At 40.5% G+C, this 108946-nt stretch overlaps 5 protein-coding genes and 1 pseudogene across 15 annotated transcripts; 4 read left to right on the forward strand and 2 right to left on the reverse strand.

Moving 5' to 3' along the window:
- Positions 1–273: 273 nt before the first annotated feature.
- On the reverse strand, positions 274–31185 carry ubr5 (ubiquitin protein ligase E3 component n-recognin 5). Of its 9 annotated transcripts, none has more exons than XM_084942975.1 (58): positions 30766–31185; positions 26779–26823; positions 26579–26660; positions 25973–26049; positions 24317–24436; positions 23420–23681; positions 23121–23280; positions 22711–22860; positions 21839–22032; positions 21519–21635; positions 21288–21398; positions 20962–21116; positions 20188–20305; positions 19675–19859; positions 18996–19105; positions 18414–18526; positions 18144–18290; positions 17898–18009; positions 17660–17814; positions 17352–17549; positions 16443–16653; positions 15424–15550; positions 15137–15288; positions 14528–14623; positions 13776–13899; positions 13559–13656; positions 13030–13187; positions 12781–12872; positions 12519–12665; positions 12222–12340; positions 11966–12092; positions 11629–11758; positions 11297–11457; positions 10491–10730; positions 10219–10342; positions 9888–9999; positions 9678–9809; positions 8427–8684; positions 8073–8341; positions 7622–7833; positions 7271–7516; positions 6279–6352; positions 5992–6164; positions 5571–5720; positions 5027–5244; positions 4621–4741; positions 3981–4353; positions 3707–3794; positions 3483–3627; positions 3059–3189; positions 2831–2891; positions 2442–2623; positions 2230–2314; positions 1973–2128; positions 1653–1766; positions 1406–1550; positions 1214–1299; positions 274–1034 (listed from the first exon to the last, which is right to left on the reverse strand). In XM_084942975.1, the coding sequence occupies exons 1-58, from the start codon at positions 30825–30827 to the stop codon at positions 822–824; spliced, it is 8523 nt and encodes a 2840-aa protein (XP_084799101.1). In that variant the 5' UTR covers positions 30828–31185; the 3' UTR covers positions 274–821. The 9 variants fall into 9 exon arrangements, with proteins under 9 accessions (XP_084799101.1, XP_084799099.1, XP_084799098.1 ...); XM_084942973.1 differs by having other exon boundaries at positions 2442–2620; positions 21839–22050; XM_084942972.1 differs by having other exon boundaries at positions 21839–22050.
- Positions 31186–37418: 6233 nt separating this feature from the next.
- On the forward strand, positions 37419–40097 carry LOC146377169 (Krueppel-like factor 10). Its single transcript, XM_084943918.1, has 4 exons — positions 37419–37607; positions 38099–38338; positions 38463–39330; positions 39497–40097. The coding sequence occupies exons 2-4, from the start codon at positions 38108–38110 to the stop codon at positions 39691–39693; spliced, it is 1296 nt and encodes a 431-aa protein (XP_084800044.1). The 5' UTR covers positions 37419–37607; positions 38099–38107; the 3' UTR covers positions 39694–40097.
- A 233-nt stretch (positions 40098–40330) lies between these two features.
- On the reverse strand, positions 40331–49329 carry LOC146377170 (antizyme inhibitor 1-like). 3 transcript variants are annotated; one of them, XM_084943916.1, is made up of 12 exons: positions 49112–49329; positions 47441–47562; positions 46177–46387; positions 45792–45965; positions 43892–44064; positions 43515–43649; positions 43262–43343; positions 43035–43109; positions 42641–42806; positions 42303–42415; positions 41611–41831; positions 40331–41523 (listed from the first exon to the last, which is right to left on the reverse strand). In XM_084943916.1, the coding sequence occupies exons 3-12, from the start codon at positions 46276–46278 to the stop codon at positions 41409–41411; spliced, it is 1356 nt and encodes a 451-aa protein (XP_084800042.1). In that variant the 5' UTR covers positions 46279–46387; positions 47441–47562; positions 49112–49329; the 3' UTR covers positions 40331–41408. The 3 variants fall into 3 exon arrangements, with proteins under 3 accessions (XP_084800042.1, XP_084800043.1, XP_084800041.1); XM_084943917.1 differs by lacking the exon at positions 49112–49329 and adding an exon at positions 48405–48624 and having other exon boundaries at positions 41611–41828; XM_084943915.1 differs by lacking the exon at positions 49112–49329 and adding an exon at positions 48405–48624.
- A 3402-nt stretch (positions 49330–52731) lies between these two features.
- LOC146377171 (V-type proton ATPase subunit C 1-A-like) lies at positions 52732–61928 on the forward strand. The gene is made up of 13 exons (XM_084944373.1): positions 52732–52889; positions 53321–53481; positions 54068–54135; positions 55046–55131; positions 55322–55416; positions 57476–57567; positions 57790–57888; positions 57991–58059; positions 58251–58343; positions 58598–58691; positions 60414–60511; positions 60682–60808; positions 61266–61928. Exons 2-13 carry the CDS (start codon positions 53350–53352, stop codon positions 61362–61364), a joined length of 1152 nt encoding a protein of 383 aa, XP_084800499.1. The 5' UTR covers positions 52732–52889; positions 53321–53349; the 3' UTR covers positions 61365–61928.
- Positions 61929–70206: 8278 nt separating this feature from the next.
- On the forward strand, positions 70207–71918 carry LOC146377172 (chemerin-like receptor 1). The gene has a single exon (XM_084944383.1). It carries the CDS (start codon positions 70207–70209, stop codon positions 71242–71244), a length of 1038 nt encoding a protein of 345 aa, XP_084800509.1. The 3' UTR covers positions 71245–71918.
- Positions 71919–80275: 8357 nt separating this feature from the next.
- On the forward strand, positions 80276–81365 carry LOC146377173 (chemerin-like receptor 1; annotated as a pseudogene).
- Positions 81366–108946: the final 27581 nt, after the last annotated feature.

A 108946-nucleotide genomic window follows, 5' to 3' on the forward strand; every position in this document is an offset into this window, starting at 1 on the left:
TGCGGTAAATTTTCTTGTGTTTTTACAACACTGCATTTTACATTCTTTTTTTGGGAGAGGTTTTCTGGCATGTGGATTAGTATGGAAGTATCATTACTGGAACATTAGATTTTTTGCTGGTGTTATTTACTCTTTATATTCCTATACTTATTGTGTACACCCCTTGGTTTGTAAGCTCATCAATCTATTAACTACTACTAATAAAATGTATTACCTGGTAGTCTATTGAAATAAGTAGTAGCATAACTAGAGACCACACACAAACAATGACAATGTATTTGCATCCAAGTTTATTTTGAAATTCCCTACTCCCCCTGTACAAGAAAAAATGACTTTCCACAAAGGCAGCAGTGAACTGTCAGTGATAGTACGTTTCTAGGGAAGGAAAAGAACAAAACAAAACAAAAAAACTTATAGTCACAGTGTGTCTTAAATATTTCTACTGCTGTCATCTTTGGCTGGGTTTTCGGCAGACAGCTTTTCTGTCAAGCCAAATTCCTGGGAAGCAAAGGTTTAAGCCAATAGAGCAGAGCTGTGGGCTTTACATTTTACAGTGCCAATGCAGGAATGTTCTGGACCGTATACCTCTTCTTCATTAACACAAAAGAAAAATAAACAATTAAAACTGAAATAAAAATAACAAGCTGTTTGTGTTCACAACACAAACATATTACCGCCCGGGGAGATGACGACAGTATGTCGAATTTCATAAAATCGTTTAGACAAAAAATAAATCTACAAAAATGGAGCTAGGTAAATATTACACAACAGTAAACATGTTTTTCTTCTTTTCCTTTTTTAAACTCTTCTTTGTTGAACTTCTACACAAAACCAAAATTCTTGGTCTTAATGGCTAGCAGGAGTTTCTGTTTGAGTATCTGTTTTGAAGAGTAGAGTGGCACGTAGAGACGGGAGATGCAGGTGTTGGCTGTGGGGAGGTGCTGGTCGTCTGGAGGCCGGATCGTGATGGAAGGCATCGGCTGGAAGCCCTCCTCGCTGGCTGGCAAAGATGGGCTGGAGGTCCAGAAGTACACCTGAGGAGTACACAAACGACTTTTTTAATCCCGTGTCTGATATACAGGAAACCAAGTACTTGTACACCGAGGCTTTTTAATTTAAGACTGGTGTCTGATCAGTACCCTGTATCAGCAGATACCCACAGCCAAGGTATGGAAAAAGAAAGAATTCCTAATTATGATGGGAGCAGACTTACCAGATCTTGTCTCTCAGTCATGCTCATCTTCTCCACTATGGACCAAAACCAGCGTTTAAACTGGAGAAGTTTGTCTGCATTTTCCCCTGTTGAATGAAGAAGTCTTGAGTCAGTATATGACAGTCAAATGTACAATAGTAAATCCTTTACTGATTAAGATGGACATAAAGCGATGTAGACAGATCAACATACCAGACTCATCGTTGAAGGAGGTGAAGCTAATAAGCATCTGGACATTGACTTCTCCACAGCCGTTGACCAGCAGCCTGAAGTCTTCAGCTGTCAAGTCCTCTAAGGCGTTCTTGGGCAGTACATCGAGCAAGCCCTTCCTCATTGCCTATGAAAGACAGCCGGTGTGAATACACATTTTGATAAATGACAAAGCATTGATCTGCATTCACACAATTTAAGGTTCAGTAAAATTGCCGTTTATACTTACATGAAGCGGCTGCTCAGCAACCACCAGCATTCTGTGCTCTGCGTACCTCCTCACATATTCGTAAACATTGAGGGGAGTTACTGGCATGTTGACCCCTCCAGACAGGAGCTCAACCTGAACAAGGCAGAATGAGATATAAGCTTCACTTAAGTCACCACCTGCACATTAGTTAATTTAACTTGAAGAGAATTTTCAGATGTGTTGCCGCGTTTTTCACCTTGCATCACATACACATTTGCCAGCGCTATTTTTCCATCTTAACAGGACAAGTGACATCTGATACTGCTCAAGTTTGACACTTAGACAGCCAAGTCCATTACCTGTCCAGCTCCTTCCTCTTTGCAGAGATCAATGGCGAAAGCCAAATCCATGGCAGCAAACACTGCTTCGGCTTCACCAGCCTGTGAATGGCGGATCAGCTGCCGCAGGCTCTCATACATAACCGGGTCAAAGAACGCAAAGTCGTGCCAGTTCACCTGCAGTAAAAGAATAATTAGCAATTGAATTATTTAAGAACCAAGCATTATGCAGCAGGTGCATTTTTTTTTTTTTTTTTAAAGGCATATTTTCTACTTACCTTCCTACCAAGCAGCACCTTGATGACATGTCTGTTCAGTGTGATTGGACAGAGTTCATTCTGCAGCAGACATAAGCCCAGTATTCTGCACAGAGAAATACATTGTTTCATACTCTGCTAAGGACACAGCTGATTTCACAAAACATTTTCCTTCTTGAATTTCATTTTTATCCAACCAAACATCATGTAAATCTTTGATTTTTTATTATTACCTTCCAATATTACGGAAGCAGTTGAGTCTGGCCTCTGTATTTTTGCCGGGTCTAGGGGAGTAGAAGCCTCGTTTGCCAGGCTGGTAGAAGAGAGGAGCGTTGTCGTCACCGTCATCTGGGTCGTCCAGCTCCATGTCAACCACACTGCGTGTTGAACCGTGACGTTTGCGGTTCTCCTGCTGCTAAAAATGATTGAACAGAGGAGGGGGGCAGTGTTTATAACAACTTAGTATTAGGATGATCTGTGTTGTGCAAATGTTTCTGTTAAGTGTCAAAGTCATTTTAGTGTGTCGTGGTTTAGCACACTTTGCTAAAATATGGCTAAAATATTTTTAGAAAACAAGAAACTAGTTAACAAATAATGGAAACAGGTTATATATTTTGTTCACTTGTGATTTCTCTGGAGCCTCTGGGAGACCGAGGTCCAGAATACTGTCAGCTCCATTTTCCCTGGGAAAGATAAACAGAATATAGTTAGTTTGCTAAATGGCACCGAGTATGAATATGAAAAAAATACTGTTCTTAATGGATGTATATTCATTAACAGGTACTTTTTTTGCCAGCTAAATGAGCACTTTATTGCCAGAGGCACCCGTGGTGTTGGTGATTTGTCTTACCTTCCATGTGCAATAAGTAGCTCCATGGCCTCTTCTACTCTGGCTCTCAAAGAATCCTCACTAGCTAGCAGCAGCAACAGCTGGGCAGGAGACAGCTCCAGCAACATGCCGGTGATTTTACTGGCGAAAGCCTAAAGACACAAACAACTCCCCTCAGTATGATCAAGGAAAAATTATAAATGCAGACAAGGAAGCAAAACATTATGGATCACTCAAGTTCAACACATTGCAACTATTGTACCTAAAAAGAATTTAAACACTAAACACTGAAGTGATGGAGGAAGTGTGGTTGTCTAAAATGTGTGGGATTCCATCTCTTGGTGTGTAAACTTGTAAACAGAACCTCAAAACTGATCATTAGTTATCAGAAATGTTACTCTGTCTTAATGAAAGAAAACAAACAGATATGCTGATGGTTTATTACCGGCTGCATTGCATGGACTCGTGGATAGAGCCTTTCACCCAGGGCTTGTCTGTGTGCAGGCAGAGGGTCAGGCTCATCACTGGGGTTTCCCTCTGATGACGGCCTGAAAGGCCTGGTGTCTATGGACAGCTGCCTCCTAGAGTCTCTGTTAACATACAAACAGGTTAGCAGACATTTTCTCTAAATATAAAGAAAGGTCATATAGGCTACCAAATAGAGTTTACCTGTCTCGGTCTCTCCGAGATCCTGCTCGAAGCCCACCACTTCTCCTCTCCCTCTCCCGGTCTCTGTTCCTGAGACGCTGCATTAGATCTGCACAAACAAATCGACCAGGGCAAGTTCATTTGTGTTGAAAATATTTTTTGTCAAGTATCTTATGTTGTTGCTACTTTGATGATTTCTTCCATCATCACAAAAACAAAAAGCAAACATTTATTGTAATAATGAACACAAATGTCATAATATGCAGTATGCAGTAGTTTCTATGTATTGTCATACTTGAATTGTAATCGTGATGACACGTACTGCTGGCCTGCATGCCCTTGCTGACGCTCTGAACACAGTCCAGGTTGGGCAGCTTTTCATTGGAAAGGAGGGCCAGAGCGATGGCCGTGTAGAAGCTGCGGGCCACGCCACTGCCCTCTCCAGGCTCATCTTTGAAAGTCACTTTCACCCGGTGTACCGCCATGGGTGTGGTTGTACAACGCCTGCCAAAGTGTGTGTTTAGCTGACGCATAGTCTGTTGTATTAGCTGGTCTCGATCACGGTCCACTTCCAGCGCCAGGTCACGGGACTGCAGGTTCCTCAACTTCTCCATCTCTCGACGGAACTTGGATTCCTTCACCTCAAAGCCGCCAAGCTCTGTGAGGATCTGGTTCAAAACAATGAGGGAACAACAACACGGTCAGTTAAAGCTACATTAAGTTTCATATGCTATAGTAGCAGAGGAGTGTTTTAATTTCAAAGTCTGTATGATTCATTCTGGCTACTCATGGCTCATCGCCTCACACAGGTGATTTTACTCTGAGCAGCATTTCATCTAAGAAGCCATCAAGTACAAAAACGTACAGGGACAAACTCCATTTAAGTATTGAAGTATATGTTGAAGGCATGTTAAAAAAAATAAAATATTTTTTACCGATCCAGGCTCAGCTCCAACATCCTCCATGAAGACACGACCAAAAAGCTCCAGTGAGAGGCGCCAGCGGCCCAGCAGCATGTCGTGTGAGATCATCATCCCCATAAAACTGCAGTGAGGTCTGGACAGAGGACACAATAAACACTATTTTATTCATAAACTCTTTATCTATAATTACATTTTCTGTGTTTGAGAGCAACAGACAGTTTTCACAGCAACCATTCTGACTGGGAAACAGGAAGGGGTTACATGTGCTAATAATGAAGGTTCTAATTAATGCAAGTACAGAGGCTTAATTAATGTGATGACAAACATCTATAGGTGACACCATTTCATATCAAGCTGCTGAGATCAAGGTCAGTCCTCTCTGCAAAAATCAGCCCCACTAAATGCAATGACTGGTTACCTGAACGATGGGAGAGGAGGGCCATCACTCTCAGTGAGGCCAATCTCAGCAAGCAGGCTGCTCTTTAGCTGGGCAGCAAGGTCGTGGGGTGATGGGCCAGGTTTGGAAGCCTCCAGCTCCTGCTCTGCCAGCGACTGGTTCTCGGTGCTCCGCTGGCCTGTCTCCATGCTCATCACATTCTTCAGGTTAGCTGAGTAAGACATCTTAGTGGGCAGGATCTGTTTGAGCAGGAGTCAGAAGTGTCGTTTAGTAATGTGAACAAGTGAACTTCTAAAGATGATGGCAGTGTGGCCACAACAGAATGGAAATGGGACACCGAATACAAACTGTGCTCCAACATCCACACTCGTATGAACACAAGAACACGACCCAACCTACCTGTCCTTTCATAAATCAAATAGCACGGAGATAATGAATCCTTAATAGTCAAGTTATTTTAACTGGGAAAATGCTGCAGTACTTTATTATTTCAGGGAGATTTGTTATGCATGGATATTAGAACACAACTACCAGCGTGATAGCACGGTGTAGAGGAGTGGTATACCTGAGAGGGGGAGGGTAGAGAGGAGCCCATGTTTACCTCCAGGCAGTTCCTGTCCATGGTTGCCTCAGCCAGGCCTTTGGTTGCCATGTACGAGGAAGAGTACAGGCCCTGAGAGGGACGACCAAACAGATCTTCCTTTCTGGCATTGGGCTGTCGAAGAAGAAGCAAAATGTAGTTAAAATCACAAAGGCTGAGTTGCCATTCTATAATGTAAAGACAGCTAAATGTAACAGTTCAAGTGTTTTACATTCTCTAAATAGTGCTGTCATTTTCTTTGCTGCCAAATATCTCTGGCATGTAGTGATACTTGAAGGAGTTCGCACAGAAAACAAGATGAATGCAATGCCACAAAGCTGAGATGACTCATAAACAATACTTAGTATGACACGTAAGGAGGTTAAACATCAGCAGCAAATCTGACCTGCAGGAGGTGGGGCTGGTCTGCCAGAGGGATGGCCTCAGCCAGAGGAACATCGAAGGGATTTGGTGGAATGCACCCCAGGAAAGTCATCGAGTCAGAGCGACGGAAGAAGGGGTGGTTCTGACCCGTCTCAGCTGGAACTGGGTCCTCATCCTTGTCCTGCAGTGTTGAACCTGAAGTGAAAAAGAAACACAGCAGATCTTAAAACAACTATGTAGGTCTTTGATATTTATTATGGACTGACTATAGTTTAGTTGTCATTTAGTCGTTTTATTTTTTTGCCTTACTCTGATTGGTGTCCTCATCATTCTCATGCTCAGAATCTTCATTGTCCAACCCAAGCTCCAAAATCTCTCGATTCCTACAAGTGAAAGTTACGGAGGATAAACATCGTGTTAGACTCACATTTATTCTGAAGGCCCATAAAACAAATCTAATTACCACCCTGTTGTTTGAATGAACTGTATTTTTTGCTCCTAACAGCAGTTGCTTTAGATAAGCTTTCACATAGGATGTGGCATGTACGCGTGGTGCTCTAAAAACTTTGATTTCTATTGCTTGCGTGCAATGGTTTCTTGCTGCGCTGAGCAATCGTGCGACCAATAGAAACAAAGCCTACAGCTGCACTAAGTTCAACCACACGATGAGCGAAAACATTCCATGCGTGTCCAAGTTCGGTGAACTTTTTGACACAAGCTTACATGCATATACAGGGACTTCCAGAGCCCTTAAGTCATTCAACGGTTCTGTGGACCTCAGGAGGAACGCAATGTTGTGGAAACAACACAATCTTCACTAATCGGGATAATTAAAAGCTTTCTTCTTTATGAATGTGCGATACATTTTTTTTTATTAAACATTTTAACATTATACAACACAAACTCTCAGAGGGGATACAAAGTCAGAGACGTGCATGTTTTTAAATGACAGGGAGCAGGTGCATCTAATACACGTAGAGTGGCTGCAAAAAAATTACGTATAAGCAGAGTGGAGCAGCCAGTGCAACACAAAATTTGGGTCCTTCACTCTAGTTAGTGGTCTGTGCAGCACATGCTGTGTCCATAACCTAGCTAATTAGCATCACTTAGGTTTATTTCAGCTGATTTTGCTACAAGTTACTGAAAGTCACACTGAAGCTAGTCTCTTTTAGTGTGGATCCTGTGAACTGTTTAATTAAATATTAATACATTTACTGTCTTATGATTTAATAAACAAAACTGACAAGTATGCAGCCTCTGTGTAAATCCTGAATTGGCATTTTCTATTTTTCATCATTTACCTCTTTCTATCCATCTGTGGCGTGTCCAGGGTGGTCTGCTGATTCATGGCTTTAATCCAGTAGATGAGAGCCTGGAAAACGTAAGCCACATGCTTCAGCGAGCACACGTCCAGCACCGGAAGCACATCAGAGTGCTCATCATTGTGGGAGCGCATCAGTGACAGGGCGTAGTTCAGGAAGTCACCACGTGCAGACATCATGCCTTGACGAGCTGTTAGCAGTGTGGCTGCCCTCCTAAAACAAATACTAAATTAAGTGTGGGAAGCAATCATTTGTTTGCATCATGTAAGAGTAAGTTAACAAAAATCAAGTTCAATTAATTCATTGACCACATTAAGTGAAAAAGTTTACCTGCGTCCTTCCAGAGTGCGGAGGCTGGCCTCCTCTCGAGCAGTCATGCGCTCCCTACGAGCTGAGTGCTGGGAGGCATGGAGCGGGTGACTGGGGTGACCGGGATCTCCAGCAGATGACAAGGCTGAGCCGTATCGCAGCTGAGCCTCAGTGGAATCCATGATGGACACCATCCAGTTCCAGGTGGGAATTAACTTTTCTTCTACATAGTTCTGGTTCACACAAACATTTCACTCTTTGCTCACATAATCGGCTTGATTCCAAATTTTGTTTTGCATTCCTTTTAAAAAGCACTAAATAGTATTTGTGGTAGGGTTGAATATTCTATAGTTATGCATTATGTAAACTATTGCTCTTAGCATTGCACTGTTAATAGTGGAGACTAATCAACATGAACTCCTTCTGCTGAAAACACATAATGCAGATCTTAAAAGACTCCAAGCCATTATACCTGCAGGTTGACAGCATCCTGGTAGGTGAGCTTGACAGCAGCAGGATACTGGGAGTAGACAAGATGATTATATTTGGGAATCAGACTCATGAGGTCTGAGATCTGCCTGATGACAATGCTGTAGGCGCGGGCGAGACTGCTGGCAGACGTCAGGTAGCTGCTGGAGTTGCTGGCCTCCAAAGCTGCCGCCGCTGCAGCGGCACTAGAGCTGATTGCACTTGAGCGCCGCAGGTTAGTGGGGTCAATATATATCAGGCCTGTGGAGCTTGCTGTGGAGGGGGGAGGGGAAATGTTAGTTCTGAGACATTTTAAATTTTCAATTAAAACTGCAGAAGCAGGTGGACATTTGCTGACCGGCTGGTGTTGAGGTGCTGGAGGGAGCGCTTCCCGGTGCCCTTTGGCTGGGGGTGTTTCTCACAGCCCACTGCATGGAGCGAGGAGCCTGAGCTGCACTGTTAGCATGTGATGCATTAGTTGTCCTTTCCAGAGGCTCATCCAGTAGAAACGTCTCCTGGTCAACATCGTCACTTTGGCTGCTGCTGCTGTCTGAGTCACTGGAGTCATTGGACTGAGAGTCATCCTCTGAAAAGAAGGCAGGGACACTGCTGGCACCTTTAAAGTAGGGATGAAGAAAAAAAATAAAGAAGACCAGTTCAATGTTCTCGTATTCAATTTGACCTACCAGTCTTTCGCTTTCACATCAGACTTATCCAAGCAGGAGTGCGGGTTAGTGAATCACACCACTACAAGGCAAAACACCACCAATACGAAACTGGACACACTGAAACACCGATTGAGAACAAAACTGGACACTCTGGTGTTCAGCTTGTGCTAAATCATATATGGTTTCATTTTCTAAATATTTTCAAGTTAAAAAAAAAAATATTCAAAGAGAAAGAACATCAATCTCTAACTTGACAGAATAATCTACAAGAAAGTTTAACATCATCGTTAGTAGCAAATACACTCTTTAGATGACCAAGCAGGAAAAAACCCACACCATTTGGAAAAGCTACAAGTTGATTAGTGTGTTATTTGGATAAAAGACCAACAAAGCTACACTTGTGATGAGGCATTAGTTAAAAATGGCAGACAACAACAGAGAAATGTGAGAAGGGGACGGACTGAAGGAACTCTCAGCAGGAAACTGTGTATGCACTTTGCAAATTCACTCTTGCCCTGATATCTGTATATGCATTAAAGTAAAGAGGAGCTCATACCAAAAATAGGAAATGCCAAGGACACCCTACTGCCTGCAAATGAAATACATTTGGTATTCAGCCAGGGACCACTTTTCCTTCTCTGCTGTATCATTATCTCTCCAAATATAAAATCCCCACAATCCACAACGCTGACTGTCGAGCATTGTGACTGTCTGATTTACAAACAAAATTTATTTTTGCAAGCGATTAGACCAAATTAGACCGATTCAACACAAAAATGGTTACGATTTCAGTCAAAGGGAGTGACAGTTTAAAAAAAAAAAAAAAGAGGGGGGGGGGGGGGGGGGGGGTGTGTCATAAAACATTGAGATTTTCAGGGTTTTTTAACGCAATTAAGGTATTAGGTAAAAGGTGATGGTTTACATAAAAGCAGTTGACTAACCTGCTTCAGAACCAGCAGTAGCTGCTGTAACAACGCTCCTGCGACCGCTGGCGTTGTCCTGATTGCTGTGGTTGCTTTCGCTGTCGCTCTCTGTTTCAGCTGCTGCCAACAGGTCCAACTCCATGTCACTTCCTAAAAAACAGACATGACCCCATCCTAAACTCATCTGACTTTGATTCATAAAGATGAACAACTCCAACTATATCTTACCATCCTCGTCGTGCTCATCGTGCTGGCCTTCTGCTTCAGCATTTTCCTCTCCCTGCTCTTCCTGGTCGTCGTGATGGTCTTCCTCCCCAGCTACACCCTCTACAACTTCAACCTGTTAGACACACAACAGATTGTCCAATAAAAAAAAACAAAAAACTTTGTGGCAAGACATACCTGAAATTCTACAGTAACAGGAGGACAGAAAAAAATACAAATATGAATAGGGTAAGATTGTGGGCTTTAGCCTCAGAAACAGTAACCAACATGCAGTGCACACATGCACATCCAGAATTCATTATGGCTCTAATGATTTAATAATGAGGCTCCCCACCTCTTCCACATCTGCTGATACAATGTCATCCTGCTCCTCATCTCTTCCTCTGACAGGCTGAGACTGGCTGCTGCGCCGGGGTTGAGGGTTCCTGATGATATAAGAGGCAGCTGTCTGGCTGGAGCTGGAAATGTTAAACACAAGCTCATTAAATTAAATAAATAAGAAAAAAAAAAGGAGAGTGGATTCTAATTATCCATAATTTAAGTACATTTTACAAACTACTTTATCACTCCACTTGCAATGATACAAAGTCAAGAAAACCAACTAACCTGCTGGACTGGTCAGGTGAGGGTCGTGGTGGCAGCGGTTCAACAGAGAAAAGCTCCTCGCTGCCCTGAACAGCATCAATGCTGGTGCTGGCCAAAGTGAAAGGAGCGGTCGGTCTTGCAATACCCATTCGCACTGGGACAATTAGTGACTCTGCTACATTACACAGCTCCTCCACAGCATAGGGCAGCAGAGCCTGGAAAACACGCCGACATTTCCCAATGGGCTGAGGGATGAAATTGCTGTGTGAGGAGAAATAGAGAAGAATTGAGAAATGGTTGTATTACATAAGAAAATCTTGTCTAACTGGTATCAAGTATGTCAGCAAATTATAAACAAGCTTTAGCCTTGGGCCGTTCTTTTCATTTGTTCTGGTATAACCTTAAGTGGGATTTATGCTACTTGTATAGGCCATTGGTGGCTCTACATAAATTTAACACACATTAGTCTAAAACTGAGCTGTTCTCAAAAACCTTAAAGTCGATTATCCAGTTCTTGACTACTAGGTCAATGATGACACTAAAACTGTCATAAAAGAAAGCAGGGACTTTTAAATGCAACTTCATCCCCAGCTTTTTACAGTAGATTACTTCAATGTTAAATCCACGACAGAAAACCCTTCTGAAACCCTAAAGCGTAACCCAACGTGCTGCTACCTGCAAAATCAAACCGTACAGGTATAAATGCTGGTAACAGCTGCTTGATGGTCATGGATTCAAAGCAGAATTGTAAATTAAACAGATTAATGTAGACAAGAGATTATTTAAAAAGAAAAAAAAGAAAAGTGTTCTTCAAATTGTGTTCTTACTTTTTCTTTTTTGATGATGCCATCTCCACACTGAGGATGACAAAAACTCGGGCCACAGAGCGCAAGAACCTTCTGGTGACGTTAATAGCCTCCTCTCTCCGACCGGGTGTGTACTTGTTCTGCAGCTCCTTTACCAGAGTACCCAGTAACGTATCTATGAACTAATACAGCAGGGAGATAAAACACCCGATGAGGATTGTCATGCATGAATACAAGTCAGTAAGTTACAGAGTGACCAATCCCAAATAAAATATGTTACCAGGGTTACTTATTTACACTGAATGTGAATTTTACACTGTGTGCACTGGAAACGGAAGACTAACTGCACTTACAGTGATGTCAGGAGCACACTTGACAATGAGGCAGTGAGTAAAACAGTCAAGGCGAATGGTGCCACTCTGCTGATTCAAGTAGACCTGCTCTTCAGGTAGGAGGTGAGCAATTCTGCTGCTGGCACTAAGTCTGGGAAACAAGAAATACAGGATTGAGATACAAGCTACACAAATTACTACATCACAGCTATAGTTGATTGAATATTTGATTTGGATTATAACACACCATTTAAAATCGGGTCTGAATAGTGCAATTAGTGGATCAGGAGAAACTGGTGGATCAGACTTGTTCAGGAAAAAAAATGCATTCTCAAACTCCAATGCTTCTGATACTTACGGGTCTTTATTCTCCTGAGAACCAAACATGATCATTGACTTTAGGGCATTCCAATCCTGCAGGACTCTCTCCAGAGCCAGCTGAGCAAAGCGGGGGGGTTCTAGATCGTGGTCTGGCATGTCAGAGTCTGAAACAAGAACAACAGCTTTCTCTCAGGATCTGTGTTCTGCTTTCAAATGAACTCTTGTGAAATCTTTAATTAGCATGGACCTAAAGTTAAAAAGGTGGGTAAATGAGACAAAGTTCTTGAACCAACCTTCTGCATTAGCAGCCTTGCGGTTTCTATCTTCTCTGATGCGCGGTGGTCTGTACTGACAGTGCTCAACACTCTGCCTGGCAACAGTCTGCACCAGGAACAGTAATATATGCTCTCCCCTGCAGATAGAAACAAGTCAGACAGACCTACCACCTCTGCTCACTTACATAACACAATGGATCTTTAGCAGAGCAGCAAGTTAAATTCTCAATTCATTTGCTAACTATAAAGAACAAGAAGCACTTCTATATGAACCAGACAAATTAAAGCCTGGGGCAGAGTTCACAGAAGCCTCACCTGCTGTTTGGTGTTGTAACCAGGTTTGTGGTGGTGAGTAGCCTGTACAACAGATCCAGGCGAGCTGCCTTCTGACCAGCTATGAGCGTTTTACACTTGCATTTCTCCCAACAGTCACAGTACGCTGTAGGTGAAGTCCTTTTCAACCTGGGAAAGAGGATATACAAAGTCTAGTGACTTAGTTTCAAGAGCTGGTAACAATGGTAAGAGAGACGAGCATTAGCAAGGAGTGAAAAAGGCCACACTGAAAACTAGGACTTACTTGCAGTCATGTCCTTTGTGACACACCCTTGCACATTCAGTGCAACAGCAGAGGGACTCCAGCAAGCCACATGTTCGACACTCAAAGATATCCTAAATACAACGCAAGTGTCATGAAAAATGTCAACATCTATAGAAATATATTCGCAAAAGAGTTTGGCCATTCTAAAAGTAGACCGCTTACTTTCCAGACACACAATACTTCTTCTAGCGAGTACATTTTAGTGTAATGGGATTGTCACAGGCTGACCTGGTTAATGTGCTCAGCTCCAGTCCATGTAAAACTGCAGGTGTCATTGCAGCAGAGAACATACAGGGGAGAATCATCTGGGTTTGTACCCGAGGGGCAAATCATTTCCATGAACACCGAATCAGCATCCTCCTTCTCTGTGATACCCAGGTCACCAACTGTGTTCAAGACATTTGGGGAACAACGAAAAACCATGGAAACACGGGAATGCCACTTATAACACTTCAGTTAGCTGCTGGAAGCAGGGCACCAAAATAGGTCAGGATTCACATAACTCATGGATAACCTCCAATGTTCCAGCTATTACCTAACCACTTAAAATGATATCAGATGTACTAAAAAGTCTGCTGCTTTCCCAGAAACTGTTCAGAGATGGCAGCTGGTTGGTAACATAATATTAGTGCAAATGTCTCCATGCCTGCTCCGTTCGCTTTGTGTGAAGATGTTAATGCAATACATGTTCTTGAATTTAGACACTTTAACACAAAAGTTTCCAGCGAACCAGTTCTCAGCCAGCTTGTTAACTCACCCTTGGCCATTTTCTGTGCAGCCTCAAGCACGGTGATAGCTGCTGGGTAAGCTCTCCCACTGACAGCTAGCATGAATGGGGTCATTCCTCGGGCATCCCTGTCAAACAAAGGCAACAATATGCATGAGCACTCCCAGGAAAGCACCTGAGCAAACGATAGCAGGGGAGAAATAAGCAGATTTTCAGTCAATTTTAATGCAGTAATAAAGACTCTTACTTTGCAGAGAGCAGCTCCCGTAAGTGTGGCCTCAGAACAACGCTGTCACACATCAGCTTAAGGATAAGGTGGGCATTGGCCTTCCTGTCTTTAGACTCAACCACAGAAGGCTCAGTGGACGGCCCTGCTCATATGGAAAACACAAACAGTTAGTCAGTAGGCGTTACAAGATTTAAGCATAGAGCTGGCAATGTATTTATATGATTTATTTATTTATAGTTATGGCCTGCATTTGTATAGCGCTTTACTCAGTCCCTAAGGACCCCAAAGCGCTTTACACTACATTCAGTCATTCACCCATTCACACACTGGTGATGGCAGCTACATTGTAGCCACAGCTGCCCTGGGGCGCACTGACAGAGGCGAGGCTGCCGGACACTGGCGCCACCGGGCCCTCTGACCACCACCAGTAGGCAAACACGGGGTTAGTATCTTGCCCAAGGATATTTGGCATGCAGCTAGGAGGCAGCCTGGGATCGAACCACCGACCTTCTGATTAGTGGCTGACCTGCTCTGCCACCTGAGCTACAGCCACCCCTAGTGGTCACAATATCACAATGTCACTTTATCACCGTTCCTCCAAACACCCTGACACAGCATGTTATAGGTTTCTAAGTTTCTAAGTTACCAAAGTGTTGGCTCCACTGCTACACCAGAATTTCTGGCAAAGACTTGGTTGTCAAAAGGTTTTCTTTTTAAATTTACCAAATTGCTTTAGTGGAAAAGAGGCACATGATAAAGAAGGTATGCACCTGGTATTGTGGAGGTGCTCGGTCCCTGGCTGCTACCAGTGGAAGCAGTGGTGAGTGAACCCACAGCTGGTGCTAAAATGAAGTCGATGTCTCCATCTTTTCATGAAAAACAAACACAGTTTGTATTTTTAATAAAATCAGGATTATGAAAATCAAAAGACAGTTGTTATTGTAATTCTATAAAAGGAAGGGAGGGCACTTAAATTTTAAGGCTCCACTTTCCAGTAAGGTGGTAAAACTACCTCACTGATTAACAACTATGGTAAAACAAAAAAAGACATTGCACTGGTCTGGGTGGATTTCTACAAGTACAAGTGAAAAGACAATCAAGAACTCCATAGTTGCCCACACAATGAGTCAGAAATCTATTTATTTGGAAATCTCAAAGGTGATGACTGTAAATTAAACAGCAAAATAACTTCTGCAATATTCTACAAATGGCTACCGCTGTGTGTTTTACATTACATTAAAAAAAGAAAATCAAATTCGATGTGTTGCTGGAGAATGGTTGTGTCAGAAATAAAGATGCATTTAATTTCTTTTTCTTTGTTCACTTTAAACACCACATAAAAATAATCTAACTCTACCATTTTTTTCAGATGCACTCACCAGGGTCCATGGGTGGAGGGTCAGGAACCCAACTTGGTGGAGCAATGGGTGGGGACACAGGATCCTGATGGTCACTGGATGACGGGCCAGATTCATGTCGACCAAGACCTGCTGCTCTTAAAGACCTCCGCATCATCTCCCTAAGACGAAGGCTAGTGACAATCCCCCCAAAGGCAAACGAGTCAATAACTTAGATCCTGTTTCGGTAGTACTGCCAAAATGGACAGCCAAAACATTTCTTTGCTGTAGGGCATTTTTTTGTTATATATTCTGTGGAGCTCATTTACCCTCTGCTGCTGGAGGAGCCGGTCCTATTTCCAGAGCTATTGCTTGAGACCACAGAGATGGCATTGGCAATCGCCTCCACAGCAGACAGACGCTCTGCAAATGTGTTCCTCTCTGACCTTTCAGCTTCTGAAATGAAATAACATGGTCACTGAGCGTGGAAAGGAATTAGCTGAAAGCAGCACTTAAAGTGAGACGATGCTGAGCTAAAACGGTGTGGAAACAAACTACCATCAAAATCGCACCATTTTTAAATATATACACATGTGATCGACAAAGGCAACTCAGAGGAAAGCTTCAACTAGAACTTGCAAATTATGACAAGGAAACAACATTTTGCCATTACTGGAATACTATGGCAGTGTTCAAATGCCAAATGACTGGTTCAGTCTTGATGACACTTTGAAGATTCATAACATCTATATGTTGATGGATTAAAATACTTGCTTCATTAAAAAATTACTGTTCCTTACTCTGTGTATCTGTATATAGACACTGCATGATTGAGGATCATTCATGAACGTACAGCATGTTTTTTAATGCATGGAAACTGCATGCAGTTGCATGTTGGATTACATGTTACATATCACTTTAAGAGTCACCACAGGGGTTAAAGTCTTTACATCTGGCAAGTTTTTAATTTCCTATCAGCCTCACTTTTCCCATTCTACTACATTAACTGAGGTTGAAAGATGGTCACAGCAGATGGCAGAGGAATCTTTCTGGACATTTGCAGGCTACTTCCAAAGAACATAAAAGGCTCCAAAGTAAATCACTGCAAATGGCAGGTGTGGCCATTCATTCTTTTGAGGTAAAGTATTGCCATGACTTTTCGGGCATTTCCAACTCTATTTCTATTTTTACTACTTAAAATCCCTATTATTGATATTAATGTGAGAGTTCAAGTGAAAAGTCACCTTGCTATTGTATTTCTAACAGTTCCAAATTGGCAGGGAAGAATCTGATCGATCCTAAAAGACTTTTTTGTCCACACAGTCCACAACCACACACACCCGCTTACCTTCTTCTTCTTTGGTCTCCTTGTTACTAACGGGGAAGCAGACTGAGACGGCAGCATGGAGGATGTTGCGGTTTCCATCACATCGATGACCCAAAAGTGCTCCGAGGGCTTGGCTGCCCTGATCTAACAGGAAGGCCTGCTCAAGGTTGACCAGGTACTGCCGACACGCTTCATAGTCGCAGCGCAGCACATGCTGCATTAGCGTCTGCTTCTGAAAGTGAAATAACTTGTGTGAGTACTCGTTATAATCTACATAGCATTCTGGTCTTCTACAAAGGAGGAGAGCATGGGCACAGAGCAACACTGATCACATTGACTTGTTCTACTTGGTCAAGTACATGTTAATGTTATTAGCGCCTGAGCACTAAATTTATTCAGGCTTTTTGAGGGGTTTAACATACTCAAAAACTCATGACATTTTGCACACAAAATGAAAATCAGAGTATTTTAAAACAAAATTTGGTAAACATGTGTAAAATGCCAAAATGGAGAAAAAAAGGTAAACGGGACCCCATGACCCAAACCCAACAGGAAGTCCACCATTTTGAATTTAAAATGGCAATTTTGCAATTTCCAGGCGTTGTAATTTTGCAAACTCCTCCCAGGGATTTTATCAGATCAACTTTATATTGTGTCCATCTAAACTACAGAACTGGGTCATATTAAATTGCAGCGCTTTTGAGCTTTGGTTGCAGGTGGTCTGTGATTCGACCATTCGTCATGAAAATTTGATTTCCTCTCATTAACACATAATGAATGACATACATCAGAGTGACAATTGGAAACGTTCAGCAAAGCTTGATCGCAGCATGCTCTGACGTACGCCAGGGTCCGATGGGCATCTCATCACTGCTTGAAGCTTTAATTTTTTTTGTTTTCTATGAATGAATTAATAAAGGTTGCGTTTACCTCGATAGCCATAATAATAATAGCAGCTTTCTTTTTAATGGTGGAGTTTGAAGGGAGATTGGCCAGAGAGTGCACCCCCATTCCCAGGCTGTTTATAGGTGGCAGGTCCAACCAATCAGGATCTCGAATTCCACCCATGCAGTCTTTGGCCATAGGGTAGATTGTGCCATTTCCATCTCGGAGGATGATGGGAGACTCCTTGATAAAAATTAAATATTAAACATTTAAAGTGGAGCATTGAGTAAATATTTGTACAACGTGTAGTGAAAACCTGAGAAAACATGCTGGTCCTCAATAGCCTGTCTCACCTGTCCTGCAGTAAAGATAGCCACATTGCGCTCATTCTGCCCGAGGAAGGCCAGGTTACTAGTAGGGAAGTTATTCTCCTGCTCAGCTTTGCCTGTGGCCAGGTCAAAGATACAGTACCTTACCCAGTTACCAGTTTTCAGCACTGCGTGGACTCCTAGAAGATGACGAGATGATTAAGATCAGGAGATACTGCAGATAAAGAACTCTATAGAAGGCTGACCTTCAGAAAAAACTCACCTTTGGAGTCAACATTTACAGCCAGAATCTCAGCCTTTTCTGGGATACAGAGCTTTTTAGGTGTTCGCTGAAAACAGTCTGGAACTTTTGGAGTGCCACCAGTTTTAACCACCTGTCAAGCAGATGGAGATGACAAAGTCAGTGAACCAAAATATCTGTAGATCATCAGTCAGATACATAACTCAGTGACTGAAATTAAGTTTCATTTACTGGAATGAAAACAAGCTGTGTTGAATCAGTTAATACCTGTAGCTCATCTATTCTGAGGAGCCTACAGTCCTGCAACAGTGATGACGGGTCTGAATCAGTGGGAGTGGCAGTGCTCTGGTTGCTCATGCTGCTTGATGTCCCAGGAAACTTGACAGCAACATACGCGCCATCAACTTTAAGCACCTACGGCATAAATAAAAGTAATAAATTGTTAAACTGAGATGCAGTTAATGAAAAGCAAGAGTCAAAAAAAATATCAAAGTTTGACCTTCTCTGTATTCAAATATTTGCTTCAGATGCACTTACCTTTCCCACAGGAACATTTTTAACATCTTCCACAAAGACTACCTCTCTAAGAGGCCACTGCTCCTCATTGACCTTTTCTTCCTCTTTGGGAGCTGGTGTAGAGCGTCTTCGCTCTACAAGCAGGACAGCACATTTAATTTTAGTCGTTTTATCATTGTATATCATTTACATTAAGGTACTATAAACAGCTCAGAAAAATACTTCGAAATAGGACTGCACAGTACAAAAGAAAAGAAAAACAAACAAACAAAAAGGTGAAGCTTTAGTGTGTACTTGTGAAAAGTAATTAAAACTGACAGTTTGCCACATGGTTCATGTGATAAGTGGTTGTAAGAAGGCAACCAGATATGCCACAGTATATAGTGCGAGTTGGCCACATTTCCTTCACAGGAAAACAGGCGGGGAAAAAAAAAAAGTTGCTGATAAAACTGTGTGCACCATCTGTTTCAAAGTCAAAGGGACTAATGAGAGCACAGAGAGAGGAAGAAATTGGTTCTGTGCCTGGGAGATAGGAAAGTCAAGCCTTGGATGTTGTTGATACAGCAAATAAAGAGAGAGATGGTATGAGACAAGATTACATACTGTAGGGCAGAGAGGCACTGCTAGCAATGGAAGAGGTATCACTGCAAGTAGATGCTGGGGAGGGAGGAGGACCCATTTCAGTCTTCACCAGCTCTGGCTTGCTTTCAGTCCTATGAGAGGAGACCAAGACAAATGGATTCATTTTCCTGCTGTTTTTCTGAGCATACTACTGTCTGCAACGACATGTGTATTTCACTTATTTCTATTGACACAGAATGAAAATCTTATGATCAAGATAGAATCCATCTTGCCAGGCTTCAAGCTACACATCTGTGGCTGGCAGTTAATTCAGGTCTATTACTATCCTGACAAACTACTGGCTAACAAAGCTGCACCAAGAACATACTTTCAGGCGCAACAGTACATAAGATATAATTCATCCAATCACCTAACAAGTCCTTTTCCCCCAATTTGACTTCATTTTAATAGCAAATTTTGCTTAGAAAGATGCCAAGAATTGTCTAATGATGAGCTTCCTGCACAGCTACCGTGACTACCTGCTTGGTAACTTTCAAAACTAGCATATGGTAGACCCATCATTGGCTTACTGAACTAAGTATGTGTCCTTTTCCAGGCAGTTACCAACGACGTCTTCACAGATACATAACAAACCATCTGCTGAAACACTATTCAGATCCAAACATGTAAAAGCTTTCTGCTAAATAAAAATTAAACTGACTTGATTTCCTGGGTCTTAGTGGTCTTCTCCATGTTCTTCAGGCTCTCTGGTGAGCGCAGCTGGAACCTGCAGCTGTCGTTCATGTTCCAGACAGACTCCAAGAGGACACCCACTTTGGGAATTCCAGCACTGACAGAAAAGGCCACTGCACCGGCATGGTAAAGGGGATTGTTTCTCAAACACACCTAAGGAAAAAGAAACTCGTGAATTGATCGGTGCCCAGTGTTTATTACATACTTTAATTCGACAAGCTACCCAAGTATATTTCGTTACTCATTTTAGCATTTTTTAAATATTCTTATTTGGTAAGGTAATTCCAGAGCTAAAGCTAGAGTAAACTTTGAGATGGCAAATTAACTGAGGATGAACTTGGTCCCCATTTTCCAAAAAAAAAAAAATAATAATAATAATAACAATAAAGAAATAAAATCTCCTCAAAACAAAAAAGCTAAAAAAAAAACAAAACAAAACAACAACATACAAACAAAAAAAACAAAACAAGTTTCTTCCTACCTGTGTTCCCACAGTGATGTTGGGTATTGAGGAGATGCCAGCACTGGATTTTGGCTTTTTGTTCTTGGCTCTGGCCTTTTCAAGCATCTTCTTCCTTTGACTGAAAGGCACAACACCCCTGCAGAGAGATGGAAGCAGTAAACTTAAAACAAAAACAAACAAATAAAAACAAAAAGCAAAACACTTCACTGACATCTACACTTTTCCTATGATACAATATACAATGCTCTCATGCCGACTGTAACATCCCTTGGTAATCTTTGCATTGTACCAAAGATTACCAAACTGTGTGACTCCTTTAGGAGTCACACAGTTTGTCTCCATTGTGTGTTTTGCCATAAGACAGAGGTTACTGCAGTTGATGTACAAATTTTCAGGATCTTTTGACATTTTAAAAATATGAAAATGTGCTTTTTCTTTTTTTGTGGGGTGGGGGGATTAGCACAGAAAAAATCATTTCAATCAAACTATATGAACAGGGAACACAAGGTGTACAATTTTACAATTCAGACACAAAAGCTGGAAAAAAATAATAATACATGCATCACTGGTAGCACTTAGTAATGTTATGGCACGTAGACAGTAAGTGCTACAACTAACGCGGACAATTCTTGACTTAACCTATTGTTCTGCTCGTAATGAACAGTCCTGGCTCGTAAGACAAACTGAGTGGTACGACAATGTTATGGGGACCCTTTCAAGCCAATGTTGCCATTTCCCGTAAACAACTAGAAATCAATATAACTTCACAGAAAAACAACATTTTCTTCTCACCACCAGTAGAGGCTATTCTCCAGCTGTGCACATGTGTAGAGTGCACAGCAATGCAGCGACACCATGCGTTCCCCCTGAAGCTCAGGGAAAGCCTGTGCACTGTGCTCCAGCTTTGAGGCTACGGTGCTCAGTGTTTCGTCCACCCAGGTTGCCACCTGCATGACATCCATACAAACATCAGCTAATGAACAGATGATTAAATAAATGTCAATTGTTAGAATAGTTCGTGAACAATTAAAAAAACAAAACAAACAAACAGCACTAATCGTCTCAAGGCTGCACAAACAACCTTGTTCTAATGTAAAGAAGAGCAATTAAAAACCTACCTTGTTGGTCTCTGTAGCTACAGTGGCCCTGATGCTATTGGCAGACAGTAAGGTAATCTTCTCATTAGCCAGCCCCAGGAAGGATATACGTGGGTGATGAATAGCAGGATTCTGATGTGACAAATACCAGGAAGTTAGTGATATAAGCTGTTGCTACAATAAAAGATACATATATATCTTATTTCACTAGATTTTAGTTTTTCTTCCAGTAACACGGGTTGAATTCATCACCTGTGGATTCCTGTAGGGTTCGGATTCACTCCACTTCCACTGATACAGTTCTCCTTTGGAGCTCACAGCTACCAGCTCTGAGAACATTGCTCCAATGCTCACAAACTTCACACCATCCTAGAAAGGAAATTGAAGATCTCAGCAAATGTAGGATCAAGAAAAACTTCAATCCAACTCAACTCCAATCATGATGCACAGACACCAGACGAACAAAGGAAACAGGTGAAATCTCCACTTGCCTTGCAATAATGACGCAACTTCCTTTTTGTTTGTTTGTTTTAAAAAGACAATCTCTGAACCATCTTCTGTACTTTTCTTACCTTGTCAGGCCACCACTGGAGCTCCTCTCCCAGGGAAACGGGGCTCTGCACAGGGATACTCTTCTTGTCAAGACTTTGTTCCCCCTCACGGCTGGTGGAACCGCGCTCCGTGTCAAAAGAGGCCCCGTCGAGCCACCGACGCTCACGTAACCTCAATACAGACTCACGTTCACGCAACAGCTCTGAGTCACGCTCTAAGGGAAGAAGGAGAACTGGTATGCAATAAGGTCACACCAGTGGGATAGAAGTAAGCCACTCTCTGGGAAAGACCCGTCAACATCGTTTTAAGAATAGAGAGAGAAAGATAGATTCTTTAGAATCACTATAATGAAAAATCAATCAATTTAAATACTTGAGATTGAGTGGGAATCTAAATTATACTGTGGTGAGTCACATTGCACGCTCATTAAAATGCGAGACAGAAGAGGAAGTGGATAGACAGAAAGAAAGCATGCATATGGGCTAAAAGTGGGCTAGGGAGGGTTTTAAATAGACCCTTGAAGGGTCCTTGTTAGGACAGGTGGGCCTAGCGGGCCTTTCTCAGAGAGCTCACAGTATGTACTACAGCCATGCAGCATAAAACACCAAACATTCATAATATAAACTCAGCTAAACAAACTAAAGGGAAACGTACACAGTAGACCACGAGAACCATTTCGCTTTCACAAGCTTTACAGAAACACCTGAACAGTGGTTAACTGTAAGTGCAGTATTTGGCATTACACCCACAGTTGCCTTGATTTCCAGCTTTTCAGTAGTATTCCCTTATAAAGCCATCCCCAGATGAACAAAAGCCATCACCAGTGCTGCCACCAAAGCCTTTAGAACACCCTGCCTTCCCATCACTAGTCAGAAGAGAGTTGTTGAGTTACCTCTGGAGGATCCCAGGCGAGACAGTGACGAGCGTCTAAAAGAGGGATAGCCAAAGTAGCTAATGTCCTCAGAGAACATGGCATCAGCATCAATGATGACGCTGGGATGGGCTGAATGGATATCTGCATCCAACAGGGACATCAGATCCTCTGTACAAGGGAAGCACACATAAAATTTCAAATTTTAAGACAGAATCATAAAACCCCTCAAATCTTTTTTTATGATTATGGTAAAACAATTTCAATTTACAATGATCAGAATTTAAAACAGCAAAACTTTTTGCCAAAAGCCTACTTATATCTTAATGTGCTGCACTCAAATTAAAAGTACACTGTTTCAGTGTTAAAGAGTAGTCATTTCACAAAACAACATCATTACATATGAGCCATTTGCTATTTGTGTGACAAACCTCCAGGGAGGTAAGACTCGCTGGCAGTGTCATCGCCATCATCTCCATCTTCATCATCCCGGCTCAGCAGGTTATTTACGGCGAGGTTGACATCTAGGTTGGTTCTCTGGAGCTCCCTAATGATCACACTCCTGGATTTCCCTTGAAGAACTACCTGGGCCTGGGGAATGTACAAGGACACAAAAGTAAAAAACATTTCTCATGAATATCACTGTTAATTACTGTAAAGACAGGATTAAAAGAGGCTACAAAAACATTCTTAAGAGGATGGGTCTGTGTAAAGGCTGAGCGTGCTGTACCTGAGTAATGAGTTCTTCGGGGATGACAGAAGCAGGTATGACAGGCTGAGGCTGGCTACTCAGAAGTCCTGAGCCTCGGTCTCTTCCTGTACGGATGACCCTGGTCTGTCGACGGGAGTCGCGAGCTGCTGTTGACGACCTACCCGATGTGCCGCCGCCTCCTCCGCCTCCTCCTCCACTGCTTCCACCTCCTGCTCCACCTCCTCCTGCTCCTCCTCCACTTCCACCACTGCCTCCATTTACACCAGAGCTCCAGCGACTCCTGTTACATACAGTTTAAAGCCACAATCAGACACAACTGCAAAAACACACCACCTGACTACAAACACGCACGAATCTGATTACAAAGGAATTTGGTCTTTGTGACAGCAGAGACGGGCTAGTCCACACTGAGATGGAATCAGCAAGACTTAAAAAATAAATAAATAAATAAATACAAAATTCTGATTAAACTGGTGCCCCTTTTCCTCATTTAATTAGGCAAAGTGAAAGAAAAAAATTTCATTGTAGAATAATAGCATATACACAGATTAATTTACTCCAAGAGGAAGTAATAGATTTGTTTATTTGGGATGTTCGAACCATTTTTCCTAGGCATTGAATTGTATTAAGGTCTTACAACAACAATATTTTGTATTAGCTAGTGGTTCTCCAGTGGTCACCAATATGAAAAGCAGTAAGAAAACCACAAGGATAAAAAAGCTGATGCTTTTTGATGCGCCCGCTGGGGATACATTTATTTACATTTTACAACACCCTAAAAAGTTATAACCAGAATGTGTGGCAGTGAAAAAAAAGCAAGGAAAACACCACTAACTCACTGCTGAGCCACTGTTAAGCTCTATACACTGAGCTTTCACAGGACCATTCGACTCTGTCAGCCCTGCCAGAACTTACCCAAGGGTGTTGCCTGCCAGTCTGCCCAGTGTGTCAGAACCAGACAGGAACCAGGGTGGATCACTGGTCCTGCCTGGCCTGGAGCTCCTTCCTGTCCCTGAACCACTGCTCAACTTTGAACTGGAAACAAAAGATGGGAGATCAGTTACAAACCTACAGATGTCCCAAAAGGACTAAAAAACAAACAAACCAAAAAAATCCTCTCGCTTTTTTTATATATATATATATATTTTTAACCTTTATAACCTGGGTTAACAAAGTAAATTTACCCCAGGTATTAGTTAATTTACACCCCTTGGTTCAGGATTCATTTTATTATTAAACTATGAAACAGGAGGGGGTATTTTGGAGACTAGCATGGCAACACCCTTGGGAATCAGAATTGGCTGCAACTCATTCCTCCATCAAGACTTTCCATTTTTAAAAGTTCTTGGGTTTTGGGGCTGCGAGTGCTTTCTCCTAATAATTGAATAATGTATGAGTCTAAACAAAAGTAGTTTGCTGCAATATTCCTAAGTGATGTGTTGTACATTTGTAGAATTTGTCTTTTGAATGAAAAAAAAAAAAACCCTTTTAACGAAACATAATCAGGTATTACTACACTGTTACAGAAGGAAATGCAATACAGAAAAGGAAAGTCAAATGATTCAGATATAATAAAAGCAAACAACAAATTCAATCCACCAGTCAACAAACTGACACAATCCATTACAATTCAAAACCACACAAATGTGTTTGTTGAGTATGCTGACAAACTTCCCAAAGACAACTTGTCAAGGCTCTTTTCGTCAGGCTTCCCAACAACCCACAATAGTGCCAAATGAATAGCTAAGCCATGTCCTGTTGTTCTGCGAGTCTGTGGCAGGGAACGAAACATATGCTCTACAGCAAAATCTGGAGCAGAGGGCTCCTTAGTCTCTTACAGCCCAACTCGCATGCATATTGAACAGCTAGTATATGAAATCACTGTTGGATGTTGTTCTGCTGGCAGGACATCAACAACTATCAATGAGACACTCACCAAAATACATGTTCATAGCCAACGAGAAACAAAGCAGCTAGTGAAAAGGTATTTTTATAGAAACATACAAACAAAAAAAAAAAAAAAAAAAAAGAGTTGTGGCAAATGGCACACACTTGCTCAGCCAAAAAGGGAACTGGCTTTCAGAACCTTACAAAACAATTTTAGGGCTGCTATGTTTTTAGTCTATTGGTGTCAAGAAAAAAAAAAAAAGAAGCTTTTTCTTTTTATATTCGAGGTACAAAAAAAAATTCCTAAGACAGAGCTATACTGAGAAGATTTGATTTGAATTAAACTAAAACAAGAGCATCTGATATTCAAACAGCAGTTTAGGTAAGATAATGTATAGAAATACATGTTTACAGCTATAGATTTAAGATTTTGGAGCTAATCTTTGTTGAAACAGACAATACCACAGTAATATGCTAGAAATGAAACCATGTGTTATACTCGCCAAAAAGGGCATAAGTATTGACTAGAATTCACATTACAGCAACCAAGATCCATGAGCCTGAGCATATTCGCTGCATCTTGAATGAGACGTCTCCACAAGCAATCTGTTTTCCAATTCAGTGCCAAAGCTAAAAGCTAAAAAGGTTTCCTGGGACAGATCCCATCATAAACAAGTCTCTCACCCATCGCTGCCATCCGGCTTGTTGAGCTCCAGGCGATCCGGCTGGACAGCAAAGCTGATTCTGCATACACGTCCATCCTGAAAGAGTCGCAACAGTGACTTTTAATGTATTACATTAATCAAAAAGGGAAAACAAATACATTTACATTAATTTATTACATTAGGAAATGAAAACAAAACTGAGTAAAATACAGTCTTTTCTTTAAACTATTTTTCTAAGATCGTTAATTAGCATGTTAACTACACCATACCAACTCATTTATCACAGTGCAATCTATAATTCAACATCATCATAATGTGGCATCAGCTTGACATGAATAAACACACTCAACACTTCAGCTGAGCATCTTTCACCCACTTGCAATATACAAACTGAGGTCAACTAACTAATGACTCTTCACTGCAGTGTTCAAACTGAGCTGCACCAACTGCAGAATTATGATGAATATTAACAACATATTTAAAAAAAAACAAAACAAAACCTAGTCCATATCTACATCTATTGAAGCATATTATCTCATGTTGTACAGCAAAGTCAGAGGGCATCTGATAACTGTGACCTGGCAGCAGATCAGCAGCTGTTTGATTTGATGACTTATAGCATTACCTCAAGGAGAAATCCGGCATGGTTTGGACCGACAACACACTGTTTTAGGGTGGCCTGCTCCAGCAGACTAAGGTGTGGATGACTGCATTAAAGGAAAAAGAAAAAAGTGACCCAACACAGGACAGCAAGAAAATAATATTTGCAATAAGTGATCACACTGAATAAAACCACCTAAAAATACAACGCAGATACACACTCACCTGTTATAACTATACTTGTTGAGCTTCTCTGAGACTTCACGGAGTCTGAGAAAAAAACAAAACAAAAACAAACTACATTAACATATCACCCAGACCAATTTAAGACCTCAATACAGGTTCCTGTGTGAGAGTCAAAAAAGCATACTGAGAGAAATGCTGTAACGTGAGTTACTGTTTATATACAAGCCCTTTTAACTTGCATACAAATTACTGTAAAACATTTTTAAAAGCGCAAAGAATATAGGTGTATTTCAGAAGGCTTTAACATATATGCATCTTTTCAGTTTATCTGAATGATCATAATGATCTCAGGACAACTTGTTAATTCAATTCAATTCGGAAGTAGGAAAACAAAACCTCTTTTCTACCTTATAGCAAGACAAGAAAGAAGCCCAAGATAAAAGATGACAATGTTAAACACTTGATAATGTTTTGCTTTTAAAAACAATGACATACAATTGGTTGCTAATAACACACACAAAAAATAAATCTTCTTGATCAGCACTGACGAAACATCTGTGGGAACTTGTATGTGATGATGTTTGTGCAGCAAGCATTATGAGCCTGTTGGAGTGTGTAGAGTCAATGCAATGACTCAGTGTTACCTTTTAAATTTCTCACTATTTGAGAATAAAATGTATATTATACTTAAATTAATGAATGGTTACAAACTGGTAAAAACTCTCTCTTATAGTTCTGTTGATTTTTGTTTAACTGTAGCTAAAAGGCTCTTTGTTAGGCTCCAAAGTTTCCTCTAAGAAGGACGATCCATAGGAAGATATCAGTCAGAGGCACAAGCCAGAGTTGTAGTATGCATTTGAAATACCTTTCAGCAAGTTCCCAGACATGGTTTAAGTCTAGTCCCAGGCTAAAAGAAAATTCAATAACCTTCATTAAAAAATAAGTTTATGGTCTGGGACTAAGCTTAATCCACGCCTGGAAAACTGAGCCTCAGTCAGTTTTTAATGTACTATATAGCTCAAAGGTTATGAATCCGCAACCCACCATTACTGGCAATGTGGAAAAAATTATACTTCATTGATTTTCACTGCTTCATGCCTTTTATCAAATAGACACAAAGCAGTTTAAAGAAAATATAAAATAAATTATAACAGCTCTTTCAAGCTTTGCTGTGAGTTGCCCCCAAGTGTAAAGTAAACTATTTTTGGTCCCTTTTCCACTTGACAATCCTGACAAATGTGCTGTAAGATTGCCTATATTGACATTTAAGATGAGTCATGACCACCATCCAGCTGTCTGCAGGCAACTGAATCTTCTATCTGCAACTCTAGTAAGAACAATGTGAGGATGGTATGAAAATATCACATGCTTAGCCCTACATGGTGTCAACGAGAAACTGAAATGGTCCAAATAGAAAACAGATACTGATTTTTTTTTTCCCCCAGAACCACCTGACAATAAAAAATAAAATAAAAATCTTCCACTGACACAATGAAAAGCAGTTGTCTGTCTTGCCAGTCCAAAATAATCGTTTTAATTGGTAAAAAAAAAAAAGAAAAAAAAAAAAAAAGAAAACATTCAAGGATTGCTGTAAACTTTTAATACTCTGTTTTATAACTTTCTGAAATAGGCAGCCTAACTTTGTGCTTCTGCAGTCCACTAAAAATCAGCACAGAAAAAGAAAGAAAGAAATTAGACATCAACTTCCATACTTAATTTAGACTATCAGTCTCTTTTATGAAGAAGTGTCCCATGTCATGAAACCCATTTGCACCTCGCACACTCAAGGAAATGCAGTTATCCAATCATGCTTCAGCACACACGAGGTCTGGATTGCACAGTTTCCTGAACTTTTAAGTGCAAAAGATCACTGGTGATGTGATGAGTGACCTAACTCAAAATGCAAACTCCAAGATGTGAGAAAAACAAAAAGCATCACAATGTACATGTTACTGTCAAGGCCAAACATACAAAATCACATAAATCTCACTACTTAGACATACAAAAAAAAGAATTGTATACTAAAATAGATGCACAGCCTATGCAGAATGTCAGAAAATGCCAGTAAATATGCAATCTAATTCCACCCTTTAGAAAGCAATCAAATGCAAGGTAGAATATAAACAGGAAATATTTTTAAATTATATCCAATGCCTCTAAACCACTGGGACATAACAACAGAACAGGCAGAATTCTCATCAGACACAGAACATATTAAATTAAGCTCATGCCTCACTCCTAACACTGCAAAAAAGTAAGAGAAAATGACTCACAAAGCATCCAGGTCAGCCATTCACTACCCTTCCCATCAAACAAATGGTAGTACCCTAACACAGACAAGTCTATTCCCTTCAATGAGCCATTTAAAACTGTTTCACCGCAGCAGAAAAACCCCCCACATAAAATATCCATCTCACTACAGGGGAATGCCATTTCCCATTTCACTGTCCTAAATGAATGTGTGCAAGCAAACCTCAGGTCAAACAAAGAAATCTGACCAGATATTCATGCTAGGCAAGCTGGACTAAGCCTTTTTATGTCAGATAGAAGCACTTATCTGCTTTGACAACTGCAAGTTCATGGAGAAGAGAGAGAGAGAGAGAGAGTGAGCAAGGGGGGTGGGGGGGCATAGCACCACATGGTGACAGCAGCATGCAATGACATGCATGCCTGGGGATCGAAAAAGCCTGACCTCTTTTAAGGAAGGAATAGTCCATACAATCAAGATGTTTCAGCGGTGCCTTTGACCATCAAGAGCAAACTGCGCTTTCCTGTCAATCAGACCAAAGCTGATCCCCGCAGATTTGGACCGTACATCAACCAACAGAGGGTGTTTAAATCCTCCCGTGCCCATAACCAGTATTTAATCTCAAGGTCATTCTAAAAACACTTTGACTTCTTGACCTCTTTGTCTTTAAGTAGAGCAGCTCATTAATCAGTTAAGTCTCAATGGGTGTTATAAATAGTTTTATCATAAATCGCATGTTCTGCCAAAAAAAAGGGTCGTAAACAATCTCCTGGACACCCTCGCTAAACCCACCGATAAGCGACCGCTTCAGTCTAGAACTAAAAATCCATAAAGTCAGAGTGATGCATAACAGCACTTTGTTCCAAGCAACAATGTAATATGTGGCCAAATACACTGTGCAGTGCCACATTGTATTAAGGCAACAGTGAAAAGACTTAAAATGTCGCGTGTGAGCACTCAGGGCAATTTAGAATCCAGCACAGACCGTAAACTTTAAAAGCCTTGGTTTGCCACCTTATTAAAGTCAATAACAAGATTAATTTGAATGCGATGGTGCTAACAGTACTTCGCTGCATATTTTAGATATTTATCTCAGTGCGCAATGCTAAAAGCAGACAAGCGGTGACAAAATTTCAAATGATGTTAGTAATTAAATGCTTAATGAAGCGTCAAGAAAAAGAAGAGCCTTCCACAAACGCCCTGAAATGCAAATATTTGGCTTTCTTAAGAGCGTGGTAGCGAATTAACTAGGTTGCTAGCATTAGCAGCTAGCTATCGGTAAGCTGACGTTAGCCACTGCATAGATCACGGTAAATCAACAAGACGCTCGCAAAGCAAACAATGACACTTGTCAAAGAGCGTATATGGTAACTGTACACGAAAAAGATTTAAATTTTTTACTAAGCTGTGTTTTACAACCTTTAATACCCTCTCTTTACCCCATCCCCCAACCGCGCAACTTTGACTAAGAGCCAATCCATCCAGAGAACCAAGGAAACCGACAGCTAGCGTTAGCTATTCGACTGAAAGCCAGTTAACAGGTTAGCATGTTAGCAAATGACTCTGTTTAGGTAGCAGCAAGCTAACAAGGATCCCTCAAAATGCCGGGCCTCGTTTTACCCCCCGGGTGGGGGGGTCATTTAAATAATTTAAACCCGAACATATTCACATGACAATGTCAACATCGAGCACAAATACTACCTCGAATACTAAGCAATGCTGCCCGCACATAAATATTGATTTCAAGTCTTCTTTTTCCACGGGCCGCAACAAAATACCTGTCATTGAGCTGATCCTCGGTCCCGGGCAACGGGTGAACCACGAAGTGTATAGATGTCATTGGGCTAATCCAAAATCACACCGAGACGTGTGGAAATGGGTACTCTTTCGATTACTGTATATATGAGGATTCATAGGAATCTTTTAAGGGCGAAAAAGCTCGAGTTAGATCCCAGCCTCCTCACCCACATGCCGCCATCTTAACTCTAACCAGCTTCTTCTGTGTGTGTTGATTAGTGCACATGCACTCGCTCCGCTGGTTGGACCTCTAGCACAAACAGGAAATAAAAAAATTGGATGGGGCTGGCCTCGAGAAGAAAGACATCTGTAACAAAAAGCCAAGCGTTGCACTCCCACACTCCGAAGGCTTTGTTCTAATCCAGTTCACCTATTGCATCTTAGTATGTTTTGTCTGTTAGTCAGTCGAGGTGTTCATATGTTCACTAAAGCACTATGAAGGTCAAAGAAAGGGTTAAATTTTGCGAGGTTACCTCTTTAAAAGCTGGAACAATAGAATAGAAAAAGATGAGACAATTGGTTTTAAAATAGAGTATCAACGAAAAAGAAGCAGCACAAATTTGTGCCTTTTGTGCAGTTACAAGCGGTATAGTTTTTTTCTATTAAAAATTGCGTCATTATAATCTAGCTTTATTGTCTGCTTCCAAGTCAAAATGTTTAATCATAGATAAAATATTCTTTCTAAAGCCATTCAGTTAAAAAAGGTATGTACAATGCATAACACGGTAACTAATCAGTGGTAAGAAATGTATTAATGTCAGCCTAAAATGCTAACACGATGGACTGGACTGCTGTTGTTATAATAATGTTTCACAGCTAGCATTATTAGCTTTAGCGTTTAAGCTACCCAACTTGAATTCTTTGCTACCGTCCACTGTACTGTGGCTATTTTCTCCCTGTGAACACGTGTGGTTATGCAGGCCTCTGTGCGTGTCTGTAACTAGTAACTGCATTGAATTCTTTGCTTGTATGTTGTTTGCGATTTGCTTTTGCTCGCCTCTTTGTAAAACAATATTTATGAATAATAAAATATTAATGAAGAAATTAATGACAAGTATACTTTGCCCCTACTTGCAAAATTTCATCCTTGTGTTAAATCAAATGAAAGGATGATGAAAAAACAACAAAATAATAATAATACTAATAATAATAATATCAGATGTCATTCTGCTAGACAGATAAACTGTATTATATAGAGTGATAGCATGAGGTATGTAAGATTTCCCGTTTCTGTAATAGGTGTGTATCTGAATCAGATCCTTGAAGCCACTCTGCTTCCTGTCTAGTTAAGTGCTGCAGTCAAGGATTACCTAAGACTGATAATAGTTTGTTCAGTGATCTCCTCACCACCACAGTTTCAAAAGAGCCAGCCTCTCTAATCATTTTGTTCAGTCTGCATCTGATGCTACTCCTTCAGCCGACCACATCAAAGTACACTGCACTTGCCAGTACAGACTGATATCTCGAACAATTTGCTGTGGACACTGAAAGAAAACAGATCCTCATCATCCCCTTTTGTATATGGCCTCTTTATTGGTCTTCCAATTCAGTCTGTTGTTTATGTGGATCCCCAGATACTTACACCCTGGCACCACATCAACGTCTTGTCCCAGGATTGGGTTGTGTGGCTGTCCTCTTCCTTCTAAACTCGATCACCATCTCTCGGAAGCAGATGATTCCTCCCAGACCACTCCACAAAACCGTCCACTACTGCTCTGTACTCCCAATACATCCAACCACCTTACAGTTGTCAGAGTAATTTTGCAGACTGCTGATGTTTCTGAAAAATGTTTAAAATTGTGATTTGTCCAGTTAATTTAGCGTCAGCTGGTAAACCAAATATTATTTGTTGCAGATAAAGTAAGAGCAACATCAAAATCTGAAAATAAAATTATAATTTTTTATATAAGTAATTATTTATTACTCAAAAGTACTTGCAATATGGCCACATGGGGATTCTTGTTGGGTTATTTGGGGCCTCTTAAAAAGATTACGCATTTTGATTTATAATAGCAAAGTATAAATCTGTTATGACTAAAGTAAAATTATGACTAAATTAAAAATAAGAATAATTATTATATTGAGATGCAAAACTACATTTTAAGACCTTCATAAATTCTGCTCAGGGATAAAAACAAAATCAGATTATACTCTCAATCCATTTGGAAATAGGTATATTTAATCCTGTGTTTGGTTTTTCAGTTTTTTGCTATATAACACCTAAATATCCAAAACAACAATAACAACAACAACAAAAAAAAACAACAACTAACACTTACTATTAATCCATTATTTTGGCATATAATGAACATTATTTGTAATAAAAGATCAGATGTACTTTATTCATCCCTAATTCTGGGCAAGATCATAAAACAAGACAGCTCCTAAATTAAAAAAAAGAAAGAACTCAATTAAAAATAAAGATGAAGAGCTCATTAACTGACAAATGTAAGTAAATAAGTTAATATGTATTTATTTAAGTAGTATCTAAGTAAAATTAATAAGAATACCCATCTCACTACAGGGGAATGTATGTTATATAATAAAGTAAAAGTAAATATACATTAAAAATGTATTCATTAATAGCAATAATGTTGATTAAAATGCAACTGAAATATATAAAATCAAATGTTTATTTTTTTTAAAATATCTAATAATTAAGAAAAATACACTTGGTATAAACTGAATGTACACCAATCAAGTAAATGTCATTGTACTATTATCATTTGTACATTGCTCTTATGTAACAAAATTACTTGTAAGATTTACATTATATCAAATTAAAGTCAGCATTTTGGGCATATTTTATTTTTGAGTGTATAAAGCAGGAAATCCACTTTTCTTCTCCTCGTGCCACAATACTCGTATCTGTCCTTGTGGCAGCAGAGATGAAACAGATGTTAAAAAAAAAGTGAAACAAAAAATCATGACCCTCAGATCATTGCTGCTATTCTTACACTGGTTTATATTTCAAACTGAACCGCCTAAAACCTGAGCTCTATAAATGGAAGACCACTGGGAGTCTGTGCACAGCTGATCTCCCTCCCATAGAAAACTGTGTTAGTGCGGTATTCCCAGTCTATTTAAGCCCTGTTGAGTTAAGGAAATAATTTTCTGTTGTTTGAAAGAAAGAAAAAGTAGAAGACTCTAATTTAAGCACAAGGTTACCATTATGTAACATTGTCAAAAGGAAACTCTAGTTTAAGCAGAGCTTAATTCTTGACCCATGCATGTCCTGGATGTGAGAACAGCCTATGCAAAACAATGATTTCCTACTCATATTTTGGTTATACACATACAATCCCCCAAAAGCTGCAGTTTATCTCACCAGTAGGTGGCATGGTTTACCTTTGATAATAATGTGAGACAGTTGTAGTAATGACAGCTGTCCTTCCTGCGCTGCTCTTCTGATTATTTGCCAACACAAAAATGCTGCAGAGTTTTTTCAGGATATTTATGCATTCTGATAAGCTCATGGAGAGTCGCCCTTCAAAGCTGGAACTGAAAATAAGAGTTTGCACTTCTGCCCCAAGTCAGGTTCCTCTTTTATCTGCAAAGTACAGCACAAGTTTCCACTCAGCTCTAGCAAAGAGAAATGCAACCATCTGACTCAAAATGACCCACATGGATGTTGTCCTGCCCTGGCCTGCAGTCCACTTCATCTGCAGCTCGACCGAGCAAATGTTTCATAAAATGTCAGTTGTAACATAAAGAAAAAGACGCGAGTCACACAAGTCTTACACTAGCCTATATGTTAGACGAGCGTCTGTGAAGAATGACTGTTGATTTCGCAAACATTTAAACCATGTTATTAAAATAAGGGGAAATACTGCATATGTAAGTGAGCAAATTTTCACTAGATTATTCGATCATACGTTCTTCTTCAAGTTTGTATGCACCACATCAACCAACCAAATGAGAGAAGAGCCTAACTTTTATCTGTGTTTACTGAATTCAACACAGAGGTTATTTAAACCAAGGCCATTGCTCCAAAAAAACACCCTGTACCTTTTTTTTAAGGGTGTAGACAAACAAACCAGAGCTATTTTTAGGTAGGAGGGTACTGGGTTATTAAATGACCCCTGGAGTTCTTAAATATGGGTACAAAGAGTCAGGGCCAGAAAACTGCATTATCATCCGAGAAAGGTTAGCAGGTTTGAGGATTTAGAAAGTGTGCACATTTTAGGCTGCAAATTTAACTCAATGAATAAAGTTTTATTGCACACAGAGACACCAGCGACAAGATATCCTACTTGGTATAATCAGAGGTTTTCCAGTTGTTACACCTTAAAACTAGACTGTTTTCATCAGTGAACCCAGACAAGCTGCTGTCAGTCAGCCCACAATCACTTCAGCCCATGTTTTACTGACTGGGGTAACATGATCAATAGCTGAAGAGTATGAGTTTAAAATAACTTCTCTTAGTGCTGGCAGAAGCATATCTTTGCAGGACTAGGGAAGGACAGAATGTAGCTCTACCTCTTAACATGCACTCGCCCGCACAAACCAAAAAAAAAAAACTATATGAAATGAGAGAAAGAGCATTCAGCCAGTCCTGAAATGTAATCTATGAGGGAAATCCCACACCAGCTGAGATAAGATGGTGCTTTATTTGGGGCACAGTCTTCAAACTATTTTAAGCGGTTTTCACCTGATTTGACCGGCGACTATTAAAGTACTTTATAATGGTTCAGAATAACTGCCCATTAAAGATTTCAAGAAGGGTGCTGAGCGGTGAAGGACTTTGCACAAACTGTGTGCACAACCTACATCAAATCATAGATTTCTGCACAGCTCACAAGGCAATATATTGTATATGGCTGGTGAATAAAGAGATGTAGTGAGTAGTCTCTTTCTGGACATAGCAACACATCCATTTCTGAAACAGCTAAAGAGAACCCCAAGTCCTTGGTAATCTAGGCGAAGTGAAAATCACCGCTGCTATCAAGCTCCAGTTATCCATTTGTTACTTGCCATCTAGGGGTCAGGTCATAATATGAATGAAGCACTGGTCGTAACATATTGCCCAACTGTATACACATGTTGTGAGGCTCTACTCTAAAGAGCTATTCTATGATTGGTCAAATGCCACAGGATCCTCTTTTATGCCATAACCTCTCACTTAAGCTGAGCTGTTTTGCAAACCAAGGATGAGGTGGAATTAAACTGCATGCTCATGCAGCAGCTGCTTGTCAATCACAAAGTACACCCACCTTAGAGAGTACCACATTTATCATACATTTCTAATATAATGAAGACCCCTGTGTACAACAGGAGTCTTCATTATTTTTCCTCCTATCTTTCATCTTTAAATTGTTTGCAATAAACTCAACATGCAAACATGATTCATGTAGATTTATGAGCTGCGGATTGGCCAGTTGCAATGCACTATAAGTTGGATTACTGATCAGAAAATACTTAATTCATATTTTTTATTAGTTCTGAGACACTGAATGCAAGTTTCAGGGAGCTTGATAAAGTTACGAATGAAATCTTTATGCATTGCATGGTCACACTTTTATTCTGTTCCAGCAAATATGCTTTTGAGGAACATCCCAACAATGCCAGACACAGTCAAATGGGCTGTGTGTCTGTGTGTGTATTTCCCCATTGTGTGTCTACAACCAGTCTTTTGTCCCGGTTCTCTGTGCTGTGCAGGAAGGTCTAGACAGCTGACACTTACCTAATCCAGAGGGGTGGCTGAACCCATCTCCTGTTGGCTGACCTCTTTCCACAAAAGACAAGGGTCTGCTAATTTAAACACCAGTCACATTAATATATATCTATATTCGGGGAGATTTTGAGAAGAAATAAAAAACAAAAACTTACTCAAGAGATGTAGCCTATTCACATCATTCACTGGTAGTATTTAGTATCTTTAAATATGTGAAATGTATTGTTGTTGCTTTAAGCACCAAATTATCTGAACCTTCTTCCTGTCAGGTGAAATGATTAAAACATAGCTGCCTTGCAACAAAGTGGGGGATGAGATTTACACACAAAACATTGGCACTAACAAAATGTAGTCTGGTTGCAACTCTGAATGAGATTAATAGTAATGAATAATAGTAGAAATTATTTGGTGTTATTTCACTTTTGAAAAGTAAAGGAGGATTAGTTAATTGCAGTGAAGGGGGGGAGGGGGGTATTATACAAAAAGGGGGTGGGGGGGTCTGAAGCACTTGTCCACATAATTTCCACTAATGGATGAATTAAGAAGATATAATATTAGGAAATATTTCCACCACAGGTCCCCCCTTTATCCATGGCCCTGCCTCTCTACTTTAATTAAACAGTAGCTTCATTTAGATAGATTTATCTGAAGATTGTTAAATAGTTACAAGTGCTATATTAATTACCTACCTGTTGCTATCTCATAATGAGCATCTTTTCTCACTGTCTTCACTCCAAGTGTCATAGTGATGATTAGTCAAGACAGATGGTGAGCGTCTGCTCGTCAGGGCAAAGTTACTCATTAAAAACGCCAGTTATTTGCAAGGTGTGTGTGTGGGGTGGGGGGTTTTCTCACACTCCCTTGCTGTTGTGTACCACGCAGTCTCCACGGTGCCTTCAGCCCCTGATCACGCACGGTGCCCCCGCACCATTGGTCTACCCTAAAACACACCTTTGCGTCCCATTGGGCGCGGCTTCGGGCCACGCCCATCTGTTCCCCCACCGCATTTGAAACGATGAATGGAAACGAGGCTGTGGAGGAAATTAGGAAACATACTTGCCTGGTCTTAAGTTGTTCGCACGAGACTTGTGGACGCGCATCTAGGGATTAAACCTGTTTCCTGAACACTCGACGCACTCATACATATATGTAAGTAAATGTTAGCTTCGTCATATTTACGGTTTAGCATAGTGTTTTCTTTTCTTCTTACGTGTTTAATGTTCGTGTAGAAACACGTTGATAAAGTGGTTGTCAGCAGCTAATCAGTCAGACAGTCTGGTGGGCTTCATCAATAGTTATTGAGGAGTATGATTATGGGTGCAGCTTGTGTGTGGTGATCCGGGCCTGGGCAGGGAGGAGTTCTTACAGTAGGTGTTGTGTGTCTGTTTTGTAACCACCACACATGCTGCTTTTGTCCCCCAGCAAAGTAGGTGAAAGGGCAACCGCGCTGATGAGCAGCAGCTGATCATGCTTATCTCTCATGCTGTTTGGCAAAATCTTTAAGGCCCTGAGATAATGGTCATAGTGTAAATTTGATCGTAGGTGATGTATTCATTTATTTTTAGTGAAGGCTATCATTGTTGGATTACGTTGCGTGAAATGTTATGAATTTAAATGACAGTTAATTTGGTCTTTGCCAGAGTTGCACTATGAAGTCTGAGGAGCATCACTGTAACATCTCAGACGTCCAGGGTGAATCCCAGCCAACTGACATGGGTGCAGGTGATATGGAAGCTGTGCGGGCTCTGATGTCCATGACTAAGCACTGGAAGTCACGAAACTTCAGGGTGAGGCACTACAGACCTCTGTCTCCCTCCTCAGACTCCTCAGAGGACGACCAGGTCACCACCAGTTCTGCTGTGCTGCAGGACTCTCTGTTTGTAAGGGATCCTTGTTTAGGATGAAATGGTTTCTATGTAACTGCGTGATTCTAGTAAATGTAGATGTATTGGGACAGAAGAGAAACTTTATTACTGACTTTGATAATGTGACTTTTCTTCTCAGTGCATGACACCACCATGCAGCCCGCCCCACTTTGTGACGGCCTGTCCAGGTCCAGCTCTGAAGCCTCACCGACCTACAGAAGCGACGTCTCTGCACAAACACGCTGCTCAGCAGAGCTTCCAGTGCACCAGTGTGATCCGTCACACTGCAGATGGCCTCCACTGCTCCTCCAACCTTAATCGTTCCTCAAAGGAGGAAGAGGTCGTTCAGGTTCACATGCTGGACTCTAAAACTGATGTGAACTGTAAAGATGAGCCGAATAGCAGAGACTCTGAGGAGACTGTTACAACACAAGCTTACACTGAGACGTCCACAAATGTTGTTCAGTCCAGAGAGAACCCAGGAAGCCTTTTAGGCTTAGATGAAAATAAAAATACGCCTCAGTCTGTCCCAGCTGGAGATGCTCTGGTCTCGCCTGTGCCTGTCTACTGCCACATTGTTCCTGTCTCTTCTTTGGCCACCGTTGTGCAGAACGCTGTCACAAACTCGCACAGTCAGCAGCAACACCTACTGCCAGCAATCACCATGGTGCACACGCCACTGCAGCTGCAGCACAAACAAGAAGGACAAACGGCTTCTTCTGCTCAGGTCTTCCTTGTAGGGGGTCAGGTGGCAAAGGGTCCCGTCATGCTCCTTGTCCCTCAGCCGCCTGTTCCTCCTGTCTACATTCAACCAGCACCGGTGACCAATGGTGGACCAAAGTTCGCTGCCATTGCCCCGGCGCCTCATCGCACCTTATCGGAGCAAAGATGTGTCCCACAGCAGCCAGAGGTGGCCCGCGCACGCAATCACGTTTGTCCCCGTGAGAACTGCAACAAGACTTACTTCAAGAGCTCTCATCTCAAGGCCCACATGAGGACGCACACAGGTAAGAGATAAATGAATTAAATGTTAATATAACGCATATGTATTTGAATGCTATGGCAGTTTTTAAGCAAATGGCACAAGTGTGATCTTCTAGTCATGATAGCAAATGTTTTACCCGTTGGGGTATGTTTAGAAAAGTCCTTATTCCTGCCTCCACTATCCAACAGGTGAGAAACCTTATAAATGCAAGTGGGAGGGTTGCGAGAGGCGTTTCGCTCGCTCCGATGAGCTGTCCCGGCATCGCCGAACCCACACGGGAGAAAAAAAGTTTGCCTGCCCAATGTGCCTCAGCCGCTTCATGCGTAGCGACCACCTTGCCAAGCACGCCCGAAGACACCTGGCAGCGATGAGGGGACGCTGCTGAACTCCCTGCATGCAGTATCGTCTTCAGCAACAATAACAAACAAACCCCACTGTGAAACCAAATGACATGCGCTACGCTGTTGAGACTGACTCACACAAGACTGTAGATGTTTTTTACGTCACCTTATGAAAGGACTATTGTGCAACACTGTTAAACTTTGCTATACTGCTGTTCTGTAATCATTCTAATTGAATATAAACGAGGTAATGAAAGTGTTTACATTTAACTACTGCATAAGCTGAGTAGTTACGTATTTAAATGTTACTAAGTTTACTTTTTTGTCAGTGATATTTGACCAAAAAATGTTAAATGTTGTTCTTTTGTGCCATGACAATCAGTTTAAAATATTTTTGCACTTTTTCTTGCAGAAAACACAAATTCCGTAATAAACCTAAACATATTTGTCTAGATTTTTTTTTTTTTTTTTTTAAGAGTTGTAATTTAAAATCTTTTCTGTGGTTCCCACATGCTTCTGATACCTGAAAATGTATCCCCCTTCAGCTCATCACATGATAACTGTATAAAATTATCAGGCTGTGAAACTAACAGAGGGGTACCAATTCTATCTATGCATACAGCCGGAGGAAGTTACAATTTACAACATTTGTGCATTTCTGATAAGACACACACACTGGGATTTACAGTCCAGTCAGTGGGGTGTTTATTACTCTTCATTTAGACAAGCACAGCTACACGTTAAAAGCAGGCAAATGCCTGATAATTTATCATGCCTTAAGACAAATTTATGACAGTTTCACAGATATGATACACACAATGCAAGTATACTTGGTGTCAGGAAATACTGCTATATTCTATCAACACAGATGTTGGAAGAATATTTCAAACTATATGAGTAGAAATAGAACTTGCAGTAGTCTTTTAAATCATTTTTTGTAAAGAAACAATGTCACTTTCAGTGTAAGCCGATTCATTATCCACCAGCACTTCCTGTGTTCCATCTGCAGCACATGCTGTCTAATAAAACCTGCTTGGCTGTCGGGTAGCAGAGCACTCACCTGCCAGTCTTGGAAGCAAGACGCTCAGCACTTTGGAAAAGCACGCAAACACCACCTTATTTAAGGACACTGACCTTTTAGCTTTCAAATAATTTTCAGAAACTGACGCCACGGTGACGCCAAACATTTTGTATGTACAGCAAAGATATGCTGCAAGCTCTCAATTTAATATGAAGATGCCACTTTTTAAATGTAATAATGGATTCTAGCCTTTGTGCACACACAAAAAAAAACTACACAACAAATTAAAATCCGAAATACAAATCTTTTGGCAAAACTTTCTATATAATCTCAGAAGTGTTTCTTTTTATAAATACACTGCTTCAATCAGGGGTACACATAATATACAAGACTGACAACAGCAAAGGAGATATGAATAATAATATCTGTCAAATATAATCATTTAAAAGTATTACATGTCTACTGTAGGGGTGTAAACTGTAGTTCAAGAGGAGTCCCCAAACTGTCTTTTCTGGACTCATCCATTTTGTTGCATACTAATTAACACCTACTTAGGGTTTCCAGGGCTGACCACATAGAAGTGCTGTGCACTGGGGTCTGTGAGATGAATATGGTCTGGTCCAGGCAATTTCAAGCACTACTGGGAGAGTTGACCCCAGGGGAATGTGAACCAAAGGAAGCTAGCAGCAGAAACAAGTGAGAAAAGTGAAAAGACTTCTGGTCCCAGTCAGATGTTTCCTAAGCTGGGACCGACAGTGCAGCCTCTGTTTGGCAGGAATTGAGGAAGTACGGGACCAGGGAGAAGTTCTTAAGCGTAGCCTCGTTGGTAACACCAGTGTCCTGCATCTCAAACCTGGTGAATGAAAATAAACAGGAATCAAGGACCATAACCTCCACATTCTTGCACAGGAAAGATTTTCTCCATCACTGCCAAACTTACCAGTCTCTAGAGGAGATGACGTAGTACACAGGGGGTGGTGGTGAGTCAGTGGAGGAGCACAGTGGTTGACCCAGACTGTAGGAGCCAGCATGTGTGAACATGAGCCAATCTCCAACGTTGAGCTCAGGTAAAAGACAGTGCTCCAGTACCTGGTCCAGATCATCTCCAGAGGGACCCCACAAGCTGCTGCTGAACACCGGTACATCCAGGGAAGTGTTCTGCTAATAAGGCAATAAAGGTGATTATTTTAGTCGTTTTACAGTGTGTATATGTGTGGGCAGTAGCTGATTAAGGTGTTGTTCCTAATTTAATAATAAAGTGCGTATACACATTGAGAAGTATAGAGAAAGTATTGTGTGTTGTGGTTACACATTCAACTGGCCCTTTGTTAGGTAAAGGTCCTTTGTTGGCTGGCTGGATGGATGCATCCGTCTCGCTATCCATCCATCCAACAGAGGACCTTTGTGGTGGAACAGATTTGCATTATGAATTTGCAGCCAACAGATCTACAGAAACTGCTTGCTGCGATCTTGTCAGTGTGGCCCAAAAAGTCTTGCAGATGTTTCAAGCACCTTGTTAAATCTATGCAACAGTTTTGTAGATAAAAGTAGTCCAACCTGGTACTGCCAAAGTGTACCTATTAAAGTGTCCAGTAAGTGTATACTGACCCACTGAGAATCTTTGAGACTCACCTTGTGAACAGATGGGGCAGATATCAGTCTTTCAGAGAGTTTGCTGGCAAACGATCCATACACTCCTTCGTTCATAGTGTACTGGAACGCTGGCTCTTCATTGGGAGACAGATCTGTTCAGAAGAGGGCAGAAAAGTTTCTGAATTTCATTTTACTGTTTGATTCATAGCTGCACTGCTAATTCCCAGTATAATAATACATTTCATGCTGTACAACACTGGTTTCTGCATGAAAATGCATTGTGTACTGCTCGAGTTACTGCTGGAATGCAGTTTTTACAGAGTATGTCCTTAACATCAACATCATTACCGTTCCTAAGTGAGTATCTTGCCACTAACCATGATCCTGGTCCTGGGGATCACGTGCCACCACCTCCTTGGAGATGACATTGACAGCCAGTGTGAAAGCAGAAGACACGAAGAAGTTACCAGGCTCAGCAATGATGGAAACTCCTGAAGATGGAGGGAAGTATAGGTCCACCATAGACATGACTGCACTATTAATCTGCAAAAGAGATGACAGAAGCCGTTACAATTAACATTAAGATATCACCCCCCGCCTCTGAAAAGTAGTTTAAATCCAGCTTCACAGTGAACAGCTACAGCATGAATCTATATTAGAATATTCTCAACATTTAAGACAGACACTTTTATCTTACTGTTCAGCTCGTGCTTACTACAGCTACAATGTACAAAGCTTGTCTTTAACAGTATCAGATAGAAATGCACTGACCAGTTCCAGTTGGGCCTCAGAGCCGCTGAATCCGCCTCCAATGTCCAAGACTTTCATGCTGAAGCCAATTTCCTCCTGAAGCAGACAGAAAATTGTTAATAACTTGGGTCTATACAAAGTACCTTGTGTTTATGGAGCATCCAAAACATAAAATTGTATTCAACAGAAATGCAAATAACAGTCATAGAGCTGACTGCAAATAAAATGCATCATTTTACACCACATACCCCCATATCAAAGACACAACGGGCATCGGAGATGGCATGAACATACACCTGGTCATCGTCACAGGAGCTGGAAATGTGAGACCTGAGGAGTAGAAGAGGTAGTCGGTGATCAAACTGGCAACTTAACGTTTAAATTTCATTTGCAGACAAACTGACTAAATAATTTGTTCAGGAGAACTGTGCCATCCTTGCAGTGGTCTAAGTACAAAACCTGGATTTGCATTTCTCTTCATTTCCTTCCTGTAGTCCTTACCTGACCCCAGCTACCTGCACGCCCAGCTCCTTAGCACTCTCCAGCAGATGTCTGCAGTCCTTGAGTGAGCAGCCAAATGTCATGCTCATGTCATCGTCCGGGTTTGACGCTTCCGTTGACACCTGTAGCAGCAGCCTAAATTATCACAGAGGAAATAGATAACTTGGTTACTGTTTTGGGGAAACAATCGATCCAGATTAATCTATGATATAAAACCAGAGCAGTAAACTACACAGAACGAAACAGTTTTGCAGGTTGATTTCTTATCAGAATGACGGTAGATAGTGTAACCACCAGATAATTACTATGGACTGATAACATGGTCAGTTGGTTAACATATTTACTGGCACTTGGACTGATGCTTATCAAAAACTTACTTGGCATTGGGGTGGCAGCGAGAAATCTTACGGAGCTCTGCTTCACTATCACACACCAGGAGGTCAATGCCATTTTTAGCAGCATATTTAATCTGGGAAACTTGTTTGCAAACACCACTGTAGATGATATCTTCAGAGGGAATACCATGGCTCTGCACCAATTCCAGTTCAGACTGAATTACAAAGATACACAGACAAAGCAATATTCCATTAAAGGGAACCTATTATGCTTTTTTGTCATCTTTTGCTTATATTACACTTAGTTTGAAAATTTTAGTGCATGTACAAAGAACTGTGAGCTAGAAGGTCAGTCTCTAAGCAGTTTTTTTCTACTCTTCATAGGATATCCTTTAAATGATCATCTCAGGATCATTGCTCTGGCTGTAAGCATAGAAATCTAATCCACCTGCTGTCCCAACTAGGGCTGCCACGATTAGTCGACTAGTCACGATTACGTCGACTATCAAAATCGTCGACGACTAATTTAATAGTCGACGCATCGTTTGAAGCTTTGTAAGATCACAAAAGACGCAGGAATAAGTAGTAGGATTTAAGAGTGTAATAACGGACTGAAACAGAAGATGGCAGCACTGCATGTACAAGGATGCCAGCTGCCGTTAAACCCCGAAGAAGAAGCTGTGTCCCAGAATTCATAGCGCAGCCCAGCTCAGTTTCCAACAATGGCGGCAGCTAGTTAGTTTTAATATTACTCTTATTATTCTTTCTGGGTCACAAAATAAACGTTTAACATATTTTCAGGTGAGAATGTATCTGTGTAAACCTCAAATATCTGCTCAGTTTATCAAGACACCACATATTTTCAAAAGCGCTCCTACGTTTTCAGAGACGTCTGTTACCCACTAGCTCGATAGCTAGCCGGGGCAAGGCTCACTAGAGCCGTGAGAACACCGGACTCCCGGCTTCAAACCGACCTCCGTCTTTCGCTACTCAGGTTAAACATATATAAGTCACTTAGATAACTTAAAAATGTTATTGTTTGGCTTTTTTTAGTATTTTATTTGTTCCTGAGTAAATCGGTTTGGCTGAGATCAAAGTTATAGTTTTTACACAGCTGAATACACGTCGGGCAGACAGCTGATTATCAGAAGTGTGAGATGCTCCAGAATTTACTCCGGTGTCCCGTCATATGTTAGATATCAAGGAGCAGACGGCTGAGTTTATTAAACTTCACCTAAACAATCTGCAAATTTCATTAAAATTTAATAAACTATCATCTTGTCTTTATTTTTAGTTAGCACCTTAAACACTTAAAGCTGTAAGCTAATGATAGTTATATAAGAGCAGATGCTGCTGGTGCAATAAGCTGTAGTTTTACGTCCAATGGATGATGATCTGATTAGTCGACTAATCGCAAAATTAATCGGTGACTAGTCGACTATCAAAATAATCGTTTGTGGCAGCCCTAGTCCCAACCTTCCATTTGTAAGGGGTAGGGAGCCAATCCTTTGTCAATCCATTGCCAGATGGCAGCTTAACAGAGGGGCCGCACCAAAGCCAAATATAAGATAAATAAGGATTATTTTCAACTTTGAATCAGCCAAAGCTGCTCTAGAAGAAAGAAAATAGAATTTGAAATAAGTGTAATAGATCTCCTGTATCTATCTTGCAATGCCCATCAGGCAGATGCATTAGAGACAAATATTTATTAAATAATGTTTACAAGGTGGGCATTGACATGTGGTGACCACTTGGTGGTGCTTTTAAAAATATTTAAAGATCTTGGAAAGACACACAGTAAATAGCCTTGGGGTGAATTCGTACCAGGGCCTCAGCCTTACGAAACACAGGTCAGCTTGATGATCAACACTAGTGCTAAATGCGCTTTTATATTTAGCAGGAAAAAGCCCTAATGACAAAAACACACACTGTCAAAGAGTACCTTGTTGGTGCATATGAACCCAGTGCCAAGGGCAGCAAGGACTTCAATCACAGCTGGGCTGCTATTGCACCTGACAGCATAGTATGGTCTGATCTGGGACATGTGGGTCCGCCAGCGAACATGCTGCCTCATTATGACTCCCAGATCTGCTACAAAGAATGCATTTTTCTCAGACTGGAGAAGAGGGAAACAAACAGGCGTGGAAGAGTCAGAAAACACATTAAGATTGTATATCCATTAATCTACAATACAAGCATAAACAAAAGTGTGCCTGTATGTCAATTAACAACCTTTAGTTAACAATGCATTATAATACAATTGTTGGTTTTGAGACAATATTAAAACATTAAGAAATAGTACATGTTATTAAAGATGAAGCCCATACCAGTGTTTGCTCATAAATGTGATTGTCAATAACATCACAGAGGGCCATGCCTCCTTCCAGCAGGCCAACAGAATACTGCGGTTCATCAGCGATTCCTTTCATCCTCTCAACCGTTTTCTTCAAATCCAACAGGCATAAAGAATGTGGCTAGTGCGAAGTGGTCTTGCTCGCTCCCTCTCGAGCCCCTGGGGTCCTAGACTTATGCAACAAACTGTACAAGGAAAAGAGAAAAGCCATCATAAAGCACCAAGTTCAGCACCAAAAATCACTTTTGGATAATGCATATTCCATGATGTTCTCTGCTGCTGAAACCTAAACGCCTCTTTTGAAATCCTGAACTGAAGTCATTTTCAACTCAACGGGCATCCAATCAGAGCAGAGAACAGGTTCTGCGTTATGGGATAGCTTTGTGGAAGAGGCCTATTCTTCCTAAAAGCCGCTGTGAAAACACATAGTCTGGGGCACAGGGTTCATTTACTTTATCATCAATTACCCCTTACAATCGCCATTAATCCCTGAGCCGGTGACCCGAAAATGTTCCGTTTGATGGCATTAACAAAGGTACAATACTGGCGGCATCTGTGCCACAACTTTACTTTCAGTACTGTTGCACAGTACTTCAGCCAGTCATGGTAGTTTGGACCAGACCAGATGTAGAAAGGTTACATGGGGAGACTAGCAATATGCCAACAATGACTGCTGTGGTGTACAATAAAAAATAAATACATTTAAAAAATTTAAATAAAATCACTGCTCAAACACTGGTTAAAAACACAATGGAACAAGGCTGAACACTAATATCTCTTTGAAAATAAACCAGGACCTTATGTAACTTAGAAAATGCTTAACTGGGTCACTTGTTCTATCTTCACAAAACATACAATATACAATGCAACCCAGCTATAATCTCAAGGAAAATACATGCATATTAGTTGGGTTATAGCTCAGATTATTTCTCTCTGTTCCTGAAAACAAATCTAACAGCAAAGCCAGTGCAGATAAAAGCAGTCCTGAACAGTGTCCTGTTATTTTAATACAAGTGCTGAATATAGATCTGAAACAGTAGATCTAAAATAACTGCGTGATCTGGGACATGCTGAATGTTTACTCCTTTTGTCAGGACATGACAGTTACCGTAGAACTGCAATAATTCTTCACCATGCAAACACAAATACTGTACCACACATTCAACGTTTTTGCTATGAGATTTTTCTCAGCCCTCCAATTAAAGTGGATACATAAATTCCCCAGCTAGTTTACTCACATGGATGAGTCCTGGGATGAACTCCTCCACTATCAGCTAGGATCCCAAGGTGGCTCGGCGTTGAAGTCAAATGGCTCTCGGTATAGAGCTGCCCCTAGATCCTCTGGGTAGTTGTTGTACACCTGCAAAGGGGCAGATGAGGACGTGAGGCACAGCAGATTCAGTCAATGATCAGTCAATTGTTTCCCCTGCTAACACATGTTCCAGTGGTACTCCAAAGTACAATCAAATCTGTAAATCTGTAGAGGAAACTGGGGTTTTTCCTGGCTCCAAATGGATCTTTGGGTTATGACTACACATATAAGCACGATAATCCAGAATAGAAAGGCAATCCCTGATTTCCATATTTTTCGCTATTTGACAAAGATGAATTGTAAGCTCGAGCTAACGAATACCCGCATAAAGCACTGATACAGAAAACAGTATTTACGTGCTGTACTTAATATGTGTTTTTTAAGGTGGTTTTTAATGTGTGAATTGTTAGTCTGAATTACTCTGAACCAACCACCGGAACTGATGCAATGATGGCCAGATTAGCAGGTTAGAATAAATTGATTAGCAATGGCTACAACAACACTCTTGCCCCGTGTTATTTATCGTGTTACCCCTTATAACCACGTTTAACTACAACTTAACATTCATTACCAATTACTTCAGAGTCAAATTCCTTGTTACTGTAACAGCTTGCTTTCAATTCATGGAGCACATTAGCATTAGTGTCCGCGGTAGTTACACAGTAATATACGATGTATTCCTTACACAGTAATATACGATGTATTCCTAGTACCAACATGTTTTATAAAAACAAAGTTTTTTTTTTTAAGAATGCTACTGACAACAGCGTTATAGCTAGTGTGTTTTATTTAGTATTTAGCTAGACAATGCCACGTTACTCAGTGCATTTAGCTAATAACATGCTAACACTCATAGGAAGCTAACAGCGCGGTTAGCTAACGTTACTTACGTCCGCTGAAAACCCAAAAGAGGGGACAGAACGCTTTTTCTTTTTAGGCGGAATTTTTAAAGAGTGGTGGGGAGACTAGAAGAGAAAACGATATTTGCCATGGAGTAGTTCAAGTTATTGTCGTTCGACGTTTTCTCGATGGCACCTATAGCGGACCATTTGTTACAACCGAGCAGGCGACAGCAGCGGAGGGCGAACGGCAAGACCAATCCACAGACAGAAGCGTCATATTAATGCTGACACATCCGGTTTAAAATGTCAAAATAAAACCCACATTAACCGACATATTCGTTTTGAGTAACGGAAAAACCGTCAGAGTGAAATTAAGCAAGAATTACAGCTTTTATTAACATTTTCCGGTTTGGCTCAACTGAAGTATGGTGAACTTGACAAACACTTGCTCGGAGCTGTCAAACCCTCACTCAACGCGATATTAGAGCTCGCGTAGGAAGATGTGGAGCATTTATTAACATAATTTAAAAAATCATTACTGACCTGCAATAGCCACAATAATAACAGTTAAAAAAAAGATTATTTTTTTCTATGCTGCAATATTTTGTGCACACAATTTGAAGACATTCTAACCAACTGGAAAAACAAAAACAACACAATAAATCCCACAACTTTGTTGATCTTAGACTATATTTATAACAGAATAGCTATAAAACCTATGCTCCGTGGTAAATAGGTAATTTCCCAAAAATTACCTGTGTTATGTCTTCACTGGATCCCCCATGGTTCAGTGATAAGGACAAAATATTGTCCAACAAAGGTGGCACAGTCCTCCTTATTTTCTCTAGTCTCAGTCAGCACTCGCAGACATAAGCCCTAGACGCAATGGCTAGATGGAAACATGCATTTTGTCCTAAAGTTCAAGCTCAGACTATACTTTCCCTTCCTTTTGCCTTTGTTGTTGTGAAGTTGTGAAGTTGTGCCTGACTCTGAAAACGCTTGGTATGAGGCAGTTTTTACCCCCTCCAGGAGATAAATTTGCATGTCTCCCTCCTCAGAGCTGAAGGGGGAGGGTGCAAAGAAAAGCTCGGCAACTGTTAGCTGAAGGGGAAATCTTTTTTCTGGGGCTGTTTGGACTCTGTGCTTACATTAAGCATAGGAGAAAATACCCCTTTATCATTAAAATATAAAGTGTTTTACTGCACAGTATCAGCATTTCAAGGCTTTGGGATTATGTTTGCCATTTCTAAAACAATACAAATAGGTTATAAAAATACAATTTATTTTCAACTATGTTCAGAAAAAATAAAAACAAGTATAGGAAAATAATTTTCAAGTGCAATCCACTAATGTCTGTCTTCTACAGTAAAAGCCCATTTTCTGCAGCATCTCTTCAGTCTGTGACCCTCATAGTTTAATTTTCACTTCATTTTTACAGAGTGACATACAGACACAAGTTCTCCATACCTGCTGTGAAGTTTAGGATCCAGGAATTTGTGACCTAGGACTACTGTTCTTGTATGAAAACCCTGTTTACCAATTACAAAGCATTATCCCTTAAATCCCCAGCACCCTGACTGACCCACATCATATTTTTCTTATTTCACAGCAGTTCATGATGTCTTGTTGTTGTTGGGATTTTTTTCTTCCACATATCTATAAAATTCCTCAGAGTGTTAGATGAGAGTTGAGTGCTCCTCGGGGAAAAAATAAACAATAGCAGTGCCTGTTTCACTAATAAACCTATTTCGTGGAGTCCATTGTAAAGGCTGCGGAGGCGATGTACTGCGACACAAAAAAGTTGTTCCGTGTTTTGTGCCTGTTCTCTCTAACACTACACGAGTTATGTATATATAAGGCTAATCACACATAGCATCTAAAGTGGCTTCCAGTAACTCACAATGTTTGATTTCCATTGTTTGGATCATAATAGCCATCGCTGCCGTTGGGTATGCGACAGGGAGACATGTGTACCACCCACTGTGAGGGCAAATACTCCAGTGGCTGCATTGTGCAGCAGGAATTCTTATTTGCAAACATTGCAAACAGATTACATCAATGGACCGATATAGAAAGACCCTGAATCACCCCTGAGTGACCAAGGCAGGCAAAAAAAGGAATAAACAACATGTTCCAAGAATCAAAAGGTCAGACAATTACATACAGCCAACAATATTGATTCCCTTCATTTTTCAAACAGAAGTTGTTATGAGTATTTGTTTAATGAATATTCACAAACAATTTGAATTTGTTAAGAGAATATACACATTATCTATTAATTTTCCATAACAGGCCATGTGCATTTTACAATATGTAAAATGACTCATGTAAAATACACTTTTCTACTGCTCAGCTCCACACAATTACAACCCACATATATACATATATATATATACATAGCATATAAATAACTCATCTTCAGTGAGGCTGTGCAATATTAACTCCCAGTCTTATATAGCTGACAGCTTTTAAATACCTGTCAGTAAATGAGTTTAAATATTGCATTTATATTATGTCAGTACATTTATGGTATTTAAGCCTTTTCTTCTTCTTTTTTGCACCATGTGAGTGAGTGTTGTCTGTTATGCTTGCATAATGACAATGAAAAGTCATAAATTTACCATTTTGGTGGACATGAATAGTTGTTTAAAAACACCATACATTAGTCGTATGCAACGGGCACTTGTTAAGTCTCTCCCGAGTGGTTTCCCCTCTTTTTTTGGCCAAAGAATGTTGCTAAGTAAAAAGAGAACTCCAAACAAACTTCTCCTCACACTGACCTGAATGTTAAGCAGGGAAATATAAAGCAGCTGACTGCAGGAATATAGCAAATATTCAACAGGTACATCTTTAGAAGACTTAAAGCAGCAATATCAGATTAATAAATACCCTGATACTCCTTTTTTCATAAACACCACAGCCTTAAGTCTCACATAGCACCAAGAGGACCCACGGTAGTCTTATAAAGACTAATAGATACTTGAGAAATGTTAATGCACCCAAAAATAAACTGGAAAAATGGCTCCGTATTTCTGTGATATGCCATGAAATGGGAATAGTCTTTATCGCTGGGCTTTCCCAGGACATGTCATGTATAACAATAGTATCAAAGAGGTGGAGAGATACAACGCGATACCATAACGGCTAAACAATAACAACGCCTAAAAAAATGATGCACATTTCACCCTCATTTCCCTTCTTGCAAAGATAGATTGCACAAAAATTATTTATCATTGTTACAGAACTCTAAAATGACTGGAATACTTTTGAAGTGCATTGTTTCTGGGGAAACCAAATCATCAGGTAGTTCCCATGAATGACACTAGAAAAGCTGCTTATGTAAATGCTCTGAGTTTGGTGTGTGCATGTTAAAAGGCTACATGGGTACAAGCACACCTGTAAGCATCAGTTACTTTGGACCAAGCCGAAACAGGTGATGTGGAATGTACAGTACACAAAGCATTTAGAGAGAGACCTTCATCCTTCACGTGTAGTTCTACGACACACTTGTGTGGCCTTTCATTGTGTACTGTTAACATGGTTTTTATTATTAGCATTTTCTAAAGAAGCTGAAGAAGGGCAAGGGGAGAGCAACACGCTTGTTACAGTAGGAGTTTTATGCTTCTATACTTTATCACTTGTCTCTGTTTCTGAACCTCCAGAGATCATGCAGCTGAATCTAAGCAGTAGCTGGCCTTCTGCAGACTGGCTGATTGTGGTGTGTGTGTCCCCTGATAACATCCAGGGAGACTGGCCTCTAGCCAGCTATGGGCAAACTCAACCCTGTCGTTTGATGTTGAGGGTTGGCTCCAGGCAGACCAAGCATTGTGTCCCAAAACAATGAACCCCAGACCCACTGAACTATAAACATGTCCCTTTGGGGGGCGTTTTCCTCGGTATTCTGTACAGGAGACACCCAAAGTCAGGAAACCTGACCCAGCTTTCCTAAATTTAGTTACTCTAAAGGCTCAAATGCTGCTGACTTGGCATCCAACATTGTCTGCCTTCTTGTCTAATAGGGTAATAATGAGTTTGGAATGTTGACCCAGGATCAAGTCTGAGATTTGGGGCTTATAATTAAGGAAATTTGTTGAAAATCCATTAAAACAAGAATATTTTTTCTCATCAAAATAAACTTACATTAATTTTATTTGCTGTTACATAAGTGTCAAACAATCTTGGTGTTTTGTTTCAGAATGTGGCCTAGCTAAACACACTCTCTTTTATCCGGATTATAGTCTAAACTATCCACATAACTCAAGCGTTTTTGAGCCCGAGTACCACCACCAGTCAGGGTTTTTGTGGGTTCAAGCTGAGCCAGGCTGCAGCACTCGCTCACCGCCAGCTGGGGTCGTTGGTGGGTCTCCGCAGTGTGTGTGAGAGGCCTTCCGGTTCCTCTTGCAGATCAGCTGACTGGTACTGCTGTCAGGAGCTCACGAACTGTACTGAATGGCAACTATGAACGCTGTCAAGCTATAGAAACACTATAAACACCTTCATTTTCACTAACAACTGTAACGTTTTAATACCCCGGTGAGTGAACAGCTAAAACGACACCAAAAAGTACCTGAGTTGTTACCGTTAATAGCAAAGCTAGCGAAATGGCTAACGATAGCTAATCCCAGCTGGAGGCTGCTTGACCTTAACCATGTTTTTGTTTTGCCAGCTACGGTTTATGTAACATATTGCTTTTTTTTTAAATTTTATTTACGGTATTGTAACGTTAGTTAGTAGTCAGGGAGTGAAGATATGGACTGTTGGTGAAAGAGAAACGTCAGCATGTAGCTGTCTTGAATGAATTGAATGAATTGTTGCTAGTGTAGCATCACTTGCTTAGTGGGGAACGGTGTCCCTGTAAGCAAACAGTCTTTTACTTGTAATCAGACAGACAGTGTTGTTTAACTAAATGCTGAGGCTAATAATATTAGAGAAAGCACTAGTCTAAGTCTGGATTTCCTTTCCAGCTTTCTCGAGCTGCACCAGTGCTGGAAACATGACAGAGTTTTGGTTGATCTCTGCACCGGGAGATAAGACCTGCCAGCAAACATGGGACAAAATGATGGCAGCCACCACGCGTACCAACAACCTCTCCACCAACCACAAGTTCAACATCCCAGACCTTAAGGTTAGTATGGGTTTATACACTTTTCAGGACAGTGTATAAACCCTGTGCTTGCCACACTGTCCTGCTGTTCCCTGCTGTGCTGCAGCGCAGAGCTGTTACACTGTAGTAATTCATAATGATTTACCCCATTCATTTCAAAAAGTCATTTAACAATCGTTTAACAATCAAAATCACTCACCTTCTGCATCCACTGTCAAGAATAAACCGATTCTGTGTATCGGAAGCAGTCTGTACACAGATCTGTTGCCTTCATGTTGAAGCAGCAGGTAGGGGAGTGTTTCATCCACAGAGCAGCTCTGCTTTTCTGAATTGGTCACTCTCCGTGCTGAAGGTGAAGTAACCCCACTGACCTTGGTGCTACGCGGGGTTCTAATGTCCCACTGCTGCTGTTAGCAATGCACGAACGCCTCTGGACAAAGAGGCGCCGTCCAAAGCGCACAGGGGCCCCCTGGATGTCACTGTAGGCAGACTGAACCCCAGACGTCCCTGTTTAAACACAACCCTGCTGACACTGCTGAAAAAGACCCAAATCTCAGCACTGATAACTCAAAACATGTTTAATTTTTGTTTTTGTGTCCAAAAACAGGTTGGGACACTGGATGTCTTGGTCGGGCTGTCGGATGAACTGGCCAAATTAGATTCCTTTGTTGAAGGGTATGCAACCTGTTAATTTCTGATTTGAACCGAACATTATTTTTCTCATTAAAAACTTATTTCCTGTTTATAATGGCTCTTACTATTGACCTATTAATGAGAGTTGAACACAAAACCTGCATTCCCAGTCCTCTGCCACTCTGTAATCCTTCTTCTACTTTGTAACAATGAGGAATTTCACAGGGACCTGAGGCTAGTGGGCTCTGCAGTCTAAACTTGGCAATTTACAGTTGGGTGATACACCCGCAGCTCCTTCTGTAGTCATATTTATAGCAGATGACTTCACTCTCATGAGTATGTTTGACTGTAATCTCTAGTCTTTTGGAAACATTGACATCCAAAGCTCACACACAGCTCTGAGTGCCCAAGCTCTGATATGCTTCCTCTGCTGACTGTGGGAAAGACCAACCTTGCAACACGGTTTCACTTGTTTGCCTACAGCCTCTCTTTAACCCAGTTCCTTTTTGAAGTTTCTGCACGCCATATCTGAAAAAGAAACTGCTAAATTCTTAATTTCTTTCAGTTAAAACGTTAAGTTGATTTTTGACACTTGATATTATAATAACATTGCAAAATAGATGGGTAAAAGTTGAACATTAGTGGCTGATGTACTTTCTTAGGAACTTTTAGCCATCAAATGTGACTTGGCTCTTGGTGTTTCCGTGGCTTCATGGCTGCTCTGATGAGCCATGGAACAGCGTGGTTAAAAATCTTGAGGACTGAAAGTCTGCTGTTTTATAAATGACCTTGTCAGGAGATTATCTTTACACGAATACGTGAAACCCTTTGATGTGTGCATCAGTTTGTGTTAAATCTGGTTGGGGGGAATCAGTTCCTGGGGGTTATGTGATGCTTAGTGCATGCAGTTTGTGTTGAGATGGCATTTTTGCTCTCTCCTGGGTGTTCACAGTGTGGTGAAGAAGGTGGCTCAGTACATGGCTGATGTGTTGGAGGACAGCCGGGACAAAGTGCAGGAGAACCTACTGGCTAATGGAGGTACGCTGATGGTTACAACACTCTCTGTTTGGATTATGTTAAAAAAAAAAAGGAAAATATAACTGTATTTTTAATTGGGGTAATGCAAAGAATTGTTAGCTGCAGAATAATGATATTAACTTTAGGCTGCCGTGAGATAATAAGCAGGTAATAGTGTTGCTTTTACAGCTTTTGTTTTCTTTCCCTTTAGTTGATCTTGTCACCTACATTACAAGATTTCAATGGGATATGGCAAAATATCCCATAAAACAGTCCCTTAAAAACATCTCTGAAATCATCTCAAAGGTAGGTTTGTCATTTAGGTTAGAAACATAAAAAATAATATCCCTGAACATATCTTGATGCATGCTCAGTCATCCAGGTAAGTAAATCTCCAAAAGTTGATTCTGTTCATTTGGACATAGCGTTTTGTGGGAGAAACGTTTCGTCACTCATCCAAGTGACTTCTTCAGTCTCAGCTGACTGCAGGTTTCCCCAACCTTATAAACAGTACATTTGCATAATGACTGGAACCAGCCCACTGAAGGAACAATGGGCTGGGAGGGCCTCCCAGCCCATTGTTCCTTCAGTGACTTCTTCAGTCAGCTGAGACTGAAGAAGTCAGTTGGATGAGTGACGAAACGTTTCTCCCACAAAACGCTACGTCCAGATGAACAGAATCAACTTTTGGAGATTCCTGAACTTTCACTACCAGTCAAAAGATTGGACACACCTTGTTTAATGTTTTTTCTTTATTTTCATGACTATTTACATTGTAGATTCTCACTGAAGGCATCAAACGTATAAATAATAACATATGGAATTATGTAGTAAACAGAAAAGTGTGAAATAACTCAAAATATGTTTTATATTTTAGATTCTTCAAAATAGCCACCCTTTGCTTTGATTATTGCTTTACACACTCTTGGTATTCTCTCGATGAGCTTCATGAGGTCGTCACCTGAAATCGTTTTCCAACAGTCTTGAAGGAGTTCACAGAGATGCTGAGCGCTTGTCGGCCCTTTTGCCTTCACTCTGCGGTCCATCTCATCCCAAACCATCTTGATTGGGTTTAGGTCAGCTGACTCTGGAGGCCAGGCCATCTGGCGCAGCACTCTATCACTCTCCTTTTTGGTCAAACAGCCCTTGCACCGCCTGGAGATGTGTTTAGGGTCACATATCCCCCAACAGTGTCACCAGCAAAGCACCCCCAGACTATCACACCGTTTGTGGGAACCATGCATGTAGAGACCTTTTCTGCATTGTACAAAGGCACGGCAGGTGGAACCAAAGATCTGAAATTTGGACTCATCAGGCCAAAGCACAGATATCCACTGGTCTAATGTCCATTCCTTGTGTTTCTTGGCTCAAACAAATCCCTTCTGCTTATTGGTTTTCCTCAGTAGTCATTTCTATTTGGCCATAAAGGCCTGATTTGTCTTCTCTGTACAGTTGATGTAGAGATGTGTCTGCTACTGGACCTCTGTGTGGCATTTATCTGGGCTCTAATCTGAGGTGCTGTTAACTTGCGGTTTCTGAGGCTGGTGACTCGGATTAATTTATCCTTAGCAGCAGAGGTGACTCTTGGTCTTCCTTTGGTCTTCATATGAGCCAGTTATATCGTGCTTCTTGATGGTTTTGGCAACTGCACTTGGGAACACATTCAAAGTTTTTGCAATTTTCCAGACTGACTGACTTTCAGTTCTTAAAGTAATGATGGACTGTCATTTCTCTTTACTTAGCTGATTGGTTCTTGGCATAATATGAATTCCAGCAGTTGCCAAATAGGGCTGTCAGCTGTGTACCAACCTGACCTCTGCACAACACAAGTGTGTCACCCAATCCCATTAAGAAGACAAGAAATTCCACAAATTAACCCTGACAAGGCACAACTGTGATGTGAAAACTATTTCAGGTGACTACATCATGAAGCTCACTGAGAGGCCAAGGGTTTGCAGCGCTGTCATCAAAGCACAGAGTGGCTGCTTTGAGGAATCTGAAATATAAAACTTATTTAGAGTTATTTATACATATTTCTTTGCTACATAATTCCACATATCTTGCTTCATATATTTGATGTCTTCAGTGAGTATCTAAAATGTAAAAAGTAGTAAAAAATAAAGAAAAAAATAGTAAATGAGCAGGTATGTCCAAACTTCTGACTGGTAGTGTATGTATTGTTTTATTTTTTTTTAAATTTTATATACTCATGAGTAGCTGCAAAGTTTAATAATATCTTCTCACTTATTTAATCCAGGTCCCTCACTGCAGTTATTTTATTCTGTGGTCTTTTGTTGTTTTACTTTGTCTATCATTAATATTTTTTGCCATGTTTTTTGTTTTTGTTTTTGTTTTTTTTTTACAGCAAGTAACTCAGATTGACAATGACTTGAAGACCAGAGCATCAGCGTATAATAACCTGAAGGGAAACTTGCAGAACTTAGAAAGGAAGAATGCGTAAGTTACTCACATGGACAAAAGTACACCTGTAACATTACATGAAGGCTGCAGTGCCGACCTGGAACGTCCTTTAGGATGACCGTTCGCTTCCTTTATTTTCCTCTACCTCATTATGTTTTACCTTGACCTTGTCTGTATACTCTGACTCCAAAAAGCTTTTATCAACAGCAGGACCCTCATATGGGTCTGTGTTGTTGTAATGCTATTGTGTGCCAACAGGGGGAGCCTGTTGACCAGGAGCCTGGCTGACATTGTCAAGAAGGATGATTTTGTACTTGATTCAGAGTACCTCATCACTTTGCTGGTTGTCGTACCAAAGTGAGTCAGCCCCAAGTAAACACAGCTATGTCCTGATTGATTTTGTATTGAATGAGAAGGAATATGAGCATTAATGAGTTCTGCGCTGTTTTGTTTGTTCAGGACGGGATACTCTGACTGGCAGAAAGCGTATGAAACGCTTGCTGAGATGGTGGTCCCACGGTCTTCACAGTAAGTCATGTCATCCATGAAACAGATATTTTGTTAATGCCCTTATCAAGCATCTATTGTTTAGTTTGCTCTTTGAATTTTTTTTGTTCTTATTTCTGACCACAAGTATTTAGAGACTTAGTATGCGATTAATTTACATTATGAACTTCCTATTATTATATCACTAAAATAGTACCTGACCTTTCTTCTAGTCTGCTATTTGAAGACAGTGACAGTGGGCTGTTCAGTGTCACTCTGTTCAGGAAAGCTATTGATGACTTCAAACACAAAGCTAGAGAGAACAAGTAAGTGATGGCATTGTGTTATTATAACCACCATTCTTCCCAGTGAATATAAACAGCTCTGTGTATATAAATTATATACGTGTCACATATCTAAGTGATTTTCTTACATATGTAGATGTGTCTTGCATAATGTTCTCACAACTGATCTTCAAACATTTAAATATGTGAAGGATATAAGCTGGTGTCTCTACACATAAAAATCACTTTCTGGTTAAATGAAACTGGTTTTTGTGTCCTCTTCATGATGTTCATAGGTTCACGGTAAGAGACTTTCAGTACAATGAAGAGGAGATGAAGGCAGATAAAGAAGAGATGACACGGCTCTCCACAGATAAGAAGAAGCAGTTTGTAAGTTCTATAGTTTTTTTTTCCTCTAATGTCATGTATTTGTTCTATTTTGTGTTTGCTGTGCAAGTAATAGAAAAGTCAAAAGACCCAAATGGTTTGGGATGTTTTAGCCCATGAGGTGCTGTTCACATATATGTAGTACTTATATGTTGAATTATTAGCCTACTGTGCTACTGTGCTGTTTAATTTACTATCGTCCATGTGGTTAAGAAAAAGGTTTGGATGCTCTGTGTGTGGTAGACTGATAAGATTCTACCAAATATCACACTAATTTGTATTTGTATTGTTTATACTTGTTTTCGCTGGATTGATAAATATTATTGTATGCATATACAATCTTTTTCTTTTTGTTAAGCCTGATAACTGTGTGGATTTCCCCCCACTGTGTTCTGTGGAAGAAAACTTGAGTGTGTGCTTGCATCACAAACAACCAATTAAAGGCTGAAGCAGTTCACAGAAATTCAGTTATTGTGCAGCCAGCAGGGGTCAGAAAGTGCTGAATGCACACGCACCCAAAGAAAGTTTGTCAGTGGCTACAGAACTAGGGATGGGTATCGTTTAGGTTTTATCCGATACCGGTGCCAAACCGGTACTTTTGAAACGGTGCCGGTGCTTAAACAATGGAGAACACAAAATTGGTCCAAAAACCTCTCATGTTCAGCTGTTTTTTTGTAAAAAGATAACAATGTTAGCCTTTTCTGCAGCTATGGGGCATATATGGTATCACTCTTGGCTGGAAGCAGTGCTTAAACAATGGAAAAAACCACAAACTTTGTCCTAAAACCTCTCATGTTTAACTGTTTTCCACTTTTTCTTTGGTCATTTTAGCCTTTTTGGCCAGGGTGAAGGGAGTATCTGCCATCAAACAAGAAGACAGCCGCATGTAGCTATGATGATGTTGCTAGTTCACCTTACATGCATTAATGTACTAACGCGGTTAGCCTACTCAACGTAAATTACACACGAACAACATTAAGCTACTCACGCAGAGAAGAAGGGCTGCTGCTGCCATCATCATCCGTCATCATTTCTGCTACACTGGCAGGGCTACGGGCCAGGACTCTCGTCTTCGGGTTTTTGGGGGATGTTGCTAACTCCGGGTCCGATAACAGGCAAACCACCCGCACTAGATGTGCACGGTGTGAGGTCTCGCAGCAAGCTATCAAATACGGCGCATTTCTCGGCTTTTAAAAAAAACGCTATGCGTCGTCAGGTGTTTCATCGGATTTGAGGTGTTACCTCCTTTGACAGTATCACAGTATCAGCTTAAAGCACTTGTTGCAGCCTGCTGAGTTTGCATCTTTTGCTGTGAAGTACAGCCAGACTTTTGACCGCTTCGCCTTGGGCATTTTTAATCTGTAGCTCTGCTCTAAAAGAACGTACGTACCTGGACCCGCCTACTATCCTCGGAAACGTAAAATGATTGGCTAGAATCTAAAGTGTATCACAGCTCAGGAAAAAAAGCACCGAAATAAAGCACCGAAATGTGCGCTGCTTTTCGGTCTGGTTACTACCGTTTATGTCAGAACCGGTGCCATCGTGGCACCGGATACCGGTACCCATCCCTATACAGAACATACAGCTGTTTAGGAGAGAAAGAGGATCTGTCAGCAGGACTTTTATAAAGCACTTTCATTAAAAAAACAGATATTAGTGTGAATGAATTTAAGATTCATGACTCTGACACATAAAACTGATGGTTACTGTTGTTCATCTCTGTAGGGTCCACTTGTCCGGTGGCTGAAAGTGAACTTTAGTGAAGCCTTCATTGCATGGATTCACATTAAAGCACTACGAGTCTTTGTGGAATCTGTTTTAAGGTAGGCCTCTTGAATAAACATCGCAGTGCCAACAAAACCAACTATTACAAAGAGAAAAATAAAAGCTAAAACCTGACACTGCTTGCCTTGTTTTTTTTCCACTGATGACAGTACTTGTAGTTTAAACATTTTAAGTCTGAAAGTGGAGTTGAACATGTTCTGGTTTGCAGATATGGGTTGCCTGTGAATTTTCAAGCCATGCTCCTGCAGCCAAACAAGAAGACCATGAAGAAGCTGAGGGAGGTGCTCAATGACCTTTACAAACATCTGGACAGCAGTGCAGCAGCTATCATTGATGTGAGTGCTTCAATAATCCTCAACACTGAGTAGGAAGGGAAAGTAGATGCTGCAATCTCTGCATCCATCCTTGTGTCAGGTTATAACAGCTGCTCCCTCTCATGGCAGGAGCTGGTTACTGCAGATGGGATATAGGTTAAGTTGTGCAGCATTGTTTCTGTTTGTGTAATGCATTTATAATGTTGACAGTGGAAAAGAAGAAAAAAAAATAAAAAATTCTTCTTAAATATTTGAAATCTAAAGTTTCATTTGGTCAAACCTCGGAACAGGTAAGTAGCACATTTGGTGTAGCTGTGTCGGTTCCATCCAAACAAGAGTGTATTTTTTTTGCAAGGATTTGGATTGTGAGGGCAAATTGGATTTGGTGTAAAGTTTCATTATATGACACACACACACACAGATATTGCATTGGCTGCTCACACCCACTAATATCCTGCTTCTTGTGTTTTCTCTCCAGTCTGCAATGGACATCCCAGGCCTGAACCTGAGCCAGCAGGAATATTATCCTTACGTCTACTACAAAATCGACTGCAACCTGCTGGATTTCAAAGTTTAACACTTTAACTGATCGTTTGTCTGAGTGTCTTTTAAGTTATGTTTTTTCTTCATCGGTCAAACCTCCGCCTCCTCCCACTCTCTCTCTCTCCCCTCCCTCGTCAGCTGCTTGAATGACAGAGCTGCATGTTCATTCCTTGTGGTGAAAAGGCTTCAACCACTTTTACAACCAAGTCAAAAAAAAAAAAACAACTTTTGAAATGTTTTTGTTTACAGTTTTTCTTTTAAAGGCACGCTGATAATTAGCTTTTTCTCAACGTGAAATCAATTAAGAAAAATGTACTGGAGAGCTAAACGTATTTACTGTGTCATTCCATGTGTGCTGGTGTGAAGTGATTGCCATCTTCTGTAGCTGTGTTCAGAGATTTGTGTTTACATTTGGGCAATTTCATCATTGTAGCCATGGCCACCACATCTGGTATGTGTTTCTGAGATTCTGCACACGTTGTGAAACACAGATGACTGTATGTTGTCGTCTCATGTTGTGTATTTACTGTAAAACAAAAGAAATCTATATCTGAGTATTGTGTAAGTCATTGATTGAATAAATGTGATGGAGACCACAGCATTTCAAGTGATAGAGACAGAAATTACAGGGATGGTCCAGGGATGGACAGACACACCAGATGACACCGGGATTGCGGTAAGGGTTTATACCATGTTTTTGGAATCTCTCCCATTGACTTTATGATTGAGGTTCGAAGAATTCCAAGGAAAGTATCCTCTTCCAATTTCATACATTGGTGGGAATATGGAAGTTGGAATCTGAAATCTTGTACTGGGACGAGGTCACAATCCTCAGCCAATCACTGATTGTTACAACCCGTCTAGGGGCCAGGTCCTAGCATGAATGAGGCACTTGCTGCTCCCAAGACCCAAACAGCCACAGAAAACAATCGCTTGTCATTACACGCCGTTTATTTACAAAGTAGTGAGGAAAGCAACAAGACATGAGGGGTGAAAAGAAAAGTTGTCTACAAAACTGTATATGGTTGCACTCTGTGCCCATTCATCCTTAATACCATATTGTGTGAAAAGCACTGACTGTACGTACAGATGGATGGCACAACTCGACTTCATCACACTACAAAATATCAAGCGCAGCCATCATTTGCTTGTAACTGAATCCAGAGTCTGCACAGCAGTCGTCACGTAATGGAGCAAATCATACTACTACATACTGGAGTACGACTACAATGAACCCAATAGAATTCTATTTGAACACTTCATCCCATTGTCTTGTCTCATCTCCTAAACTGAAATTTAAGGCTCTAACATACAAAAACACTGGTAAACATGCTCCTTTATTCACAATATTGTCGCAATTACCAGCAGATTAGACACGTGGCACTTTTCCCTCCAACAACGGCTCAATATAAGCTTTACATTATGTCAACTGATGTTAGTCTGAAGTGTTTTTCCCCGTGATAAACAATTTGATTATATTCTCACATTGTATGAGGTTATTCACCAAGTTTCAATAATGACATCTAACAGCAGCTAAAACAGTGCTTTCAAAAAGTACATGGGGCAATCCAAATGTTTTAGTTTTGTTGTAGTCATTTAATCCATGTTAGTTACAAATATAACATACCTGATGCTGAGGAATATAAAGAGGAGTCTTTCCACGTCTCCGTCTCTGAAAGACCACTGTCCACATCCTGCACTTCCTCTGCAAAGCAGTGACATAACAAAAAGCAAACTTCATAGTACAAGACATTTACTCTGAAACAAAGAAAACTGAGATCAATCTGGATTTGATCCAAGCTCATTTCATTGAAGTCTGACAACCTTCTTCTAGAGCAATCAGCCCTTTTGCTGACTTTAGCCAACTCGATAAAGCCGGTTCCTTTAGGCAACCTATAATACTGTCTGTGGACCCAGATATCATGGCCTAGAAAATTTGCAAGAATGTCCATCACATTATCTTTCAGGGTTAGGACTGTAGACAGTGTGGATACATGCCTTCTCAACTTGGTTGAGGACAGTGTCTCTCGATGCTTGGCTCCACATTCCCTTGTAATCTGTCTGGTGGCACCCGATCCTCTTAAGTGGGTCTCCCCTTCAGGTCTGGAGAAGAAAAAGGGATTTTTATCAGGCACACCACAGGCCTGCCAACGTGCAACCAAGGGTTCCATTGAGGAAAGCGTCCCAGGCATTAAAAGGATAGGACCTTTCCTATTCCTTTTTCCTCTTATATGAATGTGCTCAAAATGTTTTTGCTCAAACTGAAAATCCTACTTGCCAAATCCAAATAAACTCCCAAAGTGTCACATAGACTGAATGCAGTCATTGGCATTTTTGATACCTTACCCTCTCTCCTGTGGTTAAACAGGATTACCTCACAAAGAGTCAAATTGGCCAGCTTGGACCAGTTCTTCTTATTGGGATCATTATTAATTTTGTTTTGGTATTCCTTTTCTGTACTTATCAAGATGCACATGTATGCTTCTCTCTTTTAGAGTCTGTAGGATGAGACACACACATCCCATTTCATCTCATAAAGACCTCTGCTTCTGTCCAGATTCTTAAGAAATTCCTTGTTGTCCAAATCTAACATTTTTCTTTGTGCTCAAAAATAACTGCAATCTTCTTGAGGCTATGCCCCAATTTTAAAGCCAGTGATGGAGTTTTGTAGATGTTTTTGTATTCATTGAAGCCATCTTAAATGGGGATTCATCATAATCTTCTTTGTTTAAAAAAAAAGAAAAAAAAAAGAAATTGTTTTTGTTTTCTTTGTTTTCCTTTTTCTTCTGTTATCGTTTTTGAATTTTGTTTCCTTTGGTGTTATTTTCTGTAATTTTGAAGTTAAAATATTATAAATAGACTTTTTTTTTTTTTTTTTTTTTTAAAAAAACGAAACACTCAAAGGGGGGAACCCGATCCAGGCACGGGTCCGCCCCGCTGCAGTTCTTGGCCAAGTGATCCAGTGGGCCCACTCCACAAAGTTCTCCTATCACCTTGGTAAGAACCGCACCTGCACATTTATACAACACTTCTTCCGGTGGCCATCTCTGGCTCGAGATGTCCAGGAGTTTGTGTCTGCTTGTCCCAACTGTGCACAGAAAAAGGTGTCCAACTCCCCGCCAGCTGGTCTCCTCAGACCACTATCTGTTCCCTGGAAGCCCTGGTCACACATCGCACTGGATTTAATAACTGGACTGCCCCCATATTCAGGTAATTCTGTCATTCTCACCATTGTTGATCGCTTCTCAAATGCTGCCCATTTCATTGCTCTGCCCAAGCTGCCCACTGCCTTGGAGACGGCGAAGCTGTTGACCAACCACATGTTCCGCCTACATGGCATCCCAAAGACATTGTGTGTGACAGGGGTCCACAGTTCTCGTTGCGGGTGTGGAAGGAGTTCTGCTCGGTATTGGGAGCCCAAGTGAGTCTTTCCTCCGGATTTCACCCTCATACAAATGGACAGACTGAAAGGACCAATCAGGAGCTGGAGGCGATGCTCCGTGTGTTGTCCTCAAATCAGTCCCAGTGGGGCTCTCAACTGGCGTGGGTGGAGTACGCACACAACTCGATGACATCCTCAGCCACGGGCCTATCAACCTCCTCTTCTTTCCATCTCTCACGAGGTTCCTTTCACCCAGCACCATGTCCGTCGCTGCTGGTGCATGTGGAGAGCCACCTGAGCAGCGATCCTCCAGACCAGGGAGCAAAACAAAACAATGGCCGACCGTTACAGGATTGCTGCTCCACCCTTCGCTCCAGCTCAGAAAGCCTGGTTATCCACTGCTAACACAGAGTCAAAGAAGCTGGCTCCTCGCTTCAATGGGCCGTTCTGCATTGACACTGTGATTAATTCTGTGACGGTTTGGTTGAAATTGCCTGCTAACATGAAGATTCATAACGTGTTCCATATCTCCCAGCTGAAACCTGTCTGGTCGAGTCCTGCCGTGCCTGGGGCATAATCACACGCATCTGCAGCTGATCAGCCTCATCTTTGGGAGCTACTTATCAGAGTAACTGAGCTCCCGTCGACGCTGCACCAAGCACTGCCACTTGTTTAATCAGCTCTTTTTAACCTCTACAGTCTTTTCTTTTTACTTTAGTAAACTCTTAAAATTCAACAGACAGCTGGTGCTTAGAATTTCTGGACAGGCTGGAGTCTTCATGATCAACCTGGGTGGTTCAGACGCTGCTCCTCTTGGTAGAAATGCGCATTTCTCGTTCCTCCTTGTACAAAAAAAGACTTTTTATGTTAGTTTTAATTCAAAATTCACATTTAAAAAAATCAATACAGCAGGGTTTGCTGATTCAGGAAACAGTGAACATTCAACAAACAGAAATATAAACAATTTTAAACAACAAAATTGTCTATCAGCTAGGACTGAAATATACAGCAAATCCAAAAAGTAAAAAGATAAAACTCTAGGAACAAACTAAAGGACAAAGCCACTTTTATATATTAATACTGTCCCAAAGCTTTGTGGAGCAGGCATGACTGGACGGAAATCTAAAAAAAACCCCACAGCTTTATCGCTTGATAGAAAAAATATAAAACTAAACAAGGAGAAACTCAACATTACACACACAGAGGAAACCACAGCCAAAAGGGTGATCAGGACAACAGGCAGGGGGAAAGAGAGGGCTTAAATACATAAGGAATAACAGGGAGAAGGAGAAACAGGAGGGAATAACAGCTGGGGCTAATTTGACACAACAAGACAGAGGAAGCAAAACTAAAAACACTGAAAATGGAACACAACACTGTCACAATAAAACAGGAAACACTGAAACGTAGACTGACACACCAGCTTGATGTTACAGGCCCCACTATGGTGGGCGCATAGCCAGATTACGATCCTGTAAAACATGAGAGAAAGTGAACACAGGAGACACACTGCTGTTCGCCTGGTCAATCTTGCCAGAATGGAAAGTTTACGGCAGCTATGCATCCGGCTCAGTTCCCAAAGCACGCTGCTGCCCCCTACTGTCCAAAATGTTATACACTCTCCTGGCAACAGGAAACTTACATGACATTGTGGATTTAAATGACACCAATAAACCAGCAAAATAAAACATGCATAATAATCTCCATATATCACGGCACTTAACTCACAATTGTGACCACATATCTGTGTGGATCACATTGACACAGGGGCGGAAGATAGGCAGACGAGAGAGGGAGCAAACCATAACATAATACGTAATACAAACCAAAGTACAAGAAACTCAAAACACCCAGTCAAATGACCCAGAACCATGACAAATACAGACCAATGAAGAATACAAGATAGCTGACAGGAAAAGGAAAAGAGACCAAGATTGCAAAACAGGATGCTGATAGTAGGACCCTACTGCTGCTATGAAAAGATTAATCTAATCTAATTCTGGCTTTTAGATGTCTTTTGCTTGTACAGAAATTACCCGTCTCCCTCTCCCCGTTTCTTTCTCTTGCTTTATAGGCAGTCATAAAAAAAAGATGTCAAATTGCTTTCGGCTGTAAATATTACTCCAGAGTACATCTTTTTAATGAATATAGCAATTAAACTGTTCTTATTAATCTAATGGAAATGGCTAACTGTACAAATGCTGTGATACATTAGATCGGTGCTGTCTTGTTTTTGGTGTCTCTTTGACTCACAGTGTGGATTTGTGTGTTCTTATATGAAACTAAAAGGATTTGGAAAAAGAAGTAAAATCAGCGAACACCAATCATAGCAAGGAGATGTCCGTTTTGAATACTGAGGTGAAATAGTATGAGATAAAGAAACAAAAGTGTAAGCAAAATGTACAATTACTATGTTGTAAGTATAACTTATTTAGTGCACAAGGGTGTAAAAAGGGTGTAAAAGGTGTAAAAAAAGGAGAGTGCTGATAACGTGAAATAAGGTATTGATATTAAACCTTGTGAGTATGACAGTGTCAACAAGTGTGTCAGGTGTGCTGTGAATGCTGGGGTGCTCTTGTTCTGGATGTTAGACGCTCCCAATATGTGTTGGTGGTGCGAGTCAAAGAGGAGGTACTGGTCCTTGTGTGTGGGCTTCCGGTAACTTCAATGTTGAGGTTTCGATTCCCTTCAACAGTCCAGCAATGGCAAACAGTTATCCTTTATGTCTTCCCCGGTGAACTTTATGTTTTTATCCACAGTGTTGATATGAGCAGTGAAGGATTCTACTTTATATTTTGCATGGTTGGATCTTAACAAGGTTACAAGTAGAGCTTCAACATTCAACAAGAAGAAATGGGAGTTAACAAAACATTATTTTTTCTTGTTGCATGTTTAAGCTCAACCTGTAACCTTGAGAAGGTCCAACCATGCAAAATATGATTTTTTGCCCTTTTTCAGGTGGTCTTAAACTTTTGATAGGGACTGAGCTTTCATTAACAACAGCAGCCATCTGCTCTGCATACAATTTTAAAACAATTAAAATAAAAAGATTTAAAGTTTTCAAAAAATGAAAAGATAAAAACATCAAAACAGAAAAACAGTGATAGATGATGCATCTGTTGATGAACTGTGATTTATTATATACTTTTGTTTTTGGTAGCAATCAGTCAGACCTAGTAAAACTTCTCTTTTCTTTTCTTTGTTTTATTTTATTTTTTGAGATTTGAGAAAACATCTAGTTTTCCACTCAGTGAAATAGAGTTACCCATCCACTGCACAATCAATAGTAAAATTCATCTTCTCACCCAGCATCAGACAGCCACCATTACCGTGTATGGCACTGGCCACAAATAATTTCATATTGTAATCCTTATTTCTTTATTGAACTGAAAACCTACTTTTATGGTTCCGTCAACAGAATGAAACAAAACTGACAACGGTACAGGTGCTTCTCCAAAGGCTACAATATTGTAGTCTATACTTCCTCTGCCATACTGTTCAGGTAAAATTTTACCAATTTTTATGTTTGACAGTAGTAAAAAATACTCTGTCCTTCTTTTAGGATGAAATTTGGTTACTTTTCTCAACGTGACTCAAACACAGTGACTTAGCAGAGTATCTACACACTATGCCCCCCCCCCCAGTCCCCAAAAATCCAGGCACCTGCCCATCTTTCAGAGATCATGGGAGAATCTGATACATGATGAATGATGATACATGGTGCACATGAAGAAGAGAGTCAGAGGATGGTTTTAGAGTTGGTGCCTTAACACAAGCACTATCACTGTCACGGTGCTGAGTCTTTGACACAGTTTTGTGTGGATTTATTATTATTCTTTCCTTTGCGTTAAGAAGATTATTTAACTGTACAAGGCTTGTCCAGTTTAGTTCTTTTGGTCTCTCTGACTTTCAAATAAAACTTAATACTTACCACACACATGAAACAACAAAATAGTTGACCTCAGAGTTTCACAACTTTGCAAAATTCTGACAGAGTCATACTGTTGCAATACAAACTATATACATATCCAAATTTAGTCATCTTCAGCCTGCAGAGAAATTCAACAGTCTTTTTTGTAATGATTTTGTAATGATACAGTGACAACAACAGTCAACCCCCCACCCCTTGCACAGAGTTATATTAACCTGTCAAATCTTTATTAGGTTTTTTTCCTACAGTCAGTCCATCCAAAACCAACAAGGCAACTTTACTTAAGGTACGTAACCTTTGTTATTTTGCTGCAGGATCTGTTAGGCAAAAATGTTAACCACTAAACTCTGCAGATACAGATATATTTTGATTACCCGTCTCCCTCTCCCCATCTCTTTCTCTTGCTTTATAGGCAGTCATATTAACCAGTCAGTTTGATCAGACATTCCTCTGCAGGGAATTCCTCAACAACTATTAAGAAAAAGGTACATAATGTTTGTCTGTGAAGGTTCTCAGTCATCCAGGTCATTGTAGTCTAAGGAGTTGGAAAGAAAAGCGTCTGGACTTCTTTAAGTTGCTTGAAGACATTTCACCTCTCATCCGAGAAGGAGAGTCCCAGATTTAAACCCAGTGGGAGTTTCCCCCTATTTCAGGATTGTAAAATCATTGGTTATTTTCTATGGAGGAATTAACCAGCGCTGGATTTTAATTTAATTAAGGTAATTTATTAAAATTAAGGAAAATGAGTTAAATTGATTTATTTAAGTGACAGTACTGCCTTTGTCTGAAGTTATGGAGTAATTCATTGTATATTTTGTCATAATTCTAATTTACAACAAAACTCTGGTTAGACAGTGACAGTGTAGAAATTTTTATGCCTTTGCCTAATAGCTGTAAAACCGCTGCTATAGTGTATTAAGGTGCCCTCAAAGCAAACATGAAGCAAAGTTTTAACGCTTGCATATTACAGAATAGGTCAATGTAACGAGTGGGCATGATGTAAAAAGAGGGCAATGTGAGTTTGAATTAAAATATTTCAACTTCTGCAAATAAACTGCATCAAGCTGCATTATAAAAACGGGTCAACTGTGGATTTTTAAAAATAAATCCACATAAGCAATCATTCAGGTTGGTTTAAAATTACATCTTTTAAAGCTTTTGAAAAAACCGCTGGCAACCAAATTATGTCTCTTTTCATGCTTGTGTCTACTTGTTTGGAAAATGAAATGCTTTGTTTTTATTTTCAAACGCCTCTCACTGATAACGTTAGTAGTTTAATGAGTCACTAGATCAACAACAAGCATGTCCCAGACGTGGCCATTACTTTATAGTTAACCCTGTATTTATATTTTATCGTTTATCTCTACATATTAAAATTTCTGATAACTTAATTAAAACCAAGTGCTGATATGGTTAATCTTAAGTTGTGCTGGAACTTCAGCTCAATTAGACATCGAGGAGATATTTCATGGATTAGAATAACTATAAATGACTTTATATGCATTGAAATTGTTTGTTTGTTTGTTTCTTTGTTGCATGGCTACTGCAGGTCTCAAGACAATCATGGAGATGACTACTCACTATTTTGATCAGAGAACTACAGCTACTGCTGCTCATGGAAATGACTCTGAAAAAACTGATGACTACGACTTGAATTACTTTGCTCAGTTGTTTCAGTCGTTTGATCCCATGTCTATCGCTGTTTTCTCCCTGGTCTCTGTTTTTGGCGTGCTCGGGAATGGAATGGTTATCTGGGTGACCGGGTTCAAGATGAACAAAACTGTTAACACAGTTTGGTACCTTAATCTTGCTGTGGCTGACTTTCTCTTCGCAGCATTTCTGCCCTTTGATGTGACTTTCTTAGCTTTAGGGTCTCACTGGCCCTTTGGCAATTTCATGTGCAAGCTGAGCACCACTCTAATCTCTCTGCACATGTTTGTCAGTGTCTACATTCTGCTGGTGATCAGTGTGGACAGATGTGTGTCTGTGGTGTGGCCCGTGTGGGCTCAGAACTACAGAAATATACGCAAGTCGTCCTATGTGAGTCTGTGTGTTTGGATACTGGCTTTGATTCTCAGTGCTCCGTACCTTTACTTCATGGACACCGAGCAACAGTCTGGGGACAAAATAATCTGCTTTGACACTCTTTTCGACTACAACATACAATTTCAAGCCATTGTCATCACCAACTTCCTCCTAGGATTTGCAGTCCCCTTCACTGTTATTGTCTCTTGTTATGGTGTCATCATCCATCATGTCAGGAGAAACCGCAACCTGGCTAGCCAGTCAAGTTGCGCCTTTAAAATTATTGCTGCTATTATCATCTGTTTTTTCGTGTGCTGGGCTCCCTTTCATATTATAGGTCTAATTGAGCTGGTTATCTTCACAGCTGATACTCAGAGTAAAACATTACTCCACATTATTGCTATTGGGATACCTCTCAGCACCAATTTGGCCGTTCTAAATAGTTGCATGAACCCACTACTGTATGTGTTCATCAGACAAGATTTTAAGGATGAAGTCAGAAAATCCATTCTAAAAATTATGGAGACTGCCTTCCACGAAGAGAAGACACACCAGACAGAGCAAACAGAGCTTTGAATCCTGTGGTATAAGGCAGACAGTGATGTAACAAAGCTATTTTACAAAAATACAAAACGGTAAATAATAATTTAAAAAAAGATGTCAAATTGCTTTTGGGTGTTTTTTAGCTGTAAATATTACTCCAGAGTAAATCTTTTTAATGAATATAGCAATTAAACTGTTCTTATTAATCTAATGGAAATGGCTAACTGTACAAATGCTGTGATACATTAGATCGGTGCTGTCTTGTTTTTGGTGTCTCTTTGACTCACAGTGTGGATTTGTGTGTTCTTATATGAAACTAAAAGGATTTGGAAAAAGAGGTAAAATCAGCGAACACCAATCATAGCAAGGAGATGTCTGTTTTGAATACTGAGGTGAAATAGTATGAGATAAAGAAACAAAAGTGTAAGCAAAATGTGCAATTACTATGTTGTAAGTATAACTTATTTAGTCTGTATATAAATTTTCATAAGATGAATCACCCTGCTGGCACAGTGGCTAGCGGTGCTGCCTCACAGTAAGAAGGTCCTGAGTTCAATTCCACCATCAGGTCTTTCTGTGTGGAGTTTGCATGTTCTCCCCTTTCTAGGTATTCTGTAAACAATAATGCAGTTAGTGGGGATGTGTTAATTGTTGACTCTAACTTGCCTATCTGTTAGCTCTGTGGCAGACTGGTGACCTATCCAGAGTGCTCCCTGCCCCAAGACAGCTGGGATAGGCTACAGCGCCAATCACCCCTTGGTGCTTTTTAGCGATATCATATAAAAATTCACATTTTATCCAGCAGTCTAGCATATATGAATTTATAATCATTATGATGCTACTAAGCTTAAATTAGCAGTTGCTTTTCTTTCTTTTTCTTTTGGTTCATGACCAATGTCTTTCTCCCAGTTATATATCTTCACCTGTACTGTACAGTTGTAAATACATTTAGAAATAAATGCATAACACATCTAACCCTGAATAATAATTTATCATTATGAAATACCCAATGACAGAACACAGAGCACATGCATTGTTAATATAGTCGTAACCTGTAGGGAGAGGTGTTTTACATAACAAACACAGCAATATGACAGTAGTCATAAATAAAGCTGCACACTGCGGCAGCTTTTAATAGATTTAATTTAGCAAACCTTACGGCAGACATCAAGGCTACAAATCATTCAGGGTGCTTTCTTAATCTCTTATTCTCCGTTATGTGCTAACTAGACCGGCTGTAATGAAATCATCTGTTATTCATGAAGCATAAATATCTTTGGTAAGAAGTACATAAGTGCACAAGGGTGTAAAAAAAAAGAGAGTGCTGATAACGTGAAATAAGGTATTGATATTAAACCTTGTGAGTATGACAGTGTTAACAAGTATTTCAGGTGTGCTGTGAATGCTGGGGTGCTCTTGTTCTGGATGTTAGACGCTCCCAATATGTGTTGGTGGTGCGAGTCAAAGAGGAGGTACTGGTCCTTGTGTGTGGGCTTCCGGTAACTTCAATGTTGAGGTTTCGATTCCCTTCAACAGTCCAGCAATGGCAAACAGTTATCCTTTATGTCTTCCCCGGTGAACTTTATGTTTTTATCCACAGTGTTGATATGAGCAGTGAAGGATTCTACTTTATATTTTGCATGGTTGGATCTTAACAAGGTTACAAGTAGAGCTTCAACATTCAACAAGAAGAAATGGGAGTTAACAAAACATTATTTTTTCTTGTTGCATGTTGAAGCTCAACCTGTAACCTTGTGAAGGTCCAACCATGCAAAATATGATTTTTTGCCCTTTTTCAGGTGGTCTTAAACTTTTGATAGGGACTGAGCTTTCATTAACAACAGCAGCCATCTGCTCTGCATACAATTTTAAAGCAATTACAATAAAAAGATTTAAAGTTTTCAAAAAATGAAAAGATAAAAACATCAAAACAGAAAAACAGTGATAGATGATGCATCTGTTGATGAACTGTGATTTATTATATACTTTTGTTTTTGGTAGCAATCAGTCAGACCTAGTAAAACTTCTCTTTTCTTTTCTTTGTTTTATTTTATTTTATTGTATTGATTTGAGAAAACATCTAGTTTTCCACTCAGTGAAATAGAGTTACCCATCCACTGCACAATCAATAGTAAAATTCATCTTCTCACCCAGCATCAGACAGCCACCATTACCGTGTATGGCACTGGCCACAAATAATTTCATATTGTAATCCTTATTTCTTTATTGAACTGAAAACCTACTTTTACCAATTTTTATGTTTGACAGTAGTAAAAAGTACTCTGTCCTTCTTTTAGGATGAAATTTGGTTACTTTTCTCTTTTTTTTTCTTTTTTTGCCTGTCCTGTTTGGTTCTTTTGCCATCAGAATTATTGTCTAAAGGCGAGGAAAGATGCCCAACGGATTTACTTTACCAAATTGACCATCCCAGCCTTGCCGTAATGGTCTATTTTATTCACCTTTTATTGTTTATTTTATTTTATTTTTTTATTTTCACTTGCTAGATACGGGACAGACTTGAATGAGGAAAAGAAAAGGGAGAAAGGAAGAGGGGGAAAAAACAGCGGAGAAGAGGGACGGGGATAAAGGGCAAAAAACCAAAAACCAACTAAATAAGCAGAAAAAAAAAATACATATATCAATCACCTGGATCACCTGTTGAGAAAGAAAAAAGAAAACAAGCAGAAGAAAACGAGAGCAATATCACGATGATCTATGGGAATATAACAGTAAATACTAAATATTAAACATTATTGTGCAGCACGTAATATCGACAGTGCACAGTGTGCTTTGAGGTAGGAGTCAAAAAGGGTGTAGTTTGTGTGTGTGAGCACCCGTGTGTACACCTGTGAGCATGAACGCGCTTGTTTTTAAAAGGTTCCTTCATGTAATGATCTGCTAGAGGGTGTGGGGGAGCCACAGCCCCGTCCTCCAGGGCATGAAGCAGGTATGGAGGAGATCAAGACTCCAGACATCCAGAGGCCCCCAGAACACAAGAGACCAAGGAAGACCAACAGAGGGGCAGCCGCGCCACTGTCCCAGAAAGAGCTGAGGAGAGCCCCAGATGAGGGGTCACTCAGCAGCCGCGGAGCAGAAGCCAGGGGGGGTTGCAGTGACGCGCCCGTGAGCTCCGCCGGCAGCCAGCTGCGCCTGAGTGACCGAGCCCCACACCGAGAGGCTGAGGGCACCCCACCTCCGATGTGGCCCGAGCGAGCCCCAGGCTCCAGGCCCCGATAAGCGGCCGCCAAGGAGGTGTGTACCTGGACGCCCATCCCCGGACACAAAGAACCACCAATGCACCGATGTCTGAGGGAGTCTGCCACCGGCAGGGGAAGTGGTGGTGGGGGGAGATAGGCCTCCAAACCTTGGAGGGCCTGAGATGTCCCCAGAGAGGTGGCGTCTGATACCCAACCTGACATATAGACACAGACATACAGGCACACACAGATACAAACATCCATTCCCACCCTCATGCTCTCATATGCAATTACTCAACACTCAACCAACGTGGAGACAGACATAGAGAGACACTGTACACACAATCACACTCCCCAAGCGTACTCTAAGAACCGGGTCTAGGTACTCTTGCCCCTGGAGGGGGAAACTGCACCCAGACCCAGGTGGTGTTACCCTTTTCCCTGCGGTGGGGAGAAGCAGACCGCCCCGACTCCGCAGCAGCAGGGAGGCCCCACACTCCAGACCCCAGTCGGATGGCTAACTCCTCCTCCTGGCCCCCCGCTCCAGCAGGTCGTAGAGAACGGGGGTGTGTGAAGACTCCAAACCTCCCTCCGCCCGCTCATATGTAGTGTTGATGCATGTGTGTTCTAAGGTGCATTTAAGACCCAGGAGGGCATGGAGCTACCTGCCAGAGAGCAGCAGGTAAGCGCATAGCCCCTCCTGATCAGAGATGGGCAGTAACGCGTTACCGTTCTCTGCGACCTGCTGGAGCGGGGGGCCAGGAGGAGGAGTTGGCCGTCTGACTGGGGTCTGGAGTGTGGGGCCTCCCTGCTGCTGCGGAGTCGGGGCAGTCTGCTTCTCCCCACCGCAGGGAAAAGGGTAACACCACCTGGGTCTGGGTGCAGATTACAGTAACGTGTTACTTGTAACGCGTTACTGTAATCTGATTACTTTTTTCAAGTAACGAGTAAAGTAAGGGATTACTATTGCAAAAACTGTAATTAGATTACAGTTACTTTCCCGTAGGAACGCTGCGTTACTGCGTTACTAAAACCGTGATTTTTTTGCGAGAATGTCTCATGACAGTGACGTAAGCGAGTGCGACATTCGTGACAACAGCTGTGTGCAGATCAACAGTGGATCATATATCGAGTGCGGGAGAGAGTATGAGCGTGCAGCGTTTAAAGCGTGGAAGTACTGACCTTATTTTGAGTTTGATTCCATAAAAAGTGACAAAAACATTAGCGTCCGTTGTGCGTGGGAAGAAAACTTCTTTTTACACCGAAAAAACCCCTAAACAAGCTCCGAGTACGCAACGACGTAATGGGAAATTCACAGAGAAACTCGCGGATTCTTCCACTGACCGCTGCGCCACACCTGCACCAGAGCACACCTCCGCCTACCCTACTCCTGCTTTACAGGCGAAAATAGAGCAACAGGACTGCTAGTCTTTGATTTTATTTATTTTCTGCTGTGTTTTACTTGCATCTATTTGAAAGACTGAGTGTAAACACAAAAAATATTTTATTTTATGTGCTGGAATGTGCAGAAAATAGGTTTAAATGTTAAACTAATTTCTTCAAGTCAGAGAATGGTGCATATAATTTAATTTTTGCTTGATGCATAAAGTTAAAAGATTAAAACTGATAAAACAAGTTTAAAAAAAAAGAGACTTTTCCATTTGATTACATTTTGTATGATGGATTATGCAGAAAAATTAGAATTGGGCTGACAGATCTATCACTTTATCACCTATTCAGGTTGTAAAATGTGTTTTAAAAAAGTAACTAAGTAACTAAGTAATTAATTACTTTTGAAAATAAGTAATCAGTAAAGTAACGGGATTACTTTTTTGGGGAAGTAATCAGTAATTAGTTACTGATTACTTTTTTCAAGTAACTTGACCAACACTGCTCCTGATAGCCCTCAATGTCTACATGTATTTAAAATTGAGAGGTGGGCAACGACGCCAGGGGTGAGGTGTACACCCTGATGGTCTTTTGGAGTCCGTGTAGCGTGCCAAGTGACCCCTCCCTGGGGCCAGCTCCCCCGCTGACCCCAGTAGGCAACCCCATATTCTGCAACCCGCCAGGGAAAGGGGGCCCAGGCCCATTCGGACCGGGGCCCAGAACAGCAGCGCCGCCCGGCCCCACAGGGCCCGGGACAGCCCACCTGACCCCACCACAGAGAAAACTGCACCCACCCCGTCATCCACTCATCTTCCAGACTACACAAGACAATAGACGCCCAGGCTGAGGTCTTCCTCCACCTCTCCTGTATCTCCCCCTCCTGCAGAGTGAGTTCCTGAAGAGAGGAGAGCTCCTGCAAGGTGTAACAACCTCCCCCACCAGTTGAAGAGCCCCCCAGGTGGCTCGATGCACTGGCGGCACCCTGCGCCAGGGCCGAGCCCCCATACACCCACCTGCCCACAACCCCAGCAACATACCAACCAGGACCCAAGCCCCCGAGGCCCAGCCAGGGCCCCGGCCCAGAGACGGAGCGCCCCCAGAACCTCACGCCCGTCCCGGACCCACCCAGGGGAAGCCAGGCTACCAGGTCAGTAACCCACGTCCGTCAGCACAGACCCTCCCCTAGCCCCGCTGCACGCAGCCACGAGGAAACCGTCACCTAAGAGCCAACAGAGCCCCTAATAGGCCATGACCGCTACCCCGGGTTGAGCCCCCCAAGGAAGATGCTCCTGGGGAACCCCCCGACGCCCTAAGCCTGTCCCTACCCCCACACCAATCACAACAGCGAAGGTGGGACCAAACTATGACCCCCCACCCCCACTAGGTGATGGAGCTAATCAAAGGAGCCCAGAGCAATTGATCTGATGTGGTGGCAGAGGCTGTATTGAGACTAATGTAATCTAATAGATAATTTCTATATTGGTTAGAATTAAGATTATTTTTATTTTTCCAGTTCATGAGGACTGTTTTCTTGGCTATGCATAGGGCAGTGAAAACCATATGGGCTATATTCTTATCTGTAGTGACATTATCTAAGCTGCCCAACAAACACACTAAAGGGGAAGTTGGAATGTTACATTTCAGACACTTTGATAAGTCTTCACATATCTCGCGCCAAAACTTCTGAACTGGTGGACAGAACCAAAGAGCGTGGATATAATTGTCCGGTGTTTTGGTTTGACAGTGTGAGCAGTTGTTGGTAGACGTAAAGCCCATCTTGAACATCCGATGACCTGTATAGTGCACTCTATGTAGTATTTTGTATTGAATTACTTGAAGACTGGGATTTCTAATTAGATGAAAGGTTTTTAAGCAAATCTGAGACCAGAAGTTTTGGTCTAAGTTAACTGATAAATCCGCTTCCCATTTTGCAATAGGAAGTGATATTGATTCATCTGTTTTAGAAAGCATTCTGTATATTTTGGATTGTAATCTGGGGGTTTTAAGAGTAAGAAATTGAACCACACTTGGTGGTGTTTGTAGTTCAACTTGACCCGGTTTAAATTTCTTTTTTACTATGGATTTAATTTGTTGATATTCTAAAAATCTTTTCTTGTTGATCCCATATTGTGTAACTAGTCTGTCAAATGAAATAAATTCTGTTCCTTCTAGTATATGTTCTAAATATTTGATTCCTTTACCACTCCAATCTGAAAAGTTTATCATATTATTTTGTAATATGTCAGGGTTGTTCCAGATAGGTGTACGTTTGCATGGGATTAATGAAGACTCCGTCAATTTTAGAAACTCCCACCATGCTGTCAGAGAAGAGCTGATGCTGATGCTTTTGAAGCATTCATGTCGTTGGATGTTTGAGCTGATAAATGGTAGATCTGAAATCTCTAGATTATTGCAAAGTGCTTGTTCTACATCTAGCCAAGGTTCATCTAAGAGGGTATGTATTAACCATCCTGAGATAACCTGAAGCCTGTTGGCTAAGAAGTAGTGCTGAAAGTTAGGTAGTTCTAATCCTCCTTTATCCTTGGTCTTTTGTAATGTTTTTAAGCTTATACGTGGGGGTTTATTTTTCCAAAGGAATTTGGACATACATGAATCTAGAGATCTGAACCAATCTTGTGGCGGTTTAGTTCTTTTCTCAACGTGACTCAAACACAGTGACTTAGCAGAGTATCTACACACTATGCCCCCCCCCCCAGTCCCCAAAAATCCAGGCACCTGCCCATCTTTCAGAGATCATGGGAGAATCTGATACATGATGAATGATGATACATGGTGCACATGAAGAAGAGAGTCAGAGGATGGTTTTAGAGTTGGTGCCTTAACACAAGCACTATCACTGTCACGGTGCTGAGTCTTTGACACAGTTTTGTGTGGATTTATTATTATTCTTTCCTTTGCGTTAAGAAGATTATTTAACTGTACAAGGCTTGTCCAGTTTAGTTCTTTTGGTCTCTCTGACTTTCAAATAAAACTTAATACTTACCACACACATGAAACAACAAAATAGTTGACCTCAGAGTTTCACAACTTTGCAAAATTCTGACAGAGTCATACTGTTGCAATACAAACTATATACATATCCAAATTTAGTCATCTTCAGCCTGCAGAGAAATTCAACAGTCTTTTTTGTAATGATACAGTGACAACAACAGTCAACCCCCCACCCCTTGCACAGAGTTATATTAACCTGTCAAATCTTTATTAGGTATTTTTCTACAATCAGTCCATCCAAAACCAACAAGGCAACTTTACTTAAGGTACGTAACCTTTGTTATTTTGCTGCAGGATCTGTTAGGGAAAAATGTTAACCACTAAACTCTGCAGATACAGATATATTTTGATTACCCGTCTCCCTCTCCCCGTCTCTTTCTCTTGCTTTATAGGCAGTCATATTAACCAGTCAGTTTGATCAGACATTCCTCTGCAGGGAATTCCTCAACAACTATTAAGAAAAAGGTACATAATGTTTGTCTGTGAAGGTTCTCAGTCATCCAGGTCATTGTAGTCTAAGGAGTTGGAAAGAAAAGCGTCTGGACTTCTTTAAGTTGCTTGAAGACATTTCACCTCTCATCTGAGAAGGAGAGTCCCAGATTTAAACCCAGTGGGAGTTTCCCCCTATTTCAGGATTGTAAAATCATTGGTTATTTGCTATGGAGGAATTAACCAGCGCTGGATTTTAATTAAATTAAGGTAATTTATTAAAATTAAGGAAAATGAGTTAAATTGATTTATTTAAGTGACAGTACTGCCTTTGTCTGAAGTTATGGAGTAATTCATTGTATATTTTGTCATAATTCTAATTTACAACAAAACTCTGGTTAGACAGTGACAGTGTAGAAATTCAACAGTCTTTTTTGTAATGATTTTGTAATGATACAGTGACAACAACAGTCAACCCCCCACCCCTTGCACAGAGTTATATTAACCTGTCAAATCTTTATTAGGTATTTTTCTACAATCAGTCCATCCAAAACTAACAAGGCAACTTTACTTAAGGTACGTAACCTTTGTTATTTTGCTGCAGGATCTGTTAGGGAAAAATGTTAACCACTAAACTCTGCAGATACAGATATATTTTGATTTAAATAATAAATTACGCTAATCAATTAACATTAAGTAACTTGACTTTGTGAAACTTCTTGCTTGTAATACAGTAAAATACTGTAAAATGTTGGAATTAGGTCTTTCTTTAAAGCACTTTGGAATGGATGAAATATTTTTATTGAACAATACCGAAGAGTTGAAAACATAAAAAAAAAAGCATTTTACGTGATCCGAGCACATATTTATCATGGTCCAGTCAGTGCAAAGGAGCAAAATGACCAAGGTGCAAGTGTTTCATTTAAATATTAAACATCTAGTTGTAATTTATTAATATAAAAATTAAATATAAGTATAAAATGTATAAAAAAATATAAATGACTTTTAATTACATTTATGTCGTAGGTCTCAAGACAATGATGGAGTCGACCACAAACTCCCTCAATCAAATCAATACAACTGCTGTACCTGATGGAAATAGCCATACATTTACGTATCCCGGGTTGAAGCAGTCTCTCAACACCATGTCTATCATTGTTTATTCCCTGATCTTTCTCCTTGGTGTGGTCGGGAATGGAGTGGTTATCTGGGTCACCGGGTTCAAAATGAAGAAAACTGTTAACACAGTTTGGTACCTCCACCTTGCTGTGGCTGACTTCATCTTTGCGGCATATCTGCCTTTGAATGTGACATACAAGATTTTGGGGATGCACTGGCCGTTTGGTAAGATCATGTGCAGGCTGAACACCATGGTGCTCTTTCTGCACGTTTGCCAGTGTCTACATTCTGGTGGTGATCAGTGTGGATAGATGTGTCTCTGTAGTGTGGCCCGTGTGGGCTCAGAATCACCGAAATATGCGTAAGGCGTCCTGTGTGAGTCTGTGTGTTTGGATACTGGCTTTCATTCTCAGCGCTCCATGCTTTTTCTTCAGGAACACTGAGAAAGTGTTTGAGAAAGGCAAAATCCTCTGCTTCAACAGCTATGCTATTTCTGATAACTATGAATTACCATCTGTTATTCAGATGCAAAAGTTTCGTCATCAGGCCATGATCATCGCCCGTTTCTTGCTGCTTTTTGTTGTTCCCTTCACTGTCATTGTGTCCTGTTACGCTGTCATCATCAAGCATCTCAAACGAAACCGTGTCCTGGCCAGCAAGTCAAGTCGCCCCCTCAAGATCATTGCTGCCATTATCATCACTTTTTTTCTGTGCTGGGCTCCCTTTCACATCATGAGTCTCATTGAGCTGGTGAAATTCAGAGCTGCTGCTCCAAATGAAACGTTAGTCTATGTCATTGCTGTTGGGAATCCTCTTACTAGAAGTTTGGCATTTTTTACCAGCTGCCTGAATCCACTGCTGTATGTGTTCATGGGACAAGATTTCAAGAAAGAAATCCGCAAATCCATCCTGAATTGGCTCGAGACTGCCTTCCAGGATGTGGAGGCACACTCTCACACTTACTCAAAGACAGAGGACACCAGTCAGAGCAAAGATAATCAGATTTGAATATTGACATGTGAAGCTGTCACCGACATGATACATTATTCATGTTATTTTTGGACTTAAAAAAACACATTCACACATCAAACCTTTTGCATAATCTTACAGTTTAATTTTAATATTAATATATTTAATATTGTTCTTTTCAATTAAAATAAGTTACCATAGAATAACAGCAGTGAATTTATCCAAAACCATGATGTTGAAAATTTACTGGGTAATTTGCATTATGATATGAGATTTGAAAACAAAAAAGATTGTACTTGGACTTAATATTTGATGCTAAATAATAAAGAGTGCAAAAGATACTGACAGGAGTAACATCATAAGCTTGACTTTAAAACTGTGTATTATAATGTCTCCATCAGGTAGAGAGAAATGAGTTATTGATGACCAGAGATGGGCAACGCGTTACTGTAATCTGATTACTTTTTTCAAGTAACGAGTAAAGTAAGGGATTACTATTGCAAAAACGGTAATTAGATTACCGTTACTTTCCCGTAGGAACGCTGCATTACTGCGTTACTAAAACCGTGATTTTTTTGCAAGAATGTCTCATGACAGTGACGTAAGCGAGTGCGATGTTCGTGACAACAGCTGTCTGCAGATCAACAATGGATCATATATCCCGTGCGGGAGAGAGTATGAGCGTGCAGTGTTTAAAGCTTGGAAGTACTGACCTTACTTTGAGTTTGATTCCATAAAAAGTGACAAAAACATTAGCATCCGTTGTGCGTGGAAAGAAAACTTCTTTTTACACCGAAAAAAACCCCTAAACAAGCTCCGAGTGCACAACGAGGTAATGGGAAATTCACAGAGAAACTCGCGGATTCTTCCACTGACCGCTGCGCCACACCTGCACCAGGGTAAACCTCCGCCTACCCCACTCCTGCTTTACAGGTGAAAATAGAGCAACAGGACTGCTAGTCTTTGATTTTATTTACTTTCTGCTATGTTTTACTTGCATCTATTTGAAAGACTGAGTGTAAACACAAAAAATATTTTATTTTATGTGCTGGAATGTGCAGAAAATAGGTTTAAATGTTAAACTAATTTCTTCAAGTCAGAGAATGGTGCATATAATTAAATTTTTGCTTGATGCATAAAGTTAAAAGATTAAAACGGATAAAACAAGTTTTTTAAAAAAAGAGACTTTTCCATTTGATTACATTTTGTATGATGGATTATGCAGAAAAAGTAGAATTGGGTTGACAGATCTATCGCTTTATCACCTATTCAGGTTGTAAATCGTGTTTTTAAAAAGTAACTAAGTAACTAAGTAATTAATTACTTTTGAAAATAAGTAATCAGTAAAGTAACGGGATTACTTTTTTGGGGAAGTAATCAGTAATTAGTTACTGATTACTTTTTTCAAGTAACTTGACCAACACTGTTGATGACTGCAGCAGCTATTGTGACTGCCTTAGAAACAGCAGCAAAACCGAAGGATTAAGGATTATCTCTAGCTATTCAGACCTATTTAGATAAGAATTTGTTGGTTAAATTTCATATCATTTTTTAAATCATCATCATCATTGTTGTTTATTCTAAGTGATATTTGATCATGTTAAATCTGTACTTACACAAATAAAACCTTAAATATTGTAAAACCTGTGTTTTTTTAGGAAAAGCTCAAAGTTCATTCCCAAAAGGTTGATTCTGTTCATCTGGAAGTCGCGTTTTTTAGTGGGAGAAGCGTTTCGTTACTCATCCAAGTGACTTCTCAACTTACTGCAGGCTTTCCCAACCTCATAAAGAGTAAATTGACACAATAACTGAAACTAGCCCACTGAATGAACAGTGGGCTGTGAAGTCAGCTGCTTGATCAAAAATATGCACATAGCAGCACTGACAAATCCAAATATCTATAAAACAAAATGCACATTTCTTTGTTTCCATTAACACACATTTGGGAATTTTTCCAATTATGGCCTTCAGAATCAGTTCGCTTGATCTTGAGACAGCGCGAGAAGGCCTGCAGTAGGATATTTTCTCAAACTGCTACAATGACAAATTTTCAAACAAAAATAAAACAACATTAAGAAGTAAAAAAATATGTTTACAGCATTTTATAGATGAGAATTTAAATTTACTTCCATACAGATTGACAATTGTGCATTTGTTAAAAGAAAACCTAATAATGTTTCCATTAAAATATTAAAATGTAAAATAATTATCAATCTTGTACAAAATCCCAAAAATCTATTTATGCAATTCCAGTTGCCTTTTTCACTTCTACACACAAACTTCAGAGGGCGCTGCTGTTCACTAAGCGGAGACAGCATCAACAAATACAGTCCCGATCAGAAGTTTCAGTTCAAGCGCTGTTTTTTTGTGAGCATTGCATGGTCACAAAAATGTTTTGTCTCACTCCCATTTCTTCTCTTTGGATGTTGAAGCTCTACTCAGAACCTTTTTAAGATACAATCGTGCAAAATATGATTTTTTTGCCATTTTTCAAGTGGTCTTAACTTTTGATCTGGACTGTATCGATGGGATCTTAACAGTTGTGGATTTTGCTTAGAAAAACTACAAATGACAGTTTAAATATTGAAAGTAGTTTGAGCCACTCTTTTAGACAGTTTTCTAGTCTAGGTTTGAGTTGTGACTTCTACAAAATGAACACTTTCATAGATGCTGTTATGTCAAAATCTTCATGTGTGTACATGCACAGACCACATGTGCATAATGTTGTGCACATAAACTCACAGATGTATATGACAACTTAAGTTTGTGGCATTAAATTTGTATTGTAATTTTAAAAAATGTAATACATACATTTAATAAAGTTTTAATAGACACCTTTCAAAACACTCAAGTACTCCTTATAAGCAAATCAAATAATAAATCTGTCTGGATATTAACAGCTGGAAGACACAAAAACTCAGAGGACACAAAAGGCAAGAAGTAAGACAGAGGAAAATATCCACAGGCAAATCCAGTGAACTGCACCTCAACAGTGTTTGTGGTCTTATAAGATTTTTAGTTTGCATACTTGGATGATTCAAATGAATGATTCATATATTATGCTAAATATATACATATTGTTTCTATTAAAGTCCCCCTCTACAGCCTGTTGTTTCTTAGATTCAGCAATGAAACTAAGGCTACGTCCACACGTACCCGGGTATTTTTGAAAACGCAGATTTTTCTATGCATTTGCACCTTTCGTCCACACGTAAACGGCGTTTTCGGTCACTGAAAACGGAGATTTCTAAAAACTCCTGCCAGGGTGGATATTTTCTAAAACTCCGTTTTTGCATTTATGTGTGGACGAGAAAAACTGAGAAAACGCAGTGTCAAAGGTGTGCGCCTTTTTTGACGTCACAGTGTGCGCCACGTTATTGTTTCGGTGAAATGAATTTCTACAATACTATTACTGTTAATTGTACTCTCTGCAGTGTTTAAATGCTTACATATACACACACAGTTACTGTCCCTCCACACATACAACTCGGTTCTGCTTCTATGCCCCAGCTTTGTTTACTTTTTCCCACCGAGGCTTCTAGACTTCTGATTGGCCAACATTTCTACACGGTTAGGAATATAGCGCCACCTGCTGCTTTGGCATGTTCCTAGCAGCATTTTCCTTAATTTCTGCCTTTATGTGTGGACGGGATTATTTTTTAAAACGAAAACGGAGATTTTCCATTTTCGTAACAACAACAACAAAAAAAAAAAAAATCCCGTCCACACATGCAGTTTTGAAAAAATATCTCCATCCACATGTCAACGCTAAAAATGAAATGTTGGCCAATCAGAAGCAGCCTGGGAGGGAAAGGCTAAACAAGGTTTTGTACACTCACAAAACCTTAAGTACTTCCAAAAAGTTTTTGTTTTCCTGGAATGGCAGATAATTTTGTGTTACTTTTGAAGTGCCTTCAACATTTCAAAAGTTAATAACTAAAGACAGTATTTTGGGTGGTGTAGACACACAACTTGGGAATAAACTAAAATGCATACAGCATATATTTATTTTTTAAAGAAAAGTAAATTTATTCAAAACCGATGGCGGGATTTCAGTTGTGACAGCAGCAGTGTAGAAGCCACGTCCGAAGTTCACTCTGACGCCTCTGTCTTTGTAAATGGAGGGACAGTAACTGTGTGTGTATATGCAAGTGTGTAAAAACTGGAGATAGTCAGATTAACAGCAACAGTATTTTGTCTCTATCCATCATTGTGGAAATAATCTCATGTAAACAATAACGTGGCGCACAGCGTCACGTCAAATTAGGCGCACACCTTTGATGTTGCATGACTAAATCTCAGTTTTCCTTGTCCACACGTAAACGCATAATCGAGGGAGGGCACCAAGATGGCGTCTTGAACAGTCGTGTTTTTTCAGGAGCTCCGAAAGACAGTAAAATTTGCTAAGTAACTTTGTTCTTCCTCCACTTGAATTACAACCATGGATGCCCAAACGATTATTAAGCATGCAAAGCTGTAATTTGTGCCGTCAAACTCCAATGCTAAGACGTCTTCTAGCGCTGGGCGATATATTGAGTTTTTAAAAAATATATTTTTATACAAGACATAAGATGTGACAATATCGTTTATATGGATATAGTCTATGTTGCATTATAATTACACTTGTGGAACCGCTATTTTGACTCTCTCGTCTGGGTTTGTCTGCCCCGCCTCTCTCCCTCACTAAACACAACACCCTCCCCCTCCCCCCCCCCCATCGCTACACCTCCAGTTGGTGACAAGATGGACACGGGAGCTAGCGAAGAGGAGCTTGTCGGAAAAAAGAAAACCAGTGGCTCAATTATTTGGAGATGGTTCGGGTTCAAAGTGTCAGATGAGCAGCAGAATAATGTTGTAACGTTTGTCCTGTAAAGCATCCACGGGACACAGGTGTGGGGACAGCAATACTTTTATTAATACTGTGGTTTTAGGTTCACTGGGACACAGTCACTCCCGCTCTCTGCTGTCACGTCCGCTCTTCTGCCTCCGACTGTCACTGCGAACATATAAAGAGTGACAATCACCTTCACTTCTCAGCAAACCTGTTCACCCCGCCCCTGCGCCGCCCCGGGAACTCACTGCGCCACCCCTCCTCTGCAGCCGGCCAGAGACCACACCCACGCCACAAATGCATTCTGTAGAGAATGTCGAAAAAGCGTTGCAACGAAAGATTCAACCACTATTAATCTTTTCCACCATTTACAACAGCGCCATAAAGTGCAGCATGAAGAGTGTGTGAAACTGCGTGCTGTAGCCCAGACCGCAAAGTCTTCCGAGTTTCCTGCTGTGAAACAGACCACCTTACAACACTCATATACTTGTGCTGTGCCATGTGATACAAAACGTGAGAAGTGGGGGGAAATTACTAAAGCAGTGGCCTATCATTTCCAGAACCACTAAAAACTGCTGTAATTAAACCTATACTGAAAAAGGACAATCTTGACAAGACACAAATGAACAACTACAGGCCGATCTCAAATCTCCCATTTTTAAGTAAGATCATTGAAAAAGCAGTTTCTCAACAGCTCTATTACTTCTTAAAACAGAATAACTGCTATGATGCCTTCCAGTCAGGTTTTAGACAGAACCACAGCACTGAAACCACTCTGACCAAAGCGTTTAATGACATATGTCTGAATACAGACAGTGGGAAAATGTCAGTCTTAGTTTTACTGGATCTCAGTGCAGCATTTGATATAGTTGACCACAACATATTACTCAAACGACTGGAGAACTGGGCAGGTCTTTCAGGAACTGTACTAAACTGGTTCAAAACATACTTAGAAAACAGGAAATACTTTGTATCAATAGGTAACTTCACATCTGAACAGACAAGTATCACATGTGGAGTTCCCCAAGGTTCCATCTTGGGACCCCTTCTGTTTAACATTTACATGCTCCCACTGGCACAGATTATAAAGAACAACAAAATAAACTATCATAGCTATGCAGATGACACACAAATATATATCACAATGTCACCAGGAGACTGAGGTCCTGTACAGGCTCTTGGTAAATGCATTGAGGAAATTAATGACTGGTTGTGCCACAATTTTCTCCAGCTAAACAAAAACAAAACTGAAGTAATAGTCTTTGGTGCCAACAAAAGATTACAGGTCACCAGAGAACTTCAATCTATACACCTAAAAACCACAAACCAGGCGAGAAATTTGGGTGTAGTGATGGATGCAGACCTAAACTTAGAAAAACACATTAAGACAATAACAAAATCAGCTTACTATCACCTCAAGAATATATCAAGTCAGATTATAATATTATTTTATGCCATGTTAGACCCTTAATTAAAGATGGTGAATTATTATGTAGTTTTAGTTTGCATTATTCTCCTGAATTAGAAGAAGGTGATAACTCTTGCATTTGTTAAGCTGAGTTGCATTACATTAGACTGCTGGTTTATTGTGAATGAATGATATTGTTTTATGATGCATTATACTGCTGAGTTATGAGAAATACTGTTTGCAGAAAGTCATCGCCTTATTTGTCTGATTAGAAGAGAACAGAACATACTGGAGTTTTCTGCCCCATCTCAGCGGGAGCAGATAAACAGGGAGCCAAGGTTGTAGCTTAGGCACTGTGTGAGAGAAAGAATGTGAATGTTTAGGCTTTTATGATTAGGTGGGGGCCACTAGAGGCTATAAGAGTTTGATCAATGCTCCACCATTTTGAGATCTGATGCTGTCTGCGTACGGTGTCCATCTCCCACGCGTGTGATCATTAAAATCATCGTTTGACTCAACCCGGCCGGACCAGTGTTGTTATTGTGGTTTTTCCTCTTGTATCCATCCCCAATATTTGAATCCGTAACAATGCAGACCTAAACTTAGAAAAACACATTAAGACAATAACAAAATCAGCTTACTATCACCTCAAGAATATATCAAGGATAAAGGATCTGATGTCTCAACAGGACCTGGAAAAACTAGTCCATGCATTCATCTTTAGTAGGCTCGATTACTGTAACAGCATCTTTACAGGTCTACATAAAAATTCAGTCAGACAACTACAGCTCATTCAGAACTCTGCTGCTCGAGTCCTCACTAAGACCAAAAAAATGGACCACATCAGTCCAGCTCTGAGGTCTTTACACTGGCTGCCTGTCCGTCAGAGGATAGACTTTAAAGTTCTGATGCTGGTCTATAAAGCTCTGAATGGTTTAGGACCAAAATACATCAGTGACCTCCTGACCCAGTATGAACCTTCCAGATCCCTCAGGTCATCTGGATCCAGTTTTTTATCAGTTCCCAGAGTCAGAACCAGACACGGAGAAGCTGCATTCAGCTTTTATGCTCCATATATCTGGAACAAACTCCCAGAAAGCCTCAGATCAGCTGAAACACTCAGTTTATTTAAATCCAGGTTGAAGACTCACCTATTCTCAGCTGCATTTGAATAAAACACCAAATCCACACTTTTAAGCTTAAATTTCAAAACTTACATTTTAACTACTGATTTTATCTACTGTTCTGATTTTATCTACTGTTTTTTTTAATCAATTTTAAATCATGCTTTTTATTTGTTTTTGTTTTTTAATGTCTCTGTAAAGCACTTTGAATCACCTTGTTGTTGAATTGTGCTATATAAATAAACTTGCCTTGCCTTGCCTATTATATTGCTAAAGACATGGTCCCCATCTCAACTGTGGAACAAGAGGGCTTTATACAGCTGCTAAAAACTCTTGACTGAAGATACCAGTTACCTAGCCGGAAATACTTCACCAGAGAAGCACTGCCAAAAATGTATACTGAAGTTAGACAGAGTCTCGCTGCCCAGCTCACCAAAGTGTCTCACTTCGCACTGACCACCAACATGTGGTCCAGCAGGACATGCGAGCCATATATGAGTGTGACTATACATTTCATGGAAGACTGGGAACTGAAAACTGCCTGTCTCCAGACCAGCTACTTTCCTCCAGACCACACCGGACAGCATATAGCAGAAGCCCTGCAGGATGTCCTCAAAACCTGGAAGCTCAACCCAGCGGGACTGGTTGCTATAACAACGGACAATGGGGCTAATATTGTCAAGGCAGTTCAACTGAACAAGTGGCCGAGGATCCAGTGTTTTGGTCACAGGCTTCATCTGGCCATTGGTGAGTGCAATACTGAATTTGTTGATTTGAAAAAAAAAAAAAAAAAAATGCTAATAAATGAAAAGTTTATAGAGTCACTTGCAGAGCTAAACATGCCTATGGACCACAAGACAAATATTTTTATAAGTCATAGCCAGCATATACATCTATCACTTAGAAATCAAAAGTTAGTTGAATAAATTAATAACCTATCCCTATTAAATCCAGTAAACGTATTGGGGTGTATTTGTGCTTGTATTAGATTGAGGATTGTGACACTAAATGAGGACCCCAGCTGAGACAATACAGGGATACATTTTTAAATACATTGTGAGATTAAAAGGTGTAAAAAAATAGACGTTCCAATCATTTGCTGGTGATTTTACCAAGATAGTTTAACTAGAACCATTTCTAGGTTATACAATACAAGACACATTTTGCAAATATTGTTAAGTCTTATGCATCACATTCTATACAACTGAGATGGATATTAATTTGCCTTTGAGTGATTTGCATCTTAACATAACAATTAAAGTGATTTTAAAAGTTTGTATTTTGTGTGTCACAGGACATGCTATGGATGATGCCCGCATTACCCGGGCTATTTCTCTGTGTAAGAAAGTCATCAGCAGCTTCTCCTACAGCTGGAGGAAGAGAAGAGAGCTGGCTGAAGTGCAAATACAGCTGGGTCTTCCAAGTCACCAGCTACTCACAGAGGCAACAACTCGCTGGGGATCAAGGCTTCTGATGATTTAGAGGGTTCTGAAGCAGGAAAGAGCACTTTCTAAAGTCCTCTCTGTCGACATGAAAACCAGACCTCTAGTCCCTACTTGGCAGGACATAGAGGTCCTGGAAGCAGTTCAGAAAGCTCTCAAACCCTGTCAGGACTTAACTGATGCACTTTCAGGAGAGAAGTATGTGACCCTGTCATATGTCAGACCTGTGCTACACCTGTTTAACACTAGCCTCCTGGCAACTGGAGAGGAGGATAGTGAGCTGTGTAAATTCATCAAGACCCGCATTGTGGATTACCTCAACAATAAATATGCAGATCCATCTACCAGTGACCTGTTGGACATTGCTTCTTTTGTGGATCCATGGTTCAGGGCGAAATACACCCCAAGTGAGAAGATTAATGCACTAAAACATAAACTCATCTTGGAGGCAGAGTCTCTGCTCAGCTATCAGGGTACGTGTTTGTCTGAGCTGCCTGATCCAGCCGTGCCTGAGTCTGCAGACCGAGAAGAAGCAGCAGTAGGACACAAAAGAGATCACTGGCAAGCTTCTTCCAGCACAGCACAGCCACCAACACTGGTTTCACAAAAAGGGAAGCAATTGAAAATGAATTTTCTAGCTACCTGTTGTCAGTTTGTGTAGAGAGTGATGCTGACCCTCTCAAATGGTGGAAGGAACATGAAGTTGCCTATCCAGCACTGAGTCAGGAGGCTCAGTGCTGGATAGACCTTTGTGTGCCAGCTACCAGCTCCCCTTCTGAAAGGATTTTTAGTTGCAGTGGAAACACTGTAACCTGCCACAGGGCATCCTTGAAGCCTGATAATGTTGACAGATTAGTTTTCCTGGCACAAAATCTGTAAGCTGTACAGTTGTTGGCCTTGCCAATTGTTTGTGTTCTTTCTATATTGTTATTGTCATTGGAGATTTGCACAAACACCCACTGACCAAAGAATGGAATTTTGTTAATTTCATTCAATCTGTTTACATGTTTTGTTTTTTGCACAAAGTACCAGATGATTGTTCAGGAATACACACAAAGAAGCACTTTAGAAAACTTTACTTCAGTGTAAGCACTTTTTAAAGAGCAAGTTGCCTTTGTTATTTTAGATCTGCATCTTTTTAGTTTACATTTTACATTTAGTTTACAATTTTTAGCTTTTTGTTATGTATGAAAAGAAGAAATGGAGCATTATTACTTAATAAATGCTGACTATTTATTTTTGACTATTTTTTCATGTACATCTACAGTTGTATCTTAATAAAAGTTCCATGTGTGACATCTGGGACAAGTACCTTTGACCAAGAACTCTCTTTTTGTTCTTACTTTATGGGATTAAAAAAATATCGAGATATGAATTTTGGTCCATATCGCCCTGCTCTAACGTCTTCGCATGCTAAAGTCAGTGAACATGGCTATGCTAGTATCGAAGCTGCTAATGTGGGCCTAAACAAATGAGAACGCGGAGCAGACTCAGCACCGCCAACTCTATCACAACAACCACCAGAGAATAAAAAAAGAACAAAATCTTCAGAGAAGGAAGATGATATCTCCAATAAAACTATTTTTGAAGCCATTCTGGGACTCGAGAAGAAATTTATAACAAAACTGGAAGATATCAAGGAACAAAACAGACAAAGTGCAGGTATGGTTGCCAGTAGGGCTGCCACAAATGATTATTTTGGTAGTCGACTAGTCACCGATTATTTTTGGGATTAGTCGACTAATCAGATCATGCGCCCATTGGACGTAAAACGTACAGCTTATTGCACCAGCATGCGTCTCCTCTTATATAACTATTATTAGCTTGCAGCTTGATATGTTTAAGGTATGTGCTAACTAAAAATAAAGAGCAGATGACAGTTTATTGAACTTTCAATGAAATTTGTAGATTGTCTCGGTGGAGTTTAATAAACTTGGTCGTCTGTTCTTTCTATGTAAAATATAACAGGACACTGGAGTAAATTCTCTACCATTTCACACTTCTGTTTAATATGTTCTCTGTTTGACATTTATTCAGCTGTGTAAAAACTACAACTTTAAACTCAGCCAAACCGATTTACTCAGGAACAAATAAAACACTGAAAAAAGCCAAACAATAACATTTATAAGTTATCTAAGTGACTTATATATCATGTTTAACCTGAGTAGTAAAACACCACGGGGGGTTTGAAAATGATGTGCCGGGAGTTCGCTATTCTCGCTGGCTCCAGTGACCCTTGAACCCTCTAGCTATCGAGCTGGTGTGTAACAGACGTCTCCGAAAATGTCGGAGCACTTTTGAAAAAAATATGTGACGTCTTGATAAACCGAGCAGATATTTGAAGTTTACACAGCTACATTCTCGCCTGAAAATATGTTAAAAGTTTATTTTGTGACCTAGAAAGAGTAATAGGAGTAATATTAAAACTAACTAGCTACCGCCATTGTTGAAAACTGGAATTGGCTGGGCCGCGCTATAAATCCTGGAATAGATTGGGCCAAGAAGGCTGCACCCGATCCTTCAAATCTGGGGAAATGAAGGACGCATTTTTCGGCCGTGTTTGGGGGAGTCTTCGAATTTGGACAGGCTTCGCTGCGTCGCTGTACATAATTGGCCTACAAATGCGGCCTCCGAAGGATGCAGCTGCTAAATTTGGACACAGCTATGAAACCGGGCACTACTTCTTCTTCTTCGGGATTAACGGCAGCTGGCATGCAGTGTTGCATGTCCAGCACTGTTTACATTTTTCTACAAGAGACTCATTCATCGGATAGCGATGCATCTTTTAGGTCAAACCAATGGGGCAGCAAAATGCTGTTTAGCCATGGCTCAATGAGGTCGGGGGTGTAGCAATGTAATTTAATAATTTTCCTGGGGATCTTGTAGTGCAACAGACTGACTTGAATGGTCATTGGTGGATTGCTGTAATGAGAGTTGAAAGTTTGTTTTTCATTTTAGCCAACGTTTATGGATATAATAATGAAAGTCAGTATGAAAAGAAAAAAAAAACGCTTGGACACTGCGAGCATAATGGACAGGCTTTTGACGGGGCTCCCACACCACCGCAAAGCAGGAGATGAAGCATCGCCAAATATGTTTCCAAACCAATTTCCTTCCAAGCCAAAGACTAGAAAATATGATGAAGCATATCTTCCCTTTGGCTTCACCTGCACAAGTGCCAAAGTAGGCCTACCCTGCAGAATTGGGTTTCCCTGTGTCGGGAGCACGCGCTGGGGTCTCCAAATCACGGACAAACAGTATCCCACATTCTTGATTTTTACTTCACAAACACTTCTTGTAATGACTAACTACTCCTGACATTTTGGAGATGTTAGCTCTTTATACAGTAAAGTTACAGTGGGATACAAATAATATCATGATGATCCTGCCACAATTTGTTCCCCGGTTCAAATCACAGACAAACAGCATCCCACAATTGTTTATGTTTTTGAACCCATTTTGCACAGAGAGGCATTTTTTGAAAAATAGCAATGTTGATTGTTTATTACACAGGAAAAAAAAACACTCCATGTAAAATAATTACATCATGACGCCTCTGCCTTTCTAAATGGAGAGACAGTAACTGCGTGTGTATATGTATGCGTGTAAAACCTGAAGATCAGATTAACAGTAACATTATTTTGTCTCTATCTGCCATTCTGCAGTTCATCTCATGTAAACAATAATTCAATTCAATTCAATTCAATTTTATTTATATAGCGCCAAATCACAACAAAAGTCGCCTCAAGGCGCTTCATAGATACAGAGAAAAACCCAACAATCATATGACCCCCTATGAGCAAGCACTTTGGCGACAGTGGGAAGGAAAAACTCCCTTTTAACAGGAAGAAACCTCCGGCAGAACCAGGCTCAGGGAGGGGCGGCCATCTGCTGCGACCGGTTGGGGTGAGAGAAGGAAGACAGGATAAAAGACATGCTGTGGAAGAGAGACAGAGGTTAATAACAGATATGATTCAATGCAGAGAGGTCTATTAATACATAGTGAGTGAGAAAGGTGACTGGAAAGGAAAAACTCAATGCATCTTGGGAATCCCCCGGCAGCCTACGTCTATTGCAGCATAACTAAGGGAGGATTCAGGGTCACCTGGTCCAGCCCTAACTATATGCTTTAGCAAAAAGGAAAGTTTTAAGCCTAACCTTAAAAGTAGAGATAGTTTCTGTCTCCCGAATCCAAACTGGAAGCTGGTTCCACAGAAGAGGGGCCTGAAAACTGAAGGCTCTGCCTCCCATTCTACTTTTAAATACTCTAGGAACAACAAGTAGGCCTGCAGAGCGAGAGCGAAGTGCTCTAATAGGGTGATATGGTACTACAAGGTCATTAAGATAAGATGGGGCCTGATTATTTAAGACCTTGTATGTGAGGAGTAGGATTTTGAATTCAATTCTGGATTTAACAGGAAGCCAATGAAGGGAAGCCAAAACAGGAGAAATATGCTCTCTCCTTCTAGTCCCTGTCAGTACTCTTGCTGCAGCATTTTGGATTAGCTGAAGGCTTTTCAGTGAGTTTTTTGGACATCCTAATAATAATGAATTACAGTAGTCCAGCCTGGAAGTAATAAATGCATGAACTAGTTTTTCAGCGTCACTCTGAGACAGGATATTTCTAATTTTAGAGATGTTGCGCAAATGGAAGAAAGCAGTCTTACATATTTGTTTAATATGTGCGTTGAAGGACATGTCCTGGTCAAAAATGACTCCAAGGTTCCTCACAGCGTTACTGGAGGCCAAGGTAATGCCATCCAGAGTATGAATCTGGTTAGATACCATATTTCTAAGATTTTCAGGGCCGAGTACAATAACCTCAGTTTTATCTGAATTAAGAAGCAGAAAGTTAGCGGCCATCCAGGTCTTTATGTCTTTAAGACATTCCTGCAGTTTAACTAATTGGTGTGTGTTATCTGGCTTCATGGACAGATAGAGCTGGGTGTCATCTGCATAGCAGTGAAAATGTATGCTATGTCTTCTAATGATGCTGCCTAAGGGAAGCATGTATAATGTAAACAGAATTGGTCCTAGCACTGAACCCTGTGGAACTCCATAATTAACCTCAGTGTGTGAAGAGGACTCTCCATTTACATGCACAAATTGGAGTCTATTAGATAGATATGATACAAACCACTGCAGTGCAGTACCTGTAATACCTACAGCATGTTCTAATCGCTCTAATAGGATATTATGGTCGACAGTATCGAACGCTGCACTGAGGTCTAGCAGGACAAGCACAGAGATGAGTCCACTGTCAGAGGCCATAAGAAGATCATTTGTAACCTTCACTAAAGCTGTTTCTGTGCTGTGATGAGCTCTGAAACCTGACTGAAACTCTTCAAATAAACCATTCCTCTGCAGATGATCTGTTAGCTGTTTGACAACTACTCTTTCAAGGATTTTTGATATGAAAGGAAGGTTGGAGATTGGCCTATAATTAGCTAAGACTGCTGGGTCTAGAGATGGCTTTTTTAGTAAAGGTTTAACCACAGCCAGCTTGAAGGCCTGTGGTACATAGCCGACCATTAGAGATAGGTTGATCATATTTAAGATCGAAGAATTAATCAATGGCAGGACTTCTTTGAGCAGTTTTGTAGGAATGGGGTCTAAAAGACACGTTGATGGTTTGGAGGAAGTAATTATTGAAGTTAACTCAGAAAGATCAATTGGAGAAAAAGAGTCTAACTTAACATCAATGGTACTAAGAGTAGCTGTAGATAATATTACATCTGTGGGATGATTACTGGTAATTTTTTCTCTAATGATAAAAATTTTATTTGTGAAGAAGTTCATGAAGTCATTACTAGTTAACGTTAAAGGGATGGTTAGCTCAACAGAGCTCTGACTCTTTGTCAGCCTGGCTACAGTGCTGAAGAGAAACCTGGGGTTGTTCTTATTTTCTTCAATCAGTGATGAATAGTAAGATGTTCTGGCTTTGCGGAGGGCTTTCTTATAAAGCAGCAAACTATTTCTCCAGGCTAAATGATGATCCTCTAAATTTGTGACACGCCATTTCCTCTCCAGATTACGAGTCATCTGCTTTAGGGTACGTGTTTGAGAATTATACCACGGAGTCAGGTACTTCTGATTAGAGACCTTAGTTTTCACTGGAGCTACAGTGTCCAGAGTCGTACGTAGTGAGGAGGTGAAATTATTAACAAGATAATCAACCTCTGTTGGGGTAGCGTTCAGATAGCTGCTCTGCTCTGTGTTGGTACAGGGCATTGAAGATGATAACAGTGGGTGGATTATATTCTTAAACTTAGTTACAGCGCTTTCAGAAAGACATCTACTTTGATAAAATCTACTCTCCACCGCTGTGTAATCAATTATTGTAAATGTAAATGTTATCAGGAAATGATCAGACAGGAGAGGGTTTTCAGGAAACACTGTTAAATGTTCAGTTTCTATGCCATATGTTAAAACAAGATCTAGAGTGTGATTAAAGTGGTGGGTGGGTTCTTTTACATTTTGAGAGAAGCCAATTTAGTCTAATAACAGACTAAATGCCATGTTGAGGCTGTCATTTTTAGCATCTACATGGATGTTAAAATCACCCACAATAATTATTTTATTTGAGCTCAGAACTAAATTAGATATAAAGTCTGAGAAATCAGACAGAAACTCTGTGTAAGGCCCAGGTGGACGATAGATGATAACAAGTAAGACTGGTTTCTGAGTTTCACAGCTGGGGTGGACAAGGTTAAGCATCAGGCTTTCAAATGAATTAAAAGTCTGTCTTGGTCTTTCATTAATTAATAGGCTGGTGTGAAAAATTGCTGCCACACCGCCCCCTCGGCCTGTGCTTCGAGGTTTCTGGTAGTTAGAATAATGTGGCGCACAGCGTGACATGACGTGAAAAAAGGCACATACCTTTGACGTTGCGTGACGAACTCTGTATTCCTCGTCCACACCACACGTAAACGCTAGAAAGGAGTTTTTAAAAAATCTCTTTTCGGTGATTCCAAATGTCGTTTACGTGTGGACGAAAGGCCCAAACGCATAGAAACAGCTGCGTTTTCAAAAATATCAGTGTAGGTGTGGAGGTAGAGAAAAAGAGTTAGTAGTGTATTTTATCACTACCTGTAATTTGTGGCATTGTACTTGTATTTGCTTAATTGTTTACTAAATGTTTGAGGTGTGAAATAAACTGCAATGGAGTTTGAAAACAAAATATGGGTGTGTTTGGTTGGAGGATGTGTTTGTGGGGGTGGGGCGAACATTTTTCTTGTAAAACAAAGGGGGGCCTAGCAAAAAAATTTGGGAACCACTGGGCTAGGAAGTGGCAATATTCTTAACCACACTGTAAAAGCTGTGATGTCTAATGCACCTTTTTCTGATCATTGCTTAATTGAACTATGCTTAGAATCCGAAATTAGACAATCAAATAAAAGAACTTATTGGAAGTTCAATGCCAAACTTTTACAAAATGAAGATTACTGCAATATGGTTTAAAAAATTGTAAAAGATGTTATAGCTGATCATTTAATTTGTATTTTCTGAATGTATTTATGTATGGTGCATTTTGTTTGTATGTTGATTTTGCTAAAAACAAAAAACAAATGCATTGTAAATGCATAAACGGAGTTTTCGAAAATCTCCAGCCTGGCAGGAGTTTATAAAGCTACGTCCACACGTACACGGGTGTGTTTGAAAACTGAGATTTTCTGTTTTCGTTTAAAAAAAAATCCCATCCACACGTAAAAGCTAAAAATGAAGGAAAACGCTGTCAGGAACATGCCAAAGCAACAGGTGGCGATATATTCCTAACCGTGTAGAAATGTTGGCCAATCATAAGTCTAGAAGCCTAGGTGGGAAAGCGTAAACAAAGATGGCGCATAGAAGCAGAACTGAGTCCTATGTGTGGAGGGACAGTAACTGTGTGTGTATATGTAAGCATTTAAACACTGCAGAGAGTAAAATTAACAGTAACAGTATTTTGTATAAGTCCGCCATTATAGAAGTTCATTTCACCAAAACAATAACCTGGCGCACAGTGTGACGTCAAAAAAAGGCGCACAGCTTTGACGCTGCGTTTTCTCCGTTTTCCTCGTCCACAGGTAAAGGCAAAAAAATTAGTTTTTCAAAATCTCCACCCTGGCAGGAGTTTTTAAAAATCTCAGTTTTCACTGACCGAAAATGCCGTTTATGTATGGACGAAATGTGCAAATGCATAGAAAAAAATACCCATGTACGTGATGACATTTTGTCGCCTAGGCAACCACCAAGATCTCACTGCCTGCAAACATTCAGTAACTGTCATTGGACAGTGTTAATAAATGTATTTCACTAAACATGAAAGTTTTCTACATGTCCTAGTTTACATTATGAAAGAATGTCAAATACGTTTCTACTAAACAGTCGTCTTCTACTTTGGTTAGGATTTTTTTAGCAACATTTGTTTTAAACGTACATTTTGCTTTTGTTTGATTTTTTACTGCAATTCCTGTAGAGTAGCTTTAATAGTGTTAATTCAGCATATGCCACAAAATAAAAGCCTGCATTTGCACTAGTGTAACAGTGTTTATGTGGTATTATTCCACTTGCCACAAATGTCAGTGTAATGGGGAAACAGCGCCCCCCCCCTCTCGGCGTGGCTGGTTAGGTGAGGCTGGCTGCAGTAATCGCTGCCAGTCTGCCGTAGCCATACGAGAGGTGAGTTGTATTGTTCCGCACACGATATAGCTAAGTAGTACAGGCACATAAAACATGTTTGATTAAGCTGATGGGCACCGAGTCTAATAAGTGCTTAGTGGACACATGTCCAACATCAGTTTTATGTACTTTTCATTTGTTTATTATTGTGTAAAACTGTATGCTAAAGCGGAATGCTAATGGCATGTTCTGCTGTAGTGTGCTGTGCGGAGTGGTGTGTGGCGAGCCATTTGCACTGATACAACACCGTTGTTTCCATTCAGGTACATCATTTGTTGTTGCTGCTATTTTATTGTATATTAGAAATTGTAATATTGCTGCAGTAATCGCTGCCAGTCTGCCGTAGCCATACGAGAGTGTGCTGTGCGGAGTGGTGTGTGGCGAGCCATTTGCACTGATACAACACCGTTGTTTCCATTCAGGAAATAAAGTGGCAACGATCGATCAGAGACTCCTTGTCTTCTTAAAAACACAACACAACGCAGAGTCAAGGAGTCTGTTTGGGCTGAACTGTTGCAGCGGGATGAAGCAGAAACCGGTTACACTGGTGCCGTGACCCAAGCTCCTGCAATCCTGCGACCACAACGGGGCCGTCTACTTCATGGAAGGTGGAAAAGTCGCGGGAGACTGGCTTTTCTTAGTCCCGCCATTTTCTGCGTTCTTTAGAGACATCGGGGTGGGGCTCTGTGCTTTCTTTTTTTTGGAGAGTTTGAAAAAAAAAAAAACCAGAGTTATGATAAAAAATATATGCAACATTTGTTTTTTTCCTGAATACTATCGTTGTTTATATTTACTGTGCGAAGAAACGGTAAAAAATGTGTTTTATAAGGAAAGCGCTCAAAAGCACTCTCTGCCTGTGAGCATAAACAAAACCAAAAAACCCTTTCCTATTGGTGGAAAATTGTACCATGTTGACCAATCAAAAAAACTTATATGGCAACGCAGCATTTAGTTGTTTAGGAAGGGGGGAAGTTTTAGGAGTGACGGCGGTGTTTTGAGATGTGAGAGATTTGTGACATTTAGCATGTTTGGAGTCTAAAGTTAGTGTCTTGTCTTGTGTAGTTAGTGTGTAGTGTAGTCAATTGTTTTGTTGTGTGTGTCAGAACAATGAGGCGACTGCTGAATGTTACAGGTGTTACAGGAGTGATACATCTCCTGTTGTCAGGCCTGCAGGTATCAGGCTGTTGTTCTCCTTTATCTCATAGTGGACAGAAATTATTTTTTGCAGTGGCACAAATAATTTGTGTGGCATCAAATTTGATGCAGAACACCTGATTGTTCTGTAAATAGTGTGAAATGTTTATTTAAAAAAACGCCATGGCTGCATTTTAGGTAAATAGCTCCAAAAAACTTTGTTTGCATAACTCAGTTACTTTTTTGAAGAAGTAACTATAGAATTAACAGCCCAATATTGGTCATTATATACTGTATTTTGCAGGCAGAGTTACAGGACTCTCTCCCAGACCGCAGACTCATACTCATTTTCGTGTTTTCAAAATTGGTGTTCAAGTTGTTTTTACTTCCAATAGTGTACGTCTACACAGGTCATGAACGATATTTTTTTAAATTTTCATGTAAGTGGGCTAAAGCACTTAATTAAAAGTAGTCTAACATAAATGTAAATGCTATAATTTGATTATTTTAATAAAGCATGTAACTTGGATGGATTCGATGCTGGTGTGACCACAGTGCACATCTAATGTTGCTCACAGTGGTCCAAGGGACCGCTCAGGGAGTTTGTGTGTTTACTCAGATACATGAAAAATTAGAGGGAACATCGCACAGGAGCCAAAAGAACAGAATTCTACCACAGCAAATGAAATGCAAAAATCAGAGCCTATGGAAGCAAAAGACACTGGAGGATGGGAGAAGATAGAAAAAGAGGACTTGCTGCCATCAACTGCAATCTCTGTGCAGGAGCCTCTGAAAGGAAAAGACACTGAAGGACAGGAAAAGACAGAAAAAGAGGACTTGCCTGCATTGTCTGTACAGATTCCTGTGCTCTAATGATGGATGAAATGTACATCCACAAGATGACTGAGTTTGGAGGGGACCAGTTCCATGGCTATGTAGATATAGGCACAGGTGAAATTGACAACACACTTGCCACCCAGGCCTTGGTCCTCATGGTTGTGGCTGTCAATGAGTCATGGAAAATTCCCATTGCGTACTTCCTCATCGATGGTATGTATGGATCAGAGAAGGCCAATGTCATTCGGGAAAGCCTTAGCAGGCTTCATGTGATGCCACTACGAGTAGGGGTGGGCGATATAAACGATATACGATAGAAACGATATGAATTTGGCCAACGATAGAGATTTTGACTATACCGCTCTATCGCGTTAGCGCATGTTGATGATGTCATCAAGCTGCGCCTGTTGTGGTCGAAAGCATCGCAGCGGCTACTGTCACGGCGAGTGAGATGAGCCGTGTGGAGATGATAAAGGAGGATCCAATTGCAGGCACTTGTAAAGGTGTGAAGGTGGTTTATTGAATAAACGGCAAAGGGAAAATGGCAAACGAAGACAAACTAAACTATACTGGAAAACAACTGAACTACAGCGCAGAAACCAGAACACGAACATGAAAGAGGGCGAGCAGAGGCAGACGATGGTAGACAGCAGGGAAAACACACAGATGAAGCAGGGTGGATACACAGACGGACCAGCAACTACAAACACAGAAGACACGACTTAAATACACTCAGAGAAACACAGGGAGATTACACACAGGTGGGGGACACAGCTGGGAGTCATTAACGAGACGAGAGGTAAAACTGAACACACTCACATGAGACGCAGACCTTCACAATAAAACAGGAACAAGAAACCAGGAACAAGAAACCATCACACTAAGACGCAGACTCGACATTGAGAGACAGACAGAAAATGACACATGGAACTAGACCTATACTAAGCAGACACAACCGAAGAACAAATCCTAAACACAAATAAACAGAAACATGAAACTCTAATAATAAACATCATAATCATCATAATCATAAACACAACAAGAGAACAATCCCTGATGCAAAATTAAACCAAAACATCCATCCATCCATTCGCTTCCGCTTCTCCTTTTCAGGGTCGCGGGGGGCGCTGGAGCCTATCCCAGCTGTCATAGGGCGAGAGGCGGGGTACACCCTGGACAGGTCGCCAGTCTGTCGCAGGGCCTAAACCAAAACATAATAAACTCAAAATACTGGGTAGAAACTGACCCAGAACCGTGACAGCTACAACCATTATCATCTGCAAATTATGCCGAGTGACAGTCATAGCAAAGAGATGAAGCACTTTTAAAATATGGGGAAAGCCAAAAACTGTGCTTCCTCCACTTCCGTAACATTGATTCATTAATGTTGAATTCTCTCGCAGCTGTTCTATTCCCATGTTGTTGCAGTATATTAATAACTAACCTCGTATTGTGGATGGATTATCTCAGTTGTTCTCCCGACTGAAGTTTGGCCCGTGTATAGCATCCTGCTATGTGATTGCATTTGTCCCTGACCACCAGAATCCCTCACATTAACTTTTAATGAGTGGAAAAAAAGTTGGCGTTCATCCTCCAGCTTCACTGTGCTAATGTTATGCTAACATAGCTGTGTCGCTAGCAATCACGTAGCACAACATTATATACCAGGTAGTCCAACTTCAGTAACCCTACAAACGCCACTGCTGTTTAGTTTTCTGTCTTCATTTATGCTGGAAGTGGTAGCAGAGCTGTACGTTTTAATTAGTTTCAAAAATCTCTCAGTCAGATCATGGTATGTCATGTTTAGGTGGAAACTAGCGAGCTTACTTCCTGTTAACTTCTAACTCCGTTAAATTTAATAAATTCTGTTTTCATGGATGCATGGATGTAAAACGTAATTGTTACACCTTCTAAAGCAGCAACGCTGATGATTTTATTAAAGATGAAATAATTTAGACTGTTTTTAACTCTTAGTGTTTGTTTGACTTTGGGACCTGAAGATTTCTGCACGCCAAAATCGGTTCGAGGTCAGTAAGCACAACCAGAATTCATACATAAGGCACACTCTCGATTTTTGAGAAAATTAAAGGATTTTAAGTGTGCCTTATAGTGTGGATAATACGTTATACAGAAGAAAAGAATATATCGCGATATATATCATTACTGCACATGCTTCAAATTATATCGCGATATGAATTTTAGGCCATATCGCCCAGCCCTACCTATGAGTAACCTCGCCATGATAAGGGAACTTGGCGCAGAGTTAAATATCGACAACATGAAGCCCTACTTCTTTCATCCAGACAATCCCACACAAAAAGTGCATGTGATCCTGGATGCATGCCATATGCTAAAGCTTCTTCGTAATGCCTTTGCATCTTCAATGGAATTTGAGACAGAAGATGGGAGGAAGATTAAGTGGAAGTACTTTGAAGCCCTTAATAAAATCCAAGATGAAGAGGGTCTGCGACTAGGTAACAGGCTAAAAATGGCTGATTTACAGTGGAGAAAACAAAAAATGAAAGTCCACCTAGCAGCACAGCTCTTCAGCAGAAGTGTAGCGGATGCAATGGAGTTCTGTGAACAAGGCTTGAAATTGGAGGAGTTTAAAGGTTGTTCTGCAACTGTGGAGTTTGTGCGCACTGTAGATGCAGTTTTTGATGTGCTCAACAGCCGTAATCCTCTTGGAAAAGGTTACAAAGCTCCAATTAAGCCATCAACTAAACACAGGGATGAGACAATCTTGAAGGATGCAGAAACCTTGCTTCGTGGGTTGAAGGTCAAGCACTATGACAAGATGGTGCCACTTTACACAACAGAAAAGAAGACTGGCATATATGGCTTCATTGCTAATGGCATAAGTGCACTTAACATTTATAACGAACTTGTTGAGAGGACCGATGCCCCATGCAGGTATCTTCTGACCTACAAACTGAGTCAGGACCACTTAGAGCTCTTCTTCTCTGCCATAAGAGCAAGAGGTGGGCACAATGACAATCCTAATGCCAGACAGTTCAGGGGAGCCTACAAACGTTTACTTGTTAGGCGGGTACCGACAATTGTTTACTTCGAGACAACACATACATTCTTGATTCAACATCTGCAGCTGTAAATGTTGCTCGCAGAATGGAAGTGCACTTTGTGGAAGTAAATGACCCTGAAGATCACTCTATTCCTGACCTCCCAGATGTATGCAACCTGTCTGAATACAAAGAGGCAGTGATCAGCTACATCGCAGGATTTGTAGTAAAGAAGATCAAAGAGAAAATCACCTGCTTGCCTTGTTCACAGGCCTTGACAACCGAAGGTGCTGTGCATACTTTTATTAAGCAGAAAGACAGAGGTGGTCTCCAAAAACCTTCACCAGACATGGTTACTGTGTGTATCACAACAGAAAAATGCATTCAGAGGAAAATCAAAACCAATGGAGGTCAGCTACCCAGTGGACGTGGAGTCACAGCAACCACTGTCACCCAGGTTCTGGAAGAATGTGCTGAAAAAAACCTTTTCCCTCATCTCCAAAGCCATATGCTTGACACATGTTGTCAATAGAAAATTGTACTTAGTAGTCAGTATAATCTTTTAATAATATAAGTTTGCATATGGTAGTGATAGGATGTGCGATCCTTAATAGTCTGCAAAAGCTTTGCATGCATTCCAGAGTGCTCTGGCATTCACACCCACATCCTGGGAGCATGGGAAAGGTCGTACCTTGTCTTATTGTTTTACGGTAGGATAAACGTAGCTATGTCAGTTTTTTATGTAAAAAAGTGCCCTTTTTTACATATAGATGAACTGTTGGATTTTCCAGACCAGCAGGTTTAGGGAAGTCGTCTATGGGGTCACACTCTGACACACACACGCACACACGCACACACACACACACACACACATACATATACACCTCCACATTCCAATGTAAGGAACAAACATCCACTGATGTATAAATAAAGACCAGGGCAGTCTCAGAGCTGCGAGTCTCTGAGCCCTCACTCTCTCGTGCGAGTGCTCTGGTGGCTGCCCTTGCTAGCAAGAAAACCTGTGTGTTTCTCCTCTCTGACTCTCAGCTGAAGAAGTGTTTTAGAATACAACTCTTAACATTATTTTGGTCCTTCGTAGCCGGAGCAGAAAACATCAGAACTGTTATCTGTGACTCTGTTCCAAGATCCAGCACTGATTCCTGACGCCGTGGGAAGCCAGCACTGAAGTCTGTCGACAGCCCTCTTAGACGAGGAGAGAGCCCCAGGACATGAATCCGGGTCTGGGCTGGTAGGGCTGGTCCACGGCGGTGGGATTCAGTCTGACGATCCGAACCACCAGTGAGACGTCCGAGGGTGAGAAACACTATTTTGGTATATAAAACCGCCGCAAAGGTTTAAAGTAACAAAATAAAATAGGTTAGGATTCGCCGAAAGGAATCAAATAAAATTTAGGTTTTAGAGGTAGCCGTAATTACTTCGTAACAAAATAAAATAGGTTAGGATTCGCCGAAAGGAATCAAATTAAACGTAGGTTTTAGAGGTAGCCGTAATTACTTCGTAACAAATTGTTAAAGCGCGCAAATGTCTATGTGTGTGTGTGTCTGGAAGTAAGTTGATTTTACAGCACAATACGCTGCTGAACTACTTCCATTTTATGTTTTCTTTGCTGAGGCTCACGTACTGGTGACAAAGGAGAAGGGTTGAGTTTCATCTCATAAAACTGATACCGCTTCACTTTTAGAGTGAAGTCGAAGGCCGTATCAGTAAACCACTCTGAAGTCAAGCGTGCAAGTGACGGCCCAGCAAAATCTTTGAAAATGGGGAATAAACAAGTAAAATTAACACCTGATGAGGAATGGTTAGAAAAACAACAAACCGGAGCAGGTAAAATAAGTGCAAATCAGTGGAGAAATCCACGAAAAGCTAAAAACTGAATTGGGAAGGGAAATGCAATCCCTCAGCTGTTACCCAGCTGAGAGCTGCCCTGATCAACAACAGCCTGTGCTCCAGACCATTAATTTAACCAGTTGTTAACAGTAATCTGCATTAAGCTTAGGGTTGCTCAAATTCAGTACAATGTCATATGAGATGAAGTAAAGTAGGCAAATATTTAAACTAATGAAGTGCATAGAGGCACTTGACCTGTTTGAAAGACTGTCATCCTAATATGAGCCATTGTTGAGACATAGAGCACACCTACAAAACAACTAATATGCTGAACCCTGTATAAAACGGCTAAAACTACATGATGGAGAAGCTGAATTGAATATGAAAGTGCAAGTCTTTGCCACTGTGGGCAAAGCAAGCAACCACTGTGTGAGGTTGCGTTGCGGTCTCTTCTGAGCTGATGAGCAAGCTACACATTATCAGATCAGGAGCTGGCTGAGAACTCATAAAAGAGAGGGAAACAGAACTATGATAACTATGATAACTGGAGTGTGCAGCATTTCTATGAGCAGTTTTCCTGTATCTTGACTCATGTGTGTGGAGTGTTCATAGCATCAGCATCATGTTCTTGCTTATTTGTTTCGTTGGGTTGAAAAATAATTAAATAAACTTGTGATCATACTTATGGATCACCATGGCACATATCATCAGCCATGTGATTTATTTATGCAGATGAAAAAGTGAGTGTGAATGTGCCTGACATCGCAGTGTGTGTGTGCGCGGTGTAAAAGTAATGGTCTCCAATTGTGAGAACGGTGATTCTGCAGGTCACCATGCAAGAAAAAAAAAAAAAGGAGGAAAAAATTTACATTGTAGATGAAAAATAATAGGAAAAAGGTTTTGTGTTTATCAGCCAAGAACAACTACAATCTTTGGTTAAGCAGTGATAATAATAATGAAAATGTCTTAGTTGTCACTTTCAGGTGAAAAGCAGACCTGAATCAATTTTCCACATGCAGCGGTCAGAAGAAAGTTATAGTTTAACATCATTGGAAACGTTCAGGCCAAGTTTCTGGCTAATGTATTTACAGCACCATGTGTCCCTCAACCTCACAAGCGAGCTCTCACTCCTTCCTGAAGACAAGGAATGCAGTTCCAAAGAGCAATAACATGGCAGATAAAGAGACAGCAGCAAAGTCCTGAGCAAAGAGTCCCAGCAAGCAGCAGCAGTGCAGACAAATAGTATCGGAGAAGAAGAGCAAACCCATCATCATGACTGATTGGATGAATGGCACTGTTTCCAACAAGCTGCAAATTCACTGTGCATGTGAAAAGAACTTTTGAGGAGAACTGAGGAGACTGTTTGGAGTTTGACATTTGCCACTTTCGGAGTAAAATGGCAAGAACAGACAGTGGAACACAGGACAAAGCTGAAGGAGAACTGCCGGCTATTGGACTGTTGAAGTGGGAGAGGACAACAGAGTGAGTAGGTGAGAACACAGAGGAATGCTGTTGTTTAATGTGGGAAATCAAAATTTGGGTTAGGAAACCTGGGGAAAAGAAAACTGACTGCTTAAGTGGGAAAATTGTGAAAGAATTTGAAACACTGCAAAAAGAAACATATACAAAATCACACATACAAGTAGAACATGCATTAACCCTACTAACACAAACACAAGAGAGCTCATGAAGATTAGACAGCATCTTGAGCATGTGAGTCTGTTTATCATCTTGTCCAAGTCACTTCGTGTGATGCAAAGACCAGTGGACTCATAGCACATCAGTTAAAAAATGATCAAATAATAGCAGAGAAATGTGAAGGAAAGGCAGCTTTAAGAACATGCTCTGCTGGATATGCAGCTCCACAGACATGCATTAAACCTGCCTAATAGCACAAACACACATGCAATGAAAATCAGCTTGTTATCTCTCATCAGTGTTAAAATAGGGTAAATTTAGCAGACACTTGTTATCAAATGCTAAGTGTATCCAATGCTGACAACTAACTCTCTAGGTTACAGGACAACTGTTTAATTTTTGTGGGAAAAAGATTTTGGTTTGACCAAGCAGTGACCAGACAATAAATTTAGTTGTTAATATAATAAATTGGGAGATGCTTTCTGCCTGACTGATGCAGCACAAGTAATTTACTGTATGAGGGAAATTCTATTTTTGTGATAACGTTTTGAGTATGCATTTCTGTTGTCCTGTCAACTTAGTGGGTTAATAACTGATATGCAAATTAGTTGATCGCAATTGGATTAATGAAAGGTGACTGAATTCTAGCACGAGTGAATGGGATGTGTTGAAGTTTGTTAGAGTGGAGACTCTAAAACACTGAGTTTCCTGGTTTTGATGTGCGAGTGAATCCTGTACCCAGATACACAACTCTGAATACATAAGAACAAACGTCTTTTGTGAAATACCTGATGACATGTCACATGTTTTATGATGACAGGAAAAAAGAAAAACTGGATAAAATTAATCTGTGGCCTAAATGAGTGAAAAGTATAGACCTGGGGATTAAACTCATATCTAATAAGATATTAGGGTTAGGTTGTGTGTTGTGTGGCTGATGGATGGTTTGGAATTAATCTAGCTGATGATTTTTCTTTTGTTGTGAAGTTGAGCCTGCAAATTAGTATGATGGTATGATAAATCATGCCAATAGTATGATTTACCCTCCTGAGATGAGGAGCATATGTCATGACTTAACAAGGCCTTTTTATTTTGATACTTTCACAGTGCACTGAAAGTTTTGTTCGATAATCTCTGTTGAGCAGATCTGCACGATTAGGACAGAAGCACTGTACGACACGTCGTTGAGAAAATTGTTGCAAGTGAGCTTCTCCACATTAAAATGGGCTCGGGAGAAAGTCACTTATCTGGGACAATTAGAAAGTAAGTTCCTGTCCAAAAAGATTCAGCGAGGTAATCCGATCTAAACTTCTTCTTTTTCTTTTGAATGACGTCATTTTGCTGATGGTGGAAACTAAATGCGATGATAGGTTCCACTATCAGCAAAGAAAGAATGAATGAATGTATGAATGAATGAGTGAAAGAGAAAAAAAACTGACTGACTGGTATAAGCTGACAGAAGCTGACAGACTGACTGACATCACTGTGTGAAGTTAACGCCCACCTGACAAAGGTGCGGATGAATTTATGTGTGTTTCTTTTACAGGAGCAGAAAGATGACAGCAACATCCGAGGTTGCGTGAGCTTTAGCCATACCGATTTAGCTTTTAAATGCCACCTTCTGTGTCTGTGCATCTACCAGGGGTGTTATTCACTACCTTGTGTTGGTCACAGAGG

This window comes from Perissodus microlepis, chromosome 11 (assembly GCF_051167445.1).
Source record: "Perissodus microlepis isolate ML-2025 ecotype Zambia chromosome 11, ASM5116744v1, whole genome shotgun sequence".
In the NCBI taxonomy this organism is placed as follows: Eukaryota; Metazoa; Chordata; class Actinopteri; order Cichliformes; family Cichlidae; genus Perissodus; species Perissodus microlepis.

Bases quoted from the DNA above. Each gene is read 5' to 3' on its own strand.
- ubr5 (XM_084942972.1), bottom strand. From the start codon at position 30,827: ATGACATCTATACACTTCGTGGTTCACCCGTTGCCCGGGACCGAGGAT. The intron at 7,834-8,072 runs GTATAATGGCTT...TGTGTGAACCAG, and splicing joins AGGATGCTGTCAACCTGCAG to AACTATGTAGAAGAAAAGTT. The intron at 2,315-2,441 runs GTAATAATAAAA...TTCTCTGTGCAG, and splicing joins TGCTTCCGTAATATTGGAAG to AATACTGGGCTTATGTCTGC.
- LOC146377169 (XM_084943918.1), top strand. From the start codon at position 38,108: ATGAAGTCTGAGGAGCATCACTGTAACATCTCAGACGTCCAGGGTGAA. The intron at 38,339-38,462 runs GTAAGGGATCCT...TTTTCTTCTCAG, and splicing joins TGCTGCAGGACTCTCTGTTT to TGCATGACACCACCATGCAG. The intron at 39,331-39,496 runs GTAAGAGATAAA...ACTATCCAACAG, and splicing joins CCACATGAGGACGCACACAG to GTGAGAAACCTTATAAATGC.
- LOC146377170 (XM_084943916.1), bottom strand. From the start codon at position 46,278: ATGAAAGGAATCGCTGATGAACCGCAGTATTCTGTTGGCCTGCTGGAA. The intron at 43,650-43,891 runs GTAAGTTTTTGA...GTGATAATTTAG, and splicing joins CGCTGCCACCCCAATGCCAA to GCTGCTGCTACAGGTGTCAA. The intron at 42,807-43,034 runs GTCAGTGCATTT...TCTCTTTTGCAG, and splicing joins CTGAGGCCCAACTGGAACTG to ATTAATAGTGCAGTCATGTC.
- LOC146377171 (XM_084944373.1), top strand. From the start codon at position 53,350: ATGACAGAGTTTTGGTTGATCTCTGCACCGGGAGATAAGACCTGCCAG. The intron at 54,136-55,045 runs GTATGCAACCTG...GGGTGTTCACAG, and splicing joins TTAGATTCCTTTGTTGAAGG to TGTGGTGAAGAAGGTGGCTC. The intron at 58,060-58,250 runs GTAAGTCATGTC...CCTTTCTTCTAG, and splicing joins GTGGTCCCACGGTCTTCACA to TCTGCTATTTGAAGACAGTG.
- LOC146377172 (XM_084944383.1), top strand. From the start codon at position 70,207: ATGGAGATGACTACTCACTATTTTGATCAGAGAACTACAGCTACTGCT.